The 144179-nt window shown below is 43.7% G+C and overlaps 5 protein-coding genes across 54 annotated transcripts; 3 read left to right on the plus strand and 2 right to left on the minus strand.

The window, feature by feature from the left end:
- Positions 1 to 1880: 1880 nt before the first annotated feature.
- Positions 1881 to 19932, minus strand: sh3bgr (SH3 domain binding glutamate-rich protein). 50 transcript variants are annotated; one of them, XM_065000386.1, is made up of 13 exons: positions 19763 to 19932; positions 16312 to 16497; positions 16079 to 16159; positions 15568 to 15696; positions 13611 to 13766; positions 12443 to 12469; positions 12320 to 12346; positions 11343 to 11369; positions 8214 to 8240; positions 5415 to 5439; positions 4164 to 4196; positions 3740 to 3803; positions 1881 to 2861 (listed from the first exon to the last, which is right to left on the minus strand). In XM_065000386.1, exons 1-12 carry the CDS (start codon positions 19805 to 19807, stop codon positions 3787 to 3789), a joined length of 780 nt encoding a protein of 259 aa, XP_064856458.1. In that variant the 5' UTR covers positions 19808 to 19932; the 3' UTR covers positions 1881 to 2861; positions 3740 to 3786. The 50 variants fall into 50 exon arrangements, with proteins under 50 accessions (XP_064856458.1, XP_064856459.1, XP_064856456.1 ...); XM_065000387.1 differs by having other exon boundaries at positions 3740 to 3800; positions 12443 to 12472; XM_065000384.1 differs by having other exon boundaries at positions 12443 to 12472.
- Positions 19933 to 20917: 985 nt separating this feature from the next.
- On the plus strand, positions 20918 to 28301 carry LOC115141296 (lebercilin-like protein). Its single transcript, XM_065000417.1, has 8 exons — positions 20918 to 21228; positions 22893 to 23170; positions 23444 to 23686; positions 25539 to 25676; positions 26441 to 26510; positions 26610 to 26743; positions 26918 to 27008; positions 27301 to 28301. Exons 1-8 carry the CDS (start codon positions 20937 to 20939, stop codon positions 27912 to 27914), a joined length of 1860 nt encoding a protein of 619 aa, XP_064856489.1. The 5' UTR covers positions 20918 to 20936; the 3' UTR covers positions 27915 to 28301.
- On the minus strand, positions 28295 to 42269 carry LOC115141884 (guided entry of tail-anchored proteins factor 1-like). The gene is made up of 5 exons (XM_029681241.2): positions 42126 to 42269; positions 40256 to 40421; positions 29440 to 29507; positions 29178 to 29292; positions 28295 to 28870 (listed from the first exon to the last, which is right to left on the minus strand). Exons 1-5 carry the CDS (start codon positions 42213 to 42215, stop codon positions 28797 to 28799), a joined length of 513 nt encoding a protein of 170 aa, XP_029537101.1. The 5' UTR covers positions 42216 to 42269; the 3' UTR covers positions 28295 to 28796.
- A 452-nt stretch (positions 42270 to 42721) lies between these two features.
- LOC115141885 (high mobility group nucleosome-binding domain-containing protein 3-like) lies at positions 42722 to 46015 on the plus strand. Its single transcript, XM_029681242.2, has 6 exons — positions 42722 to 42919; positions 44282 to 44305; positions 44392 to 44421; positions 44543 to 44581; positions 44697 to 44828; positions 45044 to 46015. The coding sequence occupies exons 1-6, from the start codon at positions 42902 to 42904 to the stop codon at positions 45107 to 45109; spliced, it is 309 nt and encodes a 102-aa protein (XP_029537102.1). The 5' UTR covers positions 42722 to 42901; the 3' UTR covers positions 45110 to 46015.
- A 7163-nt stretch (positions 46016 to 53178) lies between these two features.
- On the plus strand, positions 53179 to 67643 carry LOC115141886 (bromodomain and WD repeat-containing protein 3-like). The gene is made up of 41 exons (XM_029681243.2): positions 53179 to 53385; positions 53488 to 53546; positions 53655 to 53684; positions 53904 to 53963; positions 54813 to 54960; positions 55087 to 55185; positions 55342 to 55502; positions 55606 to 55827; positions 56155 to 56255; positions 56346 to 56416; positions 56650 to 56750; positions 56935 to 56975; positions 57073 to 57174; positions 57264 to 57417; positions 57743 to 57877; positions 57969 to 58097; positions 58187 to 58412; positions 58501 to 58668; positions 58929 to 59118; positions 59281 to 59371; positions 59476 to 59619; positions 59719 to 59789; positions 59901 to 60102; positions 60233 to 60349; positions 60579 to 60686; positions 60835 to 60959; positions 61064 to 61146; positions 61283 to 61394; positions 61506 to 61567; positions 61657 to 61812; positions 61931 to 62177; positions 62260 to 62329; positions 62418 to 62465; positions 62552 to 62677; positions 62762 to 62914; positions 63113 to 63282; positions 63385 to 63668; positions 63759 to 63914; positions 64079 to 64432; positions 64570 to 64719; positions 64834 to 67643. The coding sequence occupies exons 1-41, from the start codon at positions 53349 to 53351 to the stop codon at positions 66456 to 66458; spliced, it is 6888 nt and encodes a 2295-aa protein (XP_029537103.2). The 5' UTR covers positions 53179 to 53348; the 3' UTR covers positions 66459 to 67643.
- The last annotated feature ends 76536 nt before the right edge of the window (positions 67644 to 144179 follow it).

Consider the following 144179-nt stretch of genomic DNA (forward strand, 5'->3'; position numbering starts at 1 on the left):
TTTAAACAGCTTGGAAAATTCCAGAAAATGATGTCATGGCTTTAGAAGCTTCTGATAGGCCAATTGACATCATTTGAGTCAATTGGAGGTGTACTGTACCTGTGGATGTATTTCAAGGCCTACCTTCAAATTCAAGGCCTCTTTGCTTGACATCATGGGAAAATCAAAATAAATCAGCCATAACCTCTGAAAAAAAGTCTGGTTCATCCTTGGGAGCAATTTCCAAACACCTGAAGGTACCACGTTCATCTGTACAAACAATAGTACGCAAGTATAAACACCATGGGACCACGCTGCCGTCATACCGCTCAGGAAGAAGACGCGTTCTGTCTCCTAGAGATGAACGCAATTTGGTGCGGAAAGTGCAAATCAATCCCAGAACAACAGCAAAGGACCTTGTGAAGATGCTGGAGGAAAGAGGTACAAAAGTATCTATATCCACAGTAAAACAAGTTCTATATCAACATAACCTGAAAGGCCACTCAGCAAGGAAATAGCCACTGCTCCAAAAGCCAGACTACGGTTTGCAACTGCACATGGGGACAAAGATTGTACTTCTTGGAGAAATGTCCTCTGGTCTGATGAAACAAAAATAGAACTGTTTGGCCATAATGACCATCGTTGTGTTTGGAGGAAAAAGGGGGAGGCTTGCAAACCGAAGAACACCACCCCAACCGTGAAGCACGGGGGTGGCAGCATCATGTTGTGGGGGTGCTTTGCTGCAGGAGGGACTGGTGCACTTCACAAAATAGATGGCATTATGAGGGAGGAAAATGATGTGGATATATTGAAGCAACATCTCAAGACATCAGTCAGGAAGTTAAACCTTGGTCGCAAATGGGTCTTCCAAATGGACAATGACCCCAAGTATACTTCCAAAGTTGTGGCAAATTGGCTTAAGGACAACAAAGTCAAGGTATTGGAGTGACCATCACAAAGCCCTGACCTCAATCCTATAGACATTTTGTGGGAAGAACTGAAAAAGTGGGTGTGAGCATAATAACCTGACTCAGTTACACCAGCTCTGTCAGGAGGAATGGACCGGAATTCACCCAACTTATTGTGGGAAGCTTGTGGAAGGCTCCCCGAAACATTAACCTAAGTTAAACAATTTAAAGGCAATGCAACCAAATACTATTTGAGTGTATGTAAACTTCTGACCCACTGGGAATGTGATGAAAGAAATAAAAGCTGAAAAAATCATTCTCTAAACTATTATTCTGACATTTCAAATTCTTAAAATAAAGTGGTGCTCCTAACTGACCTAAAACAGAGAATTTGTCAGGAATTGTGAAAAACTGAGTTTAAATGTATTTGGCTAAGGTGTATGTAAATTTCCGACTTAAACTGTACATCATGATTCACTCCCACAGTCCCAGAGAGAACAATGCCAATGAAAATACCCCAGTCTACAGGGGCTTCATGGCAGCTCCCCTCCCTCTTCAGGAGAATGGGTCTGGCCAGCATGATGACCTGTGTGTGAATTTAGAGGGACAGCATTGATCACTGTAATGCCAACCGACCAAAAGTATGCTGTGTTCCAAGGGAGAGACCACAGACGATATTGATTTCTCAGGTGTCTTCCATTCAAATGCTTATATCTTTCAATATAGGTATGTTTTCAAAGGAGAGCACCAAATATCACATTTCAGGACAAATTTTCGAAACTAATAATACTCTATCAAAATGTACACATAAATGTACTTTTTCACCAATATATTTTCACTGTGCAATACCCTTCTCCGTACCTCTTTCTGGAGTCCCCCAGAGAAAGGCTTTACACTGAGCTACATCCTGTTGACTTGACCTTGCTCTGCCCAACCCTAAAATTGCACACTGATCTATAAACAAAACCCAATGAATTGAAAATAGAACATATATATAATAGGCCATGTAACTTTATTAGCATTTCACCTCTCTTACATCTAGGGAGGATCTCTTAGACATCCACTTCTTTTTACATTCAACAAACTGCAGAGTAAATCAGCAAACAGTAATGTTCAGTGAATGGTGTCCAGTAGCTGTCATAAGGCACACTACAATGAGGGTCGTCACTAGTATCCATAGCCACAAAGTCATAATTATGGCTAAACCCCGCCCATTTCTACAATTTCTTAACATTTTATTTTAAACCTAACCCTAATCACACTGCTAACCTTATCCTTCACCCTAACCTTAAAGTAAGACCAAAAGGCTATTTTATTTTGTCATATGTGACTTTGTGGCTGTGGAAGCTAGTGGAAACCCTACATGAGGGTCTTTCTCATGTTGGACTGAGGCATTGAGAGTCACTGGGTTGCATTCACACATATAGATCTAACATCTTTGCCGGCATCGAGTGAGAGGCACTGCATTGATAGATCGGTTTCAGTCCGAGAGTCCATTCACTGGTTGCAGTTCACAGTGGAGTGATCTTCACTCAGATACTCACAGGGTTAAAGCTGTCGGTCATTGACTGCTAAGGTGTTGGTGGTAAGATGCTCATCATCCTATACAAACTGTGGTATAAAACTAACCTTCTCAATTTGAAACATGAGAAGTATGTCTGAAATATTTAAATGCTTAACATATGACTGTGTATGTACAATTAGAAAAGCTGCTAAAAACTACAAACTGATAACACTATTTAATTGAGCTACACACTGAATGCAATATAAACATCTGGTAAAACAGGGGGTTATCTCTGGAGTATGGGTGGGCCGTACAGACAGTGTGTGATTGGCAGGTTTCAGCCAGCAGGTTCCAGCAGGGGGACATGTATGTTCCCAGTGAGCAGTTGGGGGCAATGTGGGTAGTCCGGCGGGGGACGGTCTGAGGGATCAGAGGGGTCAGGCAGGGCCGGATAAAGGGGTCTCTCTAGGCTGAAAGACAAAAAAAAGTCACCAATGCGACTCTGCTAGTGGCTGTGGGTCTTAAGCTTCTAGTCACCACTGTGCCCAAACTGCCCATGCCATCCTGAGTGCCAGTCCCTCTCGAGGCCCTTCAGTAGCTCACTTAGCTGCTTTCTCTAACTGGGCGTGACAGGTTCGTTTTTTTTATTTGGGGGGGCTGTGCCATCCGATCAAAGTCTCAGGCTGTTCCCTCTCCTCAACCCAAATATCTCCTGCAGCGAGCAGAGCCTTTTTCTACACTACTGGAGAGGGGCGATGAGTGCAGCTTTGAAGATTACGGTTATTATTATCATCATCACTGCCGCAGGAAAATAAAAGACAATTCATGAGATATCGTTTTATATGGCTGTTCACTTGATCCTTCAGGCATTTTGTGCTCACTGAAGCTTTCGGTGTAAAGAGACTGGTGACAGTCCCTGTTAAATAGCCCAATGCTCTGTTCTCTCTAGCTTCTCTGATAAAACACTTGAAAACACACAGCTACCAATACAGAACAGCAACACAGTGTACATTAAATACAGGGATTATATCCTCACTTTACACTGGTTGGGTTATGTGTTTTTTAGGATTTGTATCTGTAATCTGGGTACATGTAGGGCACTAAACAATACAATGGTTTAATAATGCCAGTATGAGACATTTGATAAAGGGGTCAAAAAGGCACAAAGTAATACATGTACTGAATAGTTTTATTTTTAAAAGACTCTAGAAAGATATTCAGTAACAAGAAGACATGTTAACGAGTTTTACGATGCAGCCATCAGTTCATGGCAAATTAAATGCTCTAATACTGCCACTCAGTGGCAGAGAAGAGAATTCTGATTAAGTAATAGAGTAGTGTATTTTACCTGGGCAGTAGTAAATCACATCCTAAACCTTTCTTGGCTGTAACTACTCATCCTCTTCTTCCTGCTGAGAAAATAAAACTGAGTAATGACAACGTTGATGACAAAGTAAAGCAAGACAACAGAAGAGAGGAGAACCAAGACTTCTCACTCAGTCCTATCAATATAAGAGCAGACCGTAGTTTAAATCCCTATTAGTTTCTTTTTAAAAAAGAGCACAGATGACTCATCTTATAGTGCTAGTTTAATAAAGAGAGCAGCCAGAACAAAGCTTTCCTCTTCAATTAAGTGTTCTCTCAGCTGTGCTTGATTACAGCTGAACAAGATTACTGAGTGGAGAAACTGATTTCATTCAGATAAGGCAATTTGTCTTTGCATCAAAGAACACTGGTGAGAACATCCGTGTGTTTGCTGGTTGATATACTACCTCTGCTTCCTCGGTCACTTCTTCTTCTTCCTCCTTGGCATAGAAAAAAAAAGATTTTTTTTGTGAAGGGATGAGTCCACCATAGGGGAAAAGGAAAACGTAGAGTGTATAGTTGGGTTAAAAGGGAGTTAAACCATCCAGGGGAGGCATCAAGAAAACAGGTAGCAGAGATAAGACTGGGAAGACACTAGGAACACTAGGAATATCACCATTACTTAGGCCAATGGAACAAGTTATCCACAGGGATAGTGCACCATTCCCTTAACTGCTAGTGAAGTAGTAAGATTAGTGTGGGCCTTTAAGCAAGGCCCTCTATGAGGTGGTATCATATGACGTGAAACTGCAAGGCACTGCATACTTCACAAATCATCAGACCACATTCACTCCGAGGTGCATCTGTTGGGTTGAGCATGGTGTTGCAATTAACTACATTTCTACAAATGTAAAAAGCCTTTACCCTATATGCTACACTTAAAACAGGGGGTGAAGTGCAATTAATTGGTCCTGTGACCAATTCAGTCACTGTTTTTAATGACTAGGTTTTACAGAAAACTTGCTTGTGGATATAGTGCTTGCTGTGTATTCAAGATTTGATGAATGATGTCCACAGTAACACATCATTTAAAGCAGTGTAGTTTGGTGCAACGTATCGGACACTGCCAAGATCGTGTTGTGGGGGAGCATTGCACAATAACAAACAGTCCATTAATCTTCTGCTGTGCTTGTCCTGTCCACACTCAGTCTCAAGACTCTCCTCGCAAAGTGAAGCCATGCCAATGGCTATTTAAACATCCTGGTTGTCATGGAGTTCTGGTCAAGTCACTAGGGATCCCTATGCAACACTGTAAGATCCAATTCACAAGCATGTCTATGTGTCAGACTTGTACTCGTGTGCGCAGAGGCAGATCTGGACACCAAACGATGAATGTCACCTGTTATGAAACATCCACTGGCACAATGCTGCAGAATCCTCAAGCCTCCAGGTAAACCAACGGGTAATGACCTCATCCCAGTCACACAGCATCAAAACCACAACCAGAGTCCAGAGAGAGCTCAATAATTTCCTCAAATTAAAGACAGCATACCACAGGAGGGATGCTGGCAGCCTTGAAGAATAAGAGGGTAGAGAGCTCTTCACAAACCAACCCACGCTAAATCCACATATGAAGGAGTAGGGTCATGCATAAGATCAATTAACTCCACGTCAGGGGCCACACCATGCAATGGGCTTGGAGCACAGCCAGAATATACCTCTTACCTCTGGGGCCTCTTCTTCCTAAGGTAGGGGATATCAGGGGTTTTGAGCATTTCAATGTCAAAGAGGAAACAAACGCAAGAGATACAACAGCCTATATTTGAGATAAGCGAATCTGCATGTCACTAAGGAGACTACAAGAGGGAGGAAAACCCTGTGTTACTTAATGTTCCCATTATTATTACCATAAGTGAACCGAATGACGGTGTTGGCGATGTTGTGTCTGCCATGCTGCACACCATCAGTTATCTGTACCACAGAGACCACCACCCATGCAGCAGAGAGAGAGACAGAGAGAGGGTCTTTCTAATCTAAGATCCACAGAAGACACCACAAATTACAACCAGAGGAAACTATTTCATCCTCACTGACTGACTCTTCTTGCTCCTGCAATGAAAGTATAGGAGGAGGTGGAGGAGAGCAATAAGGTATAGGTGGAGGAGAGCAAGAAGGTATAGGTGGAGGAGAGCAATAAGGTATAGGTGGAGGAGAGCAAGAAGGTATAGGTGGAGGAGAGCAAGAAGGTATAGGTGGAGGAGAGCAAGAAGGTATAGGTGGAGGAGAGCAAGAAGGTATAGGTGGAGGAGAGCAAGAAGGTATAGGAGGAGGAGAGCAAGAAGGTATAGGAGGAGGAGAGCAAGAAGGTATAGGAGGAGGAGAGCAAGAAAGTATAGGAGGAGGTGGAGGAGAGCAAGAAAGTATAGGAGGTAGAGGAGAGCAAGAAAGTATAGGAGGTAGAGGAGAGAAAGAAAGTATAGGAGGTAGAGGAGAGAAAGAAAGTATAGGAGGTAGAGAAGAGCAAGAAAGTATAGGAGGTGGAGGAGAGCAAGAAAGTATAGGAGGAGGTAGAGGAGAGAAAGAAAGTATAGGAGGTGGAAGAGAGCAAGAAAGTATAGGAGGAGGTGGAGGAGAGCAAGAAGGTATAGGAGGTGGAGGAGAGCAAGAAAGTATAGGAGGAGGTGGAGGAGAGCAAGAAAGTATAGGAGGAGGTAGAGGAGAGCAAGAAAGTATAGGAGGAGGTGGAGGAGAGCAAGAAAGTATAGGAGGAGGTAGAGGAGAGCAAGAAAGTATAGGAGGAGGTAGAGGAGAGAAAGAAAGTATAGGAGGAGGTAGAGGAGAGAAAGAAAGTATAGGAGGTGGAAGAGAGCAAGAAAGTATAGGAGGAGGTGGAGGAGAGCAAGAAGGTATAGGAGGAGGTAGAGGAGAGAAAGAAGGTATAGGAGGAGGTAGAGGAGAGAAAGAAAGTATAGGAGGAGGTAGAGGAGAGAAAGAAAGTATAGGAGGAGGTAGAGGAGAGAAAGAAAGTATAGGAGGTGGAAGAGAGCATGAAAGTATAGGAGGTGGAGGAGAGCAAGAAAGTATAGGAGGAGGTAGAGGAGAGAAAGAAAGTATAGGAGGTGGAAGAGAGCAAGAAAGTATAGGAGGAGGTGGAGGAGAGCAAGAAGGTATAGGAGGTGGAGGAGAGCAAGAAAGTATAGGAGGAGGTGGAGGAGAGCAAGAAAGTATAGGAGGAGGTAGAGGAGAGAAAGAAAGTATAGGAGGAGGTAGAGGAGAGAAAAAGTATAGGAGGTAGAAGAGAGCAAGAAAGTATAGGAGGAGGTGGGGAGAGCAAGAAGGTATAGGAGGAGGTAGAGGAGAGAAAGAAGGTATAGGAGGAGGTAGAGGAGAGAAAGAAAGTATAGGAGGAGGTAGAGGAGAGAAAGAAAGTATAAGAGAGAAAAAAAGTATAGGAGGAGGTAGAGGAGAGAAAGAAAGTATAGGAGGAGGTAGAGGAGAGAAAGAAAGTATAGGAGGAGGTAGAGGAGAGAAAGAAAGTATAGGAGGTGGAAGAGAGCAAGAAAGTATAGGAGGTGGAGGAGAGCAAGAAAGTATAGGAGGAGGTAGAGGAGAGAAAGAAAGTATAGGAGGTGGAAGAGAGCAAGAAAGTATAGGAGGAGGTGGAGGAGAGCAAGAAGGTATAGGAGGTGGAGGAGAGCAAGAAAGTATAGGAGGAGGTGGAGGAGAGCAAGAAAGTATAGGAGGAGGTAGAGGAGAGAAAGAAAGTATAGGAGGAGGTAGAGGAGAGAAAGAAAGTATAGGAGGTAGAAGAGAGCAAGAAAGTATAGGAGGAGGTGGAGGAGAGCAAGAAGGTATAGGAGGAGGTAGAGGAGAGAAAGAAGGTATAGGAGGAGGTAGAGGAGAGAAAGAAAGTATAGGAGGAGGTAGAGGAGAGAAAGAAAGTATAGGAGGAGGTAGGAGAGAAAGAAAGTATAGGAGGAGGTAGGAGAGAAAGAAAGTATAGGAGGAGGTAGAGGAGAGAAAAAAGTATAGGAGGAGGTGGAGGAGAGCAAGAAAGGGGATAAAGAATAAGAGCAGAGAGCAAAAGCAGTGAAGCTTGTGTGGAAGAGAAGAGAGGGCAGGCAGGGACAGTAAGGAATGTTGGAGAGGCTCTGTGTGAGTGAGTGAGTGTGAAATTCTAAAATCAGGATGAGTGACAGTGCTGGGTTTCTCTATCATGGTCTGTGTTCTGATGGCTACCAGAGTTACCATGTTGCTCATCCAACTATGTGATTGAGATATCATTATCTGGCATGAGACAGAGGGCTAAAGAAATATAGTAAAGGGATACAGTCTGTTCAGATGCCATAGGTGAGATAGGGTCTGTTCCATCTACACAAAAAGTAGTAAAGGAGGAAATTGAAGGAATGCTGAATAAACTGTGCAAGATGTGGAATCAAGAAAAGCAGCATTGATAGAATGGTGAAGAAGTAGAGGGGGGACGAGTGTAGTTGGAAAAAAAACACTTATCAATCTACCTCAAGCTGTCGCAGCTCTTCTTCCTCCTAGATAGGATGAGATTGAGTGTCAGTGGTGTGGATGGTCTGGTCAGAGGTGACACCAGAAGCATGAGCGATAGGAAAAGGCTTAAACATTTTATCTACAGGGATAGTTCAGGCTGACAGAAAGGAAGCAGCTACCGGACTAGGGAAGAAATGAGGAGGAGGAAGGCTAAGAGAGGGGAGAAAGAGAGGTTCAGAGGGAGTGAACATGGACTACTGATGAGGGAACGAACGGCAGATAGATCACAAGACAAGCTCTTCCGTCCTACAACACAAAGCCTTCTGATCTCTGCCAGACAAACCCACACAGCTCGTGACTAATGGAACAACCACAGAAATTCACAGCCGCAGACGCCCAGTTACCTCCGACCCCAAATCCTCTTATCCCTGGAAAACCAAACCAAGAGATGGGGGAAAAGGGCAAAGGTGAGAGAGGTACAAGGAGTTGCTGGCAGAGGAGACCCTCTTTCAGATAGCTTTTCATGCATGATTCAACATGGAGCCCTAAAATATTTTGTTAAACTTAATTATCTTTATTGGATTTATTTAGACTTACAATATTTTTACTGTGTCTGGTGTTAACTACTTATACAATATATATTTCAATGTAGACACAGTAGCAGCTAAAGGAGCAAGCCATTTTTCAAAATCAAATTATCAAACTATCTTATCAAATGACAGATACAGCGCCTTCGGAAAGCATTCAGCTCACTTGACTTTTTCCACATTTTGTTAGGTTACAGCCTTATTCTAAAATGGATTAAATGTTTTTTTCCCCTCACAATACCCCATAATGACAAAGCAAAAACAGGTTCCTGCTAATTTATAAAAAACAAAGCACTGAAATATCACATTTACATAAGTATTCAAACCCTTTACTCAGTACTTTGTTGAAGTACCTTTGGCAGCGATTACAGCCTTGAGTCTTCTTGGGTATGACACTACAAGCTTGGCACACCTGTATTTGGAGAGTTTCTCCCATTCTTCTCTGCAGATCCTCTCAAGCTCTGTCAGGTTGGATGGGGAGCGTTGCTGTACAGCTATTTTCAGGTCTCTCCAGAGATGTTTCGATCAGGTTCAAGTCCGGGCTCTGACTGGGCTACTCAAGGACATTCAGACTTTTCCTGAAGTCACTCTTGCATTGTCTTAGCTGTGTGCTTAGGGTTGCTGTGCTGTTGGAAGGCGAACCTTTGCCCCAGTCTGAGGTCCGGAGCACTCTGTAGCAAATTTTCATCAAGGATCTCTCTGTGCTCCTTTCATCTTTGTCTCGATCCTGAGTAGTCTTTCAGTCCTTGCCGCTGAAAAACATCCCCCACAGCATGATGCTGCCACCACCATGCTTCACCGTAGCAATAGTGCCAGGTTTCCTCCAGATGTGACGCTTGCCATTCAGGCCAAAGAGTTTAATCTTGGTTTCATCAGACCAGAGAATCTAGTTTCTCATGGCCTGAGAGTCTTTAGGTGCCTGATTGGTGGAGTGCTGCTGAGATGGTTGTCCTTCTGGAAGGTTCTCCCATCTCCACAGAGGAACTCCAGAGCTCTGTCAGAGTTACCATTGGGTTCTTGGTCACCTCCCTGACCAAGGCCCTTCTCCCCCGATTGCTCAGTTGGCCGGTAGGCCAGCTCTAGGAAGAGTCTTGGTGGTTCCAAACTTCTTCCACTTAAGAATGATGGAGGCCACTGTGTTCTTGGGGACCTTCAATACTGCAGACGTTTTTTGCACCCTTCCCCAGATCTGTGCCACGACACAATCCTGTCTCGGTGCTGTATGGACAATTCCTTCAACCTCATGGCTTGGTTTTTGCTCTGACATGCAGTGTCAACTGTGCGACCATATATTAGACAGGTATGTGCCTTTCCAAATCATGTCCAATCAATTGAATTTACCACAGGTGGACTCCAAGTTGTAGAAACATCTCAAGGATGATCAATGGAAACAGGATGCATGTGAGCTCAATTTCGAGTCTCATAGCAAAGGGTGTGAATACTTATGTAAATAAGATATTTAAGTTTTTGTATTTTTAATACATTCGCAAACATTTCTAAAAACCTGTTTTCAATTTGCCATTATGGGGTATTGTGTGTAGATTTTAGATGTGTTTTTAATGTAATCCACTTTAAAATAAGGCTGTAATGTAACAAAATGTGAAAAAAGTCAAGGGGTCTAAATACTTTCTGAAGGCACTGTATGAATGTTGATGACTAGGGTATCTAATGATTATATCTCTAAGGTGGCATGCCATAGAAGAGATCAGTAGTGTTCTAAAACTGTGTCAAGGATTAAGATGAAATGCATCCAAACATACAGAAATCCCTCCATAGGAGACCTGAGGAAAATGAGAAGGGGGCAAAAAACGACAAAAGTGGTTCTGAGTTGCAAGTCATGGTATTACTAAGGAAGAGGGGTTTCAAGCATTCAATACTGCACAAGAAAAGCTACAACAAAGAAGAATATGTGAGGTTAGTAGTCTGGACAATCAGACACAGACCACAATCACAAGGATGCAAACAAACCACACATTACAACTGAACACCCAAGGCCCTTAGCACAGAAATTGAGAAAACATTATATAATGAATTCGATTTAAGGACTGAACACTACAGCTATAGAACACAATTCAAAGTAGATCTACCTCGGCCTCCCGAGTGGCGCAGTGGTCAAAGGCAATGATCAGTTCTAGAGAATGTCACTACAGATCCGGATTCGATCCCGGGTTGTGTTGCATCCGACCGCGACCGGGAGACCCATGAGGCGGCACATAATAGGGGAGGGTTTGGCCGGCTGGGATGACCTTGTCCCATTGCGCTCTAGCGACTCCTTGTGGCGGCCAGGTGCATGCACACTGGCTTCGGTCGCCAGCTGTATGGTGATTCCTCCGACACATTGGTGCGGCTGGCTTCCGGGTTGAATGAGCAGCGTGTCAAGAAGCAGTGCAGCTTGGCGGGGTCTTGTTTCGGAGGATGCATGCCTATTGACCTTCGCCTCTCCAGAGTCTGCTAGGGAGTTGCAGCGATGGGACAAGACTGTAACTACCAATTTAATATCACGAAGTTGGGGAGAAAAAGGGGTAAAAAAAAACAACATTCAAAAATAAGTAGATCTACCTCAGAAACCGGCTGATCATCTTCTCCCTAAAACAACGAATAGCAATGATTAGCTTCGGATCAACTCACTAGCTTTCACCAGGTTACTGTAACTAAGAAATAGAGATTTTAACAAATTGACTATTACTACATTCCAATAACATCACAAGTGCTTTGATATCTATTGACACATTGCACATAAGTCTGATGGATATATTCAGTTGAACAGAAGTTTATAACTTTATATCTCATCAATAAAGAGTTAATAGTGGTTCACTCTGTAATGAACAACAGTGCCCTGGGTAACACGAACACGTCTCGGTTTACTCTGCGTTTGTTTGTTTGTACCACAGCATTTTGTATTCAACACCAGCATTAGCTAGCTTCTGTGCACTTCTGAGCCCAACAGAACACAACAGTGGAATGAGACATTAAAACAATGTGATATTTGACCTTTGCTGATCAGTCAGGCTTTTGCCTTCCTTTAACCTTTACCATTCTCAATACAGCTTTCAAGTCATAATAAAAGCATTTATTAATGAATTAAGCTACTGGTGAGTTGTGAAACTTTGCAAATGTATATAGCATGTTATTAAGCATGTATGATGTAATCATATTTTGATACAATGGCTAGCAGACATAGCTGTGCCTGGGCATTGGAAGAGAAACTTCATAGTACTGATAATCAGTGACTATGGCCAGGAAAACATAGACCTAAGATCTGTATGTCCCTTTTAGACGTACATGTATATGCTTTGTTTAGAATAGTTGGATGACTAAAATATCTACAAGTTAATCATTTACTTCATTCCAGAATATTAGAGAGCTCAATAAAGGCACAATGTAGTATGGAACCGTGTGTCAGGTCTATGAGATCCAGGCTAAGATCGTTTCTTAGCGGGGCAGATGGCACAATGCAGCGAGCAGTGGCTGTTGTTATTAATGACAATGCCCTTCATATCAAGAATTACTCCGGTGGACACAGTGTCGCCTGTTACCTTAGCCTCTTCATCCTCTGCTTCCTCCTGTTTAGAAGAAGAGAGACAAACAGTGAGACTGGGACATGACTCCCAAATTTCTATTTGATTTCAATACTTTTCAGAAATGTAAAAGCAATTTACCTGGGCTTCTTCCTCCTTCACGGGGGCCTTCTGGCAGAAAAAGGAGAAAGTAGAAAATATTGTGTGTCAGGATTATTAGAATGATAGCATGACCTCAAGGAGGCATATAGGAAATAGAGAACCTCTCCTCAAACATGAATGAGACACTTCTACATTGGAGGTCATGCAACTTGAACAGATCACGCACATTGAACAACATGGTGGGATTTCCAGAGGACCCCCACCAACACACACACCTAGACATGGATGGACAGCGGAACGACACATACACACCTCGACATGGATGGACAGCGGAACGACACATACACACCTCGACATGGATGGACAGCGGAACGACACATACACACCTCGACATGGATGGACAGCGGAACGACACATACACACCTCGACATGGATGGACAGCGGAACGACACATACACACCTAGACATGGATGGACAGCGGAACGACACATACACACCTAGACATGGATGGACAGCGGAACGACACATACACACCTAGACATGGATGGACAGCGGAACGACACATACACACCTAGACATGGATGGACAGCGGAACGACACATACACACCTAGACATGGATGGACAGCGGAACGACACATACACACCTAGACATGGATGGACAGCGGAACGACACATACACACCTAGACATGGATGGACAGTGGAACGACACATGCACACCTAGACATGGATGGACAGCGGAACGACACATACACACCTAGACATGGATGGACAGCGGAACGACACATGCACACCTAGACATGGACGGACAGCGGAACGACACATACACACCTAGACATAGTTTTAGAACAAAGGACATAGTACATATCAAAGAAAATCAAGACCAACGATTATGTAGTCATTGAGACGACATTACAGTTAACTGCTACAGAACAGAGAAGTGGTTGAACATCCAACAGATCTAAGGAACAAACAGAACAGTCAACAGTCAATAGAAACAGTTATAGAACAGTCAATTGAAACAGTTATGGGACAGTCAATATAACAGAATACAGGTGGGTTAGTATGGTCCAGAGTTGAGGAGGAGATGAGAACAACAGCAGCTCGAGGGAAACAAAACCCTGAGGTCGAGAAAAAGACAACGTTAAAGAGATGGAGAGAGGAGACATCACGGGAGGACACAGCATGGGATTCTGGGAGACAATTACAGTGTTCTCTAAGGATTCCTCTGTGTCTTCGACTGCCTCCTTCTCCTCTGCCACCTTCTCTTCTGCTGCTTCCTCTCCTGTTTCTCCTCCCACCTCTGCTTCCACCTCCTCTGTGTGTTCATCTCCATTGCACTCCTCCATCGGAACCTCTCTTTTCTAGAGTGAAAACAACAATGTGCCATCAAGGGGGAAAAAACTATGTGTTAGAATAATAATGACACAGCAGCTGTCATGGGCACACATCAAACACCAGGAGGGGGGCAGCCCTACTGCTGGAGTCACATGTTCAAAGACATCACAGAGTAAGGCCTCAGCATCAGCAGCTCCTCTGAGTAAAGGAAAATGCATGAATAAATTAAGGGCAATTACATATGGTTGCAAGGTGATGAATAGCAGCATAGTGGTGCTGCGGAGATAAAATAGAGGTTTTCAATGAAATATGCTGTAGCGAAAAAGACTGCATATTATCACACTGCCGGGATCCAGCCAACAGGACAGGAGTCCAGTCAACAGTATCAATAAAAAAACCTGTCATTCCAACATTGCAACTTAAATGGAAAATAAACCAGCCTGGTACTCTGGAGAGCAGCGAAAACAGAGGGCGTCTGAACTCTTTTCCCAGAAATACCCATGAAGCTGGTCCAGTTAAATTAACTCAATTTGCACCCTTCTCGAAACAGCATCCTCTAAAAGCCTGTGGGATTTGTTATAAGACGATCACAGGTTCAGCTGGGCAATCATTTCTCTGCTGTCCCTTGCCACCTTTTTGGAAAAAATATACAAATCATTTCTCTGTGATGCTCATGCACCAGGTCAATCTCTACGGTTTGGCAGCATCCCAAAGTGAGTTGAGAAGTTTAAGATTTTTCTTAATATATCTACGTATAAATGTTCAGATAATTTTTTACAACAGCATCAGCATGTTCTTCTATAAGAATAGTCCTATTATACAAATAATGAATTAGAAAAAGAATGAACTGATTCCCAATCATCTGTTTTCTAATATCATAGAATTATTATAAATACTTTATATGCTTTGCAAAAACTACAGATGCAATATAAACACAATGAAACACTATAAAAACTGAGAAATGAACACATGTTAATTAATGAGAGACAGGTACACTGTTTTTAAACCAACTCTAAATTACCACTCATCCATGCAATGAGTGAATTAGCAACATTACTGATTACTTGGGGCAGCAGGTAGCCTAGTTAGTGGTTAGAGCGTTGGGCCAGTTACCAAAAGTTTGCTAGATCGAATCCCAGAGATGACAAGGTAAAAAAATCTGTCGTTCTGCCCCTGAACAAGGCAGTTAACCCACTGTTCCTAGGCCGTCATTGTAAATAAGAATTTGTTCTTAACTGGCTTGCCTAGTTAAATAAAAAATAAAACTTGGTAATCATCCATGGAAAATTAAACCAACAAGATTTAACTGGGTAACTGGAAAATTAATCCAACAGGAGTTAACTGGAGAAATGGTTAAGGTTATGCTGGATGGGACGAAACCAGGGGAGAAATGGTTAAGGTTATGCTGGATGGGAGGAAACCAGGGGAGAAATGGTTAAGGTTATGCTGGATGGGAGGAAACCAGGGGAGAAATGGTTAATGTTATGCTGGATGGGAGGAAACCAGGGGGGAAATGGTTAAGGTTATGCTGGATGGGAGGAAACCAGGGGGGAAATGGTTAAGGTTATGCTGGATGGGAGGAAACCAAGGGAGAAATGGTTAAGGTTATGCTGGATGGGAGGAAACCAGGGGAGAAATGGTTAAGGTTATGCTGGATGGGAGGAAACCAGGGGAGAAATGGTTAAGGTTATGCTGGATGGGAGGAAACCAGGGGAGAAATGGTTAAGGTTATGCTGGATGGGAGGAAACCAGGGGAGAAATGGTTAAGGTTATGCTGGATGGGAGGAAACCAAGGGAGAAATGGTAAAGGTGAGACAGGGACATTACTAGTGTGTCATCATCAATGTTCTCCTCCTCAGCTTCAAGGTTCTCTTCATCCTCAGCATCATCAGTTCCATTTACAATGGTTCCATTCTCAACAGGCCCATTTTCAAGGAGATATGCCTCTTTCGCTTCCTGCACCAAGGAAAATTGGCAGGTTGTTTAACAAATTTGCAACATGTTCAACTACGTTAGCCTGCATGTCACATCGTATCCCTCTCACACAATTAGCCTCACTAACTCCTATTTGCCCTCCAAAGAAATATGTTATGTGGCGTGCACTCAGGCACGTCTCAACCTGAGCGAAAACAAATTAGGAGGACAATACATGCCTGAGCATTTCAGCTAAACAAACATTAAAACAGCCTGTCTCTGACAGCAACAATATTGGGGCGAGTTTATTTGCATTATAAAATCCCTGGAGTGGAAAACACATTTTGTGGTTGAATTCTATAGCTAAAAAGCTATATAAACACAATTTATATTTTAGAAAATTAAGTGAAAGTTGAATTCCAACCTTGGAACCTGGAGGAGGTGGCAGACCCAGGAAGGCATATACCGCATTGTCTTCTTTGGCGTCAAAGAATGTCTCGTAGTCCTATGGTAAAAGGCAAATTAGACATTTCTGTTTAGTCTCCAATCGTTCTCTCAGCATTTGAATGGACACTTCTCCCCACCTTTACCTGAACCATTCAGCAGGGAGTAGGCTTATTGGTCACCACACCTTCTATATTATCTTGTTCTGCTCACCCCACAGTAGCTCTCTTCGTTGAAGATCTGAGGGGGTAGAGGGATCCCGTTGGTGGGCTTTTTCTCCACAGGGACATTTTCCCTCATCCACATGCGGTTGTCCTCATTGCAGGCAATGTCCAATGGAGCGTAGTCCACTTTCAGGGCCTCCAGGAACCCAAGCACATCCTGTTGCTTCTTTTTGATCTGGACCATCACACAGGTGTACAGACAGACAACAAACACAGTATAGATAGGCTTCTTCTTCATGAGATCATGTTTGGCATTTTTTTTCTATCACTAGGTTGGGGAGAGCAGAGTAGAAGGCTAATACATTAATGAAAGCTTTTAACTTTTTGTTTTATAGTTTGACAAAGAATCTATTCACATATCATACACTATATGCAGTTGACGACGGAAGTTTACATACACTTAGGTTGGAGTCATTAAAACTCGTTTTTCAACCACTCCACAAATGTATTGTTAGCGAACTATAGTTTCGGCAAGTCGGTTAGGACATCTACTTCGCGCATGACACGTCATTTTTCCAACAATTGTTTACAGACAGATTATTTCACTGTATCACAATTCCAGTGGGTCAGAAGTTTACATACACTAAGTTGACTGTGCCTTTAAACAGCTTGGAAAATTCCAGAAAATTATGTCATGGCTTTAGAAGCTTCTGATTGACTCAAATTATGTCAATTAGTCTATTGGAGGTGTACCTGTGGATGTATTTCATGGCCTACCTTCAAACTCATGCCTCTTTGCTTGACATCATGGGAAAATCAAAAGAACTCAGCCAAGACCTCAGAAAAAAAATTGTAGACCATAAGTCTGGTTCATCCTTGGGAGCAATTTCCAAATGCCTGAAAATACCACATTCATCTGCACAAACCATAGTACGCAAGTATAAACACCATGGGACCATGCAACCGCCATACCGCTCAGGAAGGAGGTGCGTTCTGTCTTCTAGAGATGAACGTACTTTGGTGCGAAAAGTGCAAATCAATACCAGAACAACAGCAAAGGACTTGGAGGAGGAAACAGGTACAAAAGTATCTATATCCACAGTAAAATGAGTCCTATATTGACATAACCTGAAAGGCCACTCAGCAAGGAAGAAGCCACTGCTCCACAACCACCATAAAAAGCCAGACTACGGTTTGCAACTGCACATGAGGACAAACATTGTACTTTTTGGAGAAATGTCCTCTGGTCTGATGAAACAAAAATGGAACTGTTTGGCCATAATGACCATCGTTATGTTTGGAGGAAAAAGGGGGAAGCTTGCAAGCTGAAGAACACCATCCCAACTGTGAAGCACGGGGGTGGCAACATGTTGTGGGGGTGCTTTGCGGCAGGAGGGACTGGTGCACTTCACAAAATAGATGGCATTATGAGGGAGGAAAATGATGTGGATATATTGAAGCAACATCTCAAGACATCAGTCAAGGAAGTTAAAGCTTGGTCGCAAATGGGTCTTCCAAATGGACAATGACCCCAAGCATACTTTCAAAGTTGTGGCAAAATGGCTTAAGGACAACAAAGTCAAGGTATTGGAGTGGCCATCACAAAGCCCTGACCTCAATGCTATAGACATTTTGGGGGCAGAACAGAAAAAGTGGGTGCGAGCAAGGAGGCCTACAAACCTGACTCAGTTACACCAGCTCTGTCAGGAGGAATGGACTGGAATTGACCCAACTTATTGTGGGAAGCTTGTGGAAGGCTACCCGAAACATTTGACCTAAGTTAAACAATTTAAAGGCAATGCTACCAAATACTAATTGAGTGTATGTAAACTTCTGACCCACTGAGAATGTGATGAAATAAAAGCTGAAATAAATCATACTCTCTACTATTATTCTGATATTTCACATTCTTAAAATAAAGAGGTGACCCTAACTGACCTAAGACAGGGAATTTTTACTTGGATTAAATGTAAGGAATTGTTCAAAACTGAGTTTAAATGAACTTGGCTATGCTGTATGTAAATGTCCGACTTCAACTGTATACAAATGTATGTGTACACCCCCTTCAAATTAGTGAATTTGGCCATTTTAGCCACACCTGTTGTTGACAGGTGTATAAAATCGAGCACACAGCCATGCAATCTCCATAGATAAACATTAGCAGTAGAATGTCCTTACTGAAGAGCTCAGTGACCTCCAATGTGTCACCGTCATAGGATGCCACCTTTCCAACAAGTTAGTTTGTCAAATTTCTGCCGTGATAGAGCTGCCCAGGTTTACTGTAAGTGCTGTCATTGTGAAGTGGAAACATCTAGGAGCAACAAGGGCTCTGCAGCGAAGTGGTAGGCCACAAAAGCTCACAAAAATGGCCTGTCCTCGGTTGCAACACTCACTACCGAGTTCCAAACTGTCTCTGCAAGCAGCGTCAGCACAATAACTGTTTAGTCGGGAACTTCATTAAATGGGTTTCCGTGGCTGAGCAGCTGCACACAAGCCTAAGATCATCATGTGCAATGTCAAGCATCGGCTGGAGTGGTGTAAAGCTCGCCGCCATTGGACTTGGGAACACATTCTATGGAGTGATGAATTACGCTTCACCATCTGACAGTCCTAGGGATGAATCTGGGTTTGGCAGAAGCCAGGAGAACGCTACCTGCCCCAATGCATAGTGCCAACTGTAACGTTTGATGGAGGAGGAATAATGGTCTGGGGCTGTGTTTCATGGTTCGGGCTAGGCTCCTTAGTTCCAGTGAAGGGAAATCGTAACGCTACACCATACAATGACATCTGGATGATTCTGTGCTTCCAATTTTGTGGTAACAGTTTGAGGAAGGCCCATTCCTGTTTTAGCATGACAATACCCTCGTGCACAAAGCAAGGTCCATACAGAAAAGGTTTGTCGAAATCCGTGCAGAAGAACTTGACTGGCCTGCACAGACCCCTCACTAATGCTCTTGTGGCTGAATGGAAGCAAGTCCCAGTTGCAATGTTCCAACATCTAGTGGAAAGCCTTCCCAGAAAAGTGAAGGCTGTTATAGAAACAAAGGGGGGACCAACTTTATGTTAATGCCCATGATTTTGGAATGAGATGTTCGACAAGCAGGTGTCCACACACTTTTGGTCATGTAGTGTACATTTGCTTTGATATTGTAGATTAGGTTTGAGGTAATCCAAATATATTCCAGAAGGTTCTGCAAGTGAGTGCATGGTGATTCATCTTCAACAGATTGCTGTTGCAGGTTAGGAATATGATCTCAGCGACGGTAGAGATATATATGGAACTCGGGTAGTCCTAGTGCTCCTCAAATGAGAAGTTAGACGCAAATAACGGTACTAAAAGTTGACAAACCGCTAAATTGCCTAGGCCTATAATAACTTCAAGCGATTTGAATCTGTTTGCCAGTCACATAAACGCATGAATTAAGAGCTGAACAATAGTCGTGGTAAACCGGTCACAAAGTTAATAGCATTTAAAAACAAAGACTCGGGTAAGTGCTTACCGCTGTCGATCCTGATGAAGAAGCTAGAAATACTTTTATAACCATTTTGTTACAATGTGTTCTGTAGAATGAGGTACTAACGTAGGTTAGTAAAAATAAAAGCTGCCTCCCCTAATAGTAGAGCACACCCAAGCCACACACACCACTGAGGCTATTTTTGTCCCCAAACTCTCCATCACAGCAGGATTGGTGGGCCAGGTTTTAGGGGTGCAGCGCTGACCGAGTGATTGGCAACTTCAGCTGTCTGTCGGCATGGGGACCACCATGTTAGTTCGCAGCTACATGCATAGTGCATATATGGACAGAAATAGCCACTGCCCAATAGAGCAACTAGTGAAACAAAACCAAGAGTTAAAGCGGCAGGTGAAATGTATGCTGTTGGACCATGATTATCTATAAGCCTAACATTCATTTTTGTAGATCTACATTGTGCATGTTTATTTTAGGCTAATGTATCGTTTTTTTTATTGTAGTATATCCTGAAATTTGATCAAAACAACAATTGTACTATGTACTAACTTGTACTAAGTCTAATATAATTGGTTTAGTTGAAAACAGTTTGAGTTTATTTACAAATTAGGATGGTGTGTTTTTTAATTCTCCCAAAAGCTGTCAGTTCAAATAAATGTCATATGAGCTGTGATTTAACCATATAATTAGAACGTATTCAAAAGAGGTTCAGTAGACCGACAACTACATTTCCCATTGTCCTATTCTATGAGAACGCTGGTTTCTAGGGCAACCAAAAATACATTTTCAGAGACAGCCAGCAACATAATCGTCAATGATTGTCTCTTGCTATTGAAGATAAATAATAACTCAACTGAATGCGAGTAGGGGAAAAAAAACATTGAGATATTTTAATAATTGAATGTAGGGATAGCCTTGGCATGGGGAATAATTAGGCTTGGTTGTTAGTTATGTAGAATAGTTGAGGTCAGGAAAGGTTTTCAATCGAGCTAATGATTGTCTTCAATTGGCTAGACCTAGCTAGATAACGTTAGATAGATAGCTAAACGGATTATACTATTAAATAATGTAAGTACGCTATAGTTGGAAGTATAGATTGCTTTGATTCTTATAATTTAACATACAGTGTGGCTAGATGAACTACTTCAACTAATTGGATATCTTTCTGCTATATTACAGAAACTGGTGCAGGCTCATCTTTTGCATGGGAGACATGTCTCTGAGTCTGAGACACCACACCAGAGGCATAGTGCAGCAGGGCGATGCTAACTATGAAGTTGGAGCAGGGGATGTAGACTCAAGCTGCTCCTCAGGCCAGTCCACCCCCTCCAGGTCAAGCAGGGGATACAGCAGTACGACAGGCAGCAGGGTAGACTCTCAGGGGTCATGCACCCAGTCAGACTACGAGGAGGAGGCTGACACTACTGCAAATAGGACCTTTGCCCTCTCGCCAAACAAGAAGCCAGGTCTAGGCACGAAGACAGCTAAAACACGAAGTATGTGATATCTGATATTTCATATCTTCTCATTACTACAGGACAGCCTAGCTTTAATGACACACAGTGCATTCGGAAAGTATTCAGATCCCTTGACCTTTTCCACATTTTGTTACGTTACAGCCTTATTCTAAAATGGATTAGATCCGTTTTATTCCTCATCAATCTACACACAATACCCCACAATGACAAAGCGAAAACAGATTTTTTGCAAATGTATTAAAAATAAAAAACGTGGGAAAAAATGTACATACGTTTTCAGAACCTTTACTCAGTACTTTGTTGAAGCACCTTTGGCAGCGATTACAGCCTACAAGCTTGGCACACCTATATTTGGGGAGTTTCTCCCATTATCTGCAGATCCTCTCAAGCTCTGTCAGGTTGGATGGGGAGCGTTGCTGCACAGCTATTATCAGGTCTCTCCAGAGATGTTCAATTGGGTTCAAGTCCGGGCTCTGGCTGGGCCACTCAATGACATTCAGAGACTTGTCCCGAAGCCACTCCTGAGCTGTCTTGGCTATGTGCTCAGGGTCGTTGTCCTGTTGGAAGGTGAATCTTCGCCCCAGTCTGAGGTCCTAAGTGCTCTGGAGCAGGTTTTCATCAAGGATCTCTCTGTACTTTGCTCTGTTCATCTTTCCCTCGATCCTGACTGGTCTCCCAGTCCCTGCCGCTGAAAAACATCCCCACAGCATGATGCTGCCACCACCATGCTTTGCCTTAGGGATGGTGCCAGGTTTCCTCCAGACGTGACGCTTGGCATTCAGGCCAATGAGTTCAATCTTGGTTTCATCAGACCAGAGAATCTTGTTTCTCATGGCCTGAGAGTCCTTTAGGTGCCTTTTGTAAAACTCCAAGCGGGCCGTCATGTGCCTTTTACTGAGGAGTGGCTTCCGTCTGGCCACTCTACCATAAAGGCCTGATTGGTGGAGTGCTGCAGAGATGGTTGACCTTCTGGAAGTTTCTCCCATCTCCACAGAGGAACTCTGGAGCTCTTGGTCACCTCCCTGACCAAGGCCCTTCTCCTCCGACTGCTGGCCGTGCGGCCAGCTCTAGAAAGAGTCTTGGTGGTTCCAAACTTCTTACATTTAAAAATGATGGAGGCCACTGTGATCTTGGGGACCTTTAATGCTGCAGACATTTTTTGGTACCCTTCCCCAGATCTGTGCCTCGATATAATCCTGCCTCGGAGCACTACGGACAATTCCTTCAACCTCATGGCTTAATTTTTGTTCTGACATGCACTGTCAACTGTGGGACCTTATATAGATATGTGTGTGCCTTTTCAAATGATGTCCAATCAATTGACTTTACTACAGGTGAACTCCAATCAATTTATAGAAACATCTCAAGAATGATCAATGGAAACAGGATGCACCTGAGCTCAATTCGAGTCTCATAGCAAATGGTCTTTATACTTATGTAAATAAGGTTTTTCAGTTTTTATTTCTAAAAAACTATTTTCGCTTTGTCATTTTGGGGTATTGTGTTTAGATTGATGAGGGGGGAAAACCATTTAATCCATTTTAGAATAAGGCTGTAACGTAACAAAATGTGGAAAAAGTCAAATACTTTCCGAATGTACCGTAAGTGTAGGCCTATAGGCAGAGATGGTTTGCAGCATATTCCCATGTACACATCACACTTAGGCACATTTTTCCTCTCAGCGCAAAACAAGGGAGGGCAGTGGTGCAAAAAGAAGAAAAACACTAATTTAAGGAACCGCAAGGCCTCTCTCGTCCCTCCAATCAAGCCCCTGGAGGGCCCAGACCAGCGCATTAGGTCTGCCCACAGGCACCGCATCAAGGAGCTCAACAGCCAAGTGTGGGAGCTACAGCAGCAGCTGAGTGGTGTCGCCACAGAGAACAAACTGCTAAAGCAGCTCCAGGTCCGCCACACAGTGGCGCTACAGCGCTTCCAAGACTCACAGAGTGGCCTTCCCCAGGTACGCTGCAGTTTTTCTGAGGGCTTTAATAACTGATCTGTAACACAGCTATAACAAACTCTGATCTGTAACACAGCTATAACAAACTCTGATCTGTAACACAGCTATAACAAACTCTGATCTGAAACACAGCTATAACAAACTGATCTGTAACACAGCTATAACAAACTCTGATCTGAAACACAGCTATAACAAACTCATCAGCTAACAACAATAATCTGATCTTGTAGCATTGGCTAAGATCATATGTTTTGCACCCACCCACACCCTCAGGTCCTGGCCAAGCACGGCAATGAGGTGCGTGGTCTGCAGGAGCTCCTGCGCAAATCCCGCATCCGCCGCAACAGTCTGTCCAGGCGTCTGCGTGGAACGGAGGAGGAGCTGCTGCGTATCAAGGACGTTCTGCACAGGCTGCAGCTGCTCAGCGAGGACCGCAGCCTGAAAGAGAGGGAAGAGCTTAGCCACAGGCTGGCCCTGATCAGTGTGGACCTGAACAGGAAGAACAAGAGGATACAGGTACAGTACATGCACTCACAAGGCAGGGCTGACTCCATGTTCACAGGCCAGGTGGATGTCTGTATTGAAACTGATTGGGTTTTCAAATCTGTCCATCTGTATTGTTCTTCTACTGGGAGACCAATATAGGTGGACAGGGTCAATACAGTTATGCTAGATTGATACTGGACACATAGTATCACAATGTTATATCTGTAGTGAAACTTACAGTGCCTTGCGAAAGTATTCGGCCCCCTTGAACTTTGCAACCTTTTGCCACATTTCAGGCTTCAAACATAAAGATATAAAACTGTATTTTTTTGTGAAGAATCAACAACAAATGGGACACAATCATGAAGTGGACCAACATTTATTGGATATTTCAAACTTTTTTAACAAATCAAAAACTGAAAAATTGGGCGTGCAAAATTATTCAGCCCCCTTAAGTTAATACTTTGTAGCGCCACCTTTTGCTGCGATTACAGCTGTAAGTCGCTTGGGGTATGTCTCTATCAGTTTTGCACATCGAGAGACTGAAATTTTTTCCCATTCCTCCTTGCAAAACAGCTCGAGCTCAGTGAGGTTGATTGGAGAGCATTTGTGAAGAGCAGTTTTCAGTTCTTTCCACAGATTCTCGATTGGATTCAGGTCTGGACTTTGACTTGGCCATTCTAACACCTGGATATGTTTATTTTTGAACCATTCCATTGTAGATTTTGCTTTATGTTTTGGATCATTGTCTTGTTGGAAGACAAATCTCCGTCCCAGTCTCAGGTCTTTTGCAGACTCCATCAGGTTTTCTTCCAGAATGGTCCTGTATTTGGCTCCATCCATCTTCCCATCAATTTTAACCATCTTCCCTGTCCCTGCTAAAGAAAAGCAGGCCCAAACCATGATGCTGCCACCACCATGTTTGACAGTGGGGATGGTGTGTTCAGGGTGATGAGCTGTGTTGCTTTTACGCCAAACATAACGTTTTGCATTGTTGCCAAAAAGTTCAATTTTGGTTTCATCTGACCACAGCACCTTCTTCCACATGTTTGGTGTGTCTCCCAGGTGGCTTGTGGCAAACCTTAAACGACACTTTTTATGGATATCTTTAAGAAATGGCTTTCTTCTTGTCACTCTTCCATAAAGGCCAGATTTGTGCAATATACGACTGATTGTTGTCCTATGGACAGAGTGTCCCACCTCAGCTGTAGATCTCTGCAGTTCATCCAGAGTGATCATGGGCCGCTTGGCTGCATCTCTGATCAGTCTTCTCCTTGTATGAGCTGAAAGTTTAGAGGGACGGCCAGGTCTTGGTAGATTTGCAGTGGTCTGATACTCCTTCCATTTCAATATTATCGCTTGCACAGTGCTCCTTGGGATGTTTAAAGCTTGGGAAATCTTTTTGTATCCAAATCCGGCTTTAAACTTCTTCACAACAGTATCTCGGACCTGCCTGGTGTGTTCCTTGTTCTTCATGATGCTCTCTGCGCTTTTAACGGACCTCTGAGACTATCACAGTGCAGGTGCATTTATACGGAGACTTGATTACACACAGGTGGATTGTATTTATCATCATTACTCATTTAGGTCAACATTGGATCATTCAGAGATCCTCACTGAACTTCTGGAGAGAGTTTGCTGCACTGAAAGTAAAGGGGCTGAATAATTTTGCACGCCCAATTTTTCAGTTTTTGATTTGTTAAAAAAAATATCCAATAAATGTCGTTCCACTTCATAATTGTGTCCCACTTGTTGTTGATTCTTCACAAAAAAATACAGTTTTATATCTTTATGTTTGAAGCCTGAAATGTGGCAAAAGGTCGCAAAGTTCAAGGGGGCCGAATACTTTCGCAAGGCACTGTACATATATTGTATGTTGCAGGACTTGGAAAGAAATTTTGAGCTGAGCCAGATATCCTTCAATCGCCATCTTGCCACAGAAACAAGGAAGACCAATGAGGCCAGAGAGATGTCTGATTACCTCCAGGCACAGATCAGTCTGTTGACCCAAAAAATCAAAGTAAGTTTATAAGTACTTGAGAGCAGCAACATACAGAGTGTAAAACACTTTCGGAACACCTTCCTAATATTGAGTTGCACCCTACCCCACCCCACCCTCAACCTGGTCAGTCTATATCATGGAAAGAGCAGGTGTTCATAATGTTTTGTACAATCAGTGTGGGTAAACTGTTCCAGATCTGAGTAGATTTGGAACAGTACTGTTGTTTGAATGAGTGAGTCATTTAACTTGCAGTACTGCAATGTAAACACAAGAGGGTGTCTAATACAGCTGTATTTCAAAAGCCATAATTGAATGAAGCGAAATACCCATTTCCCTCTCGTAAACTTGCCTGGCTACCCAAACGCTATGCCACGCCCACAGACGTTAGTTTCTTCTCCACAATGAACCTGGATCTGAGTACCTCCCAGACGATTTCTAGAACGCAAACACATTCTAACCCTTCTGATTGGTCCCAGAAACCGATGGGTTGGGCCAGAGCCAGAACACACATGGGTAAGGCAGCGTTTTGAAAATGTGTCATTGGCTTTGATACTCTAATCTAATTGGTTAGAAATTATCCAATCGCTGATTACTTTGTTTTGTTCAACAAAACAAAGTAATCAGAGAAGCGGACTAATTCAGTTTGAGTCGTCAAGCAACTGGCAACAAACCAGCCTGGTAATAGATATCAGGATGATTACACTACATTTGAGAAAGTAACATTTATTGTACATATTGCATTCTTGAGAAATGATTACTGATGCATTTAACATGAAATATAGGAAAAAGAGAGAGAATTGGAGATCCACAATATCTACTCACATAGATTTCCAAATGGCTGGAACGGAAAAGGTACAAAGACATTATGAGCTACTTTTAACATGTTCAACCCATGATCCAGATCAGACTATTTGTTTTTACTTGAGGCTGAATATCTTTTCACATTTACAGGGGCAAGAGAAACTAAATCTGTTCAAACAGATGACTTGTCCTCTCTCCCCATTGAGGCTCCGTGCCAACTTGAACTAGAATATGCCTGTTCACTCCAGCATCTGGAGTTGGAGAAGCAGAAGAGCTTGAGCTGGGTACGTAAATGGATTTCGTTCTCTCTCACATTCTGTGCAGAAAGCTGTTTAAATGGGTAATGGTCAATAAAAGATTTATTCAATATTGACCGATAAAAGCAAGAGTATAACTCTTTGATAAAAGTTTGTGTAGTGAGTTCCAGTGTAAAGTTGATATCTGGTTGTTTTTTTCAGGAGTCCTTTGCCATCGACTTCACAGACAGAAGTGACGCAGCAGACACGTTGGTGGATGACAAAGGATCAAACAATAATGAAGACTTTGCGGGTAAGGATTAAAAAAACTTTACTACAGACTATTGGGAGAACCAGTGAACTGCTGCAGAGCGAAGGGGATATTGAGGAAATAAATGGTTAAATTACATTCTGAAGAGGCTTGTATGTACTCTCCAGTCACAGTATATGCAAACACAAAAAACTCCAATATTGGGAATAATTAAAGCTCACGTGTCATAGTAATTAACAGGACTGAAATCATCTTTCCTGTGTCATGTTATATCCCCAAAAAATCTGAGGGAATGACACCCGCAAATGCAAGCAACTATCATATTTATCCACAGAGGATGGAGAGTTGGATGGTGATTCTGACAAGGAGAATCCTCAGCTTCAGGGTGAGGAGGATTGCCTTGCAGAGAAGACAGCGAGTTCCCCGAAGGCTTCAGGAGAGCAAACAGAACCGTTTGAAAGCCAGGTCCGGTACACTCTGGAGGATTTTCTGAATACAGAACGTGCCAACAAGGCCCTTGAATCCTCTCCCAGGACCAAACGCCTCTACAAATTCAAAGAAACCATCCAGAACCTACACAGTGGAAAGCCTGCCTATACCAGCCATACCCACAGCCTGAGAAAGAGCCCTCCTAGATACATCAAGAGCCAGACCAGGGTGGAGAACCTTGGGTCTGGGGCATATGAGCCCTCCTTTGTCACTCTACCAGCAGAGAAGTGGCAAAGGCGTGACACCAGGGGCCCTCAACCGGAGGATGGTGTAGTCCGCAGCAAGAAGAGCAGCTTGATGAAAGAGCTTTTCGGCCAGGCCCCAATCACTGATCCAATTGCCATGCAGACAGGCAGATCCAGAGTTCAAAGTACAGACCTGGACAGAATGTCATCTCACCATACAGGAGATGCTAGCCCAGTCTCACCTGGGAGAGAGACCAAGATCATTTTTGATTGACCCAAGAACAATACAAAATGATCATCTATTTTCACAAGTTGATTATTTTAATAAATATTTCATCTGCCATGGCAACTCAACGCATTACTAAATGGAGTATTTGTATACGTGATATTTATAGTGAGTTATATACCTGGAAAGTATTTTTTAACTATTTGTTACAGAGGTAATATTAAGCTATCTGTTTGTGATTAGAGCATCAAACATTCTCTGACACTATTGCTCATGACGAATTCCTTAACTCCCTTGAAATCAGATTTTAATGAAAGCAACATTCAATGAAGACCATCCCTATGCCACAATGGTACATTGGTACATTGTACAATGTAACAGCTTCTGTAAAATACCCAAGATGCTAAGAACAACCAACACTTGAGGCCTTCGGATTTCAAATTCTTTATTGTGTTGAAGTACGCATATTTTCTTATTCATACTTCAACACTTCCAAAACCCAAACAGTAAACTTTGTGATATTAGTTCAGCAAAATGAAAATGTTGCCACAGACCATGCCTACAATTAACATGAATAACAAATTAACAAAATGACATAACAATTAAACAATTTTAACACTTCTTGCTCAACTCATCTCAATAAGTTGGAATGAGATTTAAATACATGCTCATTAAAACATGCTCATACAATCATTTCGCAGAGTAGCAACCTGTGAAATAACATACAATTCCAAAGCCAACATGAGAGACCGTCAAATATGTGCAATAACACTGGCAATGTAAGGCAACGTTTGAATATGGGGTGCTTTGTAAAAAGGTGCTTACCAACAGTACCGGTTGAAACTTTAATATCAAAGCACTGAGTAACACTGCCTGACTTCATTCTCAGAACATTTGGGGAATAAATAAGACATGAGAAGATACCATTCCTTAGCTAACAGCATGTAGACCAATAGACACCACTTTGTTGCACACCACCAGCCAGCATGTGATTCCAACACCACCTGAAAGGATAAAAAGACTGGTTTCAAATAGGTTTCGTCAGAGTTGTCAGTTAGCAGTATTTGATGACAATTTTCAAAAGAAAATAAAGTTGAGTTTGGAGACAACACAGAGTTTTGAATTCCATGTTAAGATGGAAAAGGGTCATGTGATTCTATCTTCAGTATTTAAAGAGACCGAATAAAAAGGGACATTCAGTAGTCGTCTATAATTAAGTATTTTACACATTAAACTTGATTACAATGAATTGACCCACTTTGAAAGCGAGTGTGGGCCTCAATTCTCAGGTGTTGAAATCACACAATTTACCTGCTACTCTAGATGGGAAAGCCACCATCTGCTCCAGGGGGGCAATCCACTTACTGGGTACAACAGTCACTGGGTCAGCATAATACTTCCAAATCAGTGAGATCATCAGAGCAGCCTAGAGAGACAAGAGAAAACAGCCTGATTCAGTGCATCAGAATTACTTGTCTTCTGGTGGTGACAACTGACATTTAAAAAAAGTTATGTGTATTTTGTACCTATTAAAGAATATAGGACATATTTCTCACTTAAATGTTTAACTTACCTGCAGGATATAAAAACCTATATTCACCATCCATTTCATTTTGGCTTGTTGAGCAGTTCTTGACTTGACTGTAAGAAGAAAAAACTAAATGTCCAATCTGCACAGGAACCATCAAAATAAATTATTGGCATCCATTCTCTAAATATCCACTAAAATGCCTACAGACATACATTAAATGTTAGGAATTTTGGCAGATATAATAACACTTGCCTTTTGTGTGTTCTTAACAATTAATTTCAGTGTATACTACTCAACATGCATTGGAATAGAACCTGCTTTTTATGGTATGGCGTAAGGGAGGGGTTGGCAGGGACAAATAAGACTGATGTGTGACCAGTGTATACATTGCATTTAAATAAAAAAATATATATCTTTATTTAACTAGGCAAGTCATTTAAGAACAAATTCTTATTTACAATGACAGCCTACCCCGGGCCAAACCCTAACCCAGGCGGCGTTGGGCCAATTGTGCGCCACCCTATGGAACTCCCAATCACAGCCAGTTGTGATACAGCCTGGAATTGAACCAGGCTCTGTAGTGACGCCTCTAGCACTGAGATGCAGTGTCTTAGACCGCTTTGCCACTCGGGTATGACTGGAGAAATACATGTGGTGCATTTCAATGTGAAAATGCTTTTGATTCCAAAATAGTGAAATATTCCTGTCATTGAACAACAGGATTTGAATGTGAAGGCATGTTGGTTGATAGGCAGTGGCCCTGAACTGAGACAATATATAAAACACCAAATATCAAGGTCACCTGCGTTGACTCATTTGAACAATGTGGTAAAGAGTGAACGTGTGGACTTTTTTGGCCATTTTGACAAATTCAAAACTAGATCTCTTCAAACAAAACCCCCAAAAATAGCCTTTGGGTTTTTGTCACAACCTGTATTTGCCCCTGTAGAAAACAAAAAATTGTGTAACAAAATCCACTGAGGAATGTTTTCCAAACAAACCATTCTCATTCCTGAGAATTTGTCCATAATAGTTTTTCCTAACAAAAAAATAAAATCCATCTGAGTATAGTATTTCCTTGTTGGCCCTTACAGTTACAGGGCAGGCACCATAGTGTAATGCAAAGGCTGTCATTCATATGGCATTAACTCGTCAAATGGCTGTTGGAGACATGTGGTTGTTGTCTGATAGTCAATGGAGTGTGTGTCTGTATGACACAGTCGGAATGGAGCTCTATACTATGCTTCCTGCCTCTGTATAGTTCAGAGCTATGGCCTGGACATGAAGGAGAGCAACAGGCAGCAACTGCAACAACAGGCCCCCCAGTACACACTCAGTCTGTTATCTAAACCCCACCTCCCACACATGGTGAATTAACATGCAAGTCCCCTATAGGCAGCAGAGAGCAGTTTGAAAAACCTAGAGGTATGGATCATTTGGTTTCCCGCCTTTTTGCCCCTTACCTTATATAAAAGGTAAATGAGGGAGCTATAGCATCTGCATCTTTTATTTTATTTATTTTATTTTACCTTTATTTAACCAGGTAGGCAAGTTGAGAACAAGTTCTCATTTACAATTGCGACCCGGCCAAGATAAAGCAAAGCAGTTCGACAGATACAACGACACAGAGTTACACATGGAGTAAAACAAATATACAGTCAATAATACAGTATAAACAAGTCTATATACAATGTGAGCAAATGAGGTGAGAAGGGAGGTAAAGGCAAAAAAGGCCATGGTGGCAAAGTAAATACAATATAGCAAGTAAAACACTGGAATGGTAGTTTTGCAATGGAAGAATGTGCAAAGTAGAAATAAAAATAATGGGGTGCAAAGGAGCAAAATAAATAAATTAATTAAATACAGTTGGGAAAGAGGTAGTTGTTTGGGCTAAATTATAGGTGGGCTATGTACAGGTGCAGTAATCTGTGAGCTGCTCTGACAGTTGGTGCTTAAAGCTAGTGAGGGAGATAAGTGTTTCCAGTTTCAGAGATTTTTGTAGTTCGTTCCAGTCATTGGCAGCAGAGAACTGGAAGGAGAGGCGGCCAAAGAAAGAATTGGTTTTGGGGGTGACTAGAGAGATATACCTGCTGGAGCGTGTGCTACAGGTGGGAGATGCTATGGTGACCAGCGAGCTGAGATAAGGGGGGACTTTACCTAGCAGGGTCTTGTAGATGACATGGAGCCAGTGGGTTTGGCGACGAGTATGAAGCGAGGGCCAGCCAACGAGAGCGTACAGGTCGCAATGGTGGGTAGTATATGGGGCTTTGGTGACAAAACGGATTGCACTGTGATAGACTGCATCCAATTTGTTGAGTAGGGTATTGGAGGCTATTTTGTAAATGACATTGCCAAAGTCGAGGATTGGTAGGATGGTCAGTTTTACAAGGGTATGTTTGGCAGCATGAGTGAAGGATGCTTTTTTGTGAAATAGGAAGCCAATTCTAGATTTAACTTTGGATTGGAGATGTTTGATAGGGGTCTGGAAGGAGAGTTTACAGTCTAACCAGACACCTAAGTATTTGTAGTTGTCCACGTATTCTAAGTCAGAGCCGTCCAGTGTAGTGATGTTGGACAGGCGGGTAGGTGCAGGTAGCGATCGGTTGAAGAGCATGCATTTAGTTTTACTTGTATTTAAGAGCAATTGGAGGCCACGGAAGGAGAGTTGTATGGCATTGAAGCTTGCCTGGAGGGTTGTTAACACAGTGTCCAAAGAAGGGCCGGAAGTATACAGAATGGTGTCGTCTGCGTTGTGGTGGATCAGAGACTCACCAGCAGCAAGAGCGACCTCATTGATGTATACAGAGAAGCAGACCCTCCGATTTGACACACTGAACTCTATCAGAGAAGTAGTTGGTGAACCAGGCGAAGCAATCATTTGAGAAACCAAGGCTGTCGAGTCTGCCGATGAGGATGTGGTGATTGACAGAGTCGAAGCCTTGGCCAGATGAATGAATACGGCTGCACAGTAATGTTTCTTATCGATGGCGGTTAAGATATCGTTTAGGACCTTGAGCTTGGCTGAGGTGCACCCATGACCAGCTCTGAAACCAGATTGCATAGCAGAGAAGGTATGGTGAGATTCGAAATGGTCGGTAATCTGTTTGTTGACTTGGCTTTCGAAGACCTTAGAAAGGCATGGTAGGATAGATATAGGTCTGTAGCAGTTTGGGTCAAGAGTGTCCCCCCCTTTGAAGAGGGGGATGACCGCAGCTGCTTTCCAATCTTTGGGAATCTCAGACGACACGAAAGAGAGGTTGAACAGGCTAGTAATAGGGGTGGCAACAATTTCGGCAGATAAGTTTTAGAAAGAAAGGGTCCAGATTGTCTAGCCCGGCTGATTTGTAGGGGTCCAGATTTTGCAGCTCTTTCAGAACATCAGCTGAATGGATTTGGGAGAAGGAGAAATGGGGAAGGCTTGGGCGAGTTGCTGTTGGGGGTGCAGTGCTGTTGACCGGGGTAGGAGTAGCCAGGTGGAAAGCATGGCCAGCCGTAGAAAAATGCTTATTGAAATTCTCAATTATGGTGGATTTATCAGTGGTGACAGTGTTTCCTATCTTCAGTGCAGTGGGCAGCTGGGAGGAGGTGTTCTTATTCTCCATGGACTTTAAAGTGTCCCAGAACTTTGAGTTAGTGTTGCAGGAAGCAAATTTCTGCTTGAAAAAGCTAGCCTTGGCTTTTCTAACTGCCTGTGTATAATGGTTTCTAGCTTCCCTGAACAGCTGCATATCACGGGGGCTGTTCGATGCTAATGCAGAACGCCATAGGATGTTTTTGTGTTGGTTAAGGGCAGTCAGGTCTGGGGAGAACCATGGGCTATATCTGTTCCTGGTTCTAAATTTCTTGAATGGGGCATGTTTATTTAAGATGGTTAGGAAGGCATTTAAAAAAAATATCCAGGCTCCGGGCAGCCGAGCGGAAATGGAGGAAAACTCGCCTCCCTGCGGACCTGGCATCCTTTCACTCCCTCCTCTCTACATTTTCCTCTTCTGTCTCTGCTGCTAAAGCCACTTTCTACCACTCTAAATTCCAAGCATCTGCCTCTAACCCTAGGAAGCTCTTTGCCACCTTCTCCTCCCTCCTGAATCCCCCTCCCCCCCCTCCTCCCTCTCTGCAGATGACTTCGTCAACCATTTTGAAAAGAAGGTAGACGACATCCGATCCTCGTTTGCTAAGTCAAACGACACCGCTGGTTCTGCTCACACTGCCCTACCCTGTGCTCTGACCTCTTTCTCCCCTCTCTCTCCAGATGAAATCTCGCGTCTTGTGACGGCCGGCCGCCCAACAACCTGCCCGCTTGACCCTATCCCCTCCTCTCTTCTCCAGACCATTTCCGGAGACCTTCTCCCTTACCTCACCTCGCTCATCAACTCATCCCTGACCGCTGGCTACGTCCCTTCCGTCTTCAAGAGAGCGAGAGTTGCACCCCTTCTGAAAAAACCTACACTCGATCCCTCCGATGTCAACAACTACAGACCAGTATCCCTTCTTTCTTTTCTCTCCAAAACTCTTGAACGTGCCGTCCTTGGCCAGCTCTCCCGCTATCTCTCTCAGAATGACCTTCTTGATCCAAATCAGTCAGATTTCAAGACTAGTCATTCAACTGAGACTGCTCTTCTCTGTATCACGGAGGCGCTCCGCACTGCTAAAGCTAACTGTCTTTCCTCTGCTCTCATCCTTCTAGACCTATCGGCTGCCTTCGATACTGTGAACCATCAGATCCTCCTCTCCACCCTCTCCGAGTTGGGCATCTCCGGCGCGGCCCACGCTTGGATTGCTTCCTACCTGACAGGTCGCTCCTACCAGGTGGCGTGGCGAGAATCTGTCTCCTCACCACGTGCTCTCACCACTGGTGTCCCCCAGGGCTCTGTTCTAGGCCCTCTCCTATTCTCGCTATACACCAAGTCACTTGGCTCTGTCATAACCTCACATGGTCTCTCCTATCATTGCTATGCAGACGACACACAATTAATCTTCTCCTTTCCCCCTTCTGATGACCAGGTGGCGAATCGCATCTCTGCATGTCTGGCAGACATATCAGTGTGGATGACGGATCACCACCTCAAGCTGAACCTCGGCAAGACGGAGCTGCTCTTCCTCCCGGGGAAGGACTGCCCGTTCCATGATCTCGCCATCACGGTTGACAACTCCATTGTGTCCTCCTCCCAGAGCGCTAAGAACCTTGGCGTGATCCTGGACAACACCCTGTCGTTCTCAAATAACATCAAGGCGGTGGCCCGTTCCTGTAGGTTCATGCTCTACAACATCCGCAGAGTACGACCCTGCCTCACACAGGAAGCGGCGCAGGTCCTAATCCAGGCACTTGTCATCTCCCGTCTGGATTACTGCAACTCGCTGTTGGCTGGGCTCCCTGCCTGTGCCATTAAACCCCTACAACTCATCCAGAACGCCGCAGCCCGTCTGGTGTTCAACCTTCCCAAGTTCTCTCACGTCACCCCACTCCTCCGCTCTCTCCACTGGCTTCCAGTTGAAGCTCGCATCCACTACAAGACCATGGTACTTGCCTACGGAGCTGTGAGGTGAACGGCACCTCAGTACCTCCAGGCTCTGATCAGGCCCTACACCCAAACAAGGGCACTGCGTTCATCCACCTCTGGCCTGCTCGCCTCCCTACCACTGAGGAAGTACAGTTCCCGCTCAGCCCAGTCAAAACTGTTCGCTGCTCTGGCCCCCCAATGGTGGAACAAACTCCCTCACGACGCCAGGACAGCGGAGTCAATCACCACCTTCCGGAGACACCTGAAACCCCACCTCTTTAAGGAATACCTAGGATAGGATAAAGTAATCCTTCTCACCCCCCCCCCCCCTTAAAAGATTTAGATGCACTATTGTAAAGTGGCTGTTCCACTGGATGTCTTAAGGTGAATGCACCAATTTGTAAGTCGCTCTGGATAAGAGCGTCTGCTAAATGACTTAAATGTAAATTTAAATGTTTTACAGTGATGAGTGGAGGTCGTTTGACCGCTGACCCATTACGGATGCAGGCAATGAGGCAGTGATCGCTGAGTTCTTGGTTGAAGACACCAGAGGTGTATTTAGAGGGGAAGTTGGTTAGGATGATATCTATGAGGGTGCCCGTGTTTAAGGCTTTGGGGATGTACCTGGTAGGTTCATTGATAATTTGTGTGATATTGAGGGCATCAAGTTTAGATTGTAGGATGGCTGGGGTGTTAAGCATGTTCCAGTTTAGGTCGCCTAGCAGCACGAGCTCTGAAGATAGATGGGGGGCAATCAGTTCACATATGGTGTCCAGAGCACAGCTGGGGGCAGAGGGTGGTCTATAGCAGGCGGCAACGGTGAGAGACTTGTTTTTAGAGGTCGATTTTTAAAAGCAGAAGTTCAAATTGTTTGGGTACAGACCTGGATAGTAGGACAGAACTCTGCAGGCTATATTTGCAGTAGATTGCAACACCGCCCCCTTTGGCAGTTCTATTTTGTCTGAAAATGTTGTAGTCAGAATTTTTGGTGGTCTTCCTAAGCCAGGATTCAGACACAGCTAGAACATCCGGGTTGGCAGAGTGTGCTAAAGCAGTGAATAGAACAAACTTAGGGAGGAGGCTTCTAATGTTAACATGCATGAAACCAAGGCTATTACGGTTACAGAAGTCGTCAAAAGAGAGCGCCTGGGGAATAGGAGTGGAGCTAGGCACTGCAGGGCCTGGATTCACCTCTACATCGCCAGAGGAACATAGGAGGAGTAGAATAAGGGTGCGGCTAAAAGCAATAAGAATTGGTTGTCTAGAACGTCTGGAACAGAGAGTAAAAGGAGATTTCTGGGGGCGATAAAATAGCATCAAGGTATAATGTACAGACAAAGGTATGGTAGGATGTGAATACAGTGGAGGTAAACCTAGGTATTGAGTGATGAAGAGAGAGATATTGTCTCTAGAAACATCATTGAAACCATGAGATGTCATTGCATGTGTGGGTGGTGGAACTAATAGGTTGGATAAGGTATAGTGAGCAGGACTTGAGGCTCTACAGTGAAATAAGCCAATAAACACTAACCAGAACAGCAATGGACAAGACATATTGACATTAAGGAGAGGCATGCTTAGTCGAGTGATCAAAAGGGTCCAGTGAGTGGAGAGGTTGGTTGGGGGTCACGGCGATTTAGACAGCTAGCCAGGCCATCGGTAGCAAGCTAGCATAGGATGGAGATCTGTTGTTAGCCACCTCTTGCGTTCCGTCAGTAGATTAGTGGGGTTCCGTGTGGTAGAGGGGATTAATCCAAATCACACAACAACAACAAAAATAAAAACAATAGATATAGTTATAGAGGCCCAAGAAGAAAACATAATAATAATAAAAATAAATAAATTGTCTGATTGTCTATTCAGATAGCAGCCGGTAAGACAGCTAGCGGTTAGCAGGCCGCAGATGGGCGTTCAGGTAACATCGCGACGGAGGAGCCAGCCGGATCTCCTTCGGGTAGATAATGTTGGCAGTCCAGTTGTGAAGACCCGGTGGGGCTCCGCGTAGGCAGTAAAACGGGTCCGGATAGGTGACTGCAGCCCAGGAGTGATTGATGGAACTCAGGAGTGATTGACGGAGCTGGCTAGCTCCGGAATAATTTATGTTTGCTCCGGAATCGACGAAAGCCGATAGTCACACGGATAGCAGCTAGCTAGCTATCTACATTACTTGCTGTCTCAATACCCCAACCAACTGTGGCTGCAAGGCATGAGGTAGGGATAATGGTTTCGGAGACCGAGGGTGTGGCAGAGGAACTGTATAGGTGGGAGAGAGCGTCAGGCTTAACATTTTTGGACCCTGGGCAGTAGGAAACGGTGAAGTTGAATCCAGTAAACAAGAGAGCCCACCCAGCCTGCCTGGAGTTAAGGCGCTTGGCTGTACGGAGATATTCCCCCCCCCAAAAAAATCTAAAAAATAAGGGAGCATTGAGAAAGATAACCCCGGCAGGTCCCAGGATCCCCAGAATATCACTCCGGAGGTGGTAAGCGGGGATTCTCGGGGAGCCGGGGTAGGCTGTACAAACCCACCACTGATAGTAGACAGGTTACTGGGTGGTTGGGAGGTCTGAGGTGGCAGGTTGCCTATAAGAGCTAACTCACTGATTCGCACCATGATAGCCTTGAACCCTTGGTCGTGACATTCTGTCACGGAACGAAGCCCTTCCAAAAGGTCCAGCAGTAGATCCTCATGCCGCCCAATGGTGGCTCCCTGCAAGGAGATAGCATGGCGGAGCTGGTCCAAGTCTGCTGGGTCTGTCATGGCCAGTTCGTACTATAAAGGCACAAGGCGAGACTCAGATGCAGACACGGGAGGCAGATGGTTTGAGTCTTTGATATTTATTATATCCAAAAGGGGTAGGCAAGAGAATGGTCGTGGACAGGCAAAAAGTCAAAACCAATTCAGAGTCCAGGAGGTACAGTGTGGCAGACAAGCTCAAGGTCAGGGTAGGCAGAATTGTCAGGCAGAATTGTCAGGCAGGCAGGTAACGTCCAGAAAAGAGGAAAGGGTCAAAACCAGGAGGACTAGTAAAAGAGAATAGAAAAGGCAGGCGCACAGGAAAAACACACTGGTTGACTTGAAACATACAAAACAAACTGGCACAGAGAGACAGGAAACACAGGGATATATACACCAGTGATAACAAGCGACACCTGGATAGGGTGGAGACAATAACAAGGACAGGTGAAACTGATCAGGGTGTGACAGGGACAGACACACCGGTCTCTACATTGCAGATGAGCTGAAGGCAGTCATCAATGACCTTGGACCACAGAAGGCATTTGCACTGGTGACAGACAATGCAGCGAACATGAAGGCTGCTTGGTCTAAAGTGGAGGAGTCCTACCCTCACATCACACCCATTGGCTGTTCATGAATTTAATCTGCTCCTCAAGGACATCTTGGCACTGAAAACAACGGATACACTCTACAAGAGAGCCAAGGAAATGTTTAGCTATGTGAAGGGTCATCAAGTTATAGCAGCAATCTACCTCACCAAGCAAATTGAGAAGAATAAGAACACCACGTTGAAGCTGCCCATCAACACCAGTTGGGGTGGTGTTGTCATCGTGTTTGACAGTCTCCTGGAGGGGAAGGAGTCTCTCCAAGAAATTGCCATATCACAGTCTGCCGATATGGACAGCCCCATCAAGAGGATCCTCCTAGATTATGTATTTTGGGAGAGAGTGGTAAACAGCCTGAAACTCCTGAAACCTGTAGCCATTGCACGGATTGAGGGAGCCAATGCCATCCTGTCTGATGTTGACTCTGCTTGCAGATGTAAGATAAGAAATCCGTACTGCCCTGCCCATTTCACTGTTGCTCCATGCAGAGGAAACTGCAGTCCTGAAATACATAAAAAAGCGTGAAGACTTCTGCCTGAAGCCCATACACGCCGCAGCGTACATGTTGGACCCCAAGTATGCTGGCAAGAGCATCCTGTCTGATGCAGAGATCAACCAGGCCTATGGTGTCATCACTACCGTGTCTCACCACCTTGGCCTGGATGAGGGCAAGGTTTTTGACAGTTTGGCAAAGTACACTTCCAAGCAAGGGCTTTGGGATGGAGATGCAATATGGCAGTCATGCCAACATATCTCATCAGCCACCTGGTGGAAAGGACTTTGTGGATCTGAGGCTCTTTCCCTTGTTGCCTCCATCATCCTTCAAATCCCACCAACATCAGCCACCTCAGAGCGCAACTGGGCCTTGTTTGAGAACACACACACCAAAGCATTCAACAGGCTGACCAATACAAGGGTTGAAAAATTGGTGGCCATTCTGTAAAATTTGAGGCTTTTTGAGCCTGACAACGAGCCACCCTCAACAAGGTTGGAAAGTGACAGTGAAGATGAGGCCTCAGAGTCTGATGTTCAAGAGGTGGACATTAAGGAGGTCCAGGGAGAAGACATGGAAGCCTGAGAAGAAGAGTCTAGAAGCTAAAGCTTTGGTTATCATTTTACAGATGTATGTTGAAAACGTTTTTGGGTGATGCGATGGATCATTGGGGATCGTTCAATATTCCCTTTCTTTTGTTGTTCAGTGAAATCATCCCATGTGAAGAGTCAACTCATTTAATTAAAGTTCAATTCGTAACTAAATAGTTTTTGTTATTTCTATTGGAAGGATGTCATAATTTGCAATTATGTCTACTTATGATAAGGTAAAATGTTTATGTTTCTGTCTCCATATAATATGGTAAATATATCCAATGCAAAAAACATCTACATTTAAATTATATTCATTTGCATGTATTTCCATTAATTTCCATATATTCCCATGGAAAGTTTCCACCAAAATGTGCAACCCTACTCACTATAAGGGATTTTTCTCCCATTGCAATCTCTGGTTGGGCAGCCTAAGCATTTTTTCAGGCCACCTAATTCCAAACAGTGTTAAATTTAAACAATTATAATAATACAATACATTTTTGGGGTGGAAAAACCCTTTCAGTGTAAACTTAAAACAACTAAAACCAGCTATAAAGTATGTAGAAAATGTTGAAGACATATCTTTTTTAATTAAATAACCTTTATAAAAGCTAGAATATCAGGGAGAATTGAAAATTCCAAAAGCAATGAATTTAGCAGTATTAGCAATGACGAATTGCAAGAAATAAGCTTTAAAACAATTCTCTTAGCTCTATTGCAGAATGTGGAATTGCATGAAATTAACTTTAAAACTGCAAAAATGTATCTCCGCTCCATGGAGAAAATGTGTAGAACTGCAGGAAATGTCTCTACATGGCCAAGATAGGGGTGTAGAGAAATTCAGCAGAGCCAACTGGCCCGACCACGCCCATTGCCACGCCCTCTTCCACACCGACCACCTAAACCAACTTTAAATTGTGTGTCTCTCTTACCATGTGTCTTCAGCTTGTCAGTCATCTTGTTGATTTTGCGCTCTAGTCTGGCGTATCTGGCAAACTCATCCATCATGCTAACGGAGTTGTGCTCCTTCTTCATCTCCTGGATCTCAGCCCTCATATCCCTCTCCTGCTCAACATCGTTCTGAAGGACCTTCGACAGCTTCACATCCCAACAGACAAACATTTAATTTTATATTTTGCTAGAACATAGCAAACACACACTACTAGGCCTACTGCCAACAGATGGCGCTATTATTCCATATGTTTTTTTTGTCATTTTCAATGGGAACTTACAAAATACGTAAGGAATAAAAGCATCATCTGCTGCAGCAGGGCTAATACACTACAGGTTTAGTCTGGTTTCTGATAGGAGATAACTTTGGGATGGTTACCAGTTTTCCCTTGATGATGACTCAGTTTCATTACACATAATTCATTGGACGAAGGCGTCTTCTATACAGTGGAACTTTGTTAATAAGAGCCCCGACACTCAATCTGAACATTAACACGCTTCGCTTGACGTAGGGTTTTGGAAGCATAAGAAAGGACCTTATATTTTATATCAGCGACAAATAAAGGTAAATTTAAACACACCTTGATAGGTTTAGGGTTAGTGTTCCCATATCTCCATATTGCAGCCCTTGTTTATGGCAGCCAAGAGGCGGCCACCAGTGCTAATTAGCATCCCCCGAACACCTGTGTGTAAGTGTAACTCGGGAAGTGTGGTGGAAGTGTAGTTTCTTCAGAAGGAGGCCCCCATAGCTGTATGGATCTATGGAAAACTGCTACAGTGAGTGTAGATTTTTTATTTGAAACATTCTTTCTCCCTGGTGAAAGATAAGGGCCATATGTTTCGAAAGCCGAATCGCAAGTGATGATTATTGATGTTCCTAAACATTAAAACACAGCTTCAGGATTGTAGTTCACATGAGGTAGTCGTGAACGAAGCTAATGGCAGAAAACTGTAGGAAGAAGGCAGAATGCCACCTAGAGTTGGAGAGCTAGTTACCAGTATGTTACTGCAACAAAAGTGCAAAAGTATTGGAAAGTTGTATTATGTCCGATAAACACTGTACGTCATCCTGTTAAATGTGTTGTCTGATAGTCAATGACGTTCATGAATTGCATTCACATGTAGGATACCAAATGTTTTATTCATTTAAAAGTCTATTTTCTTTGTAATGAAATTGCCTTGGCAATTGGCCATGGGCCATTTGTGGTTTATTGCATGAGAACATGCAACACATGGTTTAGGAGTATATTGCTTAATAAGTCACAAGGAGGTGTGGTATATGGCCAAAACATCACATCTACGAGCTGTTCTTAAGCACGATGCAATGTGGAGTGCCTGGATACAGCCTTTAGCCATGGTATATGTGTCATATACCACAAACCCCACAGGTGCTTTATTGCTATTATAAACTGGTTACAAAATTAATTAGAACAGTAAAAATAAATGTTTTGTCATCCCAATGGTCTTATATACCATGGCTTTCAGCCAATCAGCATTCAGGGCTCGACCCACCCAGTTTATAACAACCCATACTCTATGCCTATAGGCTAGAAATACCATAAGACCTCAGATGTATTGACATGTTATGGTTGCTATTTGAATCTGTAGCCAATAGATAACTACACGGCATGATCTACCCGGCAATATTATCAGCCTAACACACCTTCCATGATCCAATGTAACAATTTGCCAACAGGACGGAATGGTTGGTTAGCTTCGTTGTTTGAGGGGCGCGAGAGGTGAAATAGCAAGCTAGCTAATTTAACCTGGGCAAATCTGCCAAAACATTACATGATATACAAGCCAACCTGCATTTCTCACACGACCAATGCCTAAATAACCCCTACTTACGAAAGAGGAAATGGTCGGCAACAGTATTTTGAAGAGATTGCACAAAAAGACAGATCCCAGCACCAGGAACCAAGCGCACCCGTCAGCCATTTCTTCTTATCAACCTTTGTTGCTGCTGCGCTTATCATAAATGGAAGACACATCCAGTCTGAACCACGGGCTGATTTTCACATTAGATACTCTTATTTATTCAAATACAGCATATTTTATTAACTTCAAATAATTATGAGAATATGCAAAATATATGCATAAGAAGATGTAATATATAAATTCATTATCCACGTAGGCTAAATGTACAAAATTACTTTATTCAATAAAAAAATATTGACAATTCTATAAGGGTCATTTACAGTATGTATACATTATTCTAATATAATATCAACGAAAATAACACAATTTTGAATCGAGCTATTCCCACCCCTTTAATAAAAATCGAAAGTTGGAACGACTGATTGGCATACAGACATACCCACACAGGTAACTTGCTATGGTTTAAAAATATGTTGCCTGGACCTTAAAGCCAATCAATGGCAACAAGGGGCGGAGAATGCGTTGGCCGTCAGGTTGGTAGGATAAGGAATATAATATAGAGAGGGGGATCCAATCCGGTTTCAGCTCGTTTCTGTACGTAGGCCTACTGATGGAACATTTATGTTAGTTACAGTGTGTTCTGAAGGTACTGACTGAGTTACATCGAACACTTTCAGAAGCCTGCACTGAATTGTCAGTAACTGAGAAGGCTAATTTGTTATCTAGACAATACAAGTAAAGCAGCCATGCCGAAAAGAAACAAAGTAAGTTGGATTGTGTGCCTTAATTTAAACCTTATTTTACAATATAATTTAACACAGGAAGTGTTTTATAAATACCTGCAACAATTGCATGTACGCTAAAATAAGCTTGATACAATGTAACACTTTTGCTCTAAAGTCTGAATGTGTCTTTGTGTGTCTGTCTTGTTGATATGGAAGTGGCGCCTTTTTACTTAGTGTGGTAGCATTTTCCATTCGATCTCACTTTCTCCTGTTAATAATCCGTACATAATAAACTATCACAGTTTGTGCTTTTTATATAAGTAACGTAATCATCTAATTTAATTTGACGCATATATTGGGTATTTCATTCATGTAAAGTAGCTTAAAAGCCTTCTCAGCAATGAGATAAGACAAAGGGGTGTAAACCCACCAGCGATGTAAGTAAGCTACATGTTGCCATTGCAGAAATGCGTGCATGACCTATAGGATATTTTGTGAATATTGGAAGTGCTTTAAATCGCCTACATAGTACGTTCACGTTTGTATTCAAATACTTTTAATAGCCCCGTTTTAATCCTAAAAAAACAGACGCTTGTGGCATCCTATATTATCACTTTGTGTCCTGTGTGCAGTAAAGCGTAGTGTAATGCGCGACACCCTATGGCATGGAAAGGTACAGTCTTTGGAGTGTCATGGCAGCCCTTGCAAATACGAAAGGCATCGACAACTCATCGTTATGTATCACTTAAATGGGATCATATAATTTTTTTATTTTTAAGAAAAAGACCACCTGCATTATAGGTAGTCACGGTAATAAAAAAATGTTTTGCTATTTGTTCGTGCGTATTTCCTGTCTTTGCTTCCCTGACAATGTTGCATTATGCAACATTGAATTTCTCTGGACATGCACGAAAGCGCATACGGGATCGTATAGGGGTGGTTCAGGGAAGTATAGATATTACTAATGGCGGGGACATACAGTAGACTGGTTGACATGGCGGGTGGATTGATGCCTCCGTGTGTTGCTGGTGGATTGAAGGGGCTGCTATTTGGCCTTTATGTTTACAGGCTACTAAAGCCTGACCATAACATACTGTTTTACTTGTCGCTCTCCCGGTAACTGGTACCACAAAAGCTCTGTTTTTGCATCATGACAATGGGAAAAGTCAAATGGCATAGTAATGTAAATACGTTAGCCTACCCTCCCCCACCCAGTTTCGGATTACATAATCCTCGTTAATTTGGGGGTGGAGCTGCGGGGGTATAGCATGTGAGCCCTCCCCCCCCTCCCCAAGCATTACACTCCCACTTCTCCTGGCAGCTCCCGATCCATGAATGTGGGATTGTTGTTCTTGGTTTTTGCTAACATTTTTATTTCTCTCTCTCTCCCCACCCCCACAGGCAAGTAATGACACTGAAGTCGAGGTTAGTATTTCATGCTGTTATATTTGTTCATTATAAATAAATACTTTTTCTGCAATAACTGATAACCTTTTTGTTTTTCTCACCAGCCAAAAAGGCGATCCACGAGGTTGTCATCAGTAAGTTTACTATATATCATAATATTTATATGTTGTATAGCCTATTTATGATCTATTCGGTTAATAGATGCTATTGTCTATTTGTAATTGGACTAATTATCAAATATGAATTATTTTGCAGAAACCCACTACTCCGGCTAAACCAGAGCCTAAGACAAAGGTAAAAACAAACGTTGTAGTTGTCAGCTTTTGCTGAAACCAAAAAGCACCCAATTATTATGCGTACTGTGCATTTTTACATTGACATGTATCTCATGTTTGTCTGTTTTTTGTAGACACCAGTCAAGGCAGCAGCCAAGCCCAAAAAAGTAAAGGAGGTAGTAGAGAAGGTCAAGCCTGAGGAGAAGAAAGAAGCTCCTGAGGAAAAAACAGCACCGACAGAAAACGGAGAGACCAAAGATGAGGAGGCAAGACTTGTTGGTTTAGTTTAAATTATACGATATGCCATGCCACTGATATATGCAGCATTCAAAATCAGGAGTATTAGGTATTACAAACAGGCCAACTATTATAATTGGCATTGACAGCTGTTTGTCCCCCCACACACAAAAATATTGTGTAACCAACAAGACCTAAAATAACTATCCTATAATATGAGACTTATTTTTTTTTCATCCTCCAGGAGGCAGCAGAAGAGGCTGATGCTGATGCAGATGAGCCTGAGAAAGAGGAGGATGAGGCAGAATAATAAGCTTACACTTTTGCCAGTGCTCCCCGTACCTCCTTTCTTGTACAATGCAGAGGAATATTTTTATCAACTATTTTCTTAAGAAAAGGCAGGTTGTGTAGTAGTAAGATTGTAGAAACACTTATTTTCCCCCTTTTTTTTACACCTCTGGAAGAAAAGTTATGGTCATTGTGTGTTTCCCTTTTCTTTTGTAGTCTGGGGCAGTTGTCAGAGGGAGGGGGGCAGGTTTGCAGCAATGACATGCAATCATGTCAATATCAGGAATTTGTTATTCAACTGGGAGAGCTTGTCTGACACTAACATTCCATAGGCTTTATGAGGGACAGTTTATTTAACCTGTATTGTTTGGGGGGGGGGGGTTATACACAATAATACTTGTTTCATTTTTTGTTTATAATGGGTAGGAATGTGGTGACTGTTTAAGCTGTGCTCTATGAATATTAACTGTTTTATGAATCCACAGTTATGATTCATCATCATCCTCCCTAGTACATGTACTGGATTTTTCGTCAGGCCTGTGCATTATGTTAAATGTTGTTTGACTCTGTTCGGTGATGGCATTGCAATAACATTTGATATAGCTGCTGCAAAACTAAGGTTTTTTCATAATTTCTATGCAGTATGTAATGGTACGTTGTGAGGAATGGGGATGGTTCATGTGTTTTTAGCCAAGCTAGTAACATGAAATGCATTACAGTGTTAAACATACTGGTTGTTGCTTATCCTTTTGGGGATACTGATAAACATGACTGTAATTTCACTTAATCTTTCAAGTGAACATAGCAGCTGTAGCCAGATTTACATGTGGTTTTAGGATTTTATGTACAGTATTTCTCCTTTTTTTGTAGCTGTATCTGTGTTATGATTGATATAAGCGTGCCAATTTAATTAAATGGTTGTAATTTCTGTTTTCTCTGTTCTCTTATTGATCACAAGTGAAATAAAACCTGTATACGTGTGATATTCTAATTCAGACACTTACTATGTATGCATTGATTAAATACTCTGTAATATCTCTTATACCATATTGATTGAAAATGTGTGATTGTTTTTTGGTGCTTGCCAAATATTGAGCATATGTCTAATTCTATTAGGCCAGTGTAGCCATACACCACCTCGGGCTATTCGACAAGTAGCTGCATGACAATCACAATATTTCAGGGATTGTCAACTTGTGGGCCCGAATTAGTCCCGTTATTGATTTTGTCCCCGCCCCCAAGTTTTCGGAATGAATTCTCATAGCCTACAATGATCCGTTGGGCTTCTTGTGTAAATTTGCAGAGTGCACATTATTTATATCCCCATCATCCGCTCAGAAGAAAAAAAATGAGCTGAATCTAGTTAATGGCCCATTAACTATTTCAACCAATTAGCTACCTATTAATAACAGTTGTAACTACTCAGTTATACCTACTTATGAAACTTTCATATCTGTTGCATATGTCATTCTTTTTTCAATATGACTTTTTTTTAGACACAAATTACATTTGTTGTACCGTAAATACATAGCCTAGAATGGGTCGTGTCTTGAAGGGATGCCGCTAATAACTGACCTCAAAACTTTCATATTTGAATAGCATCGGGGAGGATTTTTGCGTTTTAACTAACCTTATGACACGATCGTCATAAGGAGTGGACCAAGAGGCAGCGTGGTATGTTTCAATCCTTTATTTTGGAATAGAAAACTTTAGACAACAAAACGAACAAACGAAACGTGAAGCTACTATAATGCTCACAGGCAACTATACATAGACAAGATCCCACAAAGCACAATGGGAAATGGCTACCTAAATATGATCCCCAATCAGAGACAACGATAAACAGCTGCCTCTGATTGGGAACCATACCAGGCCAACATAGAAATATAATTCACCTAGATAACCCACCCTTAAATCACACCCCGACCTAACCAACATAGAGAATAAAAGCTTTCTGGTCAGGGCGTGACAGTACCCCCCCCCCCCCCCCCCCCCAAAGGTGCGGAGGCGGCTCCGGTGCGGGGCGAAGTACCCACTCCGCTAGTGGACACGTCGCCGGGAGTACCGGAACACGGGTCGTCGCCGGAGGAACCGGACCGTGGGTCGTCGCCGGAGGAACCGGGCCGCGGGTCGCTGCAGGAGGCTCCGGACCGCCGACGACTGTCGTGAAACGTCGCCGGAAGCTCTGGACTGGGACCTGTCCCCGGAAGCTCTGGACTGTGGAGGCGCACTGGAGGCCTGATGCGTGGGACCGGTACAGGTGGCACCGGGCTGATGACACACACTTCAGGGCAAATTTTGGAAACCCAAATTGGTCTACACGGACAAGTTCTGGCCTGGTTTATATCTTATCTTGTCTCTGTGGTCTCAAATACAGTGGGACAAGAAAGTATTTAGTCAGATGAGAGAGGGCTGTAATTTTCATCATAAGTACACTTCAACTATGACAGACAAAATGAGAAAAGAATCCAGAAAATCAAATTGTAGGATTTTTAATGAATTTATTTACAAATTATGGTGGAAAATAAGTATTTGGTCAATAACAAAAGTTTATCTCAATACTTTGTTATATACCCTTTATTGGCAATGACAGAGGTCAAACGTTTTCTGTAAGTCTTCACAAGGTTTTCACACACTGTTGCTGGTATTTTGGCCCATTCCTCCATGCAGATCTCCTCTAGAGCAGTGATGTTTTTGGGCTGTTGCTGGGCAACACGGACTTTCAACTCCCTCCAAAGATTTTCTATGGGGTTGAGATCTGGAGACTGGCTAGGCCACTCCAGACCGTGAAATGCTTCTTACGAAGCCACTCCTTCGTTGCCCGGGAGGTGTGTTTGGGATCATTGTCATGCTGAAAGACCCAGCTACGTTTCATCTTCAATGCCCTTGCTGATGGAAGGAGGTTTTCACTCAAAATCTCATGATACATGGCCCCATTCATTCTTTCTTTTACATGGATCAGCCGTCCTGGTCCCTTTGCAGAAAAACAGCCCCAAAGCATGATGTTTCCATCCCCATGCTTCACAGTAGGTATGGTGTTCTTTGGATGCAACTCAGTATTCTTTGTCCTCAAACACAGCGAGTTGAGTTCTTACCAAAAAGTTATATTTTGGTTTGATCTGACCATATGACATTCTCCCAATCTTGATTTTCTGGATTTGTTTTTCTCATTTTGTCTGTCATAGTTGAAGTGTACCTATGATGACAATTACAGGCCTCTCTCATCTTTTTAAGTGGGAGAACTTGCACAATTGGTGGTTGACTAAATACTTTTTTGCCTCACTGTAAAACTGTGAAGGACCTCGGCGTTACTCTGGACCTTCATAATCTCTCTTTTGACGAACATATCAAGACTGTTTCAAGGACAGCTTTTTTCAATCTACGTTACATTGCAAAAATCAGAAACTTTCTGTCCAAAGATGATGCAGAAAAATTAATCCATGCTTTTGTTACTTCTAGGTTAGACGACTGCAATGCTTTGCTTTCCGGCTACCTGGATAAAGCACTAAATAAACTTCAGTTAGTGCTAAAGACGGCTGCTAGAATCCTGACTAGAACCAAAAATGTTGATCATATTACTCCAGTGCTAGCCTCCCTACACTGGCTTCCTGTTAAGGCAAGGGCTGATTTCAAGGTTTTACTGCTAACCTACAAAGCATTACATGGGCTTGTTTCTACCTATCTTTCTGATTTGGTCCTGCCGTACATACCTATACGTACGCTACGGTCACAAGATGCAGGCCTCCTAATTGTCCCTAGAATTTCTAAGCAAACAGCTGGAGGCAGGGCTTTCTCCTATAGAGCTCCATTTTTATGGAATGGTCTGCCTACCCATGTGAGAGACGCAGACTCGGTCTCAACCTTTAAGTCTTTACTGAAGACTCATCTCTTCAGTGGGTCATATGATTTGGTGTAGTCTGGCCCAGGAGTGTGAAGGTGAACGGAAAGGCTCTGGAGCAACGAACTGTCCTTGCTGTCTCTGCCTGGCCGGTTCCCCCCTCTCCATTGGGATTCTCTGCCTCTAACCCTATTACAGGGAATGAGTCACTGGCTTACTGGTGCTCTTTCATGCAATCCCTAGGAGGGGTGCGTCACTTGAGTGGGTTGAGTCACTGACGTGATCTTCCTGTCTGGGTTGACGCCCCCCCTTTGGTTGTGCCGTGGCGGAGATCTTTGTGGGCTATACTCGGCCTTGTCTCAGGATGGTAAGTTGGTGGTTGAAGATATCCCTCTAGTGGTGTGGGGGCTGTGCTTTGGCAAAGTGGGTGGGGTTATATCCTTCCTGTTTGGCCCTGTCCGGGGGTATCATCGGATGGGGCCACAGTTTCTCCTGACCCCTCCTGTCTCAGCCTCCAGTATTTAGGCTGCAGTAGTTGATGTGTTGGGGGGCTAGGGTCCGTTTGTTATATCTGGAGTACTTATCCTGTCTTATCTGGTGTCCTGTGTGAATTTAAGTATGCTCTCTCTAATTCTCTCTTTCTTTCTCTCTCTCGGAGGACCTGAGCTATAGGACCATGCCTCAGGACTACCTGGCATGATGACTCCTTGCTGTCCCCAGTCCACCTGGCCGTGCTGCTGCTCCAGTTTCAACTGTTCTGCCTGCGGCTATGGAACCCTGACCTGTTCACCCGACGTGCTACCTGTCCCAGACCTGCTGTTTTCAACTCTCTAGAGACAGCAGGAGCGGTAGAGATACTCCTAATGATCGGCTATGAAAAGCCAACTGACATTTACTCCTGAGGTGCTGACTTGCTGCACCCTCGACAACTAATGTGATTATTATTATTTGACCGTGCTGGTCATTTATGAACATTTGAACATCTTGGCCATGTTCTGTTATAATCTCCACCTGGCACAGCCAGAAGAGGACTGGCCACCCCTCATAGCCTGGTTCCTCTCTAGGTTTCTTCCTAGGTTTTGGCCTTTCTAGGGAATTATTCCCAGTGTTAGGAATTTTATGAATAATGACTAAACAATATCTACATTTTAAATAGAACTATAACTAATGAATCTTATACTCTGTTTTATTATAGCTGATTAATAATATTAATTCATAAGGGAGGGATTGTGGAGCATGAGACGGGGTAATTAAACAAAATAAATACCATTCCAGCCAGGTTGGAGAAGACTGGAATTGTGGGTTTTTAAGTAAGCAGAAAGGGTCGTTAACCTATGGTTGGATCGACTCAACTTAACTCTGGGATGTTTAGATAAGGCGGTGTGTTTTCTTAGGTTTTCCATTAGCTGGAACTGTATGCTGTATGGTGATGGATGAAAACTTCAGAAGTTTTATCTTGATTTAACTGTGTGTCTGGAGTGAGAGAGCGAAGGGGTGGGAATAAACTTTAAACTTTTGTTGGGTCCTGGTTGATAGGAGGAAGAACATTGTATAACCTATGACGTCATATTTTGTATATAAACTGTTGTTCGTGGTTAAATTGGAGCGCGCTCCGAGAATAAATACTATTATCTAATTGTGATAAGACTGGTCTCTGTCTATTTTATGCAAATAAGAATCTTACATATTCTCATAAAATAGACTAAGTTAATTCAATTAATGAAAACATATTGCAATTATGAAATTACATTAACACCCAACCGTGTTTCTACACCTGCATTGCTTGCTGTTTTAGGCTGGGTTTCTGTACAGCACTTTGAGATATCAGCTGATGTGCGAAGGGCTATATAAATAAATTATATAACTACATTTGATTTGAGTGTGGTGAGGAGGCACAGGACGTACTGGACTATGGAGGCGCACTAGAGACACAGTAGGTATGGCCGGCACAGGTTATACTGGGCGATGGAGGCGCACTGGAGGTCTGGAGCGTAGAGCTGGCACAATGCGTCTTTCTTTATTTGATGAACACCCAAAAAACAACAAACTATAAATGACTGTAACGTTCTGCACGCTAAACAGTAACTATACAAAATCAAGATCCCACAAAGCACAATGGGAAAATGGCTATGTCACGACTTCCGCTGGCGGTGCTCCTGTAACAGTATAACTTTAGACCGTCCCCTCGCCCATACTCGGGCGCGAACCAGGGACCCTCTGCACACATCAACAACTGACACCCACGAAGCATCGTTACCCATCGCTCCACAAGAGCAAGTGACGTCACAGATTGAAACGCTATTTATCGCGCACCACCGCTAACTAAGCTAGCCGTTTCACACGGCGGTGGTCGTCACCGGCCTACTAGCCGCCACTGATCCCTTTTTCATTTGTCTGTTTGTTTTGTCTTATTAGTTTCACCTGTGTTCTGTATGTGCTTAATGAGCTTCCTTATTTAAAGTACGTGTACCCGCCCTTGTTTTGTGCGGGATTGTCTTTATGTTACGTGTGTGCGTTTTAGGTATAGGTGTGTATTTTCTGGACTTGGCACCCTGTGTCTTGGGTAGTCACTTTTACTGTCTGCGCCCTGTGTTGTTGGGCTTGTCTAATTTTGTGTGCCTTATTAAAGAGCACTTTTTTCCCAGTGGAACTCTCTGCGCCTGACTCCTTCCTCACCCACGTGACAGGCTACCTAAATATGATCCCCAATCAGAGACAATGATAAACAGCTGCCTGTGATTGGGAACCATACTAGGCCAACATAGAAATATAATTCACCTAGATAACTCACCCTTAAATCACACCCGACCTAACCAACATAGAGAATAAAAGCTCTCTGGTCAGGAAGTGACACCTTTAACATAATTCTCCAAACCTGAGCGTAAATTCTCCTGACCTGCTACGAAAAGTCACTTCTGACATTAGCTGCATATCCCATCTAGTCAAGATCACTCAAATGCAAGTGCAGGATAGACACCACATGGAGACTAGAAAACAATATACAGTATTTATATGATGTAAGAAATGTGGGTATATCATGTCATGTCTCCAGACAAATGTCTAAAAATAAGTATTCCTGAAATTGTCATAGCACTAATATTTCGCCTACTTGTCAATTCAATTGAAGCCTAGGAGAACGCTTCCTGACAGAATGCATAGTGCCAACTGTAACGTTTGGTGAAGGAGGAATAATGGTCTGTGGCCGTTTTTCATGGTTCAGGCTAGACCCTTATTTCCAGTGAAGGGAAATCATAACGCTACAGCATACAATGACATTCTAGACGATTCTGTGCTTCCAACTTTGTGGCAACAGTTTGGGGAAGGCCCTTTTCTGTTTCTGCGTGACAATTCCCCCATGCACAAAGCGAGGCACATACAGAAATGGTTTGTTGAGATCGGTGTGGAAGAACTTGACTGGCCTGCACAGAGCACTGACCTCAAACCCAACAAACACCTTTGGGATGAATTGGAACCCTGACTGCGAACATCAGAGCCCGACCTCACTAATGCCCTTGTGGCTGAATGGAAGCACACAGCAATGCTCCAAAACCTAGTGGAAAGCCTTCCCAGAAGAGTGGAGGCTGTTACAGCAACAAAGGGGGGACCAACTCCATATTAATGCCCATGATTTCGGATTGAGATGTTCCACAAGCAGGTGTCCTTTGGGTCATGTAGTGTATTTACATGATGTAAGAAATGTGGGTCTATCATGCCATATCTCCAGACAAATGTCTAAAAATAAAAATATAATATTCCTATTATTGTCATAGCACTAATATTTCGCCAACGCAATTGAAGCCTATCGTGCACTGCACAGGCTAATACTGCATTGTTCTCATCAGCATTGCATAGCCTACTTGTCTATACAAATGGATGCATGGATATTTTTCTTTATTTAGTTGAGTTATTGAAACAAAGCCTAAATAGTGTAGCTAAGTGAGTGTATCAAAGACAAATTGCATCGGGTAAAATAAAATGTGACAGATTGACATTTTTGTTTTGCCATCACATATGACGTCATCAACAAGACACTCGACCTTGTCGAAGACAACAACAATGCGTCTTTATACTATAGTTTCGCATATATAAATAGCTTTATTTCGTTGCATTGACCCAAAGCTTTCTAATGTCTTCAAATAGAATATCAGTTCATTTAGAGGGCGAGCTTTGCTTTGTCTTTGTTGTAGTCGAACAAAAAATAAAGAGTTGTTCCCCACCCCCTATTTCCTCTGCTGTGGCGGAAGTAACTCGTATTGCTGAGGCCTCATCCTTCCAATGGCGACTGAAAACAGGCTGATTAGAAAGCGGGAGCAACTGTGGAGGGGGTCAGAGCAGTGTAACCGAAATTAAATAAATATATCATACTCTCACTAGTCATAAAGTTAGTTTAAAATTGTAGACCCACTAAATCACGGCCGATTCAATGGCCAAAAGTCGGAATATTTCGCTCCTTGAATCAGGTAAGGCGAATATAGTTGCCTAATTCATTGCTTAAATTATATATAAATCTTGATTTAATTGATATCCAATTGTGCTCACTATTTTATTATATTCACTTACAGAGCTATATTACCTAATTTCACGTTTTCTAACAACGGGTCCATGTCAGAGCGCGGCTGAGGTAAATTAGCGTGCCTTATTGACATCATTTTTCTTACTATTCAAAATTGTTGGCGAAAAGTTCATGAAAGCAACACATTCGAAAAACCTATTTTTGTATCTATTGCAGGTTCTAGCGAGCGAACTAGAAGAATATCAGGTGTGTATTCCGGTAGCAGCGGCGTTCTGCCGTCGGTGTATGTAGCTACTAGCTATCCCGATTGGACTGGAACGTAGAACTTGTCTCACTCACGAGTTTTAATGCTTCTCTGACCGCCTCACTCGTTTGACATCACATGTTTTTACTAACTTAATTTCTGGCAGTATTTCTAGCATCTTGAGTGTTGTGATTTACACTAACGGGCACCTTTTTGGATAGCTTTTGCCTTGCAGATTAGACTGGCAAGGAAATGAACATCCAAGATCTTACGAAGATTTGGTAAGTCTATAATCTATAGATGTAAATTAAATGTCGAATATCTGTTATTGTTGAATGACAGCCACGTTGTGTCCATGCAAAGGCCATTTACTCTTTGTTCTATTCAGCTTTATTCGTTGTTACATTCTTGTTACATAATAACCTGATTTAAACTTTTACCGGTATGTAGGATCACTTATTTTTGTATGTTTCGAAAGCTTAACGCTGTAGTATAGAAACACATTTAAATGTGTTAAATGTATCTGTTGTACTGCAGATAGGGTGGGGACTCTTTGGGTTCTGGCTACGTCAGGACACCACTGTTGACCAATCCACGTCCTAGAAAGGCTGTAGTTGCGTTATTTTCCTTGTGACCTGTGTTGTGATTCGTCGGTTGATGAATGTGTTTTACATAAAACGTTCTGCCCACAAAGAATACAGCGCACTGGTGGAATGAGATCCGATGTACATGAAGAACCCAAGTTATGTCAGTGATTCTTTTTTTACCCCCTAGAAAAAGAAATGCAATTTTCTTCCAGTACCACTGGCTGACAGTCTATTAGACAGAAAGACTATGAAGATGTAAATAATAATATATAGACAGTGTGGTTGCAGTACTGTAGTTTCACGATTCCTGGTGTCATTTGTGTTTTTATTTTTTCATTTAGCAGACGCTCCAGAACGACTTAACCTATTCGGCTCGTGGATTTGAAACAGCGACCATTTCGGTTACTGGCCCAACGCACTTAACAGCTACCCAAATATAAATATACAAATGTTGTGATGGCTTGAAGAAAGAACAAAGCATGCATAATGGTTTAACAATGAAAGCTGGATTAGTCATCATCAACACTATTTTTGATCCCATAGGTTGCAGCCAACGGACACATTGCACCTGACCATTTGCTGCAGATCTGTAAGAAGATTGGGCCGATTCTGGACAAAGAAGTGCCATGTGTTCCAGGTGTACATTCCCTACTGGGAACTGGGAGGCAGTCCTTACTCAGAACTTCAAAAGGTACAAAGCTTTACATGCATCTTGATTGAGCGTGCATTCTAAATGTATACATCAGCAACTATTTGTTCTGAAATCGAATTGTAAAATGAAATGATTCAATTACTTATTTCTTTCCATCTCTTCCAGGTTACGGCAATGTTCGGAGGAAAGGCTCATCATTTGCTGCCCTGCACAGAGGGAGACCACCAGAGATGCCTTTGACCTGCAAGGATCCTCCAAATCTAGGTGGGTATTCCCTGACACAGGATTGACACGTTCACACATTATTTTCTATTCATGCCGGTGCTGTAAATTCAACTTAACGCATTCTGTGTTGTTTTCTGTTAAAATTATTCTGTTATCATGTTTGGACTCTGAATCATAGTGTTTTGTCCTTCACAGTGGAGGTGTACAGAGGAAGGGAGCTAACAGGTACTCAACGGTTCAGCACTGTGAACCCTGTGAGCAACTATCAGCACATGCGGATGCACAGGAGGATTCTGGGTCATCTGTCTGCAGTCTACTGCATTGCTTTTGATCGGACCGGTCTCAGGATTTTCACCGTGAGTTTTGTCATCATAAAGATCAAGTTCTTGGGGGAAATCATGTTAGGTGGTATACCCGAGGCTCATCACTTTATCTACCTTATCAAACCCTACTTTCAAGGGCTCGGACGACTGCTTGGTGAAGATATGGTCTTCGTTTGACGGGAGGCTTCACTCCACCCTGCGAGGACATTCTGCTGAGATCTCAGACCTGGCTGTCAGCTTTGAGAATACCTTGATGGCAGCTGGCAGCTGTGACAAAACCATCCGAGTGTGGTGCCTTCGTACCTGTGCCCCTATGGCTGTCCTACAGGGGCACAGTGGATCCATTACCTCCCTACAGGTAGGAGCTTCCATATTCCTCCAACACCCTTATTATGTTTCGATCGACTGTAATGTTAGCCGGGCAAATAGTATGTAAGCTAATGCTGTCCACAGTTTTGCAAATGTAGGACACCATGCAACAGTGCAATGCGTTAACTGCACACAGCACTTTTTAACTCATAATGTACATACTAAACCTGATTGCTTCAGCAGCTCACATTGGACTTCTAGTGTGATTTGCTGTCTGTACCGTAGACATCCCTCAGTATAGGGGATGTCTACATAAGTATATAACTACATAAGTATATCTGGAACAGCATTTAACTTTGAATTACATCTGTCTCAGTTCTCACCGTTTGCCAAGGGCTCAAAGAGATACCTGGTGTCCACTGGAACTGATGCAACAATCTGCTTTTGGCAGTGGGATGTCAATAACATCAATTTCAGGTGAGTTTCAACTACTGGTAATTTGATTTAGATAGTAATTGCATCCTGAAAATGACATAAATCTGAAACATTTAAACTCTGTTTATAAAGTGATCGCCCGCAGAAGTTTACAGAGCGACCCAGGCCGGGAGTTCAGATGGTGTGCTCATCATTCAGTCCAGGTAACGATGTCAAGATAGCAGTTTTGTGAAAAATAATGCTTTGGCTCATTAAATACATTTCTACAAATTGATCATACTATTACACTAACCATAGCTGATACGATTTTAACAGAAGTATTGATTCAACTTTTTACCTCCCCAACTGTTACAAGTTATTCTAACATGGGTATATAAAGGCTTAACCAAACTGGGATAAATTGATAGTAGTTTTTTTGTTTTATAAAACATTTTAGGTGGTATGTTCTTAGCGACGGGAAGTACTGACGATGTCATCAGAATATATTACCTGGGAGGTGGGAACCCTGAAAAAATATCAGAGCTTCATGAACACACGGTAAGATCCTTTTGAAGAGTAGATAAACCATCACATAGCAGCGAAAAGCTGAACACAAGAAAATGAGTTCCTAAAACAAATAATCATTAAATCCATTGAAGCTTTAATTTACAACGAATACAAACAATGTTGATGAAATATTCTAATCATCATCATTGTTGTCAATATATGTTCTAATTTTTAGGACAAGGTCGACAGCATCCAATTTTGCCACTCAGGAGAAAGGTATGATCAATGTGATTAGTTGAAGCTCTCACCTTAGCCCAACCGTTTTCATGAGGATTGCCTAGAGTCCATTGTCTTGGTTTGCCTCGTCTCGTAGGTTTGCGAGTGGCAGTCGAGATGGCACAGCACGCATCTGGAGGCTGACTCAGCGTCAGCAGTGGAGGAGCCTTCTTCTCAACATGAATGCCACTCTACCAGGGTAAGGAATGAACAGCTTGCCGGCACCATTACATACACCTACACATACTTGTATCTGTTTTTATCCTTTCATATCAACTTTCTCCGCAGCTCAGAACACGCGACCTGTGAGGAAAGCTTTTTCAAGCCCAAGGTCACCATGGTAGCGTGGGATCGCCATGACAACTCAGTAATCACAGCGGTCAACAACCATATCCTCAAAGTGTGGAACTCCTATACAGGCCAGCTGCTACATATCCTTAAAGTAGGAGCAACTGCATTGTCTTACATTCTATTTTCATGAACAGTGCTGTCTCACAAAGATAGCGGAGGACATGTTGTATCTATGACTACTAGTAGTGTAGATGAATTTCCATCCTTCAACTATTTGTATATAAATAACTGTTGAGGGATAGTCCTAGATTCTTTAGTCAGGAGGACATTATAGTTCTACTGTTTTTCCCCTTGCAACTGCTTGTCACTGTAAGCATGCTTTTCAGGAGTATTTCCTCAAAACATTTTGTCCAGTGACTTGGCAAAATGGCATCAGACAGTGATTTGACCTGACAGCTGTGTGATGCTCTGTGCAGGGCCATGAGGCTGAGGTGTTTGTCCTGGAGCCCCACCCCTCAGATCCCAGGATCATGCTGTCTGCTGGCCACGACGGAAACGTCTTCATCTGGGACATCGTCCGGGGCACAAAGACACAGCACTACTTCAACATGGTGAGGAGGAGCCACGCACCACAGAACACAGTAACATCTATTCTCTCCAACTATGACTGACTCCATCTTGGTTGCTCTGTCTGCCCTACAGATTGAGGGCCAGGGTCATGGTGCTGTCTTTGACTGCAAATTCACTCCCGACGGCCAGCGCTTTGCCTGCACAGACTCCCACGGTCATCTGGTAATTTTCGGCTTTGGGAGCTCCAAGCCATACGAGAAGGTAAGGCTGGAGCTCCTACTATATCTATGCATAGGAAAGAATCCTTCATTCAATGGTTTGAGGTTGACTGCCTGTCTGTCTTTGTCCAGCTTCCAGATCAGGTGTTTTTCCACACCGACTATCGGCCACTGATCCGGGACGCCAACGGCTTTGTTTTGGATGAGCAGACCCAGCAGGCACCCCACCTCATGCCCCCTCCCTTCCTGGTGGATGTGGATGGGAACCCTCACCCCCCTAGATACCAGCGGCTGGTCCCTGGGAGGGAGAACATTGCAGACAAACACCTGGTGCCTCAGCTGGGATATGTTGCCACAAGTATGTAAACTAGCATTTACGAGACAGTTGTAAGGCAACTGTTACTTAAGACCCTGTTACTTAAGACTGTCCACGTTGTCCCCCTCAGGTGATGGTGAGATGATGGAGCAGGTGATCAGTCAGCTGACCACAGACCACGAGGAGGCCACGGCCAGACGCAGCATTCTGGACGATACCATCAGGCAGCTGCAGGAGCAGCAGGACAGGCAGAGCAGACCAGGGACACTGGCCCCAGCCCCCAGCACCCCACGCAGAGGTACCGGAACACACCCATACTGTCAGTTCTACTAGCAGTATTGTGTGGTGGCGTGCAACATAACATATTCCTAGCTCTTTTACTTTCTATAAGCTACCATTGCTCTGGGGCATGCTCAAAAACTTTGCATTCCTACATGTTAATGGTCGAGGACTCTATTGGAAATGGAAAATAATTTCTCATCCATTATGGTTGAATGAATGATTGGGTCCTGGACAAGCAGTGATGTTGTGTTCCCTTCTCTCCCACTCTGTTCCCAGCATCGGTGAATGAGCGAGGTGTAGCTGAGGTGCAGTCGTCCCCTAACGTGGGTCTGCGGCGCAGTGGGCAGGTGGAGGGGGTGAGACAGATGCACCAGAATGCCCCTCGCAGCCAGATGGCCACGGAGAGGGACCTGCAGGCCTGGAGACGCAGGGTGGTGGTACCTGAGCTCTCATCCAGCAGTTACAGGTGAGACTGACATCCCTCAAACAACAGGGGTAGATAATCTGTATAGTTGGTTATATAACACAAAGGATGTCATGTATATAAACGAGCCTACTCCTGAATGGTTCATCGCTAGAACATTATTCCTGAAATGCAAGTTTAAATTAAATGTGTAAATGATCTTAGTTACCAGGATGACTTACGAATTACAAAAGGAGAGGAGGAGATTGCCTTATACAATGCAAAGAAACGACGTGTGACATACGGCAGTTGTAGAGTAAGTAGACATATATTTATTACTTTTAAAAATCATGACTGACCACAGGAATTTTTAAATGATACTGACGTCATACCTGCATTTCTGCTTTGCTTCTGCCTCAGGATGATTCTGAAGATGAACTGCCTTGCATCAAACGAGCACAGTCCCGCAAAAAGCAAAAAGTCTTCCAGCAGAGCAGAGATGGCATTGTGGAGGAATTAATCGAGTTCTCCTGTGAGGAGGGAGAGGGGACCACAACATCAGAGGTACATTCTATGCTTTTGACGTGTCCGTTAGAGAATAACAAGCTATTTTGGAATATGGGTGAAAGAGGTCAATCTTGCCATCTCCTATCCCTCCTCTAGGACCATGAGATGGAGGGCAGTGAACTGGATTCATCCAATGAGGAAGAGGAATGGAAAAGTGACAGTTCAAGGTACAGATAAGCTCCTTGCTTCTCTTGATTCCTTGCAAGAGGTACATGACGTATGTCATATTGTTGTTTCCCTTGGTTTAATGCTAATATAACTTGCGTTTCCCATGACAGCCACTCGTCCAGTGAGTACTCTGACTGGACTGCAGACGCTGGGATTAACCTGCAGCCCTCCACTCCTGTGTCATCACGGAAACGAGTTCGCCGCCAGCTTAGCAGCTCGGAGGAGGAAGAGATCGAGGAGGAAGAGAAGCAGCAAAGTGAGGATGAGGAACGACCACCTCAGACTAGCAAGCAGAAATCCAAGAAGCCCAAGGTTAGCCACTGTACTAACCTGCATATTTTCTGTCAGTGCTTGCATCCTGTTATGGTATGACAAAAAGTAGTTTCACACTTCTCTATTGAATATTAAATAAATCTTACGTAATTGTTCATTTGTATCACAGCGGCCTAAAGCCAGGCCGTCGATCAACAGAGAAGTCTCCAACGAGTTCAGACCCTCAACGTGGATCACTGATGTCATTCCCAGGAAGTCTCCCTTCGTTCCCCAGATGGGTGATGAGGTATGTGGCTCCGTCTGGACCATATGTCTCCCCTACTGTGTTGTGTGCATCTCTGATGTCTACATCAGAGGAGGCTTGTGGGAGGAGCTATAGGAATGGCTGGAATGGAACAGTGTCAAACAAATGGAAACCACATTTCCATTCTAGCAATTTCAATGAGCCTGTCCTCCTATAGCCCCTCCCACCAGCCTCCTCTGATCTAATTACTGTTACCCTCTCTCTCCCTCAGGTAATCTATTTCCGCCAGGGTCACGAGGCGTATGTGGAGGCGGTGAACAGGAACAACCTGTACCCCATTAACATGGAGAAACAGCCCTGGAGGAAGATGGAGCTGAGGGTAAGAACATATCCACTCTGCTCCAAACTAGGAAACGGATGAATCTGTCTTCCACTGATGCGGTAGAAAACGGGCTAGTGTGTTGAGAGGGCCTGTGTTTAAAAGGACATTGTTGAAGAGTAACTTGACGCTCTCCTTCTCTCTACAGGACCAAGAATTTGTTAAAATAACTGGGATCAAGTATGAAGTGTGCCCTCCGACACTCTGCCGCCTGAAACTGACGCTCATTGACCACGGCACGCGCAAAATCACAGACAAATCATTTTATGTCAAGTAAGTGATGCAACCGCTTCAAAGTGTCTAACATTAAAGATGAATGTACACAGATATTACCAGAGCCATTTGGTAACTTTGGACTTCTGTACGCCTCCCCTCAGGTATCATGACATGCCAGATGTGATTGACTTCCTCGTGCTTCGGCAGAGTTATGACGAAGCACGCAGTAGAGTCTGGCAGCCAAGTAAGTTAACAATACATCTCCTCAGGGGTTCCTCACACTACTCAAGGTCCAGTAACGTATGAGATGAACAGGTCAACATTTCGATACAATGTTTTCTGCATTCCCCCACCTAAAATGGTAACATTCCTCACTGCAGATGACAGATTCCGGTCCGTAATAGATGATGCCTGGTGGTTTGGGATTATTGTTTGTCAGGAGCCATATCAGCCTGAATATCCAGACAGTCATTTCCAGTGCTTCAAAGTCCGGTGAGAATGTATTAAAGTGCTAGTATGATTGGGTCTGCAATGTTGGAAACAAGTCAAAATGGTCCCCAACGGTTGATGCTTCTAACCTGCTTGTCTTTGTTTTGTTGCCAGATGGGACAATGGCGAAACGGAGAAGCTAAGTCCTTGGGATGTGGAAGCTATTCCAGAGGATGGTAATTTTAACAGACTCTGTTGTAAATGGGACATTCTAGTACAGTATTTGGTAATGGACTATATGGCAACAATGGTGTGTGCTCTTCAGCCCAGCAACCTGAGTGTATAGGTGGAGGGGTTCCAGTGACAGCAGAGGAGATGAGAGAGGTCATGTATAAACCCCAGACAGGAGAGTGGGGTGAGAGGAGCAGAGATGACGAGTGTGAACGCATCATAGCAGGCATTGACCAACTCATCACTGTCGGTAAGCACCACTGCATTTTGGTACTACTTCCTCCTCAACAGACCCTGCATTGTATACCATTCCTAGATGGGCTAGTGAGGTTTTGAATTTAAAATGTTATTTTCCTTCTCATTGACAGATATTGTAGCCCCATTCTCTGGCCCGGTGGACATAGTTCAATACCCAACTTACTGCACGGTGATAGCCTTCCCCACAGACCTGAGCACCATCAGACTGAGACTGTTGAGTAGGTTCTACAGGCGACTGTCCGCTGTAGTTTGGGATGCCAGATACATTGTGCACAATGCCCGGACCTTCAATGAGCCAAGGAGCAAGATAGCCCATTCAGCAAAACTTATCACAGATGTCCTGCTAAAGTTTATCAAGTGAGTTTTCCAAGTGTTATTGAGATCAAACTTTTATACAGATACATTTTTAACAACTTATGTTGCCTTTTTATTTCCTCAGTCGACCTAGCTGTACAGATATCATGGAGATCTACAATGCAATTGAAGACATGGACTACACGGATGATGAGGTAAATCAGGTTTTGATGTGGCAAGTCATTCAAACCTTGCTCTGAAATGTTTGGGATGAACTGATGTTGATTTGAATGTCTTTCCCAGGACCTGGAAGAGACACCAGGCACCTCTTCTGGACACAGACTGTGCCAGGTAAGTAATGAAAGATTGTGTAAAATCATCAATGAAAACATTCCCAGCCACTTCCCTCAGTTATCTTGTGTCTTCCTTCATCCCAGCGCTCTTCGGAGACTGTACCTGACCCAGACTCCTGGAAGGGGCAGTGCAAACACCTGATGAACTATGTATTTGAGTGTGAGGACTCTGAGCCCTTCAGAAAGCCTGTGGATCCTACCTCCTACCCAGTAAGAGAACAGAGAGTTCTACTGTAATAATGACTCTGGCTTTGACAGAACTGTTGATCGAATGGGACTCATGTCTGTTTGCAGGACTACCTTAGCATCATTGACACTCCCATGGACTTTGAAATGGTGAAGGGGACCCTTGAGGAGGACCGTTATGAAAACCCCATGGAGCTCTGCAAAGACACACTTCTGATATTTGCCAATGCTAAAGCCTTCACGCCAAACAAACGCTCAAAGGTATTTCAGCTCTTTGCATTTCCAAACCATACAAGTGATTCCAGTGTAAAAAATCCTACCTTGATCAAAAACTTATTGAGTTGATTTTTCATTTACAATTTGACATTGGTCAGGTTCTGGATTGTCATCAATCTAGTGACTAGGACCTGATGCCAAATTGGTGTGCTCTACATATTTTTTTATCTCCTATGTCCCCAGATCTACAGTATGACTTTGCGGCTCTCTGCATTCTTCGAAGAGCGAATCAGAACAATCATATCGCAATACAAAACTGCCGTCAAGAGCAGCAAGAAGCTCCGCCGCAGCCAGAGGTTCCGAAAGAAGCTTCAGCACCACGAGTCTGCTGCACCCAGCACTGACACCACAAGGTAGGCCTCATTTCTACTGCCCACGGACCTCATTGGGCTTAAGGAAATGTACTTGTCCACATGACGTACAGCACTTCTAATTATATTGTTCTTTCCCTTCAGTCAAAAGAGGACTGCTCTAAAAACTCAGGAAAAGGTGGAAGCGGCGTCGACGACCAAATCTACCTCAGCCAAAGTGTCTGCTCCTGAGAGAACCAGGAGGAGGAGCCACAGCAGTGACAGCTCAGGCCACAGCTCTTCTGAAGCTTCCTCAAGGTCAGACTCTGAGATTTACAGTGAGTTATATATGAGTGACTCTGAAGAAGAGAAACGCCCGAGGTCCTCACAGCACCATCACAGCACAGGAACCAGAAGAGTCACCAGGAACAATGGGGCAAAGAAGAAAAGTGAGTATTTCACATAAATCCGGCAGAAGGCAGCTAGCTCTTATTAGCTGTCCTTCTAATAAAATCCCTGTTTTTGATGTTTTATTTCAGTTGCTGAGAGCGAGAGTGAGTCCTCCAATGAGCGGGAGGAGAGTGAGGATGGTGAGAAGTTGTCCAACTCAATGTCTCACCGATTCCCCAGCAGGTCCAGCACCAGGCTAACCAGGAACAATGCTCTTACCCATAGGAAGCATACCAAACGGCCAGGTAAACACCATAACACCACAGAGCAAGGGAAATGAGAGGTAACTAGAGCAGGGAGTAGAGAGCAGATAACTGCCCTTCTGGTCAAAGGTCTGTACAGAGCAGATATTTTTTTAGTTATTATATGATTATTAGCCATTCAAATGTTGTTGCTGCACTGTGTCCAGAGAGGGGTTCCCAGATGAATGGTCATAGCAGAACATTTGGGCGAGAGAGGCGACGAGGGAACGACTCTGAGAGATCACCATCCCAGGGTACAGACACTTACCGGGATGAAGAGCAGAATGTGGGCCGCAGGACATTGAAAAGGAAGACTGCCAGGGCAGCCGTTAACAAGATGAAGCTTCTGGAAGCCTCTGAGGAAGACGATGGTTCAGCCTCTGAGGATGAGGACAAACATAGGCGGAAAAGCAGCCGCCATGCGACCCGAGTCAGCAAACGCACTGCCGTGATCCAGAGCAGCTCTGAATCCGAGGATCAGTCATCAGCCTCTGGATCCGAGGATCCGTCATCAGCACAGAGTAAGCACACAGTCAGTTTAGACCGGTTTGGATCAACTTTTGTTTTCAAGGATCTACTGTACCAGAACCACAAAAGGGGGCATTCTTTGAGAACAAATTTCAACACTATTGGGTAACATATTCTTTCTCTCACCTAGGTTCTAAAAAAGGCAAGGATTCATCGGGTGATTGGGAGAACAATGAGGACAGTATTGAGAGTGAAGCTTCATCCTCTCGTTGCCATCAGAATGGAGAGAGTAAGAACTCCAGCAGCCGCAGGACGACCAGACAAGCTGCAGTGACGGGGGGTAAGAGCTACAGGCATACTGTAGATGCTTTCACAGTCAAGGCTACTTTCTCTCTGCCTTTACTCCAATTTCATTCATTTGTTGCTGTAGTGTTAATGTTTCTATCTCTTTCAGATGATTTGTCTCGTGTAAATGGCTACAGCACAAAACATCAACTGGCTGATAGTAACTCTGAGAAAGAGGATGAGGAGAGCTCTGATGGTGAAGAAGGGGAGGAGGAAGAAACTATTGTGTCTCAGAAGTCCTCCAGAAGCACCGCAACTGCTGCAGTGAGCAAAAGTAGAACTTGCATTACCAGTTATGTGGCAGAAGAGAAGTCTGGCTCCAGAAAGAGACAACACACAACACGAGACCACAATGCTCAAAAGCACCCTCACAAAAACGGGAGGAGGGTGGAGAAAGAACAGCCTAAAGACTCTGAGAAAAATTGTAAATTACCATCAAAAAGCCAAGAGCAAACATCTGCCTCAACCCACAAACAGGATGGCCCTGAATCAGAGGAACTCAGTGACACTCCAAAGAGATCAAGCTCTCGCAAGAAAATACTGAAATCTGAAGAGGAGGAAGATTGGGAGGAAGACGAAGCAGACAGCAACCATTCATATGATGAATCTGAGGGAGAATCCAATAAAAAAACTCCATTGCGAAACAAAAGGCAGAGTCACAATGACTCTGCTTCAGAGAGCGAGGAGGAAGTTGTACCCAACAGGAGAGCAAGGAGGAAACTGCATGCTTCCTCAGAGGAAGAATCTGATGGGAAGGAGAAGCATAGCCCTAGCATGCGGCCTTGCCTTCGAGTCCAACCAAAAAAGAAATATATCAATGAAGACTCTGAGGAGGACTTGAACTCTGAGATGCAAGGCAGTTGTAAGAATGGGAAGAGCAAAACTGTTTCACATAAAGGATATCAACGCAACCGAAGAAAAGCCTCCCCAGCTGCTACAAAACGACAGTCCTCTTCCAAGAGAAAACGCATTTACACCTCAGACTCCTCAGAGAACCCTGATGAAAAGAAACAGTGCATGCGCAAGGCTAAAGCTAAGAGCTACTGTGATAAGGACGAGAGGGAGGCAAAAAGATCCAACTCAAAGCATCCCAAGAAGGAATCTCGATCCAAGTCAGAACCCGAGGACTGTAATAGTCAGGAAGATTCCTCTTCTCAAGGGTCAGAGGATGAGAAGGAGGTTGAGTGTCCGAGATGGAAGAGACGTTTGGAGCGACAGAAACAGTGCATGCGCAAGGCTACGGCTAAGAGCTACTGTGACAAGGACGAGAGGGAGGCAAAAAGATCCAACTCAAAACATCCCAGGAAGGAATCTCGATCCAAGTCAGAACCCGAGGACTGTAATAGTCAGGAAGATGCCTCTTCCCAAGGGTCAGAGGATGAGAAGGAGGTTGAGTGTCCGAGATGGAAGAGACGTTTGGAGCGACAGAAACGCAAGCGAAAAGTAAGCTGCAGCAGCAGTGCCCACAGTTCTGCCTCTGAAAGCGAAGAGGAGGATGAGTCCTCTGCCTCTGAGAAGTCCTCTGCTAGCTCAGGTTCCCAGAACAGTACAAAGAGAAAAAGCCACAAGAGGTCAAGGGTCAGCGAAAAGGGTGCCGTCCGCCACTCTCGACAACGCAGGAGGGATGCATCTGAGGCAGACACCGACCAGTCGTGCAAGGAACCCCAGAGTGGAACCCGTATCAAGACCCGAAACCGTGGCAAACGGACGGTGACATATCACGACAGCGAATGAAGGACTTGGCGCAGCAGGCTTAGCCAGAGCGAGACTAACTGGAGACCTTGAAGACACTTGATCGCCACATTAAGGTAGTAGCACTGGAGCCCTTTCAAAAGGAAATGCTGTGAATCTGTTTCATTCAGGGATATTTATATTTTCTATGAAAAAATAATAATAATAAATGGAGAAAAAAAAGGTAAAAAAATGTATGAATGCAAGCATTTGAACAGCTGGTTTTCACGTGTGTGTGTGTGTATATAGAGCAAACCACCTCCCATTCTGCTTTTGTGATTTGGCCAGCTAAATAACCGTTCGGGGGAGCATTGTCAGCTTGGGTGCTATCTTAATATACCTCTGTTTAATCAAGCATATTTTGCTGGTTTGCACTAAGAAACACACTGTAAAGAGGTATTTCATACACTAGTTTTGCATTAGGAACTCAGGGGTCAACTAAGTTTACCGTAGTCTCAGAAATGCAGTCTTGGGAGTTAGAGTAGGTAGGGATAAACTTTTCCAGGATGGCGGATTCAGACCAAGCACACTCGCTGAGACAACTAATCTTCTTCACCCTCCTTTTGACTTCAACACTCCTTTTGTAAATCCACACGAATTATCCTTTAATGTGGTGACTTGTTGATATGAGCCAAAATGTACAAATTTGAATTCCTAGTTTTCCTCCGTTTTGTCTTCATTTTTTCATTGTTTATTTTGCAATATTTCGTTGTGTATTCTAGTCATTGATTGAGGTGTAAATATGAGATTGAGTGATGTGGTTTGGGGATCACTCTGTAGCAAACCATTGCTTATTTAAATTTGAGTATTCATTTTCCTTTTGTATGACATTACAATGCATTGTCTTGCCACATGTCACAAATTGGTACCCTTTTGCCAAGTACAGGAAACCAAAAAGTACTTATTGCGAAATACTGTGATTTCTCATATTGGGAAGACATTCTAGTGTTGTTCTGTATTATGTACGCTCAGTATTAAATTCCTTTTCTGAGATTTTTGCCAGTCGTGTGTGTGTGTGGGGGTGAGGGGGGGGTCTTGAACTGCAATTGCATTGACATTTTTGCTTAATGTTTTTCATACTTTGATACAAACAGATTTCACAGGGAAAAGTTCCTGGTACTCAGTATGGTTGTGGAGTGCAAGAGGGCTGTTTTTTCTGGTTAATAAAGACATCAATTCAAGGCTTAATTTTGTATGTGTTATCAATTTCAGTGTTGGTCTCGAGGCCACATTAAGTGTCTCTGTCGGATACATTTTGTACTGATACATTTGTGCTCAGTCTGACAGTGAGGACATGTAATTTCTTCCCGAGACCAGCTGAAAAGAGCAGAGTAAAGAAACAAATGATCAGCTTCCATTGTCACAATGTATAAAACCGCTTTACCAGACTAAGTCTATACAATTCTGCCTTGAAGCATTAATACAGTATCTTAACAGCATATTTATTATTATAAACGTGGTTTTTTCCGCAGTGGGAACCTAATACTAGTGCACTCATGTAGGAGAGTACACTCTGTATAACACAGGCCCGTTGGTGTAGTGGAGTTTATACGCAAGTATAAACCGTATACCCACTTCTTTTCAGTGGCTATTGCGTATACTTAAGGAATAAGGGGGTGTGGTATATGGCTAATATACCACAACTAAGGGCTGTTCTTACGCACGACGCATCGCGATGTGCCTGGATACAGCCCTTAGACGTGGTATATTGGCCATATAACACCCCCCCGAGGTGCCTTGTTGCTATTATAAACTGGTTACCAATGTAATTGGAGCAGTAAAAATAAATGTTTTGTCATACCCGTGGTATTCGTCTGATATCAAATCAAATTTATTTATATAGCCCTTTGTACATCAGCTGATATCTCAAAGTGCTGTACAGAAACCCAGCCTAAAACCCCAAACAGCAAACAATGCAGGTGTAAAAGCACGGTGGCTAGGAAAAACTCCCTAGAAAGGCCAAAACCTAGGAAGAAACCTAGAGAGGAACCAGGCTATGTGGGGTGGCCAGTCCTCTTCTGGCTGTGCCGGGTAGAGATTATAACAGAACATGACCAAAATGTTCAAATGTTCATAAATGACCAGCATGGTCGAATAATAGTAGGGCAGAACAGTTGAAACTGGAGCAGCAGCACAGTCAGGTGGACTGGGGACAGCAAGGAGTCATCATGTCAGGTAGTCCTGGGGCACGGTCCTAGGGCTCAGGTCCTCCGAGAGAGAGAAAGAAAGAGAGAATTAGAGAGAGCATATGTGGGGTGGCCAGTCCTCTTCTGGCTGTGCCGGGTGGAGATTATAACAGAACGTGGCCAAGATGTTCAAATGTTCATAAATGACCAGCATGGTTGAATAATAGTAGGGCAGAACAGTTGAAACTGGAGCAGCAGCATGGCCAGGTATATTGATATACCACAGCTGTCAGTCAATCAGCATTCAGGACTTGAACCACCCAGTTTATAATTACTTCTTAATCCCTGATGCGTATCAAAGTATTGTAGTGCAATAGAGAAATCATGCACAGTAGCATACGAAATCGCAAAGCACGTGAACTCTGTTCACATGCCCGCCGCGCACAGTTTCAACGGAATATCATCTGCAGGCAGCCAGTGGGCAGCTCTCAACTGGTTTTGGCATGGAGCAGCTCACAGAAGAATGACATCGGTAGGGTAGGAAAGACGTTTCATTTACCAGTAAATTATAAATAAGGCAACAATGGGTATGCAAACCAGCTATTGAAAAAGTTTAGTCCAAAGTGTTGGTTCAGGTCTGGGTGGACAGAGGCCCACCCACTGGGGAGCAATGCCCTGACAGACCCACCCAATCAGATTTATGTGGTTTAAGCATTGTTGTGTACTTAGACCATCACATTTTTGTATTTTTTTTCTATTTAAAAAAAGTGTGCTTTTGAGAGTGAAAATCTGAGAAATCTATAGGAAAACTACATTTAAAATTATAATAGGAAAACAGGATTTTTTCATACAGGTTGCTTTTCCTTCGATAGGTGGCCGCCGGGGAACTTTTTGGCTAAATCTGAGTATACCCACTTCTTCAGGCACCACTACACAACTGCATAGAGCCAATGGAAAGACAGCAGTCACATACAGCATGATGTTTTAAAAGTTGAGCAATCCATAAACTCAGACATAATAAGCCAGTAGGTCCTAATCATAAGAATACAAAAACACAACCATTAAGCATTTCCCAATTGAAATGTACAACTATTACTTCCCATTGTACATTTTTTAAAAGTTTAGCACACAAAGTAACTGTTTAAAGTGGATCTGACAGTGTTAATTTGAACTACTTTGCAGATATAAAACAGACAATCATATCAGCCAATATTAAATACACAGTTTATGCTACAAAACCAACTTTATAAAAATAGGTTTTATTTGACTCAGCGTATACTAAGGCATTGTTGGCAGAATAGATGGATGCAGTTCAATGCATGATTAATATAATTCAACAATACATTTCTTGCTAGTCCAAAAAATATTGCTATCTGGCCTAGTAAATTGATTGCTTCCTCCTTTCGGGATGCTCTGGTAGAGTTTCAATGACTCAATATTCTGGACAAAAATGTACAAATGTAACTAAGCATGAGAATGTCAATATAATGAAAGTAGCAAGGGCAGCAGCCTTCTGAGTTGCGCAGCGGTCTAAGGCACAGCATCACATTCAGTGCTAGAGGCATTACTACAGATCTGGGTTCATTTCCCAGGTTGTGCCACAACTGGCCATGTCTGGCTTTACCATAGGACAGAGCACAATTGGCCCAGCATTGTCTGGATTAGGGGAGGGTTTGGCCAGTGAGGCTTACTTGGCTCATCGCGCCCTAGCTTGCGGGCTGACCCCGGTCGCCAGTTGAACGGTGTTTCCTCCGACACATTGGTGCGGCTAGCTTCTGGGTTAAGCTGGCGGGTGTTACACAAGGAACAACAACAAACAACAACACAGAGTTACACATGGAATAAACAAACAATACAGTCAATAACACAGTAGAAAGAAGTATATATACAGTGTGTGCAAATGAGGTAAGATAAGGGAGGTAAGGCAATAAATAGGCCATAGTGGCGAAATAATTACAATTTAGCAATTAAACACTGGAGTGATAGATGTGCAGAAGATGAATGTGCAAGTAGAGATACTGAGGTGCAAAGGAGAAAAAAAAATAACAGTATGGGGATGAGGTAGTTGGATGGGCTATTTACAGATGGGCTATGTACAGGTACAGTGATCTGTGAGCTGTTCTGACAGCTGGTGCTTAAAGTTAGTGATGGAGATATGAGTCTCCAGCTTCAGTGATTTTTGCAATTCGTTCCAGTCATTGGCAGCAGAGAACTGGAAGGAAAGGCGGGCAAAGTAGGAATTGGCTTTGGGGATGACCAGTGAAATATACCTGCTGGAGTGCGTGCTATGGGTGGGTACTGCTATGGTGACCAGTGAGCTGAGATAAGGCGGGGCTTTACCTAGCAAAGACTTATAGATGACCTGGAGCCAGTGGGTTTGGCGACGAATATGAAGCGAGGGACAGCCAACGAGAGCATTTTTGGTGACAAAACGGGTGGCACTGTGATAGACTGCATCCAATTTGCTGAGTAGAGTGTTGGAGGCTATTTTGTAAATGACATCACATGAGTGAAGGATGCTTTGTTGTGAAATAGGAAGCCAATTCTAGATGTAATTTTGGATTGGAGATGCTTAATGTGAGTCTGGAAGGAGAGTTTACAGTCTAACCAGACACCTAGGTATTTGTAGTTGTCCACATATTCTAAGTCAGAACTGTCCAGAGTAGTGATGCTGGATGGGCGGGCAGGTGCGGGCAGCGATCGGTTGAAGAGCATACATTTAGTTTTACTTGCGTTTAAGAGCAGTTGGAGGCCACAGAAGGAGAGTTGTATGGCATTGAAGCTCGTCTGGAGGTTAGTTAACACAGTGTCCAAAGAAGGGCCAGAAGTATACAGAATGGTGTCGTCTGCGTAAAGGTGGATCAGAGAATCACCAGCAGCAAGAGCGAGATCATTGATATATGCAGAGAAAATGGCGGTTATAATATCGTTTAGGACCTTGAGCGTGGCTGAGGTGCACCCATGACCAGCTCGGAAACCAGATTGCATAGCGGAGAAGGTACGGTGAGATTCGAAATGGTCAGTGATCTGTTTGTTAACTTGGCTTTCGAAAGACCTTAGAAATGCAGGGTAGGATAGATACAGGTCTGTAGTAGTTTGGGTCTAGAGTGTCTCCCCCTTTGAAGAGGGGGATGACCGCAGCAGCTTTCCAATCTTTGGGGATCTCAGACAATACGAAAGAAAGGTTGAACAGTCTAGTAATAGGGATTGCAACAATTTCGGCTGATAATTTTAGAAAGAGAGGATCCAGATTGTCTAGCCCTGCTGATTTGTAGGGTTCCAGATTTTGCAACTCTTTCAGAACATCAGCTGTCTGGATTTGTGTGAAGGAGAAATGGGGGAGGCTTGGGCAAGTTGCTGTGGTGGGTGCAGGGCTGTTAGCCAGGGCAGGGGTGGTCATGTGGAAAGCATGGCCAGCCGTAGAAAAACGCTTATTGAAATTCTCAATTATTGTGGCTTTATCGGTGGTGACAGTGTTTCCTAGCCTCAGTGCAGTGGGCATCTGGGAGAAGGTGCTCTTATTCTCCATGGACTTTACTGCGGGATGCACATTTCTGTTTGAAAAAGCTAGCCTTTGCTTTCCTAACTGCCTGTGTATATTGGTTAGTAACTTCCCTGAAAAGTTGCATATCGCGGGGACTATTTTATGCTAATGCCGTACGCCACAGGATTCCATCCAGCCCTAAAATTCACACAGCTTTTCTTTCTACATTAGCTGCAGTGAAATGTCTCTTACACATCAGATAGTGCCCGTGGCATTGTCCTGTAAAGATTAGAAAAAATGAGTAAAAAATGCCAAGGGGGGTGAATACTTTTGCAAGACACAGTATGTGGTGTATGTGGGCTGGCTGGTCGGTCTGGCTGAAATGTTATATAGAGGATGTCTTAGTAAAGACAATCAAAAGACTTTGTATTTTTTCAAGAGTTGTTCATTTGTTAGGCGATTGGTTAAAGGTGCAACACAATATTTATTAATAAATGACCTTTTATCTAGTTCAGTCTTATTAACCCCTTACACATATTTTGTAATGATCTCTTACCTAGCTTGATGACTGTGGGCATTTTTGGTAAATAGAGACTGTGGATTGTGTAAAAGGTTAGGAAATTAGCTTTAGATGCCCCCCCAAAATGATGGGGAGGACCCCCAGGCCACTATTTTGAATGTCTAAAGAATATATATGTTGTTCTGAAATATGCACACAGAAATACTGGACTCTTGTTTATGGTAGTGATTTGACAAAATGACAATCATGGACTTGAATTGGACTCTCGGCCTTGACTCGTCTCGAACCCCTTGTCCACCTCCCGGTCTATCCCCCTTCCGGTCTCGGTCTTGACTCCGGTCTATCCCCCCTCCGGTCTCGGTCTTGACTCGTCTCGAACCCCTTGTCCACCTCCCGGTCTATCCCCCCCTCCGGTCTCGGTCTTGACTCGTCTCGAACCCCTTGTCCACCTCACCGTCTATCCCCCCTCCGGTCTTGGTCTTGCCTCTGACTTAATGTGTGTTATATTAAACAGAGTAAAATGTAGGCAAGCAAACATATTAGATTAACTACTAGTCGAATAAGACATGGGAGAGATGAATTTTGGCGAAGAGATGTATTATTAGACTAATACATTTGAAACAAAATGACAAACCGAAAACTGCAGACATTACTAGTGTCTCCTCCGCGATCAAACCGCCATAACAAATCAAATGAAACAGCCTAACGTGATCATTAACAGATGCCTTGAAGGACACAAATAAAAAATAATTTCTGCTCCTATGATCAGTGAAATGTAGGCTAAACTGACAATGGAGTGAAGAGCAGAAATCAAGTACCCCTGACTGCAGTGTGCAATTCGGGGCTGGGTTATATTATATATATATATATTATATAAAGTACCAGCAGATGTAACACTTTTTGCTTCATGCTATATTTGAGACAAACTACTGATAGTTGCAGTGAACAGCAGACTTGTTATGTACTGTTACAATTGTGTTGATAAATGTTATAACTTTGTAATTATATTATTTAATTGAGCATATATACACACAGTTACTACCCATCCTGATTTATAATGTTATTTACTTTCCTCATGAGAATGGAGACAGACTATAACCATATAGACATACTGACAAGCTGAATGTGCTTTGTACATGAAGTTATACCAGCTCCAGTGAAGAGATCAGAGACTCGGGTGACTTCTACGTCATCTTTACTAAACTTAACACAATTAACAACTGAAACAATTAACACAGCAGACAAAGTTTGACCACTCCTCAAAAATGGCTTTGCTCCTCAAAAGAGACAAAGACAGTAATTTTCTTGTTGTCAACTGCCTCCAAATAGAACTTATAATAACGCTCTTATCCAGAGCGACTTACAAATTGGTGCGTTCACCTTAAGACATCCAGTGGAACAGCCACTTTACAATAGTGCATCTAAATCTTTTAAGGGGGGTGAGAAGGATTACTTTATCCTATCCAAGGTATTCCTGAAAGAGGTGGGGTTTCAGGTGTCTCCGGAAGGTGGTGATTGACTCCGCTGTCCTGGCGTCGTGAGGGAGTGTGTTCCACCATTGGGGGGCCAGAGCAGCGAACAGTTTTGACTGGGCTGCGCGGGAACTGTACTTCCTCAGTGGTAGGGAGGCGAGCAGGCCAGAGGTGGATGAACGCAGTGCCCTTGTTTGGGTGTAGGGCCTGATCAGAGCCTGGAGGTACTGAGGTGCCGTTCCCCTCACAGCTCCGTAGGCAAGCACCATGGTCTTGTAGCGGATGCGAGCTTCAACTGGAAGCCAGTGGAGAGAGCGGAGGAGCGGGGTGACGTGAGAGAACTTGGGAAGGTTGAACACCAGACGGGCTGCGGCGTTCTGGATGAGTTGTAGGGGTTTAATGGCACAGGCAGGGAGCCCAGCCAACAGCGAGTTGCAGTAATCCAGACGGGAGATGACAAGTGCCTGGATTAGGACCTGCGCTGCTTCCTGTGTGAGGCAGGGTCGTACTCTGCGGATGTTGTAGAGCATGAACCTACAAGAACGGGCCACCGCCTTGATGTTAGTTGAGAACGACAGGGTGTTGTCCAGGATCACGCCAAGGTTCTTAGCGCTCTGGGAGGAGGACACAATGGAGTTGTCAACCGTGATGGCGAGATCATGGAATGGGCAGTCCTTCCCCGGGAGGAAGAGCAGCTCCGTCTTGCCGAGGTTCAGCTTGAGGTGGTGATCCGTCATCCACACTGATATGTCTGCCAGACATGCAGAGATGCGATTCGCCACCTGGTCATCAGAAGGGGAAAGGAGAAGATTAATTGTGTGTCGTCTGCATAGCAATGATAGGAGAGACCATGTGAGGTTATGACAGAGCCAAGTGACTTGGTGTATAGCGAGAATAGGAGAGGGCCTAGAACAGAGCCCTGGGGGACGCCAGTGGTGAGAGCGCGTGGTGAGGAGACAGATTCTCGCCACGCCACCTGGTAGGAGCGACCTGTCAGGTAGGACGCAATCCAAGCGTGGGCCGCGCCGGAGATGCCCAACTCGGAGAGGGTGGAGAGGAGGATCTGATGGTTCACAGTATCGAAGGCAGCCGATAGGTCTAGAAGGATGAGAGCAGAGGAGAGAGAGTTAGCTTTAGCAGTGCGGAGTGCCTCCGTGATACAGAGAAGAGCAGTCTCAGTTGAATGACTAGTCTTGAAACCTGACTGATTTGGATCAAGAAGGTCATTCTGAGAGAGATAGCGGGAGAGCTGGCCAAGGACGGCACGTTCAAGAGTTTTGGAGAGAAAAGAAAGAAGGGATACTGGTCTGTAGTTGTTGACATCGGAGGGATCGAGTGTAGGTTTTTTCAGAAGGGGTGCAACTCTCGCTCTCTTGAAGACAGAAGGGACGTAGCCAGCGGTCAGGGATGAGTTGATGAGCGAGGTGAGGTAAGGGAGAAGGTCTCCGGAAATGGTCTGGAGAAGAGAGGAGGGAATAGGGTCAAGCGGGCAGGTTGTTGGGCGGCCGGCCGTCACAAGACGCGAGATTTCATCTGGAGAGAGAGGGAGAAAGAGGTCAGAGCACAGGGTAGGGCAGTGTGAGCAGAACCAGCGGTGTCGTTTGACTTAGCAAACGAGGATCGGATGTCGTCGACCTTCTTTTCAAAATGGTTGACGAAGTCATCTGTAGAGAGGAGGAGGGGGAGGGGGAGGAGGATTCAGGAGGGAGGAGAAGGTGGCAAAGAGCTTCCTAGGGTTAGAGGCAGATGCTTGGAATTTAGAGTGGTAGAAAGTGGCTTTTGCAGCAGAGACAGAAGTGGAAAATGTAGAGAGGAGGGAGTGAAAGGATGCCAGGTCCGCAGGGAGGCGAGTTTTCGTCCATTTCCGCTCGGCTGCCCGGAGCCCTGTTCTGTGAGCTCGCAATGAGTCGTCGAGCCACGGAGCAGGAGGGGAGGACCGAGCCGGCCTGGAGGATAGGGGACATAGAGAATCAAGGGATGCAGAAAGGGAGGAGAGGAGGGTTGAGGAGGCAGAATCAGGAGATAGGTTGGAGAAGGTTTGAGCAGAGGGAAGAGATGATAGGATGGAAGAGGAGAGAGTAGCGGGGAGAGAGAGCGAAGATTGGGACGGCGCGATACCATCCGAGTAGGGGCAGTGTGGGAAGTGTTGGATGAGAGCAAGAGGGAAAAGGATACAAGGTAGTGGTCGGAGACTTGGAGGGGAGTTGCAGTGAGGTTAGTGGAAGAACAGCATCTAGTAAAGATGAGGTCGAGCGTATTGCCTGCCTTGTGAGTAGAGGGGAAGGTGAGAGGGTGAGGTCAAAAGAGGAGAGGAGTGGAAAGAAGGAGGCAGAGAGGAATGAGTCAAAGGTAGACGTGGGGAGGTTAAAGTCGCCCAGAACTGTGAGAGATGAGCCGTCCTCAGGAAAGGAGCTTATCAAGGCATCAAGCTCATTGATGAACTCTCCGAGGGAACCTGGAGGGCGATAAATGATAAGGATGTTAAGCTTGAAAGGGCTGGTAACTGTGACAGCATGGAATTCAAAGGAGGCGATAGACAGATGGGTAAGGGAGAAAGAGAGAATGACCACTTGGGAGAGATGAGGATCCCGGTGCCACCACCCCGCTGACCAGAAGCTCTCGGGGTGTGCGAGAACACGTGGGCGGACGAAGAGAGAGCAGTAGGAGTAGCAGTGTTATCTGTGGTGATCCATGTTTCCGTCAGTGCCAAGAAGTCGAGGGACTGGAGGGAGGCATAGGCTGAGATGAACTCTGCCTTGTTGGCCGCAGATCGGCAGTTCCAGAGGCTACCGGAGACCTGGAACTCCACGTGGGTCGTGCGCGCTGGGACCACCAGATTAGAGTGGCCGCGGCCACGCGGTGTGGAGCGTTTGTATGGTCTGTGCAGAGAGGAGAGAACAGGGATAGACAGACACATAGTTGACAGGCTACAGAAGAGGCTACGCTAATGCAAAGGAGATTGGAATGACAAGTGGACTACACGTCTCGAATGTTCAGAAAGTTAAGCTTACGTAGCAGGAATCTTATTGACTAAAATAATTCAAATGATACAGTACTGCTGAAGTAGGCTAGCTGGCAGTGGCTGCGTTGTTGTTGTTCTATCTCTCTATAGTGCTGTTTCTTGTATTATGGTCTCTTGTTTCTTTAGAGGTTTCACTTTGTTGTCCTTTTTCTTTTCCTTTTTCTTCTGTCCTTATTTTGTCTTCCTTTCTTCTGTTAACTAGATATTTTTTACTTATTTTTACTTATTAGACTTATGGCATGGGAAAGTTCTGCAGGAGAACTAGTCACCACCATCGCCTAATTTGCTTCATGTTTTCCCACAATCGGATGGGGATCCCAAAAAACATATCCACTAGTGATGAGAAATTCATAATTTATATATACCTCAGTGAAATCACACTGTGCTTCCATTGCAATGTACAAAGTGTAGTGTAAGTTAAGAAAGAGTAGGTGTTAGGTTTGATTGTTACGATAACAATAATGATAATACCACCCCCCCAGGAATATATTTCAGGATGTAGGAGACAACAACCCCCCCCAAGAAGTTACAGCATGTTACATCGGCATCCAGCTCTGCAGGAGTTTGATGTATGAATTGTGTATGTAAAAACAGGTCCCAAAAACTGTCAAGAACAATAAACAAGAAAAAGTATGAGCAATAACAAGTGTTCTTTACATACTGCAAGAACAGAAATGTTATAACAGAAAATAGGACAAATATAATATACTGAATAGCATCTTACCATCAAAACAAACATCTCACAGTTGCTTGAGAAACCTTAATTTGGTAGGCCCTGTGGTGTGAACAAGGTACAAGTTTCAATAAAGGAATGTAAAATCAAATATTACAGTTCAGTGGAATAATTTAAAGGAATGTCTAACCTGAACATCATCCACAAAAGTCCCCCAAGGTCCAGGGGACAAGATCCGAGCAATGCTTATGTACACACAGTATGTGAAAGTAAAGAAAAAGTCAAATTCAACAGCGTTTTAATACTCCAGCATTCATAACAGTTTTGAACAAAGTTGGAACATGTATGGGTTTTGCTAGACCAGAAAATGTATTTGACTGCAAACACACCATTTCTCACATCAATGCACTCACATGCCAAAAATGTTTCCTTGGACACTGTTTCAAAGCAATGTGCATGACTTCTTCGTAAATATGTTTTGAAATATGTTTGCAGTGTGGACAAGTTGCAATGACTTTTCTTGACTTTTGCCATGTATTTCATTATTGTATATACTAAACTCAGCAAAAAAAAGAGAAACCTCGCTTTTTCAGGACCCTGTCTTTCAAAGATAATTCATAAAAATCCAAATAACTTCACAGATCTTTAAACCCTGTTACCCATGCTTGTTCAATGAACCATTAACAATTAATGAACATGCACCTGTGGAACGGTCGTTAAGACACTAACAGCTTACAGACGGTAGGCAATTAAGGTCACAGTTATAAAAACTGAGGACACTAAAGAGGCCTTTCTACTGATTCTGAAAAACACCAAAAGAAAGATGCCCAGGGTCCCTGCTCATCTGCGTGAACATGCCTTAGGCATGCTGCAAGGAGGCATGAGGACTGCAGATGTGGCCAGGGCAATACATTGCAATGTCCGTACTGTGAGACGCCTAAGACAACGCTACAGGGAGAGGACGGACAGCTGATCGTCCTCACAGTGGCAGACCACGTGTAACAATACCTGCACAGGATCGGTACATCACACCTGCGGGACAGGTACAGGATGACAACAAATGACCGAGTTACACCAGGAATGCACAATCTCTCCATCATTTCTCAGACTCTCCACAATAGGCTGAGAGAGGCTGGACTGAGGGCTTGTAGGACTGTTGTAAGGCAGGTCCTCACCAGACATCACCGGCAACAACGTCACCTATGGGCACCAAATCCACCGTCAGTAGACCAGACTGGAAAAAATTACTTTTCACTGAATTTCTCTTTTTTGTCTCACCATGGGTGATGGTCGGATTCAAGTTTATCGAAGGAATGAGCGTTACACCGAGGCCTGTACTCTGGAACGGGATCGATTTGGAGGTGGAGAGTCCGCCATGGTCTGGGGCGGTGTGTCACAGGATCATCGGACTGAGCTTGTTATCATTACAGACAATCTCAAAGCTGTGTGTTAAAGGGAAGACATCATCCTCCCTCATGTGGTACCCTTCCTGCAGGCTCATCCTGACATGACCCTCAAGCATGACAATGCCACCAGCCATACTGCTCGTTCTGTGCGTGATTTCCTGCAAAACAGGAATGTCAGTGTTCTGCCATGGCCAGCGAAGAGCCCAGATCTCAATCCCATTGAGCACGTCTGGGACCTATTGGATCGAAGGGTGAGGGCTAGGGACATTCCCCCCAGAAATGTCCAAGAACATGCAGGTGCCTTGGTGGAAGAGTGGGGTAACATCTCACAGCAAGAACGGGCAGTCAATGAGGAGGAGATGCGCTGCAGTACTTAGTGCAGCTGGTGGCCACACCAGATACTGACTGTTACCTTTGAACCCCCCCCCCCTCCTTTGTTCAGGGACACATTATTCCATTTCTGTTAGTCACATCTCTGTGGAACTTGTTCAGTTTGTCTCAGTTGTTGAATCTTTCTATGTTCAAACAAATATTAACACATGTTAAGTTGCTAAAAATATATGCAGTTGACAGTGAGAAGACATTTATTTTTTTGCTGAATTTGTGTGGGCTGTGTAAACTCGCTATGTGCAACTATGGGAATGGCATCAACGATAGACATTTAGAGCCAGCCAAACAAAACAAGGCATACATTGAAGAAACACAGAAAATCAACAATCAAATTGATTACATAACTGTACATGTAAACCTAGGCTTAACGTAAACTCACCTCATTCCGTACAAATGTGCACAACTGCAACATTCAAACAAGGCTACAAAGAAAACTAATGGGACTGTAGCGACTGTGTTGACTTCAAAAGTGTTGATCGACATGGTAATGGCTCTATAGTATTGGAGAAAAGTTGAAAAAACGGACCCTCCGTTACATCTAGACGTCGTAACGTACAGCACACATAAAGCAACTATTTCTGTTTTACAATCTCTCTCCACCAGGTGTAGCACTTCTCTCATGCTTTAAAAGCAAGAAATGGACAGTGACGGCGGTAAGGGGGGATACCTAGTCATTTTTTTGCGTCATCATTCCATGTGATCATCATTCTCAAAGCCGTGGTTTACTTCTAAAGATCACTTTAGCACCGCCCTAAAAACCCGATTCAAATTTGACACAAACCTTCAAATAGGTATGTAATGAGACATTATATAAACTCTTTATAGTGTTTTATTTAAATTTTAGAGGCGATAAGTTGGACAGATCGAGTGGAAAAAAACTATTTTCCCACACGACATCTCTCCTTCTCACTATCACGCATTAGTGTCGCTTCCCCACCTGCCATTTTTAAAAATGCCTGCTTGAATTATGCAGAAACGGGCAGCGTTTAGGTTATGTAATTGATTCGGTTGGAAAGGGGAGAAATTGGGCTTTACAAATGTATTGACATTACAGTTGATCTGGAAGTATTACGTTTTTGGGGTGCTAAAATAAGGGCAATTGTACGGACCAAGGCGATGTACGAGTTTACTTGAGTTTACGTTACTGCTCAAGTAGGCAAATTTGTCCAAATAAGTGTCACTTATTGTGAGCAATTAGCTAACTAATTAACGCTACAAAGTACATTATGCATAATACCAGTCTCACTTACTTCCATGGTTTATAGTGCTATCCATGTAGGTTAGGTTCGATTGAGATTCGCTTTCGTTGACACCATTGACTTTACCTCAACTTGCGTGACCTCGAAGGAGATGGGAAGGTGTTGGGTTAAACCGTTTGACTCCGCCCACATTGAGCCCGGTCGAGAACTGCACCCTGCAGTCAGGGGCTTCTCAGCAAGTAGCAGCAATGAACAATTTAGTGTATGGGCGTTCACGCCAATGGGGGGGAAATTTTGGCAGGGGTGGATTTCCGGCACAACACCGGCAAATCGTGCAAATATATATTTCAAACACTGGCGTGGAGGGCATTGTTTCTGTATGATATGTTAGATAAAGGAATATTATCACTTTTATACAACGGGTTACCAACATATTCAAATAATGATTGACATTTCATTCAAAACGTTATCTTTTATTAATTTATAATTTCATCCTTCAACAAGATATAGTCCCGAGACCAATCTAGGGTTGCTATCCAAGCAACGTTCGTTCTATTGGTTCGGTCTTCTATCTACGGACGCGACACAGTCGTTCATTCTAAATGTTCTATTGTCATACTGGCAACGTTCTTATCCCTTGCTTGCTAGCTAGCCAACTACAGTTAATTTACAGTCACCTCAAACAGTGCAGACAGAATAACAACAGTAGCTGCATTTGTTTAAGCTGTTTTCTAGTGACATGTATTTGGATTCATCCATAACAATGAGCTAATGAGGCACGATTTCGCTTGGCATAGAAAATGTGCTCACTCGTCAGGACACTTGTTCAGATGAGCTAGCCAACACAATCACTTCCAATTTTAGCTGGAAAGACTGCAAACTACAGTAGCTGCACTTCGTTTCGTTTGACCTTTTTTCAATTGACATTTCTTGGTGTTGCCAGCTGATTCATGATTTCGTCTGGTCTGGCTGAGAAACGCTGCCTGCCTCTATCTCGTCCCGACTCGTTCATTACTATGGGACAGCTGTAGATCGAATGAATATTGAAACAATGTTGCAAATATCGGAGAGAAGACAGCAAGGTTTATACAAATCTCTGCTGTTGGAAACTAAATGTTATTCTAAAAAAAATATGAGATAAAATGTCTAGGTGCTTTTTATAGTGGAGATCAAGTTTATAATTTTCCTGGCTGGGTTGACGAGACAGTGGATTGCGCAGTCAAATGGAACAGAGTAAATAGCCATTTTAACGTCATAGATTTAGCTGGCGGTAGCTTGTGGAATAGACACCGGCTGGGATGCGCTTTTAACCAACATTCAGTGTACAGGATTAGACCCACCCATTGTTTAAAACAGACCACGGAACACCTTTTCACACGAATGTCCACGGCGGGTCTCTGTAAATTATGCGATTATATTGGAGACAGGTTAATAGCGGTGACTGTCATCTATTCATTTACTTTTATAGTATTTCTAAGTAGAATCCATATCAGCCAGGGAAACTTTGTGATAGAACATCCAGATGTGTCTGCCTGACTGTGGGGCTCTATACCTGAATTATTAGGATTTTATTGTGATCACAATAAAACTAGGTATTTTGATCAAATATAGATATAATAAATGTTTATCTTTGAAAATATGGGCCTGGCTGAGAATAGAACATTCCGTTTTCTGCCTGAGTGTGGCACTGTTTACCACATTTTTTAAAATCATTTTGTGACTTTTACTCAACTAGAGATTAATATAAATAGTGTAACAAGAAGTCAAAACTATACAAGGACTGAAGCAATAGACTCTTCACTCAACTAGATATTGAAATCAATTGTGTTTCTTGAAAAGATGGGCTTGGTTGATATAAAAAAAAATACATTAAGGGGAAAGGATCCAATGACACAGAGGCTGATTATCTTTCTGCACATCTCTTCATTTACAATGCTGGCTGTCATTGTTAACACAATTGCAGGACATCAAATGCTACCTGAATTCACTCAAAAAAGTAACATAAGTAGACCTTCAGTATCACAACGAGGTCAAACAGGTGTGTGTGTGAGTCCGACTGTCCAGTGTCCACAACAACACTTTTGATTATTCTCTACCCCCAGTGTATGTGGTGTACTATGGTTTTAGGCATGCGCTCACAAACCCTCATCTTTTCTCTTTCTCTGTCTCTCCTTCCGGAGGACCTGAGGCTCTTGGACTGCGACTGAGGACACTCCAGCCTGACACCTGAACGTGCCTGGCCCAATCCCACCTTTCCCCCCTCTACCAGCCTGTTGCTTCCTCCACTGATTATTTCTCCCCCTCAAGTCACTGACCCACTCCACACACACCTAGAAACTTGTATTTCATTACTTACCATATGACTTTATGAAAAGCCATCTTCTGGCCAGTAATACTGGTATTGCCCTTTCCTTATTGAAATTGTGAATAAAGGAAGTCTATGCTTTCATTTTCTATTAAAACAAAATGAAGACATTGTTAGATTGAATGTATTATTTTATACTGTCTGTATCTCTGTATTACAGTAAATCAAATACAGATTAGTGCAAACTGGAAGTGTGACTTCTTTCCCCAATGATTTCCTAAGGCTGAGGTACTTTTTCAGTTATCAGTTATTCCATACCAACACTAGATGAGGCTGAATGGCAACAACACCACACACAACTGCAATGCAACTTATTAATCTCATTGGTAAATGACTGTTCAGTCTGTATAATATTTAATCAATGAAAATATGTCTTGGCTGAATGAAGGTTTATTATCCTAGGATAGGATAAAGTAATCCTTCTCACCCCCCTTAAAATATTTAGATGCACTATTGTAAAGTGGCTGTTCCACTGGATGTCTTAAGGTGAACGCACCAATTTGTAAGTCGCTCTGGATAAGAGCGTCTGCTAAATGACTTAAATGTAAATGTAAAATTAAACCTTCAAAAGAGACACACATACACAATAAAGGGCATTTATCAAACAAAGTTATTTACTACATCACTTACAGTCCCAGCCTCTCCCCTTCGTTTGCTTAACTGGGGGAATGGGATGAAGAAATCCTTTACAATAGGCAGGGTGGGGCTCATGGCAACATTGAGCCATGACTACATGGAACTATATTCCACATCAAGTAACTCATGCAAGCTAAAATATATATATAAAAAATACACCTTATGGAAAAGCAGGAACTGTGAAGAGACACACATACAGGCACAGACACACTCATACACACACATGATAACATACACATGGGTTTGTGTTGTAGATATGATGTGGTAGAGTAGTGGTCTGAGGGCACACAATTAAAGGAAAATTCCAACCAAAAACTATCGTTTTGTGTTGGTTTCATTAGACACTTGTTGACCTAGTTCCAAAATGTTTTTCTTTTCAGCAGTCAAGATATGTAACCTTTAAAATACAGAAATATGCAATGTAATGTTTTTAATTGTTGGCAGCAGCTAATGGGGATTCATAATAAATACAAATACAACAGGCAGAATGCATCCCAAAGGGAACCTTATTCCCTATAACTTTTCCATGTATAATGCACTACTTTTGACCAGAGCCCTGGTCAGATGGAAAGAGACTGGTAAGTAACTTGAGGAGGAGATATAGCCAGTGGAGGCAGCAACATCCACCAGATAGAGCGGGGCCAAGTGGATTGGGCCAGGAACATCTAGGTGTCAGGCGAGGGTGTACTCAGTCACAGTCCAAGAGCCTCGGGCCACTGTTTGACCTCTCTGTGACACTGTAGGCCTAATTATGTTACTTTTCTGAGTCAATTCAGATAGCATTAAATGTTGTGCTTTTTTTAAAGGAAACACAATTGATTTAAATCTCAAGTTGAGTATAATAAATCGTTTTTTTCTGGTCACAAGATAATCTGAATAGGAAAAAGGCCATTCTTGAACACGGGGTGAGCCTTTCTTACTAATCTGCTAGAGAACCAGTTCAGATTTAAGTACAGTGTGTAACTGAAGCCTTTAGTAAGAGGCCTAAGTCTTGAATATTTAATAATTTCAGCCCTCAGAATTCATATTCATTACCAGAGAGGTTAGAAAAAACGATCTAGATCATCTATGAGGCTATGGAGGGATCCAAACTGTGGATTTAAAAAAAACATGAATCATCAGTGTAGAATGACACCTTTGATTTTAAGCCCTGTATTTCTAGCCCCTTGATATTATTGTTGGATCTGATTTTAATAGCTGACATTTCGATAGCCATAATAAATACTTATGCCGATTGTGGACAACCTTGTTTTACTCCTCTTGACAGTTTAATACTTTCTGAGATGTAGCCATTATTTACTATTTTTCACCTAGGGTTACTATACATAACTTCAACCCATTGTATGAGATTCTCCAGGCATTTATATATAAATTCCAATCGTACTATATCAAAAGCCTTTTCAAAGTCAGCTATGAATACCAGGCCTAGTTTCCCAGATTTTTCAGTGTTTTGTTGTTTCCAGTACTTGTCTTATATTATCACCAATGTATCGTCCATGTAAAAAACCTGTCTGATTAGGATGAATAATATCGGACAATACATTTTTAATTCTATGCGCTATGCATTTTGCAAAAAGATTTGCGTCACAACACTGAAATTTAAGGGACCTCCAATTTTTTAAATGGACTGGATATTTATATTTGAAAGCAGACTGCCTTGTTGAGTATCTGATAGTCTACCATTTTACAGGAGTGGTTAAAACATGCTAATAACAATCCTCTGATGACATAAAAAAAATGATTGATATACCTCAACTGGTATGCCATCCAGCCCTGGAGTTTTACCGCACTTAAAGGCTTTAATTGCATCAAGAAGTACCTCCTCTGTAATTTGGCCTTCACATGAGTCTTTCTGTACAGCTGTTAATTTTACATTATTAATAGAAAAATAATCCTTAATATTAATTTTGGTTAGTGGAGATGGAGGAAACTGAAACAAAAACATATTCTTAACGTACTTTGCTTCTTTTTCTAAATATTACTTGGTGAATCATGACTTCATCATTTGTTACAAGTTTCAGTAAATTCTTGTTTTGTAGCATTTCTGTTGAAAATATCATATCATGTCACACCCTGACCATTGAGAGCTTGTATTCTCTATGTTGGTTAGGTCGGGGTGTGACTAAGGGTGGGTTATCTAGGTGAATATATATATCTATGTTGGCCTGGTATGGTTCCCAATCAGAGGCAGCTGTTTATCATTGTCTCTGATTGGGGATCATATTTAGGCAGCCATTTCCCCATTGTGCTTTGTGGGATCTTGACTATGTATAGTTGCCTGTGAGCACTATAGCAACTTCACGTTTCGTTTTCAATTTATTGTTTTCTTTGAGTTTCACTTCAAAATAAAGAGGATGGAACCATACCACGCTGCATCTTGGTCCACTCATTGTAACGATCGTGACACATCAATTTCCCCCATTTCGCCCCATATTCCATCCAGTTTGCTTTTTTTAGTAATATATTACACTTGATCTTTCTTGAATAAATTCCTCCAGTTATTTTTATTTTTCCTCTAACTTATTTTCTATCTTTTTGGACTGTTAGTCCCGCTATTTTCTCTCTTTTGACCTAAATTGCTGGATCAATTGCGGGCCCTGGATCAACAAAAAAAGATGAGTATTGAATTGCATGGCCTATAAAGCCACATTTAAAAGTGTCCATTACAATAGGAGGATCTGCTGCACCTATGTTTGTCACGATCGTTGGAATAACTGGACCAAGGCGCAGCGTGCGTAGAGTTCCACATGTTTATTTAAATTAAACTCACAGAAAACAATAAAGCGCAAAACGAAATGTGAAGCTATGCAGTGCTCACAAGCAACAATACATAAACAAGATCCCACAAAAACCCAGTGGGAAAAGGCTGCCTAAATATGATCCCCAATCAGAGACAACGATAGACAGCTGCCTCTGATTGGGAACCATACCAGGTAAACATAGAAATGGAAAAAACTAGACTGCCCACCCTAGTCACACCCTGACCTAACCAAAATAGAGAATAAAAAGGATCTCTAAGGTCAGGGCATGACCATGTTGAAAAAAATATTTGATAAATTCTTCTGTCCTGGTTAAAAATAAGTTGTTATCCAATAGGATTTGATAAAATGTCCAATATCCTCACCCATGTGGAAATTCTGTAAGAGTAATGTATATTTAAATTATTTGATGGTCCGACCGCATTCTGTCCCCTATCACCACTTTAAAAAAAACTTTTGGTGCCAACGACTAGCTTGATTGAGACTCTGCCTTGTATTTTTCATTAGGCCAGGAGATTTAAGCCTCCATATATCCACTAGTTCCAATATATCCATGATATTCGTGATTTCCTTTAGTGCATGAGGGTGATAGTTTGTAATGTGATTTTCTTATTTTATTTTTTCTAAATACAGTAATGATAATCTCCCACCATAATAATAGAGTCTTGTATTACTTATAAGCTCGATCAATTATTATATATTTTCAAAGAAGCATGGATCATCATTATTTGGACCGTATAGATTAATGAGCCAAATCTGTTATGGTCCTTGCGGATCTGTTTGGACAATTTGCATATTCATATCAAAATTATTGTTAATTAATAGCATCACCCCTTTTGAGTTTCTTTGTCCATGGGAGAAGTATATTTACACCCAGTCCCTTTTCCACACAACTTCAACTAAAATTGTTGAATGAGTTTCTGTAAACAATATTATATTCCTTCTCTTTTAGCCAGGTAAATACTGATGGTCTTTTCTTATTATATGCTAAGCCATTAGAATTATAACTAGTTATACTCATTTCACCGTTTACCATAATGACATACACGTTTCAATTCTATTGATCATAATATATGTTTGTAAACTTACCATTAAAAATATGATTGAGTGTCCATATACTGTATCTGTAGCATGACCTGCTACTGAGTAAACCTCCATTGTTCTCTAGGAAGGAAATATATTTTCTCCATCTTTGTTTTGAAAAGATGATATGTATCCTCTCTACCACAAGGTGACGATATAATACCTTGAAATAGTTTATTGCTCAGAGCTTTCTAAGTTTTGTGAAGTAAAGGTGTTTATGTTTGAAAAAAATATATATTTGAAGAATCCCAAAATAAAAAAGTGTGAATTATAATTTATATGCTGGAACTTTCAGACTTCCAGTTTTTTTGTTTCAAATATTTTTTATTGAACACACACAAGAATGGTGTATAGGTATACAAGACAGGTATACAATTCTTATCTAAACATAAAAGAGCAGACAGGTACAACCAGACCCAGAGTTCTGGGTACAAAACAAATAATACAAAACAAGACATACAGAACAAGGACATGTAGAAAGAAAGAGGGTAGATGTCACCCCCCACTTATTTCCCCCCTTTACCCCCCTTTACCTCCCCCTCCCCCACACACACACACTCATTATAAATCTCTTCCCATACAGAACCGCAATAGGCTTTGAAATGATTAACCCCCGATTCAACCTCCGTATTGCGGTAAATACTGCTTTGTTGTCTTTTATAAATATTTATATCCTAACTAATTTAGTAATGTGCATCTAAAGATATGAGTCCGTAGTGAGATGTTGGTAACCCAATGTAAATTGTCCAGGTGGCCATTTGATGAATTGTTCAGCAGTCTTATGGCTTGGGGGTAGAAGCTGTCCAGGAGCCTTTTGGTCCTAGACTTGGCGCTCTGGTACCGCTTGCCATGTGGTAGCAGAGAGAACAGTCTATGACTTGGGTGACTGGAGTCTTTTACTATTTTTGGACCTTCCTCTGACACCGCCGAGTATATCAGTCCTGGATGTCAGGAAGCTTGGCCACCAGTGATGTACTGGGCCGTACGCACTACCCTCTGTAGTGCCTTATGGTCAGATGCCGAGAAGTTGCCATACCAGGTGGTGATGCTCTCGTTGGTGCAGCTGTAGAACTTTTTGAGGATCTGGGGAGCCATGCCAAATCTTTTCATTCTCCTGAGGGGTAAACAGTGTTGTTGTTTCCTCTTCACAACTGTCTTGGTATGTTTGGACCAAGACAGTTAGTAATATCATGTTTCTCTTCCATAGGAGCTCATGCCATTGGACCCTCCATACTTCAGTGGTGTGTTGTGTGCTAAAAGGGGAGTATTACAGTCTTAGATCTAATATTTAAACAAACCAACTGACACAGTTATTCTCTGCCAACTGCCAATAAGATACATCTGTTTGAATTCTGTGTGTGTGTATTTTGGGTGGGTGGGCACAAACTTCATATTTCATTGTTGCTCATCATTTTATTCTTTACCTGGTCCTCCTCGGGCATCAAATGTTACAAAGAGTGTTAGGAGATACATATGGGAGCTACGTAAGTCTTTGTTTATCCTATATCAACTTCCTTCGCTCAGTTGAGCTGTCACCTCATTTAACCTGAAGATTTTCCCATCTGCGTTTATATAATCAACTAATTATCCTAATTACCCTGTCATTTTGACTTATTTGATAGAAAATATAAAAAACAATGGATTAGAATATGCAACCTGAATCCCTGTTGCCATGCTACAGTATAAAAAGACAGTTTGAATGTGTTAGGCAGATGAGAACCATCCAGAATACAGTGAGGACCAATATTCCCTCTAAATTGTGCACGTGCAGTAGCCCCAAGACTGCCGCACAGCTCCCCCGGGACTGCGGTGCAGAAATATCATCCCACAGAGGGAAGATAAAGGCCTCCCCAGTGGAGCAAAATGGGAGACCCATGAGGCAGTGCACAATTGGCCCAGCGTCATTAGGGGAAGGTTTGGCCAGCCAGGATGTCCTTGTCTCATCGCACTCTAGCAACTCCTTGTGGCTGGCTGGGCACATGCACACTGACTTCAGCCACCAGTTGTAGCACATTGCTACTGCTAGCTTCCAGGTTAAGCGAGCAGTGTGTCAAGGAACAATGCAGTTTGGCTGGGTTGTGTTTTTATTTTTTATTTATCCATTATTTTACCAGGTAAGTTGACTGAGAACACGTTCTCATTTACAGCAATGACCTGGGGAATAGTTACAGGGGAGAGGGATGAATGAGCCAATCATAAACTGGGGATTATTAGGTGACTGTGAATTTAGCCAGGACACAAGGGTTAACACCCCTACTCTTATGATAAGTGCCATGGGATCTTCAATGACCTCAGAGAGTCAGGACACCCGTTTAACATCCGATCCGAAAGACAGCACCCTACACAGAGCAGTTTCCCCAATCACTGCCCTGGGGGATTGGGATATTTTTTAGACCAGAGGAAAGAGTGCCTCCTACTGGCCCTCCAACACCAGTTCCAGTAGCATCTGGTCTCCCATCCAGCGAGTGACCAGAACCAAACCTGCTTAACTTCAGAAGCAAGCCAGCAGTGGTGTTTCGGAGGACACACAGGTCTCGACATTCACCTCTCTCCCGAGTCCGTACGGGAGTTGCAGCGATGGGACAAGACTGTAACTACCAAATGGATATCAGTAAAAAGGGGTAAAAAGTTCAACAACAAAAAATAATACAACAACGATAAAGCCTTTTTATTTTATTTGTCTCAGGCTGTTAAAATATATAAAATATACTTGGATTTGTTTCATCATTTTTTGGTTACTACATGATAGTATTCAAGTCAACCTGAATCTGAACTCATTGCAGGAATAAATCCCATTTTAGTTTGTCGGGAAAGGATTTCTCCAATAGCATATACAATATGTTGTATTATCTGTTGAGACCCTACTAATTTGTTCTAGTATGTGTTATGTCAGCAGTTTGATGCTGATTAATGGGCTTTGGGCCGTTAAGAAAGTGTATTATCTTTATTGCCAAGGGTAATTCATAAATGTTACGATTCCCAGATGGAGAAGTGGAATGGCCTGATCTGCTGTGAACATTTTGAGTGAATGCGAGATGTGGTTGGTCACATCTAGCATCTCCAGTTTGCGCCTGTCTCACATCGTCTTTTTTATGGAAATTATTAAAGAACTGCTTTTCCTCTCAGGCGCTCACCAGAGGCCAATAAGTCTAAATGCCAAATGTGCTGGATAACAGTTTATTAAAGCTTTATTGCAGACTTTCCAGTTCCTGGGGGATGGACTTAATGGCTGTTTCTACAATGGGGTTAGGCACAACCTCTGTCTGAGGAGGGGGAGGTGGTGGAGAGTATTTTTTTCCTCGTTCTTTTTAACTGAGGAAAATCTGTTTCCGAATCTCTTTCCCCTCAGCCCTCTCCATCTCCTTGGTGTGCTATGCCGTGCTGTGCTATGTTGTTGTTAGGAGTTTCATATAGAGTTGTGTTTAGAATGCGGTTGGTTCCCAGGGATTGCTGGTTGCCCAAAGTTGCCACCACCACTGCATGGCTCCTGGTGCTCATACTCTGTCCTCTTCTCCTGGAGTCTGAAATGGGTTTCTGATTATGTGCGGTAAATGAAGCCCTAGTAGTACATCATGTGCAAAATAGTATAAATGACTCCCTTTAGTAGTATGTAGGAAATATAATTTACTCTTTAGGAAAGATCATATGATTACTGCTACTAATCCATTAGCATTTGGTGAAAAAGTTTACTGTTGCCCCTTGAGTGAAGCATAGTATACGGTGTTACCTGAGTATTCTTTCAATGTGAAACACCACTTAAATAATACAGCACAGAATGTACAGTAGCACTTTGTCCCATATACAACAAGCAAGGAGGCCACATCATGTGCTGCTGTGTGCCTAGTCATGTTTACAAAACTGGGCCTAGGAAATGGGCTTCTCACTGGTTTTAATTAAATCCAAGTGACATTTGTATATGCCTCCAGGCACTGCTTTCTTGAAATGGAATGCGTTGTCCACACCAGAACTGAGTAATTGTGCATGCTTCCCAAGATTGGCAGCAGCCTTGCAAATCAACTGATAGGGCTGCCCCCCTTATGTCTGCTAATCTCAGAGCGTTAGTCCCAAGAGTCACCATGACAAGTGTTAATCAGAGCAACAAGTGGCTTTAGGGGGGAATAAGAGGAATCTGTAAAGCACCATAATTAACTATGGAACCTTGCTAATAGGTGCCAATTTGGTTTTAGCAAGAGATTCCTGCAGTCATCTACAGTAGCTTGTCTCTGTCACACAACTGGGACTGGCTAAAACGTTTTCATGACATTTTGTGGTTGTGTTTTGGTTGCTGGTACAACATTTATCCCAGCCTCTACAGTCCCTACTTCTCCCTGGGGTCTTGTATGGAGGGCCTGAACAGCCTCTTCACCCAGCTTTATGGAGTCTCTCTCATGTCCAAAAATCCAAGTGCAGGAGAGGTGTGGAAATATGATGTCCGGAAACTGGTAAAAACCCTTGTATAACTATTCCAATGTCTGTACAATGTTACAGTTGTAGTTTGTTTGCTGTGGTTATATTGTGTCTAAATTGTGTTTCTATGGTGTGATCTCCTACTTTGGCTCATATGTCTCGTCACTTCCTGCCTAGGATGTAGTTCATGAGACAGAGGCGTTTGCTAAGTCAAACGACACCGCTGGTTCTGCTCACACTGCCCTACCCTGTGCTCTTGTGCTCTGTGCTCTTTCTCCCCTCTCTCTCCAGATGACATCTCGCGTCTTGTGACGGCCGGCCGCCCAACAACCTGCCCGCTTGACCCTATCCCCTCCTCTCTTCTCCAGACCATCTCCGGTGACCTTCTCCCTTACCTCACCTCGCTCATCAACTCATCCCTGACCGCTGGCTACGTCCCTCCCGTCTTCAAGAGAGCGAGAGTTGCACCCCTTCTGAAAAAACCTACACTCGATCCCTCCGATGTCAACAACTACAGACCAGTATCCCTTCTTTATTTTCTCTCCAAAACTCTTGAACGTGCCGTCCTTGGCCAGCTCTCCCGCTATCTCTCTCAGAATGACCTTCTTGATCCAAATCAGTCAGATTTCAAGACTAGTCATTCAACTGAGACTGCTCTTCTCTGTATCACAGAGGCACTCCGCACTGCTTAAGCTAACTCTCTCTCCTCTGCTCTCATCCTTCTAGACCTATCGGCTGCCTTCGATACTGTGAACCATCAGATCCTCCTCTCCACCCTCTCCGAGTTGGGCATCTCCGGCGCGGCCCATGCTTGGATTGCGTCCTACCTGACAGGTCGCTCCTACCAGGTGGCGTGGCGAGAATCTGTCTCCTCGCCACGCGCTCTCACCACTGGTGTCCCCCAGGGCTCTGTTCTAGGCCCTCTCCTATTCTCGCTATACACCAAGTCACTTGGCTCTGTCATAACCTCACATGGTCTCTCCTATCATTGCTATGCAGACGACACACAATTAATCTTCTCCTTTCCCCCCTCTGATGACCAGGTGGCGAATCGCATCTCTGCATGTCTGGCAGACATATCAGTGTGGATGATGGATCACCACCTCAAGCTGAACCTCGGCAAGACGGAGCTGCTCTTCCTCCCGGGAAAGGACTGCCCGTTCCATGATCTCGCCATCACGGTTGACAACTCCATCGTGTCCTCCTCCCAGAGCGCTAAGAACCTTGGCGTGATCCTGGACAACACCCTGTCGTTCTCAACTAACGTCAAGGCGGTGGCCCGTTCCTGTAGGTTCATGCTCTACAACATCCGCAGAGTACGACCCTGCCTCACACAGGAAGCGGCGCAGGTCCTAATCCAGGCACTTGTCATCTCCCGTCTGGATTACTGCAACTCGCTGTTGGCTGGGCTCCCTGCCTGTGCCATTAAACCCCTACAACTCATCCAGAACGCCGCAGCCCGTCTGGTGTTCAACCTTCCCAAGTTCTCTCACGTCACCCCGCTCCTCCGCTCTCTCCACTGGCTTCCAGTTGAAGCTCGCATCCGCTACAATACCATGGTGCTTGCCTACGGAGCTGTGAGGGGAACGGCACCTCAGTACCTCCAGGCTCTGATCAGGCCCTACACCCAAACAAGGGCACTGCGTTCATCCACCTCTGGCCTGCTCGCCTCCCTACCACTGAGGAAGTACAGTTCCCGCTCAGCCCAGTCAAAACTGTTCGCTGCTCTGGCCCCCCAATGGTGGAACAAACTCCCTCACGACGCCAGGACAGCGGAGTCAATCACCACCTTCCGGAGACACCTGAAACCCCACCTCTTTAAGGAATACCTAGGATAGGATAAAGTAATCCTTCTCACCCCCCTTAAAAGACCTAGATGCACTATTGTAAAGTGGCTGTTCCACTGGATGTCATAAGGTGAAAGCACCAATTTGTAGTCGCTCTGGATAAGAGCGTCTGCTAAATGACTTAAATGTAAATGTAAATGTAAGTCTTCCACAGAGCAAATAAACCCCACCAGATAGACAGAGCATCACACACCATGCCCACAGCACAACTGCCTTTCTTTAAAGATGACATGAGTTTCAGTAGATCAAAAACGTTTTCAGTAGTTCAAAATGCGGTCATGGCTGTTGTTTCTGGCATGTTCAGAAGAAAAGGTCTCTATGGCCCTGTGGGACTGATCTTGAAACCAACAGCATATAGAGTGTGCTCACGCCTGACATGATGGAGAACCTGGTCCGCGAGATGGGCCATGCCATGCACTCCATGCTGTAGGGCGCACGTGCTACCAACACATCACAGGTCAGCCATGCTCATCTGACGATCTCAGAGATGAACCGTTAACTTTAGCTGATTTAACCTTGTGCTTAGCTTGACATTGTGCTTATAGGCAATTCCATGGTAACAGAGTGATGCTGAAACGTCCAAGTCGTCCTTGAGCATAGAGTTGTATGGGTTGTTTAACTTCGCAATCATTGGTTTTTATTTGGCATAGATTATAAAGTGAAACATCTGAGTTTCAGCATCACTCTGTTACCATAGAATTGCCCCTATGTATTTGTACTGTTAATGTGAATAATAATATGGGAAAGTCTTTGGAAATGACTGTATGTAAAGCTCTCTCAAATCAATAGGCCCAATAGTAAGAAAGATTGATTTCAGTATCAATGGTTTACTGGTTGGTTAGTTCAGTATCTCCTGGTGTAGTGGTTGGTGTTGTGTATGCCAAGTTACATACAGTGCATCTGATAATGATGGTCACAGGTTAGAATGGCATGCATAGATTCTGTGTTCAGTCATGGTGTGGAGACTTGAAAAGGCCTGTTAAATCCTATTGAGAATGATACTGTTTGGTGAGGAAATCCACACAGGTTATCATTGGATTGATTACATGCTCCTTTACTTGTTAGATGCAGACTAGGGATACGCCTTAGCAAGCAACTCAAGATACTTCAAAATGTCAATTTCATGGAGAGAGATATCCACTTACATGAAATAGATGTAGCAACTTGAGACTGTGGTTGTGCCACTGACTATGCGGTGGCCACTGATTATTGAGTAGTGAAACAATTTTTCAACCATTATCAAACAGTGCAGGTACACAAACTCACAATTTTGCTGTGGCAACATGTTGATGACCCAAAATTGATAACAAAGCCATATATTAGTTTTGTTTTAAAGTGTTACTATAGTGAACAAAAATATAAACGCAACATGCAACAAGTTCAAAGATTTTACTAAATTACAATTCATATTAGGAAATCAGTCAATTGAAATAAATAAATGAGGCCCTAATCTATGGATTTCACATGTCTGGGAATACAGATATGCATCTGTTAGTCACAGATACCTTTAAAAAATAAATATTGGCGAGGATCAGGAAACTAGTCAGTATCTGGTGTGACCAACATTTGCCTCATGCAGCATGAAACATCCCCTTCGCATAAAGTTGACCAGGCTGTTGATTGTGGTCTGTGGAATGTTGTCCCACTCCTCTTCAATGGCTGTGAGAAGCTGCTGGATATTGTCGAGAACTGGAACACGCTGTCAAGCATGTCAATCCAGAGCATCCCCAACATACTCAATGTGTGACATGTCTGGTGAGTATGCAGGCCATGGAAGAACTGGGACATTTTCAGCTTCCTGCAATTGTGTACAGATCCTTGCAACATGGGCCTGTGCATTATCATGCTGAAACATGAGGTGATAGCGGTATGGCGGTATGGCACCACAATGAGCCTCAGGATCTCATCACGGTACCTGTGCATTCAAAATGCCCTCGATAAAATGCATTTATGTTGGTTATCCATAGCTTATGCCTGCCCATACTATAACCCCACCACCACCATGGGGGACTCTGTTCACAACATTGACATCAGCAAACCTCTTACCCACACGACGCCATACACGTGGTCTGCGATTGTGAGGCCGGGTGGACGCACTGCCAAATTCTCTTAAACAATGTTGGAGGCTGTTTATGGTAGAAAAATTAACATTATATTATTTGGCAACAGCTCTGGTGGACATTCCTGCATTTAGCATGCCAATTGCACACTCACTCAAATCTTGAGACATCTGTGGCATTGTGTTGTGTGACAAAACTGCACATTTTACAGTGGCCTTTTAGTGTCCCAAGCACAAAGTGCACCTGTGTAACGATCATGCTGTTTAATCAGCTTCTTGATATGCCACACCTGTCAGGTGAATGGATTATCTTGGCAAAGGAGAAATGCTCCCTAACAGGATGTAAACAAATTTGTGAACAAAATTTGAGAGAAATAAGCTTTTTGTGCGTATTTCAGCTCAATAAACATGGGATCAACACTTTACATGTTGCGTTTTATATTTTTGTTCAGTGTAAATGGGTTACTGTAAAGATATGGTGCAATATTTCTGCTGAGAAATTAATGTCTTAATGGTGGCTCGTCTGTGTGAGTCCAAAAAGTTGTGTAGTGTGGCAGACACTCAACTACAGATAACTCCCCCTGACACACAACAACAATGAACTAAATCGGTCACAGTGTTTACTTTCATGGGCTACATTGACACTGAACTCTCATGCAAATGTACAAATGTACAAATGTCCTCCTAAACTATTTAAAGTGTACCTGCACTGCAGCAAACACTGACAACTCTTATCTGCTCATCTTTATAGTTGTTTTTTAACAAGGTATCCTATATTGTTACCGTTGCTTTAAAAACTAACTTTAACACAATGGACATAAGGGTCCTGTAAGTGCTTTGACTGAGTGATTGATGGTAGATAAGTGTAGAGACTTAATAGATATCAGCCTTTTTCAGGCATCAGAAAATGGCTTGACTCAAGTGGGATATTTGGGAACATTTCTAAGGTTTAACATGTAACATGAATGATTCAGCATATTTTCTTTTTTCTGTGGACAGATTTTCTACTCTGCTCTGGATCAGATTTATCATGGAATCCTCCAATTGCTCTTAAATACAGGTAAAACTAAATGCATGCTCTTCAACCGATCGCTACCTGCACCTACCCGCCTGTCCAACATCACTACTCTGGACGGCTCTGACTTAGAATACATGGACAACTACAAATACTTAGGTGTCTGGTTAGACTGTAAACTCTCCTTCCAGACCCATATCAAACATCTCCAATCCAAAGTTAAATCTAGAATTGGCTTCCTATTTCGCAACAAAGCATCCTTCACTCATGCTGCCAAACATACCCTTGTAAAATTGACCATCCTACCAATCCTCGACTTTGGCGATGTCATTTACAAAATAGCCTCCAATACCCTACTCAACAAATTGGATGCAGTCTATCACAGTGCTATCCGTTTTGTCACCAAAGCCCCATATACTACCCACCATTGCGACCTGTACGCTCTCGTTGGCTGGCCCTCGCTTCATACTCGTCGCCAAACCCACTGGCTCCATGTCATCTACAAGACCCTGCTAGGTAAAGTCCCCCCTTATCTCAGCTCGCTGGTCACCATAGCATCTCCCACCTGTAGCACACGCTCCAGCAGGTATATCTCTCTAGTCACCCCCAAAACCAATTCTTTCTTTGGCCGCCTCTCCTTCCAGTTCTCTGCTGCCAATGACTGGAACGAACTACAAAAATCTCTTAAATTGGAAACACTTATCTCCCTCACTAGCTTTAAGCACCAACTGTCAGAGCATCTTACAGATTACTGCACCTGTACATAGCCCACCTATAATTTAGCCCAAACAACTACCTCTTTCCCAACTGTATTTAATTTATTTATTTATTTTGCTCCTTTGCACCCCATTATTTTTATTTCTACTTTGCACATTCACATTCTTCATTGCAAAACTACCATTCCAGTGTTTTACTTGCTATATTGTATTTACTTTGCCACCATGGCCTTTTTTGCCTTTACCTCCCTTCTCACCTAATTTGCTCACATTGTATATAGACTTGTTTTTTTTTTTTTTTTTTTTTTTTTACTGTATTATTGACTGTATGTTTGTTTTACTCCATGTGTAACTCTGTGTCGTTGTATGTGTCGAACTGCTTTGCTTTATCTTGGCCAGGTCGCAATTGTAAATGAGAACTTGTTCTCAACTTGCTTACCTGGTTAAATAAAGGTGAAATAAATAAAAATGGAAAACCCCAAAACTGATCAACGAGTGATATCTTAAAAGACATGCAGCATAAATTCTACGGCCTACCATATACTCCAAACACAATGGGTACCTCAGTGTCAAAATGGTCTTTGCCTACACTGAGTTGGTGGTCTATAGATCTTTGATTATGTGTTCAAGTACAGCCTTTATAGTTAATGAATGTTTGGGGGGCATTCTTTGCCTAATCCCCTAACCTTTACCGCAGTGTGTGCCTTTTCCCGTGCAACAGAGGGACAAAAACAGCTCAGAGCATAGAAAGAGCGAGGTAGAGGGAGTTATTTTTTGGCTTTTCTTCCCTGGCTCTGTGGTTTTATATGTCTTACCCAGGCGCAGTACCGTTTAAGGGATTAAAGCTTTTTTGGAGGCCCTGCTCAAATAACAAAGCAGAGGTATACTTTGAATGAGCACTCCCTGGGGGAAATATTTGAAACTCTTCTTTCTGTGGTCCTTTAATGAAAAAAAATAACAAAAGAGTACAAAGTCAGGAGGGAATAGAGAATGTAAAACACAGCCATCATTTAGCAAGGAATGGCCTTCATAAGGCATTTATCCTCAGCTATAATTATGTGGGCCATCAGGAATAGAGAGCACTCCGTCAGAACTATATTCCTCCTCACTTTAATTGAGCTTACCAGCCACAGTTGCTTTAACCTCGCTAAAAGTCCTACTTCCACTTTTATCCATGCAGCGACCGACCTCTCAGGGGAGTGTGGTTAATGTTATATACTTTCCTTCCTGTCTGGGTAATTCTTCTTCAATTATAAAACCATGCCGAAATTCAACATTTCACTCAAATTACATGTTATGATGGAAGAGTAGTTTTCCTCCTTTTAGGCCCACTTACAAAAATCTGAATTGTGTTGTTAAAGGATAAGTCATGGGATTGGAGCAAGTGAAAACAGATTTGTTTATGTTCTGCTGAAAGGACGATATTTCTGGTCTTTTATTCTCTCTCCCTGCCCTTGCTAAACAGCAGTGAAGCAAAACCTTCCACACTAAACTGAACATTTGAATGGCTAATAGGTTACAGAAAGACCCAAATGATAAACACTGGGGTGATTGTGACATGTATATGGTTTATAGACCAGAGGTATCAGTTCTGACTGGAGAGAAAAGCTTTCAGCTGTTGTTGAGTACATGGACCAAATGGAAAGCCCTGCAACTGTGATAATAATATTTGGAAAGCCTGACATTCCTTCTGCTGTGTTTATGATTCTTTGTCTTTATCAGTTCTCTTGGAGCCCTAGAGAGTCAAGACATGGTATTTTCTCACCCAGAATGTGGTGTTGATCCCTAGCACCCAGAACAAAGGCCTAGCAGCCTGGTCTACAAAGGACAGGAGTGTCTTTTATCTAACACACAGGAGAACAGAGTGAAGGGCTGCTCTGACGTTCCTCGTCTTTGTGTGTGCGGATCAAAATAGATTTTTCCCTGAGATGTTAAATTGACTGGGCTATGACCTCCTCAAAAGTTGACATCTAGCATTTGAGGCAAGCAGAGGGATATAAAAATAAAGCAGAGCACTGGTGTCTGAACTGATTCGTTTGTGTGTTTACTGTCCACCTCAAAGTTTCAGCCATTCTGTTGGTCATACCTGTCATACCTGTTTCATGTTCAAAGGTGTTATACGGTTGGAGATATCTTGCCACAGGAGGATGAGGGTGACCCCATATCTACTATAGGCCTCTGGTACTGCCGCCCGGACAGCTGGTGAATTCTCTCCTCACAATTTGTCCTCACTTTCCTAATGTTTTGGTTTCCCCCTTGTACTGCCTCTGTCAGGGGTACTGTTTACCCTTATTAAAGTCATTAGGGCCCAGATGGGACCCATCATGCAGACACTTGGCGGCTTAAGCCTGTTTCACGCTAGACGATCTTCTTTCACAACGCTCGCTGTTTAAATAAGCAGCACCCCTCTCAAAGGCAGAGTACAGGGTGCTTTAGACTAGCCCCTATCAACGTATCTCTCTCACCTCTCCAAGACGGTATGGTAAAGTGCACAGATAAAAAAGCAAGATAAAAATATTGTCTTTTTTTTCCCTTCTAAGAGCTAGTCACTCATTAATTTATAAAGATCTGGGCCCAGATTTGGATGTTACTTTGGGCTACTTCATTTGGAGATATCCATGTGACTCTAACAAGGTTTATAAGGTTCCTTATGCATTACAGCCTTAATGCTCTGATACAATTCTTACAGTACTTAGCTTTGCATTTGTGTTTTACAACCACCGTTGAGACAGGGGTATAATTTAGTTTTATTCCACCACTGCTTTCTTCTGACTGACTGACTGAATGACGGACTGACTGACTGACTGTTTGAATGTTTGCCAGATGAAATTCCCCGGAGTCCCAAATCAGGCATGATAAAAGAGTACGTTGTCTTTATAGTTAGGAAGTTGGACCCTCTAGGCAACAAGGTGAAATGGAAAGGTGTGTACTTTTAGGAATGTCCATATTCCTCTAAAAGCAAAGGAAAAGGTTTGAAGTAAAATGTATACAGTTAAACCGAAGTCTGTATTTGATTTAATCATTGGCCAATTGAACAGTAGCCTACATTTTGAAGCAGACAAAACAGTGACCAGACAGTAACTAGAACAAACATCAATAGACATTCTTTAATGGCCCAGAATACTTTTGGATATTTTCCTGAGGAGGAAGTAGATGATAACAGAAGAATATCTCTGCTTGTCTTTTCCTTCAGCAACATTTATGAGCAGGAACCTTCAGAGCTGAATTGGCCTTGCTATTCAAACTTCACTCTCACCATACATAGTATAAACAAACTCATTTAATGTTTCCCTTTGTCATGAATTAAGCATTTCTTTTCGAAAGGGAAAGATAATTGCATTCAATCGATCTGTCTATGTTTAAAAAGAAATTGAGATCAAATGTTTCTTTGTCAATATACCTACAGTGGTGGTCTTTATGAATCATGTTATAAACAGTGGAACCTGTTGAAAGCCCGTTTAATTTGGGTTATTTATTGGGTATTTATTTATGGTGTTGCTAATGATGCTGTGATATTGTGAAATGCTTTGTTTTCCTTTGCAGGCATGGCAGCTGAGATTCAACCACCTCATTGTCTACAGAGCCAAGTACTACTCCTATATCATGTCCCACGCTGTGGCCTCCATGGTGGGAAAACAGTGCTTTGTTCACGATCCTTTAAACAGGTGAGACTGAGAGCCATTCAGTGTGTCCTCACACAAACCCTTCATCAGGAAATACACACAATATCAAGGCGTGGCTGTCTGCAGCACTTACTTGACTTTTATGGGTATGACTAAATGTAGGGTATGACTAAATGTAGGGTATGACTAAATGCAGGGTATCAGTAACCTAAATGCAGTGTCCCTACAGAAAAAAAAACAGTTTACTGTAATAACACAAAGAACTTCCTCTGAGGCAGTCATAAATCAATGTTTTTTTAATGCAAAACAAGATTTTGTTTACTAATGTCAGGACAATTTGGTGATGTATTTTTGTGTGTCCCTTGAGATTTTTTGCCTGTGTGTGATCATACACCAGAAACTTGTTATTCAAAATTCAATGAACAACTGTTGTTATATCACTAAAAGTTACAGTACATTTGACTGGAAGGACATGTTTGCATTTCCAAAAAGACTGAGGCAAATGCTCTCTCACAAGCAACCTTCCCTGGGTAGTGTTAAGTCTCTCCGCCTGACATTGAACATGACATCAATATAAAACCCACACCAGCTTGGCAGGTGTGTACAGTATCTACATTACATAGCCCACAGCCCTCCCTATCAGCTCTGCTCTGACTTGGACTCCACAAAGGCTTTGTTTAGAGATTCATCTTAGAGATTCGAGCCCCGCAGCCCTTTTCTCTCTCTCTGCCTTCCTTTCTCTCCTTTCCCTCTGACATTTAGTTCCACCTGTGGTTGTTGAACCTTTGTTTCCTAGCATCAGGGGGCCCTAAAAATTGCCAAAGACTCCAGCCAGCTACCGCTGTTCTCTCTGCTACAGCATGGCAAGTGGTACTTTTGGAGCCAAGTCTAGCTCCAAAAGGATTCTTCACAGCTTCTACCCCCAAGCCATAAGACTACTGAACAGCTAGTTAGATGGCTACCCGGACTATTAGCATTGACACCCCCCCCACACACTTTTTTTTACGCTGCTGCTACTCACTGTTAATTATCACTTTATCACACGTAGTCATTTTACCCCTACCTACCTACATGTACATATTACCTAAATTACCTCGACTAACCTGTATCCCCGCACATTGACTCGGGACCGGTACCTCCGTTTATATACCCTCCTTACTGTTATTTCTTTGTTGCTCTTTGATTTGTTGTTTTTGTTTGTTTATTTAGTAAATATTAAATAAATAACTCTTATTTTTCTTAACTGCATTGTTGGTTAAGGGCTTGTAGGTAAGCGTTTTAAGGGAAGGTCTACACCTGTTGTATTCGGGTCATGTGACAAATACAATTTGATTTGATTTTGATTTGATTTAATTGATCAGCCCTGTGAGGGGAGAGCTGAGACATTGCCCAGGACTCTCAGGTTGGGGAAGAAGAGCTGCTTTAGGAGAATGCATATGGCTGTAATCTTATATCTCTCCTCTCTCTCCCCCAGGGACATGGGAGAGCGCTACCGTAGGGAGATGCTGGCCCATGGGGGAGGGAAGCCCATGCTCATGGAAGGTATTTCATGGTCTTGAACTTTGTGCTTTCAGAGACTCTCACCACCTCTCTGAGAGCCTCTGGACAGGTTGTGTAGTGGCCCACTTTAGGCTGATTTACCTCTTTAGTGTCCCAAGGTTAAGGAGTGTCCATTAGACTACAAATGAAGGTACCAACCAACTTCTCCAACTATATTTCAATGAATTGTGTTCAGAAGAGAATAGGTATGTCTGCTCTAGGTGACCCTTGATGACCCGGTGGAACTAGAAAGAACGAGTCAGCAGTAGTTCCTTCAATTCAGACCTGCTACTGTTGTGGTTAGTCTGGTCTGCGGTAGGGGCCTCAGAGCGAAGGATATTTAGCTCTACAGCATGCTTCACTGCCTCTCTTACCTTGTGTTTACAGGGGCTCTATCATTATAGAGCTATATAGCCCATCGTATGCTGGTGGTTAGTCTTGTATGGTGGTAACAAGCAACCTATAACAGAACACAAACCCTTATACAGTGCATTTGGAAAGTACTGAGACTGCTTCACTTTTTCCACATTTTGTTACGTTACAGCCTTATTCTAAAATAAATTAAACAATTTCTTCCCTCATCAATCTACATACAATACAATGTGTAAACAGCAATACCTTATTACCTAAGTATTCAGACCTTTTGCTATGAGACTCGAAATTGAGCTCAGGTGCATCCTGTTTCCATTGATCATCCTTGAGATGGTTCTACAACTTGATTGAAGTCCACCTGTGGTAAATTTAATTGATTGGACATGATTTGGAAAGGCACACACCTGTCTATATAAGGTCCCACAGTTGACAGTGCACGTCAGAGCAAAAACCAAGTCATGAGGTCAAAGGAATTGTCCGTAGAGCTCCGAGACAGGATTATGTCGAGGCACAGATCTAGGGAAGGGTACCAAAAACTTTCAGCAGAATTGAAGGTTCCCAAGAACACAGTGGCCTCCATCATTCTTAAAAGGAAGAAGTTTGGATCCACCAAGACTCTTCATAGACCTGGCTGCCCGGCCAAACTGAGCAATCAGGGGAGAAGGGAGGTCAGGGAGGTGACCAAGAGCTCCAGAGTTCCTATGTGGAGATGGGAGAACCTTCCAGAAGGACAACCATCTCTGCAGCACTCTACCAATCAGGCCTTTATGGTAGAGTGGCCAAATGGAAGCCACTCCTCAGTAAAAGGCACATGACGGCCCGCTTGGAGTTTGCCAAAAAGCACCCAGAGGACTATCAGATCATGAGAAACAAGATTCTCTGGTCTGATGAAACCAATATTGAACTCATTGGCCTGAATGCCAAGCGTCACGTTTGGAGGAAACCTGCACCATCCCTACTGTGAAGCATGGTGGTGGCAGCATCATGCTGTGGGGATGTTTTTCAGCGGCAGGCACTGGGAGACCAGTCAGGATTGAGGGAAAGATGAACAGAGCAAAGTACAGAGAGATCCTTGATGAAAACCTGGTCCAGAGTGCTCATGACCTCAGACTGGGGCGAAGGTTCACCTTCCAACAGGACAACGACCCTGAGCACACAGCCAAGACAACGCAGGAGTGGCTTCGGGACAAGTCTCTGAATGTCCTTGAGTGGCCCAGCCAGAGCCCGGACTTGAACCCGATCGAACATCTCTGGAGAGACCTGATAATAGCTGTGCAGAGACGCTCCCCATCCAACCTGACAGAGCTTGAGAGGACCTACAGAGAAGAATGGAAGAAATTCCCCAAATACAGGTGTGCCAAGCTTGTAGGGTCATACCCAGGAAGACTCAAGGCTGTAATCACTGCCAATGGTGCTTCAACAAAGTACTGAGTAAAGGTTCTGAATAGTTATGTTAATCATTTTTTCCCCGTTAATTTTTTTTATACATTTGCAAACATTTCAAAAAAACTGTTTTCACTTTGTCATTATGGGGTATTGTGTGTAGATTGAGGGGGACAAAAAAACGATTTAATCCATTTTATAATAAGGCTGTAATGTAACAAAATGTGGAAAAAGTCAATGGGTCTGAATACTTTCCGAATGCACTGTATATAGTGACTGCGCCATGAGTGGAGGTCATCCTCCTACCCTTTGACCCCCTCCCTACCCCTTGCTTCACGTCGCCATTGTTTTATTAACGACTGTGTTTGGATCGTGATTAGTTGCAATCCTCAAAGCTGCCAGCTCCTTGCAGCCTTCACTGTGGCATGTTCGGACATGAAAATGGAAGGCGTTGCAATGTGGACTTAGAGCGGAGGGGAACCAGTGTAGTAATAATGAAATTACAATTCCCAGGAGACTGTTCCCTGTTAATTAGAGCTGCTGTTTAATCAAATCAACAGCAAAAAGAATCACATGCGCCGAATACAACAGGTGTAAACTTTACTGTGAAATGCTTATTTATGAGCCCTTTCCAAACAATGCAGAGTTAAAAAGTGAGAAAAATTAGCTACAAATGAAATAGGAAATAGTAACACAATAAAATATCAACAAACTATATACCAGTAGTACCGGTATGGAGTCAATGTGCAGGGGTACGAGGTAGTTGAGGTTTTGATGTGAAAATGTAAGTAGGGGTAAAAGTGACTAGGGAATCAGGATAGATAATAAACAGAGTAGCATGTGTGTGTGTTGGAGTGTCAGTGTAGTATGTGGGTAGATTCCAGTGAATGTGCATAGAGCTGGTGCAAGAGAGTCAGTGCAAATAAAAAGGGTCAATACAAGTAGTCAGGGTAGCCATTTGATTAACTGTTCAGCAGTCTTATGGCTTGGGGTGGAAGCTGTTCAGGAGCCTTTTGGTCCCAGACTTGGCGCTCTGGTACCACTTGTTGTACGATAGCAGAGAGAACAGTATATGACTTTGCTGGCTCTCCACTGACACCGCCTGGCACAGAGGTCCTGGATGGCACGAAGCTTGGCCCCAGTGATGTACTAGACCGTGCGCACTACCTTCTGTAGCACTTTACTGTCGGATGCCAAGCAATTACCAAAGCCATACCAAGCGGTGATGCAGTCAGTCAAGATACTCTCAATGGTGCAGCTGTAGAACTTTTTGAGGATCTGAGGGCCCATGCAAATCTTTTCAGCCTGCTCAGGGGGAAAAGGTGTTGTCGTGCACTCTTCACGACCGTGTTGGTGTGTTTGGACCATGAAAGGTGTGCACACTGTGGAACTTGAAGATCTCTCCCCACTCCAGTACAGCCCCATTTGATGTGAAGGGGTGCGTGTCCAGCCCTCCATTTCCTGTAGTCCACGGTCAGCTCCTTTGTCTTTCTGACGTTCAGGGAGAGGATGTTGTCCTACGACCACACTGCCACGTCTCTGACCTCTTCCCTATAGGCTGTCTCGTCGATCGCCTGTGATCAGGCCTACCACCGGTGTGTCGTTGACAAACTTAATGATATTGTGTTAGAGTCGTGCACGGCCAAAGTAGTTGTGGGTGAACAGGGAGTACAGGAGGGGACTGAGCAGCGTGGTGTGTTTTTGCCTGCCCTCACCACCTGCGTTGGCCCATCGGGAACTCCAGTATCCAGTTACAGAGGGAGGTGTTCAGTCCCAGGGTCCTTAACTTAGTGAAGAGCTTGGAGGGCACTATGATGTTGAACGTACCTCTTGTCAGAGCCGATGTAGTAGGATTCAATCTTAGTCCTCTATTAACACTTTGCCTGTTTGATGGTTCGTCTGGATTAGTGTCCCACTCCTTAAAAGTGGCAGCTTTAGCCTTTAGCTCAGTGCGGATGTTTCCTGTATGTAATCCATGGCTTCTGGTTGGGATATGTATGTACGGCCACTATGGGGACAACATCATCGATGCTCTTATTAATGAAGCCGGTGACTGATGTGGTAAACTCTTCAATGCTATAGGATGAATTCCAGAACATATTCCAGTCTGTGCTAATGAAACGGTCCTGTCGCTTTAATTAACTGTTAAGATATTAGCTTCTGTGATTATCTTTTATGGTTCTCCATAACGTATGCTGGCTGCCTATCAAGCCAAACTGCCAAACTGCCCCGGAAAAAAATCATACTATAGTTGTCCTATTTCAAATCGAATGTTTTTTATCACATGCACCGAATACAATTGTTGCAGACTTTACAGTGAATATCATGCTAATGACTCTACATTTCTGCAGACATACTTAAATGTAGGTCCTTATAGCAGTGCTTGCACATCATCTTATTTTCATGATTTATCATATCATCATGACCACTTCAGTTACAGTAATAAAGTAAGGATTGTTTATGTGTGTCTGTTCAAGCCTTTAGATATGTAGTACTCGTTCTGAGAACCTAGCAAAATATCGGGGAACATTTTGAGTGAGTACAGTAATTAGTCATTGGAAGTGACATGTTTACTATGATGATTTTTGTATCTGCACAGCATCATAGCAATAGCATCTAGCACTTACATAAACTAACACTGCGCAAACCGAACTCTCCCAAAGAAGCTTGCCGATGAAGTGGTCTAATGTTTCCCTGCTGTTCTGTCCGGTATGGGCCCAAGGCCTGAGGGTGGAGGATTGGAGTTGAAGGGTGAAGGGGCAGGAGGGGGAACCGGAAGAAGGGGGAACTGGAGCAGGCCCAGAGAAGCTCCTCAGAGGCCGGCCTGGTCTCTTTATCTGGGTCGCTCCCTGCCTGCTCCGTGCTGTGCCTGGATGTTACCCAGGCAGCCGGTGGTGAATAGTAGAACCTGGATTAAATGGCGGCAGAGAGAGTGAAAGGTGATCGACTGACGGCCGCTGCTGACTGAAGTCCTCTGTTCCTGGACCCAGGCCGCGATAGAGGGGGTTTTCATGGACCCGCTGTTGCCCATAGCCTCCTCTGCCCACCACGGATCAGGAGGGGTACATGGAACAATGGAGCTACCTAAGCAATGGAGCAGGTCCCAGGACCCAGCCTGTCAGCTCAGCTCAGTCTGGCCCAGTTGCCCAAATCAGGTGTGGGCATAATGACCCTGTCTTGAAGTGAATAAACCTCCTGAGCCTGGTTCTATTGGCCTTGTTCTAGTCTGCTATTCCTTTGTCTCCCTCTAGTTTAATCAGAGGATCACGGTATGTATAGTATGAGTCTTTAACTTAATCACCATAGTTCAGTATGAATGAGTCCTTATAAACTGAGGAGGGTTTGATTTACAGTCACATTCCACTCCTTGCTATGAATTTATATTTAAGGGTGTGGAATAAACTATACTTTGATGTAGTTGCAAATGTGCCAGTTGAGTATTGATGTAGCAAGTTATCAGTAGTTAAATCAAGGCTCTGAATTTTATTTGCCTCCTCAAATAGTTAGAGATGTTCCTCCAAACGGCTCTTTGCAATGTTTGTCATCACCCATGCCATGTTTTTTATTTATTTATTTTTTACTGTTTTTAAATGCGGTTTCAAGAAAGAACGGGCTTCCTTAACTTCAAAGACATAATTATAGTGGCAATGAGAAGATACTTTGCTGCCAGGTTAGAAAGAGGTAATAACTTACACACCTTGACACGTTTCAAATGGTTATGAGCAAAACGTGAAGTGCTACAGAAACCAGAAATCTGTTATGAACTGTATAAGAATGAATGTTGCTCAACCCTGTTTGTTCAAAGAGCCTTTTCAAATCAAATCAAACTTTATTTGTCACATGTGCTGAATACAACAGGTGTAGACCTTACCGTGAAATGCTTACTTACAAGCCCTTAACCAACAATGCAGTTCAAGAAAGGGTTAAGAAAATATTTACCAAATAAACTGACTGCATAGATAATAAACAGCAAGTAGCAGCACTGTGAAAACAGGGTCAATGTAAATAGTCTGGGTTGCCATTTGATTAATTGTTCAGCAGTCTTATGGCTTGGGGGTAGAAGCTGTTAAGGAGCATTTTGGTCCTAGACTTGGCGCTCCAGGTACCACTTGCCGTGTGATAGCAGAGAAAACAGCCTATGACTTGGGTGACTGGAGTCTTTGACAATTTTTTGGGCTTTCCTCTGACACTGCCTAGTATATAGGTCCTGGATGACAGGAAGCTTGGCTAGAGTGACGTACTGGGCCGTACTCACTACCCTCTGTAGCACCTTACAGTCAGATGCCGAGCAGTTGCCATACCAGGCCATGATGCTCTCAACGGTGCAGCTGTGGAACTTTTGGAGGATCTGGGAACCCATGACAAATCTTTTCAGTCTCCTGAGGGGGAGAAGGTGTTGTCGTGCCCTCTTCATGACTGTCTTGGTGTGTTTGGACCATGATAGTTCGTTGGTGATGTGGACACCAAGAAACTTGAAACTCTCGACCCACCCCGCTATAGCCCCGTTGATGTTTATGAGGGTCTGTTCAGCCGCCATTTCCTGTAGTGTCATGGTTTCACCAGAAGGCGGCAGAGACCATCCTAGAGACAATTATGACACTCAGGTGTGTTCTATTAGTCATTATAATTTCCACTTTAACAGAGGTGTGTTTTCGGTTTCTCTTTTTGCAGAAGAATTGTTTACCGTGTGCGTTTGTTTCCTCAGTGAGTTTTCGAGACTTAGTGTAGTAAAGTATTATGTTTGTCCTTAACCACTGATTCCTCATCTGGTCTCTTCTCTGCACCTGGGTCCAACCTCACCACGTCACATGTAGTCCACGATCAGCTCCTTTGTCTTGCTCACATTGAGGGAGAGGTTGTTGTCCTGGCACCACACTGCCAGGTTTCTGACCTCCTCCCTATAGGCTGTCTCATCTTTGTTGGTAATCAGGCCTACCACTGTTGTGTTGTCAGCAAACTTAATGATGGTGTTGGAGCCGTGTTTAGCCACACAGTAGTAGGTGAACAGGGAGTACAGGAGGGGACAAAGCACGCACCCCTGAGGGGCCCCAGTGTTGACGATCAGCGTGGCAGACGTGTTGTTGCCTACCCTTACCACCTGGGGGTGGGCTGTTAGGAAGTCCAGGATCCAATTGCAGAGGGAGGTGTTTAGTCCCAGGGTCCTTAGCTTAGTGATGAGCTTTGTGGGAACTATGGGGTTGAACGCTGACCTGTAGTCAATAAACAGCATTCTCACATAGGTTTTCCTTTTGTCCAGGTGGGAAAGGGCAGTGTTGATTGAGATTGCATTATCTGTTGGGGCGGAATGCAAATTGGAATGGGTCTAGGGTATCCAGGATGATGCTGTTGATGTGAGCCATGACCAGCCTTTCAAAGCACTTCATGGCTACTGACGTGAGTGCTACGGGGCGGTAATGATTTAGACAGGTTACCTTCGCTTCCTTGGGCACAGGGACTATGGTGGTCTGCTTGAAACATGTAGGTATTGACCTGTTTAAAGGTCTTGATCACATCAGCTTCCGAGAGCATTATCACGCAGTCATGCGGAACAGCTGGTGCTCTCATCCATGCTTCAGTGTTGCTTGCCTCGAAGCGTACATAAAAGGCATTTAGCTCATCTGGTAGGCTCGCGTCACTGGGCAGCTCGACTCTGGGTTTCCATTTGTAATCTGTAATAGTTTTCAAGCCCTGCCACATCCGACAAGTGTTAGAGCTGGTGTAGTAGGATTTAATCTTAATCCGGTATTGACGCTTTGCTGTTTGATGGTTCGTCTGAGGGCATAGCGGGATTTCTTATAAGCGTCCGGACTGGTGTCCCACTCCTTGAAAGTGGCAGCTCTAGCCTTTAGCGCAATGAGGATGCCTGTAATCCATGGCTTCTGGTTGGGATATGTACGTATGGACACTGTAGGTACGACATCGTCAATGCACTTATTGACGAAGCCGATGACTGAGGTGGTATACTCCTCAATGCCATTGGATGAACATATTCCAGTCTGTCCTAGCAAAACAGTCCTTTAGCATAGCATCCGCGTCATCTGACCACTTCCGTATTGAGCGAGTCACTGGTACTTCCTGCTTTAGTTTTTGCTTGTAAGCAGAAATCAGGAGGATAGAATTATGGTCAGATTTGCCAAATGGAGGCTGAGGGAGAGCTTTGTATGCGACTCTGTGTGTGGAGTAAAGGTGGTCTAGAGTTTTTTTCCCTCTGGTTGCACATGTGACATGCTGGTAGAAATTAGGTAAAACAGATTTAAGTTTCCTTGCATTATTAAAGTCCCAGGCCACTAGGAGCTGGATGAGCATTTTTCTTGTTTGCTTATGGTCTTATACAGCTGGTTGAGTGCGGTCTTAATGCCAGCATCAGTTTGTGGTAGTAAATAGACAGCTACGAATAATATAGATGAGAATTCTATTGGTAGATAGTGTGGTCTACAGCTTGTCATAAGATACTCTACCTCAGGCGAACAATACCTCGAGACTTGCTTAGTATTAGACATTGCGCACCAGTTGATATTTACAAATAGACACACACCACCGCCCCTCGTAGCTTCTCTGTCCTGCCGATGCATGGAAAATCCCGCGAGCTCTATATTATCCATGTCATCATTCAGCCACGACTCTGTGAAACATAAGATATTACAGTTTTTAATGTCCCCTTGGTAGGATAGTCTTGATCGTATATCATCCATTTTGTTTTCCAATGATTGCACGTTGGCCAATAGAATGGATGGTAGTGAAGGTTTACTCACTCGCCTATGATTTATCAGAAGGCAGCCTGATGTCCGCCCCCTTTTTCTCCGTCTTTTCTTCACTCAAATGACTTTCTTCACTCAAATGAAAGGGATTTGGACCCGTTCCCGAGAAAGCAGTATATCCTTCGCGTCGGATCTTCGTTCAGTTTGAGGTGAGTAATCGCTGTTGTTGATGTCCAGAAGTTATTTTCGGTCATAAGAGACGGTAGCAGCAACATTATGTATAAAATAGGTAAAAACATAAGTTACAAACAATGTGAAAAAACTAACAAAATAGCACAGTTGGTTAGGAGCCCATAAAACGGCAGCCGTCCCCTCGGGCTCCTATTCCTACAAGTTGTACTCACAATGATGTTATTAAGTAGGAGGGGCAATATGGTATATGCAAATATGTAATAGTGAAGTGATATATTACTTTCTACTGGTGAAAGTGACACTAATAAATGCAACAATAACTTCAACACATAAAATGTTTAACCTCAGCGATGCCAAGGAAGTTCCTAATGTCTGTCTCTGTTCTAATCCTCCGCATTGTCAGTCAGTCAGTCAGTCGGGGACCAGGCTAAACCCCAAGGTGTGGCCGGGTCGCCCCAGCACCAGATGGCACAGCAGAGGAGCACTCTAGAAGTAGTGGGATTAATGGCTGATCAACAGATGTGGCTCAGCCTGGCACCTTGATGCAGGCAGTTTTTACTGAGAGAGAGTCTCTCTCCCTTCCATCCACCCCCAAGTCCTCATTACCCTGTTGATACTTTGCTGTTAGCCACATCTCCACCCTCACCACCCTCTGTAAAGTAAATAAATAGTACTGAGCTGCATATACTACCTAAATGCAGCCTTTATCTAAATAATTGTAATGTTTTTAAAGGTTTGTTCTTCCATATTTATTTTAAGCACGGGTTAGCTATGCAACTGTTCGACAAAAGATCACTGTACAACAAATTCTTCATACAGCTACTCAACTGGTATACTGTAATATTTTCTTCCATTGAAAGCTCTCCTTGAGCTCAGACTGACAAGTAATTGTTCTTTCAGTGGATAAAAGGCATTTGAAACAAAATAATTCTGCTGTCCCAGCAAATTGCTCCTTTTCAGAATACAGAAGTAATGGATTATACATTACTGTCATGTAGACCCACTGATGTATGAGTCTGGTTTGCTTTAATATCATCCTCAGTGCACAATAGTCATTTTGGAGTGTCTTGGGAGCCTTGTATTTAAGGAGGTTTTGCAAAAACCTTCAGCAAGGGACAACTTGGTTAAATGTAATCTAATAGCTTGTTCACCTAACCCTGTTTAGTGTTGAACCTTGGCATATGTGTTTGTGTATGTGTCTAATTTACTCAACCCCATTAAATGACAGCTTCATTAAATTGTACCTGCAAAACACCAGTCTCAACGTAAACAGTGAAGAGGCGGCTCATGGATGCTGGCCTGCTAGGCAGAATTGCAAAGAAAAAGCCATATCTCAGACTGGCCAATAAAAATAAAAGATTAAGATGGGCAAAAGAACACAGACACTGGACAGAGGAACTCTGCCTAGAAGGCCAGCATCCCAGAGTCGCCTCTTCACTGTTGACATTGAGACTGGTGTTTTGCGGGTACTATTTAATGAAGCTGCCAGTTGAGGACTTGTGAGGTGTCTGTTTCTCAAACTAGACACTCTAATGTACTTGTCCTCTTGCTCAGTTGTGCACCGGGGCCTCCCACTCCTCTTTCTATTCTGGTTAGAGCCAGTTTGCGCTGTTCTTTGAAGGGAGTAGTACACAGCGTTGTACGAGATCTTCAGTGTCTTGACAATTTCTCACATGGAATAGCCTTCATTTCTCAGAACAAGAATAGACTGACAAATTTCAGAAGAAAGTGTTTGTTTCTGACCATTTTGAGCCTGTAATCGAACCCACAAATGCTGATGCTCCAGATACTCAACTAGTCTAAAGAAGGCAAGTTTTATTGCTTCTTTAATGAGAACAACAGTTTTCAGCTGTAATAACATAATTGCAAAATTATTTTCTGATGATAAATTAGCCTTTTAAAATGATAAACTTGGATTAGCTAACACAACGTGCCATTGGAACATAGGAGTGATGGTTGCTGATAATGGGCCGCTGTGCCTTTGTAGATATAACATTAAAAATCTGCCGTTTCGAGCTACAATAGTCATTTCAACATGAACAATGTCTATGCTGTATTTCTGATGAATTTGATGTTATTTTAATGGACAAAAAATGTGTAAATGACCCCAAACCTTTGAACGGTAGTGTATGGGTTGTGATATTTCTGTTTGCTCTATAACGTCTTAGTGCATACTTAACAGCGTGATATATATAGGCCTAAAGGCCCAGACAATAGGAAAATACAGTGGCGTAATAAATTCAAATTTCTTTGTTTATAACAAAACCTGAGCGCAACATCTGTCTGGTGAAGTCTACAAAACATATTGCATGTAACAAACAGTTGCATGACGTAATCAATCAACTTTCAAGTAGAAAAATAACACGTTGACTAAACCTACTTGTAGAGAAACGCCAATGCCATCCTTCTCTCATGTTTCCTAAAAAGTCTATGACTTTGTCATACATTACATGCTTTAAGTTTTTGTTGTCCTAGCCTACCTGGCTAAAATGCTTGCTCGCTATCCAAACTTCCTTTCATGGGCAACGAGGTGACAAGGCAACCAGTTAACATTAGCCTACTACGTCTAGCTACATGTTGAACTTCCATCCTCTCTGAGCCAAGGGCACAATGTATGAATTTATGGTTGGATCAGAATCGCCGTTATAATCATTGGCAGGTACGGAGATTTACAAGTCCAAATCTCTATCTCCATCCATGGCTAATTTTGTAAAAGGACGATTTTTAGCTAGCTAGCTAGCCACCATAGGACAACAACACAATGAGGTGCAACAGTTAAAGTTTTTTCTGTCACGTTTGGCTTCTGATGTGATTGGTGTGAAACCAAATCCAAACTGACTTCCCTTGACACTTTTTCTTTGGTGGGCCAGGACCATTTACAGCTGAACTCACAATTTTTGCAAAAAAATGAAATATGACAATTACATAAGTATTCAGACCCTTTACTCAGTACTTTGTTGAAGCACCTTTGGTGTTCTTCTCTGCAGATCCTCTCACGCTCTGTCAGGTTGGATGGGGAGTGTTGCTGCACAGCTATTTACAGGTCTATTTACGGTGAAGCATGGTGGTGGCAGCATCATGCTCTGGGGAAGTTTTTCAGCGGCAGGGACTGGGAGACTAGTCAGGGTCAAGTTAAAGATCAATGGAGCAAAGTACAGAGAGATCCTTGATGAAAACCTGGTCCAGAGCGCTCATGACCTCAGACTGAAGTTCACCTTCCAACAAGACAACCACCCTAAGCACACAGCCAAGACAAGGCAGCAGTGGCTTCGGGACAAGTCTCTGAATGTCCTTGAGTGGTCCAGCCAGAGCCCGGATTTGAACCAAATAGAACATCTCTGGAGAGACCTGTAAATAGCTGTGCAGCAATGCTCCCCATCCAACCTGACAGAGCTTGAGAGGAGAACAATGGAAGAAACTCAGGTGTGCCCAAATACAGGTGTGCCAAGCTTGTAATGGCATACCCAAGAAGACTCAAGGTTGTAATCACTGCCAAAGGTGCTTCAACAAAGTACTGAGTAAAGGGTCTGAATACTTATGTATATGTAATATTTCAGTTATTTATTTTTATAAATTGGCAAACTTTTCTAAAAACCTGTTTTTGCTTTGTCATTATTGGGTATTGTGTGTAGATTGAGGGAGGAAACTATTTAATAAATTCTAGAATAAGGCTGTAACCTAACAAAATGTAGAAAAAGTAAATGGGTGTGAATACTTTCCGAAGGCATTGAATATGAACATTTTCCTTTAGGTATAATTTTTGGAGAGTACTAATGCTACCGTCCCCACTACAACAACAAAATGTTTTTTAAGTACATTTTCAGAGAGGACTGCTCCTTTTGAGGAGTACTAATTTGGCCTACCGGTGGCTTCAATGCCTCTCATTGGCCAATACATAGCATCAGCAATCTAGTGTTTATATACACCATTGGCATTTACCTGCTGGCGGCTCCTTCGTCTCATCGTGACTCTGGTCATGCAGATTAGTCTCCATGCTTATCTAACACAAAAACCTGCAGCACATCAGGCTGCAGGCTCCCAGCCAGCCCACTGCAAATCCCTTGTGAAGATGAGTTTGGAAATGGCTGTCATTAGAGAAAATGCTAGTGATGCCGCAGACAGACTTGTGGGTCCAGGTCAGAGACTGCAGAGTGAGATCTTTGATGGGCTCACCATTCCCGGCCCAATGATGTCATGTTTTCGTGAAAATCCATTTGAGGTAAACCGTGCATGCATAGCTTGTAAGTGGTTTGTCCTCTAAGGTTCAAATATGCAATATTTCATTACTGCCCTATAATGTCACTGTTTTGTGTGGAAAGAAAAACATGTAGCTATGAATAGTCTATAGATTTCTGCAGTGCAAAATAGCAGGTTTAGACAAATATTGCACTACTGCAGTATCATCCTCTAGGTCAGTGGTTCCCAAACTTTTTATAGTCCCGTACCCCTTCAAACTTTCAACCTCCAGCTGCGTACCCCCTCTATAGCACCTGGGTCAGCACACTCTCAAATGTTGTTTTTTTACCATTATTGTAAGCCTACCACACACACACTATACAATACATTTATTAAACATAAGAATGAGTGTGAGTTTTTGTCACAACACGGCTCGTGGGAAGTGACAAAGAGCTCTTATAGGACCAGGGCACAAATAATCATATAATCAATAAGTTTGCTCTTTATTTAGCTATCTTACATGTAAAACCTTATTTGTTCATCAGAAATGGTGAATAATTCACCACAGGTTAATGAGAATGGTGTGCTTGAAAGGATGCACACTCTGCAATGTTGCGTTGTATTGGAGAGAATCTCAGTTTTAAATAATTTTCCACACACGGTCTGTGCCTGTATTTAGTTTTCATGATAGTGAGTGCCGAGAATCTACTTTCACATAGGTACGTGGTTGCAAAGGGCATCAGTGTCTTAACAGCACGATTGGCCAAGGCAGGATACTCTGAGCACAGCCTATTCAGAAATCTGGCAGTGTCTTCTGATTAAATTCAATTTTCACAGATCCGCTTGTTGCAATTTCGACTAGGCTCTCTTGTTCAGATATCGGTAAGTGGACTGGAGGCAGGGCATGAAAGGGATAACAAATCCAGTTTTTTGTGTTGTCCGTTTCGGGAAAGTACCTGCGTAATTGCGCACCCAGCTCACTCAGATGCTTCGCTATATCACATTTGACATTGTCCGTAAGCTTGAGTTAATTTGCAAACAAAAAAATCATACAATGATGGAAAGACCTGTGTATTGTCCTTGTTAATGCAGACAGAGAAGAACCCCAACTTCTTAATCATAGCCTCAATTTTTTCCCACACATTGAATATAGTTGCGGAGTCCCTGTAATCCTAGATTGAGATCATTCAGGCAAGAAAAAACATCACCCAGATAGGCCAGTCGTGTGAGAAACTCATCATCATGCAAGCGGTAGACAAGTGAAAATTATGGTCAGTAAAGAAAACTGTAAGCTTGTCTCTCAATTCAAACAAATGTGTCAATACTTTGTGCCTTGATAACCAGCTCACTTCTTTCTGTATGTTGTAAAAGCGTTACATGGTCGCTGCCCATATTATTGCACAATGTAGAAAATACCCGAAAGTTCGGGGGCCTTGCTTTAACAAAGTTAACCATTTTCACTGTAGGGTCCAAAACATATTTCAAGCTGTCAGGTATTCCCTTGGCAGCAAGAGCCCCTCGGTGGATGCTGCAGTGTATCCAAATGGTGTCGGGAGCAACTGCTTGCACACGTGTTACCACTCCACCATGTCTCCGTCATTGCTTTTGCACCATCAGTACAGATACCAACTCATCTTGACCACCAAAGTCCATTTGATGTCACAAAGCTGTCCAGTACATTAAAAATATATTCTCCTGTTGTCCTGGTTTCCAGTGGTTTGCAGAAGAGGATGTCTTCCTTAAATGACCCCCCATAAATGTAAAGGACATATACCAGAAGCTATGCCAGGCCTGCCAAACCTGTTGACTCATCCAGCTGTAACACACAGCATTCACTGGCTTGTATGCGAAGCAGTAATTGTTTCAAAACATCTCCTGCCATGTCGCTGATGCGTCGTGAAAGTGTTTGATGAAGACATTGTCTGTATAGTTTTTTTGGCCTTTTCCCCCAGCATTGTCCCAGCCATATCCGCAGCAGCAGGAAGAATTAAGTCCTCCACAATAGTATGGGGCTTGTCTGTCCTAGCCAGTTGGTGGCTCACCATTTAAGAAGCTTCTAGCCCCTTCTTATTAATGGTATCTGTTGCTTTTATACATGTCTTACTACTCAAAAGTTGTCTTAGCTGTCCCTGTACAGGGATCAACATCAGCGACAACTAATAGTACTCGATACAACTCAAACTTTCATTAAAACACACATGCAGGGTACTCAATTAAAGCTACACTCGTTGTGAATCTAGCCAACATGTCAGATTTTTAAAATGCTTTTCGGCCAAAGCATGAGAAGCTATTATCTGATAGCATGCAACCCCCGAAATACCCAAAGGGGACGTAAACAAAATAATTAGCGTAGCCGGCGCTACACAAAACGCAGAAATAAAATATAAAACATTCATTACCTTTGACGAGCTTCTTTGTTGGCACTCCTATATGTCCCATAAACATCACAATTGGGTCTTTTTTTCGATTAAATCCGTCCATGTATACCCAAAATGTCCATTTTGTCACGAATCCTGTTTCCTGAGTCTGTTTTTTGCCTGTGTTCTGTCCTGGAGTGTTTTTTCCGGCGTCCTGGAACCTGTCTGGTTGCCGGGCAATGTAGCCAGTTGGGAGTTCTGATTACCTGCACCTGTATCCCATCAGCTATCTGCACACCTGGTCCTGATCATCATCTCTCCTCTTCATAAGCCCTGACCTGACATCCGTTCCCTGCCGGATCGTTAGCCATGAACAGTATGTTGTGCCATAGTATCAACCTCAAGTTGGATAGAATTTGTTTTGTTGTTTTTTAAGTATTGCTTGCCTTAAACTTACCTCCGTTTGTTCTGTCTTCAGTTACTCACCCGGATCATTTACCCCATTCCCGCCTGGTCGTCGGAGGATTCCGCTACCCCATTGGATCCACCTATTTACTCCCATCAACTCACCACCGCTGCCCGCTACGCCGCCTGTATATATCTACCCATTCACATTCACTTGTAAATAAATACTCACCTTCTTCCTACTCTCCTTGTCCTGGTCTGCTTCTGGGTTCGATTTTGAAAGAACGTGACAGAACGATCCGGCCAAGGATGAACCCAGCGGACCTGGACTCCATTTGCCATGCCATTACCCAGCAGGTGTCAGGATTTGGCCAGGGTTGTTCCGGTTTTTGGTCACTAGATGCCCCCATTGTGCCTTTTGACCTTTTGTTTTCCCTTGATCCCCATTATTATTTGCACCTGTGCCTCGTTTCCCCTGATTGTATTTAACCCTTTGTTTTCCTCAGTCCTTTGCTCTGTGTTTGTATGTTAGCTCCCAGCCCTAGTATTCTGTTAACTCTTGTTGATCCCGGTGGACGCTCTTGTGGAATTCTGTTTTTTGTTCTTGTTTATTTATTTTTGAGTATCTTTTGAGGCTTTTTGTGCTATAGCTACCACCTTGTGGATTTACCTTTTTTGTCTTGGAGGATTACCTTTGTTCTTGTGGAATTCCTTTTGAGGTTGTGGAGTTACATGTGTTCCTGAAGGACTTCAATTTGTACTACATTAAATACACCGTCTCAAGTACTGCTGTGTCTGCCTCATCTTCTGGGTTCTGCCGACTATTCGTGGCTCAGTTGGTTAAGTGACTGTTTCTCACTCCGGAGACCCGGGTTCGTAACCGGGTTCTGACAGAAACACAGAGCCCAAAGATGAACCCAGAGGCAGCCAGTTCCCAGGACCTTGTTGCCATGCTGTCCCACCACCAGGAGACTGTCCAACGCCACGAAGCCGCCCTGGTTCAGCAAGAGGCCTTAATGGCTAGACATTCTCATCTTCTGTCGGAGATGCTGACTTCCATAAAGCAGATATCTGATCGACTTACCTCGGCAACAGTTCCCGTCCCAGTATCTCAGATTCACGTACCCATGGCAGTTAACCCTCTGGCTGAACCTCGTCTTCCACCTCCCCAACGGTTCTCAGGTGATCCAAGTGCTTGTAAAGGGTTTCTCACCCAATGTTCTCTCTCCTTCGAGCTGCAACCCTCGTCGTTCCCCACCGACCGGTCTAAGATCGCATATATCATCACCCTGCTGTCGGAAAAAGCCCTGGCCTGGGCTACTGCTGTGTGGGATGCCCATAGTTCCTGCTATGCCAGCTACTCTGCCTTTGCTGAGGAATTCAAACGAGTGTTTCAAGGCCCAAGCAGTGGTCCTGACTCAGCCAAACAGCTCCTGACTCTCCACCAAGGTCGGCGCAGCGTGACGGACTATGCCATCCAGTTCCGCACGGTGGCAGCAGCGAGTGGTTGGAACAACGAGGCGCTCACTGTGTGCTTTCTGAAAGGCCTTTCCGACACTATCCAAGATGAACTGGCCACTCGGGAACCACCGGACAATCTCGAGTCCCTGATCAAGTTGGCCTCACGCATTGACCAGCGTCTGAGAGAGAGAGAACTCAACCGTAGACCTCTAGCCCCTATCAGTCCCAGCTCCGAGTCCCCACCTTTATCCTCGCTGGCTCCACCGGAACCCATGCAGATTGGACGCATCTCCCAGGCTGAGAGAGACCGCCGGATGAGGGAGCGACGCTGTCTATATTGCGGCAAACCGGGCCATTTCCGTTCCACGTGTCCCGGGCTCCAGGGAAACGCTCTGTCCCGTACAGACCGGGGGAACTGTAACGGGAAACATAACCTCCTCCCATCCGTCCAACTCCCGTCTGCTCATTCCAGTCACCCTTTCCTGGGACAACCACAAGCTTCACCTTCAAGCCTTGGTAGACTCTGGAGCCGCAGGTAACTTCATGGATGGTGTCTGGGCGAAGGAGAATGGCGTTCCCTTTGAACCTCTAAGTGACCCCATGAGGGTTACTACATTGGATGGAAGCCCTTTGGGATCTGGACTTGTCACTCATGTCACTACCTCCTTGCGACTTTCAGTTTCACAACACAAGGAATTGATGAACTTTCATTTGATCTCCTGTTCCGAGTTCCCTCTCGTCCTTGGATACCCCTGGCTTCACAGCCATAACCCTCACATCGACTGGTCTGTGGGCACTATCAAGCAGTGGGGTCCTACGTGCCAAGCTACATGTATTTTCCCGAATTCCCCGAGTTCTACTCCCGAGTCTTTAGAATCCATCGACCTGACCCGAGTTCCCGAGTGTTACCATGACCTCAAACTGGTATTTAGCAAACAGAGGGCCACCATGCTACCACCCCATAGACCTTATGATTGCCCCATCAAACTGTTTCCGGGCACTTGCCCCCCCCCAGGGGTCGGATCTTTTCCCTACCTCCACCCGAACGAGCTGCTATGGATACCTACATCAAGGACGCTCTGGAAGCAGGCCTCATGCGTCCATCCACCTCCCCGGCGGGAGCAGGGTTTTTCTTTGTGGCCAAGAAAGACGGTGGATTACGTCCTTGCATCGACTACCGGGGACTCAATGCCATAACCGTCCGTAACCGTTACCCGCTACCCCTTATGGCCACAGCCTTCGAGCTGCTCCAGGAAGCAGTTGTTTTCACTAAGCTTGACCTGCGGAACGCATACCATCTTGTGCGGATCAGACCTGGTGACGAGTGGAAGACCACGTTCAACACGCCTACTGGTCACTATGAATACTTGGTGATGCCCTTCGGCCTGACCAACGCCCCAGCGGTGTTCCAAGCGCTCATAAACGATGTGCTTAGGGATATGCTTAACATATTTGTGTTTGTTTACTTGGATGACATCCTCATCTTTTCCAGCTCTCTTCAAGAACACACAAAGCATGTCAGACAAGTACTCAAACGCCTCCTAGACAGCCATCTGTACGTTAAGCCGGAAAAATGTGAATTCCATTCATCCCGAGTACAATTCCTGGGATTTGTAGTGGAACCCGGTCGAGTCCAAATGGACCCCAGGAAGGTAGGGGCGGTAGCGGATTGGCCCACCCCAAATCCGTTAAGGAAGTTCAGCGTTTCCTGGGCTTCACAAACTTTTACCGCAAGTTCATCAAGAACTTCAGCTTGGTGGCAGCCCCTCTCTCAGCTTTAACCAAGGGTGGCAATGCAAGGTTTTTGTGGGGAAGAGAAGCTGAGACGGCCTTCCAAGGACTCAAGCAGCGCGTCCTCTCTGCTCCCATCCTGATACTACCGACTACGGATGAACCGTTTGTGGTGGAGGTAGACGCCTCAGAGGTTGGTGTTGGAGCTGTCCTGTCTCAGAGGGTGAAGACAAGAAGCTTCATCCGTGCGCTTTCTTCTCACACCGGCTTACCCCGGCTGAGAGGAACTACGATGTGGGGATCGTGAACTCCTAGCGGTTAAGATGGCATTGAAGGAATGGAGACACTGGCTTGAGGGGGCTTCTCACCCGTTTCAAGTGCTTACGGACCACAAAAATCTGGAGTATATCCAGCAGGCGAGCGGTTGAACTCTAGACAAGCTAGATGGTCTCTTTTCTTCAATCGATTCCAGTTTATCCTCACCTATCGGCCCGGGTCGAAGAATCTCAAACCGGATGCCCTGTCCCGAGTCTACGCTCCTGCCATTCGAGATGACACGGACATGCCTGTCCTTCCTGCTGCTAAGATCGTGGCTCCGATTTCGTGGCAAGTTGAGGATACCGTGAGACGAGCTCAAGCTATCGAACCGGACCCGAAAGGGGGTCCTGCCAATCGGTTGTTTGTCCCCAAGGCAGTGAGGACTCAGGTCCTTCTGTGGGGCACTCCTCTCACCTCACCTGTCACCCGGGCGTAGGTCGCACCTTGGAGTTCATCCAGCGTAAGTTCTGGTGGCCTACCATAAGAGAAGACGTTGCCTCTTTCGTCAATGCCTGCCCCGTGTGCTGCCAGGGCAAATCTTCTCACCTCCGCCCTCAAGGACTCCTTCACCCTTTACCTATTCCCCACAGACCCTGGTCCCATATCTCGTTGGACTTTATTACTGGCCTTCCTCCATCCCATGGCAATACTACTATCCTAGTCATAATCGACAGGTTTTCAAAGGCGGCCAGGTTCGTCCCTCTGACTAAGTTACCTTCTGCCAAGGAGACGGCTGAGTTGGTAATTAATCATGTGTTCCGAGTCTTCGGCATTCCTCAAGATATGGTTTCTGACAGAGGTCCCCAGTTCGCCTCAAGGTTTTGGAAGGCCTTCTGCCAACTCATGGGTGCTTCTGCCAGTCTATCTTCAGGGTACCATCCGGAGTCCAACGGCCAAACAGAGAGGATGAATCAAGAGCTGGAAGCCACCCTCCGATGTATGACTCGTAACAACCCGTCCACATGGTCGTCCTTCATTGTTTGGGCCGAATACGCGCACAACACCTTGCGCTCCTCCTCCACTGGTATGTCCCCCCGCACGAGTGTCAGTTTGGCTATGCCCCTCCATTGTTCCCGGACCAGGAGGCAGAAGTCAGAGTGCCTTCAGCCTTGAAGTTCGTCAGACGCTGTCGGCTTATGTGGAGGAAGACCCGTCTTAATCTTATGCGTTCCTCACAGAGGTACCAACAACAAGCCAACAGACGTCGCCGTCCCGGGCCTACCCTGCGCCCGGCCAGAGAGTCTGGCTCTCCACAAGAGACTTACCACTACGGGTGGAGTCTCGCAAGCTGTCCCAAAAATACATCGGTCCCTTTAAGGTTGCCAGGAGAGTTAACCCAGTTTCTTATCGCCTACACTTACCCAGATCCCTTAAGATTAATCCCACATTTCACATTTCCTTATTAAAACCTGTTGTTTTTCTCCCCTTGTCCCGGCAGACAGACCTCCCCTCCGCCTCGTGTCATTGGAGGCCAGCCGGCTTATACCGTCCATCGGATACTGGATTCCCGCCGGGTGCAGCGGTCCTGGCAGTATCTGGTGGACTGGGAAGGCTACGGTCCCGAGGAGCGCTCCTGGGTTCCTGCCAAAGACATACTGGATCCTGACCTCATTCGTCAGTTCAGGGCTCTCCACCCTGAGAGCTGGTAGGAACGTCAGGAGCCGTTCCTAGGGGGATTCTGTCAGGATTTGGCCAGGGTTGTTCCGGTTTTTGGTCACTAGATGCCCCCATTGTGCCTTTTGACCTTTTGTTTTCCCTTGATCCCCATTATTATTTGCACCTGTGCCTCGTTTCCCCTGATTGTATTTAACCCTTTGTTTTCCTCAGTCCTTTGCTCTGTGTTTGTATGTTAGCTCCCAGCCCTAGTATTCTGTTAACTCTTGTTGATCCCGGTGGACGCTCTTGTGGAATTCTGTTTTTTGTTCTTGTTTATTTATTTTTGAGTATCTTTTGAGGCTTTTTGTGCTATAGCTACCACCTTGTGGATTTACCTTTTTTGTCTTGGAGGATTACCTTTGTTCTTGTGGAATTCCTTTTGAGGTTGTGGAGTTACATGTGTTCCTGAAGGACTTCACTTTTTACTACATTAAATACACCGTCTCAAGTACTGCTGTGTCTGCCTCATCTTCTGGGTTCTGCCGACTATTCGTGGCTCAGTTGGTTAAGTGACTGTTTCTCACTCCGGAGACCCGGGTTCGTAACCGGGTTCTGACAGCAGGGGAAGACATTGGGACAACACAAGACGGCGCTACAGGAGATGGCAGGTTCAATCCAGAACTTATCTGCTAGCTTGACACAAATCCAGGATCAGCTCAGTTTGCCGGCGACTCATTCACCATCTGTTTCACCCATCAAACCGTCTGGTGCGGTTTCCTTCCGTGAACCCAAGGTACCGACGCCTGATAAATATGAAGGGGATTTGGGAAGATGGCGTTCGTTTCTTATGCAGTGTGGGTTAGTGTTTGATCTGCAGCCCCATTCTTACGCCACTGACAAGGCTAGGATAGCCTTTGTTATTGAACTGCTGCGTGGAAGAGCTCTGGAATGGGCTTCAGCCGTTTGGGAACGACAGGAGACCTGCATGGCTTCATACCAGGAGTTCACGGGAGAGATGAGAAAGCTTTTGGACCATCCAGTCCGAGGTAAGGACGCAGCTAAACGTTTGTTCACTCTTCGCCAAGGAGCTCGCAGTGTGGTAGACTTTATGATCGAGTTCAGGACATTGTCTGTGGAGAGTGGTTGGAATGAGGAGTCACTACAAGCATTTTTTTACCAGGGGTTGTCGGAGCAACTCAAGGACGAGCTGATATCCTATCCAGAGCCTAGTGACCTAGACAGCTTGGTCACTTTATCTATTCGGGTAGATAATAGAGTCCGAGAGAGGAGGGAGAAGCAGTGGGGCCCATCCAATCAATCAGCAACTCGGTTACCATTCGGTTCAGGAAGTGAACCAGAACGTATTGATCGTTATTCCCCACACGGGATTAGTGGAGGGGTCTTGCCACCAGATCCTGAACCAATCCAAGTGGGGCGACACGGGCTAACTAAGGAGGAGCGCCAACGTAGACGTGAGACCAACAGCTGTCTCTACTGTGGTAGCTCGGGACATTACATCTCTGCTTGTCCACAGCGCCCGTTAAACTGCCCGGCTCGCTAGTTTTGGGAGGAATTTTAGCGAGCCAGTTTCAACCTCTCAAAGATCTTGTCAGACCCCGTTTTCCTGCGACCCTTATGAATAAGGATCAGAGCTTAGAGATGAACGCTTTTATCGATTCAGGTGCCGATGGCAGCTTTATTGATGCCGACTTGGTGGAACAGCTGGGGCTTTCCAAGGAGCAATTGCCGGAAGCCATTGAAGCAACCACTCTGAACGGCAGTAGTCTGGCACGGATCACTATGAGGACTGAACCGGTTAAGATGTTGTTGTCGGGGAATCATTCAGAGTTCATCTCCTTCTTCATTCTGTCCTCGCCCCATGTTCCTCTGGTTCTTGGTTACCCCTGGCTGAAGGAACACAATCCCTCGTTTGATTGGGTGACGGGTAAGGTAACTAGTTGGAGCATTGATTGTCATGCTAACTGCCTTAGGACTGCCTGTTCTCCTGCCGTTTCCAGTCAGGTCAGTGACTCTGCTCCTCCTGATTTGTCCCTGGTTCCAGAAACATATCACGAGTTGGGTGAAGTATTCGGTAAACAGAAGGCTCTGTCCCTTCCTCCCCACCGACCTTATGACTGTGCGATTAATCTGTTTCCTGGAGCTGCCTTTCCCAAGGGACGGTTATACAGTATCTCTCGACCTGAACGTGAGGCCTTGGATACCTACATCAAGGAGTCTCTAGCTGCAGGTCTCATTCGGCCCTCGTCATCACCTCTGGGAGCAGGATTTTTTTTTGTGAGCAAGAAGGATGGCACTCTTCGATCGTGTATTGATTATCGGGGTTTGAATGATATTACGGTCAAGAACAAGTATCCCCTGCCCTTGATGAGCTCGGCTTTCGATTCTTTACAGGGTGCTACGGTTTTTACGAAGCTTGATTTACGTAATGCTTATCATTTGGTTCGGATCAAAGAGGGGGACGAGTGGTTGACTGGGTTCAATACTCCGATGGGACATTTCGAGGACCAGGGGATGCCGTTTGGACTGACCAACGCTCCTGCTGTGTTCCAAAGTATGGTGAATGACGTTCTGAGAGATATGATTGGTATTTTTGTGTTCGTTTACCTGGATGATATCCTCATCTTCTCGAAGGAGCTTTCTAGCCACGTTCAGCATGTCAAGCAGGTCCTGCAGCGGTTATTGGAGAAGCGTCTGTTCGTGAAGGCTGAGAAGTGTGATTTTCACGCCCACACGACGTCCTTCCTCGGGTACATCATCTCCAGGGGAGAGATCAAGATGGACCAAGAGAAGGTTCAGGCGGTTCGGGATTGGGTCCAGCCCGGTACGAGATTGCAGCTCCAGAGATTCCTGGGGTTTGCAAATTTTTATCGGAGGTTTATCCGTGATTACAGCCGGGTGGCCGCCCCTTTAACTGTACTGACGTCTTGCACCAGAAAGTTCTGTTGGTCTCCTGAGGCAGACCGAGCATTTCTAGATTTGAAGAGCCGATTCACCAACGCCCCGATTCTCTCTCAACCTGACACTTCCCGTCAGTTCGTTGTGGAGGTGGATGCGTCTGATGTGGGGGTGGGCGCCATCCTGTCCCAGCGTAGCTCCACCGACGGTAAACTCCATCCCTGCGCCTTCTACTCTTGTCATCTTTCTCCAGCTGAAAGAAACTACGATGTGGGTAACCGGGAGCTTCTCGCTGTGAAGCTTGCCTTGGAGGAGTGGCGTCACTGGTTGGTGGGAGCGGAGCAACCGTTTGTGGTCTGGACTGACCACAAGAATCTGGCTTACGTGCAATCGGCTAAACGTCTCAACTCCCGTCAGGCCCGGTGGGCTTTGTTTTTTGGACGCTTAAATTTTTCCCTGACGTTCCGACCTGGGTCGAAGAACGGGAAGGCGGACGCCCTGTCCCGGATGTTCTCCAAGACGGAGGAGAGTGGGGCCAAGACTGAGACGATTCTTCCCCAGAACGTTGTCGTGGGAGCCGTTACATGGAGGATTGAGGAGGAGGTGATGGCGGCTCTTCGGACACAGCCCGGGCCCGGTAACAGTCCACCCGGTCGGTTGTTCGTGCCTGAGTCGGTTCGTTCTGCTGTCCTTCAGTGGTCCCACGTCAGCAAGATAGCTTGTCACCCTGGTGTTGCTCGGACTATGGCGTTACTGCGCAGATGATTTTGGTGGCCTGCCATGGGAGAAGATACCCGGAGGTTTGTTGCCACTTGTCCTGTTTGTGCGCAGAATAAGAGTACCAATCGGGCCAGCTCTGGGCTTCTTCACCCCCTACCTATTCCCCGGCGACCTTGGTCGCATCTGGCCCTGGATTTTGTCACGGGGTTGCCCTCTTCTGTTGGTAACACAGTTATTCTGACCATTGTGGATAGATTCAGCAAGTTTGCCCACTTTGTTCCCCTCTCCAAGCTGCCTTCTGCCACTGAGACGTCCGAGATCCTGGTTAGGGAGGTGTTCAGGGTCCACGGGTTGCCCTGTGACATTGTTTCTGACCGTGGTCCTCAGTTTACCTCTGCTGTCTGGAAATCCTTCTGTTTGGCCATTGGAGCTACAGTCAGTCTCACATCTGGATTTCACCCCCAATCTAATGGTCAGGAGGAGAGAGCCAACCAGAAGATGGAGTCCACACTGCGCTGTCTTGTTTCCTCTGATCCCACCTCTTGGTCCTCTCAATTACCCTGGGTCGAGTATGCTCATAATACTCTCCCTTCATCTGCCACTGGGATGTCTCCCTTCCAGTGCCTGTACGGTTACCAACCTCCCTTGTTTCCTTCTTAGGAGCGGGATCTCTCGGTTCCTTCTGTCCAGACCCACATTCGTCGTTGCCACCGCACCTGGCATCGGGCCAGGAAGGCCCTCCTTAAGGTTTCTGACCGGTATCAGATCCAGGCGAATCGTCGCCGTATTCCTGCCCCCGCTTATACCGTCGGAGATAGGGTTTGGTTGGCTACACGGGATCTTCCTCTACGGACTGAGTCGAGGAAACTGTCACCGAAGTTCATTGGTCCGTTTGTAGTGGAGAAGATCATTAATCCTGTTGCTCAAGTTGCCTGCTACACTAAGAGTACATCCCACCTTTCATGTCTCCTGCCTCAAGCCGGTTCTGGGTTCGATTTTGAAAGAACGTGACACATTTATGAAGCCCGTCTGATCCAGGAAAAAACTGCTTTCCAAAACGCAACGTAATTTATTTTTTTTTATTAAAAAAGTTGCCTATAAACTTTGACAAAACACTTCAAACTACTTTTGTAATCCAACTTTAGGTATTAGTAAACGTTAATAATCGATCAAATTGATCACGGGGCGATCTGTGTTCAATAGCAGCAAGTCTTGAAATCATGGTCCATATTCTCCCTTTCATAACTTCCTCCGGTGTACTCGACGACAGGAAGTGCCTATTTCTCATTTCACCAAGGATTAATTTCAACCCAATTGCCAAGACTGGCGACATCGTGTGGAAGCTGTAGTGTTTTCTATCCACACATACTAATCATATGCATATACTATATTCCTGACATGAGTAGCAGGACGTTGAAATTTCGCGCGATTTTTAACAAAAAGCTGCAAAGATTCGCAGCCTCTTTTAAGAGGTTTTTAATGGTATCTGTTGCTTTTATACATGTCTTACTACTCGAAAGTTGTCTGAATTCTCGCTCAAACTCCTTTCGTTTCTTAATGTCTGCGCAAGAGTGAAGGTTTCCCACGAGAGAGTAACAGCTAACGTGATTGGATGTTCATTATTTGACTAGGCTACCTGTATTTGACATTGTGGTGTTATTTCACTGAACACTAGATGGTTGAAGTTTATTTTTAGCAGTGAAGCGGGGCTACTCAGGCGAGAAAAAAACATCACCCAAATGTATAGCCCCATTGGAAATCTAAATGGACCGGTGTACCCCCGACGGCATTGTGCGTACACGAAGCAGAACATCAAGCATGATCTAGTTTTTATTAAACTCCTATCATACGAGAGCCTGAAAACCACCTCCTTCATGTGGGTTTAGAATTACCTTGGTTCAGAGGCCTTGTGGCTGTGCTGTGGTTGGGACTCCTACCTATCTGTTGTGATGGATGGAGGGCCAGGGTGAAGCCTATCACCCAATAGCCCATGGGCTGGGTGGTGGTGCCTTTGACTGCTGGGTAAAGGGGAAGATGAACCCTAGTCTGTTTCTCATGCAAGGCTCCAGTGTGGGAGGCAGCCAGTTTACTGCAGGCCAGGGCCAGGCTGACTCAGGGCTCAGTTTCCACCTGCTCAGCCAGTTTTAGGAAGGGAACTTCTCAGAGGTGAACTCTCTGCTCTGTATGTGTGCGCGTGGGAATGCATGCATGAATATGGGTGTGTGATTATTATTGGAGCCCTTTGCATGTAGTTGTGAATGCAAGTGTTTGTTCCTGTATTTTGATAAAAAATAGTATCTATATTTGATTTTTAGTGCCCGTCTATTGTGTATGTGTGTTGGAGGTGACCCATGCAGGAAGGAGGGGGGAGTGCCTATTTACATTGGCAGCAACACAAAGGGGAAATGAACTGACTTCAAAGTGAGAGTGGAGTGGAATTGTGAAGAGAGTGTGCGTTCCATGCATGAGCTACCAGACAGACTCTCATAACACAGACAGATATTCCCAGAGCTGCTCAGAATGACCTGTTAGAAACATACTGGAGCTATATCTGCCCTACAGTAGGCCAGCTAGGAGATTATATGTGTGTGTATAAAGACACTCTACCCCCTCAAAATATTACACATTTTGAAGTTTGTACTGTTGCAGTGGTGAAACAACAAATGAGAGCTTAGGAGTGTTTACTCTTAAGCATAACTTTAAAGGTACATTAATACAATTCTCTGTAATCTTGTATTTTATAGAATTGGCTCCGTGTTAGCTGACATCCACTACAGGCCATAGGCTATATCTTATTTAACTGGACATTCTGCTTTTGAATTCTCACCCGGTGTTCAACTTCAATTCATTGTAAGTGTTTTACTTCACTGTGACAGCATATAAACCTTTTTTAGAGGGCAATCTGCTCAATCACTGTCTGTATCTTTGTGACACAGGGATGCTGCAGAGACGGCCCACCACAATTGATTACTAATCCTTTCAAATGCAGTCACTGTAAACATATGTTTCTTTTTTATGCAATTTTTGTATTCTAGCTATTTACACTGAACAACAATATTAATGCACCATGCAACTATTTCAATTTCAAAGAGTCACAGTTCATATAAAGAAATCAGTTAATTGAAATAAATTCATTGGGCCCTCATCTATGGATTTCGCATGACTGGGAATAAAGATAAGCCTCTGTTGGTCACAGATACCTTAAAAAAGGTAGGGGCGTGGATCAGAAAACCAGTCAGTATCTGGTGTGACCACCATTTGCCTCATGCAGCCCGACACATCTCCTTTGCATAGAGTTGATCAGGCTGTTGATTGTGCCCTGTGGAATGTTTTTTCACTCCTCTTCAATGGCTGTGCGAAGTTGATGGATCTTGGCGGGAACTGGAACACACTGTCATACACGTTGATCCGGGGCATCCGAAACATGCTTAATGGGTAACATGTCTGGTAAATATGCAGGCCATGGAAGAACTGGGACATTTTCAGCTTCCAGGAATTGTGTACAGATCCTCGCGGCATGGGGCCGTGCGTTATCATGCTGAACCATGAAGTGATGGTGGCGGATGAATGGCACGACAATGGGCCTCAGGATCTCGTCATGGTATCGCTCTGCATTCAAATTGCCATCGATAAAATACAATTGTGTTCGCTGTCCGTAGCTTATGCCTGCCCATACCCTAACCCCACCGCCATCAAAGGGCCCTGCTGTCTGCCATCTGCCCGGTACAGTTGACACCGGGATTCATCCGTGATGAGCACACTTCTCCAGCATGCCAGTGGCCATCGAAGGTGAGCATTTGCCCACTGAAGTTGGTTACGACGCCAACTTGCAGTCAGGTGTCGTGTCTTTGGCTATGCCGGATTAGTTGATAAAACATGCTATTCTATAAAATAATTCCTCCGTAATTAATATCACCTGATTGAGCTAATCATGTAAATGTAATTAACCAGAGAGTCGGACACCACAAAATAATATTTATAGAGCTGTTATCTTCCGAATAAAGAACTAGTAATATTTTACATCAATAGCAGTCAACATTAATCTTCATCTTACTTCAGTCTCATAATCTGAAAGTTGTAAATTATTTTATCTGCAAGAACCCTGACTAACAATTTGAATCAGCAATACAAAATTGGGGTTAATTATTTATTTACTAAATACCTAACTAATCACACAGAATTCACATACACACAATTAATCATAACATGATTACAAATGACGTCATAAAGGAAAATGTCCCTAGCGGGCGGAACAGATACGACGGCTTGTTACACAAAGGAAAAGGGGCTGGGTTGAGTGAAAGAGCGGGAAGATAGGAACAAAGGCGAAGCTGTGCTATCGTAAATACAGTATCTTATGCATTCTAAATTACCGCCCATTTGGAAAAGGAAAATGCAATAAATATTTACTCTGAGCTGCGCTTCAGTAGGTTGGTGGTAGATGGAAGGCTGTGTTGCCAAACCGAGTCCTCTGTCCATTGAAGAATATCTCTGGTTGTCAATTGAATACGTTGTAGTAATGTCGTTGTGTGATAGACGGGATACTCTGTCTGTTCCTTCCTAACCTGCGTTTGCAGCTGCGGTCGCTAACTCAACAGCTAGGAGGTATCACTTCTGTAGTGAATAAGACTTCAAAAGCTCATACCATTCGCAACCAAAGCTCACGCTGATGTTGACTTCATTCTGTAGTTATTATCTGAACCATTCTGGCACAGGACCGTCGCCCTCATATCCTCGGAACAGGAAGTTATGTTGTTGTCAAGGGCTTATATAGGAAGGGAGAAGAGGGCATGTTTGAAAAGTTTGATAGCCCATTTTCCTTCACAGAGGCAGGCCACTGAGTGAGCAGCCCTAACTTATGAAAACCCACATCTCACATTTTAGAAGCTAAAATCACATTTCATCCCATCACAAATAATTCCATATTCAAACATTTAAATTGACAATTCCATGTGAATCCGATAACTCTGATGTGTATACTTTCCACTGTAGAGTTTATGTCATCTTATCATTGATGAGAATGTCTCAGATGACAACCGAACTGACATCATATTCATTAACCTCTCTAGGGTAGGTGAGACGTTCACATAACATTTTAAACACACCATTCGTTGTTTTAAACATTCTTGTAAATACATGTATCTTACATCATTTAAAAGATGAACGTCTTGTTAATCCAGCCGCTGTGTCAGATTTCAAAAAGCCGTTACTGTGAAAGCAAACATGCTATTTTTTGAGGACGACGCCACGCACACACAAGTATTACTAGCATTTTCCAACCAAGCATTAGTGTCATGAAAGTCAGAAATAACAATAAAATAAATCGCTTACCATTGAAGATCTTCCTCTGGTGGCAAGTGTCCTAACTACACAGTGAATGTTCGCTTTGTTTGATAAATCTATTTTTATAGCCTAACACGAAACATTTGTAAACCGCTTGCGTCATGATTTCCATCTCATTCAACTTTGGAAGATGCGTTTGTGGTAATTACACACACTAAACAAACGTTTATCCAATCATGGTTGGTTTCATTGCAATCCTCTGGTTGGTTACTAACACAACCATACTTGATGGTTCTTTTCCCGGGACACATATACCAATTTGAAGACACCAATCAATGACATCATTGCGCACCAATGGTATGACCGGTCTATCGTTGATTGAGTGTATTTTGGCCCAATGAACACTGATCATCTTGAAATCTAGCTTGGAAGATAGCCAATGAGCTGAGGTAAATGGCAATATGTAATGGTTATACGTTTGAAGACCAGCCTTTGTCGTAAACTCTGGCGTAAAAGAGGTTCATTCACCATTGTAAATCCTACTTGACGGAGCCACTGGTGTTACGCATAGCAGTACATATTCAATAGCATTTTCAACAAGTTTATATATTTAAAATATGGCGAATAAATCAGGAAAAGCTGAAACAAAGTCTAGGTATACAGATTTAACCCAAATTATAGAGGAAATAGATAGATACGTCATCAGGCGCGTGAAGGACGGTGCAGGGGCATGGACCACAAAAAATGTCTCCATTCCAGCTGCTGTGAAGGACTACAACAAGAGCATGGGAGGTGTGGACCTGTCAGATGCGCTGATAGGATACTACAATGTTCTCCACAAAACCATGAAATGGTATAAGACATTTTTCTATAAATTCATTGACATTTCTGTGGTGAATGCCTTCATCCTCCAGAAGGAAATGGCTAAGAGCTGTGGACAGCCCCCCATCTCACAGCTAGTCTTCAGAGAACTGCTCATCCAGGAGCTTGCTAGCTACAGCAAGTCCACTGTAGCACCTTCTGTCCCCTCTACCTCTGTCCCTTCTGCTCCAACCAGTGGTGTTCACCTGCCCAGATTCATCTCTGCAGGCATGAATGTGCCTCAGGGCAAAAAAGGCACAGTAGGGAGACGTCGTTGTGCCCTTTCTCACAGGAAATGCCCCATCACCAGCACCACCTGTTCAGTAAGCCTTTGCTTTACAGCAGAAAGAGACTGCTATGGGCCGTGGCACCAGCAGCACAATATTGTCTAGAGGACTGAGGGTCTTCACAATATTGTAAATAGAAAATATGTAAATAGTTACCCTTGTTAATTTTTTATTATTATTTTAAATTTAAAATGTTTAAATATTTATTTATATATATATATATATATATAGTGTTAGAATAGCATTTATGTATTTTGTATATACTGTAGTTCTTTCCTTCAAAATGTATCACTGTACTAATTCGGCCACTTGGGTACATTTGGGTACATTTGTGTGGGACACCTGGGTGACTTCATGCTCAATGTCATGTAGCTCGCTAATTTTTGAAGTTATCTGTCCAAAACTTTGCTCAGCTATTGTTGCCATCTTATGTTCTTCATTCAAATCATCCTCAGCATCCTATCTTTATGTTTGGCTGTTCTTGGTCATTTGAAAGATGATGCAGCAACAATAAAAAATAGAAAACATTTGTTTATTTCCTTGTATTTTCTTATACCAGATCTATTGTATTATATTCTCCTACATTCAATTCTCATTTCCACAATATTCAGTGTTTACTTTCAAATGATACCAAGAATATGCATATCCTTGCCTCTGGGCCTGAGCCTATAGGCAGTTAGATTAGGGTATGTCTTTAGGCGGAAATTGAGAAGAAGGGGGGGTAACCCAAAGAGGTTAATTAAGTACCACCGCGTGTGTTCAATTGTTCAGATTACCAGAATATAGTTAATTTCCCCCCACATTCTGATGTTCCCAGAATCTCTATGTTAACCACGTTTTTTTTAATGTAACCTCAGTAGGGTAGAGAGAGGAAAAAGGGGGGAAGAGGTGTTTATGACTGTCATAAACCTATCCCCCAGGCCAACGTCATGACAGTCCCCCTATGTTGGGTTCAATCTTGCGATTTAACCTGCATGTTGCAAACCAACAGAAAAATGACCGTGGGTTGTCCTGGTTGTGGACCATCGATGTGGTCCCCATCTGGTGGTCGACCCGGGTAGGGTTTCTGCAAATGAAGAAGTCCGCTCCATGGCTGGACAGCAGATGTCCAGTTGATGATCGCTGTTGCAGTCCTCCCTCTGGTGGTCGACCCGGGTAGGGTGTCTGCAAATGAAGAAGTCCGCTCCATGGCTGGGCAGCGGATGTCTGGATTGGGATTGCCGTTCCGGACCCGTCGTCTGGTCATCTAGACTGGAAGATCTGGGCAGTAACTTAGGCAGATGTTAACAACACACACACACTCATGAAATATATCATTACATTTCCTCCCAAATGAGCGGCGTTGTGGCACTAACTGATGGTTGTATGGGGAAGTTGTTTATGGCTCTATCACGTTCTACGTGCCAAAGAAAATGAAACAAAATTAATTAAAGCATAAACAAAACAAAATATAGTTATGCCACCTTAATCATCTAATTGGACTGTATTCTATCTACGTCCATGGTCTTGGCAAAATTACCTTATCATGGCATTGTCTAATGTCATATCTAGGGCTTTCCTCATTTGCGGGGTGTTGCTTAGGGTACTATCCTAAGTTGATAACTATATGATAAGTCTACAGCTGTACTGCATTAGTTTTGGGCAGTCTACAGGGATGACCTATGGACTTCTGAGAAGAAAACTGGTGAGTGCTGTAGCTGTAGAGTTAAAGACCTCAAAATAAATGTTCAACTTTACTAAGGCTGGTATTTTGCTTGGACCCTTAAGTGATCCTAGCATAAATTCTAATTGGATGTTCTGTTGTGCATGTGAGTTTATGCTTACGCAAGCACACATGTCAAGGGAAGAAAACCAAGTATCCTGGCAGATTACAACTTGTTCAGACTGAGTCTGACGTCGTCAGGTAATTTTCAGGTCAATGCCTGGAGGTCAGTCAGAATTGGTGTCGAGGGAGTCTGTAGTGGTTTTACTACCAGTCACTGTCTTCCACTATTGTAGTGGCGGTAGGTATGAAGAAGTATACTTCATAGCTATGTTATCCACGGAGGAGCTAACCTCATGAGCTAACCTCATCCAGGATACCCCGGCCAGGTCGATTAGAAAGGCCTGCTCGCTGAAGTGTTTCAGGGAGCGTTTTACAGTGATGAGTGGAGGTCGTTTGACCGCTGACCCATTACGGATGCAGGCAATGAGGCAGTGATCGCTGAGATCTTGGTTGAAGACAGCAGAGGTGTATTTAGAGGGGAAGTTGGTTAGGATGATATCTATGAGGGTGCCCGTGTTTAAGGCTTTGGGGGGTACCTGGTAGGTTCATTGATAATTTGTGTGAGATTGAGGGCATCAAGTTTAGATTGTAGGATGGCTGGGGTGTTAAGCATGTTCCAGTTTAGGTCGCCTAGCAGCACAAGCTCTGAAGATAGATGGGGGACAATCAGTTCACATATGGTGTCCAGAGCACAGCTGGGGGCAGAGGGTGGTCTATAGCAGGCGGCAACGGTGAGAGACTTGTTTTTAGAGAGGTGGATTTTTAAAAGTAGAAGTTCAAATTGTTTGGGTACAGACCTGGATAGTAGGACAGAACTCTGCAGGCTATCTTTGCAGTAGATTGCAACACCGCCCCCTTTGGCAGTTCTATCTTGTCTGACAATGTTGTAGTTTGGAATGAAAATTTCTGAATTTTTGGTGGTCTTCCTAAGCCAGGATTCAGACACAGCTAGAACATCCGGGTTGGCAGAGTGTGCTAAAGCAGTGAATAGAACAAACTTAGGGAGGAGGCTTCTAATGTTAACATGCATGAAACCAAGGCTATTACGGTTACAGAAGTCATCAAAAGAGAGCGCCTGGGGAATAGGAGTGGAGCTAGGCACTGCAGGGCCTGGATTCACCTCTACATCGCCAGAGGAACATAGGAGGAGAAGAATAAGGGTGCGGCTAAAAGCAATAAGAATTGGTCGTCTAGAACGTCTGGAACAGAGAGTAAAAGGAGGTTTCTGGGGGCGATAAAATAGCATCAAGGTATAATGTACAGACAAAGGTATGGTAGGATGTGAATACAGTGGAGGTAAACCTAGGTATTGAGTGATGAAGAGAGAGATATTGTCTCTAGAAACATCATTGAAACCAGGAGATGTAATTGCATGTGTGGGTGGTGGAACTAATAAATTGGATAAGGTATAGTGAGCAGGACTAGAGGCTCTACAGTGAAATAAGCCAATAAACACTAACCAGAACAGCAATGGACAAGACATATTGACATTAAGGAGAGGCATCCTTAGTCGAGTGATCAAAAGGGTCCAGTGAGTGGAGAGGTTGGTTGGGGGTCACTGCGATTTAGACAGCTAGCCAGGCCATCGGTAGCAAGCTAGCATAGGATGGAGGTCTGTTGTTAGCCACCTCTTGCGTTCCGTCAGTAGATTAGTGGGGTTCCGTGTGGTAGAGGGGATTAATCCAAATCACACAACAAAAAATAAAAACAATAGATATAGTTATAGAGGCCCAAGAAGAAACATAATAATAATAATAAAAATATAAAATTGTCCGATTGTCTATTCTGAGAGCAGCCGGTAAGACAGCTAACGGTTAGCAGGCCGCAGATGGGCATTCAGGTAACGTCGCGACGGAGGAGCCAGCCGGATCTCCTTCGGGTAGATAACGTCGGCAGTTCAGTTGTGAAGGCCCGGTGGGGCTCCGCGTAGGCAGTAAAACGGGTCCGGATAGGTGACTGCAGCCCAGGAGTGATTGATGGAACTCAGGAGTGATTGACGGAGCTGGCTAGCTCCGGAGTAATTGATGTTTGCTCCGGAATTGACGAAAGCCGATAGTCACACGGATAGCAGCTAGCTAGCTGTGAGATCCGGGTATGAATGTCCAGAGAGCAGTTGAAATCCAGGGACATGGAGAGAAAAATTGATCCGGTATGTTCCGTTCCGAGCCGCGCTGCGCCATACAAAACTGGCGATAGATTTGGAGTGTCCGAAGGGCAAGATAAGTTCATCTCAACTACCGTATTGCACGACCACAAGGAGGAGGAAGTTGCTCATTCACAGAGACAGCTGGCTCGAAATCATGACAAGAATGGTCAATCAGATTGGCTGATGGAATGTGTCGAGATATCGTAACATCTCCTTGGATTGGATTCTGCACCAAGAGGTTTCTAAATGTCTTTTCCCCAAGGGGTGCTTTCGACAGATACCCCTGGTGAATGACTGCGTTGCAGCTAGCGTTAGGGGAAGACAGTGTGGTTAGTGGAGGAGGCACTGAAGCCTGTGACTCTACCTGGTTGGTTTTCCAATCCATCAATGGGAGTAACCGATCCATCAAGTCTGCTCCAAGTAGCAGGGGTACAGTTCTGAGGCTGGTAACATACACAGGGTGACGAGCGATACGTCCTTGAAGTGTAGTTTCAGCATGACTCTCAATGTGAAAGGCGAGGTAGTCTGAGTGACCCCTCGGAAGTGTAGTGTCGCATCGTTCCACTTTTACCCAACGTTTAGTTGGCTTCAAAGCCCTTTTTAGATCATCAATGTTTGAGAGATGAGTGATATTGTCGCACCCGAATCAATTAGCACATGACAAGTTAAGCAGTCCTCCAGGACTGTTTCCATGTATGGGCATTTCGATTTGTGTTTAGTGGACATATTCCCCACAAAGTGGAGTGGTCGTTCGCAACGACGTGATGTGTCAATTCTGTTCAAGGTGGAAGCAGATCGACTTTTCCAATTTTGAGTGGGCTTGGCTTTAACGAAGCGTTTTACCTTTTTCTTCGCAACCTTTGTATCAGAGTCTATAGACTAAGCCTGTAAGCTTGTTTCTTGATCAAGCGGGCCTTGGATAGGGTCTCGAGTGAGAGCGGGAGAGATTTGAATTTAAAGTCCTTGCTATGGGTGTTAATTCCTGCGGACCTGGTGTCCGGTAATTCCCTGTTTAGTCCTTGTGACTTATCTTTGACCCTTTTCTCAAATGTTTCTCGTTTTAGTTCTTCATGTAGTGGAACTTCTGGAGAACATTGGTCTACGTTTTGATCATCCTTCAACCCTTTGTTACCCTTGTGCTCTGACACTTTGTGTGGGTTGGGTGCAGGAACGTAGCGAACAGGTCGATTGTAGCGGTAGTCGTTTTGATGGCGACTTTCTTTACAGTTATTTCGACCACAGAGGTTATTGGAATCATGGTTTCATGGTAGAAACTGTTGTTGTGCGTCATCTCTTAACGCTCCAATACCTGATAATGCACCCTCTAACTGGAGTGAGTGCTCCTGGTCAAACTTCAAAACCGAGTGGTCAGGGCTCTTAGCGTTGCGAGCTTTTGATGCCTCAAAAGCTGTGCTTGCAAGCTCTCTGAGTTGTAAGATAGGCAAACCAACGTGGACTGCAGGGCCCAAGTAGGTAATGAAGGTAGGATACATTTTCGACAGGAACATTTGTTTAAATGGTAACAGGTCTCCCATGCCTGTTTCAGTGAGTAGGCCAAAGTAAGCTGAACGAAGCCTATGATAGTAAGCTTGAGGGTGTTCATTCCGAGCTTGTTTGACCGTGTTAGCCAGTGAGATATCGTGTTTGCGAGTCGTGGAACCACTGAATTCTAATTTCAAAGCTGTGGCAAGTTTAGCGTAGTCATTTAGCGTGTGTTGCTGTTGAAGACGAATGAACCTCGTCACGTGTCTATTCGACGTTCACTTTAACAGGTAAACCCTGTCAGAACCCGTAGCGTCCGGGTAGCCATCCAACGCGTCCTCTATGTCAGGTAGGAACATCTCAGTATCGTTTGGCAGACCTGGAACGGGGTCAAAGGTGGGGAAATTCTTGACGAGTTTGTCAAGGTATTCAGCGTCAAGCGGGCGGAGAGGGTTGGATTCATCCTTTGGAGAAAGTGAGGCCGAAAGGCCAAGAGGAGAAGCCAAGCTTTGGCTTTGTTGGCCGAGAGGCGCCATATTACTCAGTGCCAAAAGGACGAGAGGAGAAGACTGAGGGACACATGATGGAGGCAATGTCTGAAACCTATTGTCTTCACTCCTTTGAGTGCAGGGCTCCGGTTGCTTGGATGGGTTGTCACGCTGTGGAGCGTGACCATTCTGGATTTCCTCCAGATGGTACCTAAGGGTGGTATTCTGCTGCATTGCAGAGTCCACTTGAGCGCTTAGAGTACTGATTTTGGACACGTGAGTGTCGCACTTGCTCCTTTCGTTCTCAAACGTATCTGTCATGGTTTGCAGATAGAGGTCTTGAGTACTGAGCGAGAGATTCAGTGATGAGATTTCTTCCTCTTGCTTAGAAATCAAGATTTCCATCTTCATCACCCGAGTTCTCTCATCATTCATTTGGTCAGCAACTTCAATGAGTTCTGCTGATTTGTCATCCAACTTAGTCATTGTGTTCATCAATTGATTTTCTTTGGTCTGCAGAATTCTGAGTAGAACCATATTACTCTGAGTAACGTTCAACTTAACTACCTGCATGTTATCAAATTGCGCGCTCCTATTTGTACATAACTCAACAGATGTATCTAGTTTGGAGTGGAATACCGAGTATTTAGTTTTGGCTAAATCGAGTTGTTCCTGGAGACAACGATTTTGTTGAAGAGTTTGTGCTCGTTCATCGTCATAAGTATTTGCAATTATTTGTAATTGTTCAGATTTCAAACGCAGTTCCTCGACTAGCAGAATGTTTTAAATTTCTGCTTTTGTCAATAGTTGCTCAGTTCTCTCCACCTGTCCCCTCATGTTAGCCATGTCTAGCACGTGCTTCAGCTGTGCACTGTGGTATTGGACCGATGTCACATTTTTATGACGATACATCAGTGCAAAAGTGGGGAGAACCATCACAAAGCCTGTGTTTGATAGTTGATTTTGGAGAGCGTTCTCAATTTCGGCTGTTTTTTCGCTAATGGAATAATTAGGGTTGGTATCGCTGCTGAGGTCAGAGATCAATCCTTTTATGGGTGGAGGTTCACTAATTAGCGGAGCAGTGGTGACCACCTCCTTTGATAGCTGCAGATTATTAGAAAAATTTAGAGGAAGGATTTTCCTATTTTCTTTCAAAGTTTGGGTTTGGAATTCATCGGAAGCTGCAAAGACAAGTGTAATCTATTTATAGATGTTGACGAACCATCAGTACTGTACCAGTAATGTGGAAGTTGGAGGTGAATTAATTTGCAAAAGCAAATTTAATTAATTAATCAATGCCAATGATTAATCCTACCTGGGTAGGCTCTCTGGATATTAAACTTTAATTAACCTGAGAAGTTGCTTCATCTAGGTTAATATGAGAAGTTTAAAAGTGTCTCATTTGATTGGAAGAACATTAAGTTATGTTCAACAATTTAACTTATTAAATTGAATGTGACGATAATCCATACAATCTCCATTGATTGGATATCATAAGTGTAAACAGTAGATCAAATGTTGGGCACATTCAACACTGTGGCACTTCTCCCTAAGGCCGAAACCACATGGGATTCCAGCTGGGCGGGGCTTCTGTCAGTACTGGATTACTGAATGGTTTTGCAAAAAACAAATTTGACTGATTTATCAATTTAATGATTAATCAGACCTGTATGGGCTATTTGGGAATTAAACTTTAATTAACCTGAGAAGTTCCTTCATCTAGGTTGGTTTGGAATACGTTTACAATGTCTTATTTAGAAAACTCATCAATTTGGATATTATTTAAAATATCTATTTCAGAATGTAAATTGCCAGATTTACACTTATTAGTTCAATCAGATAAGACATTGATATCCGTCTGGATATCATAAGTAATGACTTTGTGACCTGAATAATTCTTCATGAACGAATATACTGGGCACATGTCAGTGGTCAATGATTTCACGCCCTGAAATCAAACGGAACTATCCGGAGCGAAACTTCCGTTTGCAAGGCGGAGGGATTTCAACGTGACTATTTTCCCTGGTTAGCTTTAGCATGCAAGCTAAACCCTCCTTTGGTAACCGGAACACGCGGCAAACAACAAAATACGCCTTGGTATATTATGTAATCTGTTTTTCAATTTTATACAGGCTGAATCAAAATGAAAGTCTCATTCTATTTTAGATTCCTCACATGGGGCACCAATAATATCGTGTCTTTGGCTATGCCGGATTAATTAATAAGACATGCTATTCTCGGTCTCAACCTTTAAGTCTTTACTGAAGACTCATCTCTTCAGTGGGTCATATGATTGAGTGTAGTCTGGCCCAGGAGTGTGAAGGTAAACAGAAAGGCAACGAACCACCCTTGCTGTCTCTGCCTGGCTGGTTCCCCTCTTTCCACTGGGATTCTCTGCCTCTAACCCTATTACAGGGGCTGAGTCACTGGCTTGCTGGTGCTCTTTCACGCCGTTCCTGGGAGGGGTGCGTCACTTGAGTGGGTTGAGTCACTGATGTGATCTTCCTGTCTGGGTTGGTGCGCCCCCTTGGGTTGTGCCGTGGCGGAGATCTTTGTGGGCTATACTCGGCCTTGTCTCAGGATGGTTAGTTGGTGGTTGAAGATATCTCTCTAGTGGTGTGGGGGCTGTGCTTTGGCAAAGTGGGTGGGGTTATATCCTTCCTGTTTGGCCCTGTCCGGGGGTATCATCGGATGGGGCCACAGTGTCTCCTGACCCCTCCTGTCTCAGCCTCCAGTATTTATGCTGCAGTAGTTTATGTGTCGGGGGGCTAGGGTCAGTTTGTTATATCTGGAGTACTTCTCCTGTCCTATCCGGTGTCCTGTGTGAATTTAAGTATGCTCTCTCTATTTCTCTCTTTCTCTCTCTCGGAGGACCTGAGCCCTATGACCATGCCTCAGGACTACCTGGCCATGCTGCTGCTCCAGTTTCAACTGTTCTGCCTGTGATTATTATTATTTGACCATGCTGGTCATTTATGAACATTTGAACATCTTGGCCATGTTCTGTTATAATCTCCACCTGGCACAGCCAGAAGAGGACTGGCCACCCCAAATAGCCTGGTTCCTCTCTAGGTTTCTTCGTAGGTTTGGCCTTTCTAGGGAGTTTTTCCTAGCCACTGTGCTTCTACACCTGCATTGCTTGCTGTTTGGGGTTTTAGGCTGAGTTTCTGTACAGCACTTTGAGATATCAGCTGATGTATGAAGGGCTATATAAATACATTTGATTTGATTTGATATTCTATAAAATAATTTCCCCATAATTAATATCACCTGATTGAGCTAATCATGTAAATGTAATTAACTAGAGAGTCAGGCACCACGAAATAATATTTATAGAGCTGTTATCTTCCGAATAAACTCTTAAAGAACTAGTAATATTTGACATCAATAGCAGTCAACATTAATCTTCATCTTACTTCAGTCTCATAATCTGAAAGTTGTAAATTATTTTATCTACAAGAACCCTGGCTAACAATTTGAATCAGTAATACAAAATTGGGGTTAATTATTTATTTACTAAATACCTAACTAATCACACAGAATTCACATACACACAATTAATCATAACTTGATTACAAATTACATCATAAAGGAAAATGTCCCTAGTGGGCGGAACAGATATGACGGCTTGTTACACAAAGGAAAAGGGACTGGGTTGAGTGAAAGAGCGGGAAGACAGGAACAAAGGCGAAGCTGTGCTATCGTAAATACAGTATCTTATGCATTCTAAATTACCGCCCATTTGGAAAAGGAAAATGCAATAAATATTTACTCTGAGCTGCGCTTCAGTAGGTTGGTGGTAGATGGAAGGCCGTGTTGCCAAACCGAGTCCTCTGTCCTTTGAAGAATGTCTCTGGTTGTCAATTGAATACGTTGTAGTAATGTCGTTGTGTGATAGACGGGATACTCTGTCTGTTCCTTCCTAACCTACATTTGCAGCTGCGGTCGCTAACTCAACAGCTAGGAGGTATCACTTCTGTAGTGAATAAGAGTTCAAAAGTTCATACCATTCGCAACCAAAGCTCATGCTGATGTTGGCTTCGTTCTGTAGTTATTATCTGAACCATTCTGACATAGGACCATCGCCCTCATATCCTCGGAACAGGAAGTTATATTGTCGTCAAGGGCTTATATAGGAAGGGAGAAGAGGGCGTATTTGAGGCGGAAGAAGTGGGAAGAGGTATTTATGACTGTCGTAAACCTATCCCCCAGGCCAACGTCATGACACAGGTCAAGAACCTGGTGAGGACGACGAGCACGCAGTTCAGCTTCCCTGAGACAGTTTGTGTGGAAATTGTTCAGTTGTGCAAACCCACAGTTTCAACAGTTGTCCAGATGGCTGGTCTCAGACAATCCCGCAGGTAAAGAAGCCAGATGTGGAGGTCCTGGACTGGCGTGGTTACACGTGGTCTGCGGTTGTGAGGCCGGTTGGATGTACTGGATGTCTCTAAAAGGACGTTGGAGGCATCTTATGGTAGAGAAATTAACATTCAATTCTCTGGCAATAGCTCTGGTGGACTTTCCTGCAGTCAGCATACCAATTGCGCACTCCCTCAAAACTTGAGACATGTGGGGCACACATTTTAGAGTGGCCTTTTATTGTCCCCAGCACAAGGTGCACTTATGTAATGATCATGGTGTTTAATCAGTTTATTGATATGCCACACCTGTCAGATGGATGGATTATCTTGGCAACGGAGAAATGCTCAGTAACAGGGATGCAAACACATTAGTGCACAACATTTG

Source organism: Oncorhynchus nerka, linkage group LG14 (genome assembly GCF_034236695.1).
Source record: "Oncorhynchus nerka isolate Pitt River linkage group LG14, Oner_Uvic_2.0, whole genome shotgun sequence".
Taxonomy (NCBI): domain Eukaryota; kingdom Metazoa; phylum Chordata; class Actinopteri; order Salmoniformes; family Salmonidae; genus Oncorhynchus; species Oncorhynchus nerka.

What these genes read in the sequence shown, in the direction of transcription:
- sh3bgr (XM_065000384.1), bottom strand. Translation starts at nt 19,807, where the DNA reads ATGGTTATAAAAGTATTTCTAGCTTCTTCATCAGGATCGACAGCG. An exon ending in ACGAAGAGAGCTACTGTGGG is followed by an intron (nt 16,160 to 16,311) that starts GTGAGCAGAACA and finishes CTTTTACCATAG; the next exon opens with GACTACGAGACATTCTTTGA. An exon ending in ATGATCAGCCGGTTTCTGAG is followed by an intron (nt 8,241 to 11,342) that starts GTAGATCTACTT and finishes CATCCTATCTAG; the next exon opens with GAGGAAGAAGAGCTGCGACA.
- LOC115141296 (XM_065000417.1), top strand. Translation starts at nt 20,937, where the DNA reads ATGGGAGACATGTCTCTGAGTCTGAGACACCACACCAGAGGCATAGTG. An exon ending in CACAGAGTGGCCTTCCCCAG is followed by an intron (nt 23,171 to 23,443) that starts GTACGCTGCAGT and finishes CCACACCCTCAG; the next exon opens with GTCCTGGCCAAGCACGGCAA. An exon ending in GGAAGAACAAGAGGATACAG is followed by an intron (nt 23,687 to 25,538) that starts GTACAGTACATG and finishes TGTATGTTGCAG; the next exon opens with GACTTGGAAAGAAATTTTGA.
- LOC115141884 (XM_029681241.2), bottom strand. Translation starts at nt 42,215, where the DNA reads ATGGCTGACGGGTGCGCTTGGTTCCTGGTGCTGGGATCTGTCTTTTTG. An exon ending in TGCCGACCATTTCCTCTTTC is followed by an intron (nt 40,422 to 42,125) that starts GTAAGTAGGGGT and finishes TGGGATGTGAAG; the next exon opens with CTGTCGAAGGTCCTTCAGAA. An exon ending in TTTCCCATCTAGAGTAGCAG is followed by an intron (nt 28,871 to 29,177) that starts GTAAATTGTGTG and finishes TTATCCTTTCAG; the next exon opens with GTGGTGTTGGAATCACATGC.
- LOC115141885 (XM_029681242.2), top strand. An exon ending in GATCCACGAGGTTGTCATCA is followed by an intron (nt 44,422 to 44,542) that starts GTAAGTTTACTA and finishes ATTATTTTGCAG; the next exon opens with AAACCCACTACTCCGGCTAA. An exon ending in GAGAGACCAAAGATGAGGAG is followed by an intron (nt 44,829 to 45,043) that starts GCAAGACTTGTT and finishes TTCATCCTCCAG; the next exon opens with GAGGCAGCAGAAGAGGCTGA.
- LOC115141886 (XM_029681243.2), top strand. Translation starts at nt 53,349, where the DNA reads ATGGCCAAAAGTCGGAATATTTCGCTCCTTGAATCAG. An exon ending in CCGGTCTCAGGATTTTCACC is followed by an intron (nt 55,503 to 55,605) that starts GTGAGTTTTGTC and finishes CCTACTTTCAAG; the next exon opens with GGCTCGGACGACTGCTTGGT. An exon ending in CAATGGGGCAAAGAAGAAAA is followed by an intron (nt 63,669 to 63,758) that starts GTGAGTATTTCA and finishes GTTTTATTTCAG; the next exon opens with TTGCTGAGAGCGAGAGTGAG.